At 41.9% G+C, this 141,127-nt stretch overlaps 11 protein-coding genes across 14 annotated transcripts; 6 read left to right on the top strand and 5 right to left on the bottom strand.

Moving 5' to 3' along the window:
- Positions 1-10,652: 10,652 nt before the first annotated feature.
- LOC147335750 (uncharacterized) lies at positions 10,653-15,425 on the bottom strand. The gene is made up of 3 exons (XM_086281678.1): positions 15,251-15,425; positions 15,051-15,118; positions 10,653-13,495 (listed from the first exon to the last, which is right to left on the bottom strand). The coding sequence occupies exons 1-3, from the start codon at positions 15,277-15,279 to the stop codon at positions 10,875-10,877; spliced, it is 2,718 nt and encodes a 905-aa protein (XP_086137804.1). The 5' UTR covers positions 15,280-15,425; the 3' UTR covers positions 10,653-10,874.
- A 239-nt stretch (positions 15,426-15,664) lies between these two features.
- On the bottom strand, positions 15,665-16,907 carry LOC147335751 (RING finger protein 227). 2 transcript variants are annotated; one of them, XM_086287541.1, is made up of 2 exons: positions 16,404-16,907; positions 15,665-15,992 (listed from the first exon to the last, which is right to left on the bottom strand). In XM_086287541.1, the coding sequence occupies exons 1-2, from the start codon at positions 16,852-16,854 to the stop codon at positions 15,934-15,936; spliced, it is 510 nt and encodes a 169-aa protein (XP_086143667.1). In that variant the 5' UTR covers positions 16,855-16,907; the 3' UTR covers positions 15,665-15,933. The 2 variants fall into 2 exon arrangements, with proteins under 2 accessions (XP_086143667.1, XP_086143666.1); XM_086287540.1 differs by having other exon boundaries at positions 15,665-15,995; positions 16,404-16,903.
- A 2,193-nt stretch (positions 16,908-19,100) lies between these two features.
- On the top strand, positions 19,101-22,944 carry LOC147335752 (E3 ubiquitin-protein ligase RNF182). Its single transcript, XM_086287542.1, has 2 exons — positions 19,101-19,170; positions 21,148-22,944. Exon 2 carries the CDS (start codon positions 21,225-21,227, stop codon positions 21,870-21,872), a length of 648 nt encoding a protein of 215 aa, XP_086143668.1. The 5' UTR covers positions 19,101-19,170; positions 21,148-21,224; the 3' UTR covers positions 21,873-22,944.
- Positions 22,945-23,935: 991 nt separating this feature from the next.
- dvl2 (dishevelled segment polarity protein 2) lies at positions 23,936-47,126 on the top strand. Its single transcript, XM_086281691.1, has 15 exons — positions 23,936-24,492; positions 29,855-29,924; positions 33,118-33,272; positions 38,107-38,216; positions 38,441-38,570; positions 38,731-38,821; positions 38,912-38,981; positions 39,094-39,233; positions 39,711-39,787; positions 40,528-40,595; positions 40,681-40,815; positions 41,256-41,387; positions 43,348-43,524; positions 43,899-44,123; positions 45,492-47,126. Exons 1-15 carry the CDS (start codon positions 24,332-24,334, stop codon positions 46,052-46,054), a joined length of 2,304 nt encoding a protein of 767 aa, XP_086137817.1. The 5' UTR covers positions 23,936-24,331; the 3' UTR covers positions 46,055-47,126.
- A 1,650-nt stretch (positions 47,127-48,776) lies between these two features.
- On the top strand, positions 48,777-66,642 carry acadvl (acyl-CoA dehydrogenase very long chain). 2 transcript variants are annotated; one of them, XM_086281707.1, is made up of 21 exons: positions 48,777-48,912; positions 49,157-49,244; positions 49,334-49,403; positions 51,851-51,925; positions 52,285-52,357; positions 52,487-52,551; positions 52,654-52,788; positions 52,871-53,015; positions 53,250-53,379; positions 54,133-54,258; positions 54,378-54,576; positions 57,576-57,680; positions 57,987-58,073; positions 58,340-58,402; positions 62,177-62,278; positions 62,614-62,711; positions 63,975-64,047; positions 64,270-64,342; positions 64,511-64,583; positions 64,807-64,882; positions 65,654-66,642. In XM_086281707.1, the coding sequence occupies exons 2-21, from the start codon at positions 49,171-49,173 to the stop codon at positions 65,789-65,791; spliced, it is 1,980 nt and encodes a 659-aa protein (XP_086137833.1). In that variant the 5' UTR covers positions 48,777-48,912; positions 49,157-49,170; the 3' UTR covers positions 65,792-66,642. The 2 variants fall into 2 exon arrangements, with proteins under 2 accessions (XP_086137833.1, XP_086137842.1); XM_086281716.1 differs by having other exon boundaries at positions 48,912-49,029.
- A 1,949-nt stretch (positions 66,643-68,591) lies between these two features.
- Positions 68,592-72,220, bottom strand: LOC147335755 (olfactory receptor 51E1). The gene is made up of 2 exons (XM_086281727.1): positions 71,200-72,220; positions 68,592-69,141 (listed from the first exon to the last, which is right to left on the bottom strand). The coding sequence occupies exons 1-2, from the start codon at positions 72,126-72,128 to the stop codon at positions 68,997-68,999; spliced, it is 1,074 nt and encodes a 357-aa protein (XP_086137853.1). The 5' UTR covers positions 72,129-72,220; the 3' UTR covers positions 68,592-68,996.
- Positions 72,221-96,301: 24,081 nt separating this feature from the next.
- Positions 96,302-98,752, bottom strand: LOC147335756 (placenta-specific gene 8 protein-like). The gene is made up of 4 exons (XM_086281739.1): positions 98,629-98,752; positions 98,093-98,191; positions 97,110-97,255; positions 96,302-96,635 (listed from the first exon to the last, which is right to left on the bottom strand). Exons 2-4 carry the CDS (start codon positions 98,187-98,189, stop codon positions 96,540-96,542), a joined length of 339 nt encoding a protein of 112 aa, XP_086137865.1. The 5' UTR covers positions 98,190-98,191; positions 98,629-98,752; the 3' UTR covers positions 96,302-96,539.
- A 12,505-nt stretch (positions 98,753-111,257) lies between these two features.
- Positions 111,258-114,899, top strand: LOC147335757 (cornifelin homolog B-like). 2 transcript variants are annotated; one of them, XM_086281754.1, is made up of 4 exons: positions 111,258-111,607; positions 113,668-113,781; positions 113,940-114,085; positions 114,306-114,899. In XM_086281754.1, the coding sequence occupies exons 2-4, from the start codon at positions 113,670-113,672 to the stop codon at positions 114,444-114,446; spliced, it is 399 nt and encodes a 132-aa protein (XP_086137880.1). In that variant the 5' UTR covers positions 111,258-111,607; positions 113,668-113,669; the 3' UTR covers positions 114,447-114,899. The 2 variants fall into 2 exon arrangements, with proteins under 2 accessions (XP_086137880.1, XP_086137888.1); XM_086281762.1 differs by having other exon boundaries at positions 111,258-113,781.
- A 1,402-nt stretch (positions 114,900-116,301) lies between these two features.
- LOC147335758 (placenta-specific gene 8 protein-like) lies at positions 116,302-120,631 on the bottom strand. The gene is made up of 4 exons (XM_086286106.1): positions 120,617-120,631; positions 119,199-119,258; positions 118,934-119,079; positions 116,302-116,442 (listed from the first exon to the last, which is right to left on the bottom strand). The coding sequence occupies exons 2-4, from the start codon at positions 119,254-119,256 to the stop codon at positions 116,302-116,304; spliced, it is 345 nt and encodes a 114-aa protein (XP_086142232.1). The 5' UTR covers positions 119,257-119,258; positions 120,617-120,631.
- Positions 120,632-122,710: 2,079 nt separating this feature from the next.
- Positions 122,711-129,538, top strand: LOC147335759 (cornifelin homolog B-like). The gene is made up of 4 exons (XM_086281775.1): positions 122,711-122,803; positions 126,104-126,211; positions 126,717-126,862; positions 128,409-129,538. The coding sequence occupies exons 2-4, from the start codon at positions 126,106-126,108 to the stop codon at positions 128,544-128,546; spliced, it is 390 nt and encodes a 129-aa protein (XP_086137901.1). The 5' UTR covers positions 122,711-122,803; positions 126,104-126,105; the 3' UTR covers positions 128,547-129,538.
- A 1,182-nt stretch (positions 129,539-130,720) lies between these two features.
- On the top strand, positions 130,721-137,688 carry LOC147335760 (placenta-specific gene 8 protein-like). The gene is made up of 4 exons (XM_086281790.1): positions 130,721-130,874; positions 134,059-134,172; positions 134,365-134,510; positions 137,119-137,688. The coding sequence occupies exons 2-4, from the start codon at positions 134,061-134,063 to the stop codon at positions 137,257-137,259; spliced, it is 399 nt and encodes a 132-aa protein (XP_086137916.1). The 5' UTR covers positions 130,721-130,874; positions 134,059-134,060; the 3' UTR covers positions 137,260-137,688.
- The last annotated feature ends 3,439 nt before the right edge of the window (positions 137,689-141,127 follow it).

A 141,127-nucleotide genomic window follows, 5' to 3' on the forward strand; every position in this document is an offset into this window, starting at 1 on the left:
GACTCATGAACACATGAATCTCACGTGTTTACCCACCCCAGACTCGCAGGCAAACACGCGATAATGAGTAGAAAAGCTTCTAATGGTATTTTTGGAGATGTTCTCATAATGTAACTCAGCAGTTTTCAGCCAAAACGCAAATGCTTGATGGTACTTTGGAGTTTAGAAAGAGCGCACAAACACAGTTGCTTTCAATCCTGTCGTTATTATCCTGCCATTAAGAGCCCCCCATCCCTCAAGCTCTGAGCATCTGATGATTTTATTCTTTTTTTGTTTTATTTTTGCTTCATAATGAACGTTTTTACCTTGTCAAACTGCCCGCAGCCTGGACAACTTCGGCTGCCCGTGGCGACGTACTCGATTGTCACACCCACATATCATGAACTGAACTCCTTCTGGGAGACGCTCAGGCAGTTTTAAGGTCGGCTGTATGATTTCATTCATTGCATTGTTAGCGGATGTAGATGTGTTCATTAAATGTGCAGGAAGGTGCTGCTGCTGCTGTTCTGAATTGTATGTATTCCTCCTGTTCCCCCCGAGGGATGGTACTGAATGGGGAATATTGTGAGATTTGCCATTGATGTAGACAGTTTTACTTCTATTGCTTGAGGAAAAACAAAATCTGACTAGAAAGGATTAAAAAAAAGTCAAACAACAAAAGGACTAAAAGGACTTGTGGTTTCTTTTGTGTCTGAGACTGGCTGCTGGGTTTTTGATTGATGTAATGGGGATGATTTGGTAAAAAGAAAAGAAAGAAAAAATGACAGAAAAACAACGGAGCTACTGAGCTGCGAGCGGAAGACGCTTTAATTTACAGTCTGAAGCAAGTGTGAACATCTGCGAGAAATGCCACAGACGCAGACGGGCTCATGCGCCTCTCACACTTTGTGAGTCACACACGCTCGATGAGGCTGCGACCACAGCGCAGATGTCACGCTGTTTTGTGGAAAGGAAAATGCACTTCCATTGATAAGATCGTCGACTGGATTTTTTGGCCGCTCTCCGGTGGAGTTAATCACTCGTCTGACCGGGAATTTAACCAACACCGTGTTCGCTCAAAGGCCTCCCTCTGCCTCATTCAATGCGACCCTCTCACTCAGCACTTGGGTTTATTATTAAATAAGCTTTCCTCTGCCCGATAAATCCGTGCTCCCGTGTGGGATCTTGTATCGTCTTCGTCCACAGATGGATGAGTAACTAAACCCAGCCCAGGTGTGGTTGCGGGCTGGCAGAAGGAATTAATAGAAATGAGAGCGCGCAGAGACCAGACGTGCACCTGCACACGCTCTCATTTCCCTTTATGAATAAAAATTAAGGCTAGTTTAGACAACCATAAGCCCCCAAAGATTAAAATAAGGCACTAAAACCACACCTGAGGATACTGAAACCTACACTGCTGCTTTTTTCTGACACTTTAGTTCTCTTTGGCGCTAGTTCACTTTTTGTGTAAATGCGTCTTGGAAAATACAGCTGAAAACAGAAGTGTCAGCCAACTGTGACAACTGTGGGCAAGACGAGTGAAACTCGGTGTTTGATTATGAAGAGCTAAAATTGTTTGATTACACGTTTAATATCAGAGACATGTTAATATAAGACAAACAAGTCCCCCCCGACGCCGCCAAAACAGAAACGACCGAAAACAAACCGATCATTGACAACTTTAGTGTAGTATTAATGTGTGTGTGTGTGTTTGTCTGTGTTATTTGCAAGAAAAGCTGTAAAAGTGGGCGAGCGTGGCTCAAGAGTTGGCAGTTCGTCTTGTAATCGTCCTTGGGTAAGACACTTCACCCGTTGCCTACTGCCTCTGGTGGTCAGAGGGCCCGGTGGCGCCAGTGTCCGGCAGCCTCGCCTGTCAGTGCGCCCCAGGGTGGCTGTGGCTACAATGTAGCTTGCCATCATCAGTGTGTGAACGTGTGTGTGAATGGGTGGATGACTAAATGTAGTGTAAAGCGCTTTGGGGTCCTTAGGGACTAAGTAAAGCGCTATACGAATACAGGCCATTTAAAAATGTAAAAATACGGTTAAAAGTCCCAAATTTATGCCCTCCTTCATATTTTTTCATCCAGCATGCCGGCCTGATTCTGGCCCCCAGGCCTAACATTTGACACCCAGGGTCTACACAAGTTTACACAAGCAGGAGCCAGGATAATGAATCCATAAACAAGATGTGTCCAGTGCATACACACATATTTACAAAATGAATGGTAAGAAAGTGCGAACATGGTCAAGTGCATCCCCTAGATCATTATGAAGGGGGCGTTTAGTTATGTGAAGCAGAACTTTGCATCCTCAACTGAATTTTTAATTTATTTTTGTAATTAATTCTTAAAGTTTGTACCTCAAAATTTTACTTAATAAATTTAAGTAATTCTGACTTATGGATGGAAAAAAAGAGGAAAAATCTGTGGCGTGAACTAGCTTCCATACATTTGTGCTGCAAAGTTGGGAATTTTAACAGGTAGCCGTAGGGGCATGACTAATTCTTCACACCATTTATACTCAAAAATCAGAAATCTCAACTTCTGAGTCAGCCTATTCCACCAGAACATCCCATCAAGTCAGATTTCCAAATCAGAAAGTTGAGGCACCCCCGCTAACCCTGACTTAACCATCCAAGATGGTGGAAGTGCAGGACAAAAGTGTTAAAACTGTAAAACTTGTAATCTGTGCTCCAATTGTTTGTGCATTTGTGATTTGCTAAATGTTGAGTACTGATTCGGGCTCGATCCGTGAACATGCCGTAGCCTCATTTTTGGATGCAATAAACAAGACATTGAGCTGAGCTGTATGAGTGTGGGTCAGAAAATTTTAATCTTCAAAAAGAATTGCTGTCAAGAGCATGCCAAAGCAACAGGTGGCGCTATGAACATAACTATTTAGAAATGTTGGCCCATAAAAAGCCAACTAATAACAACACGGTGTACAGTCACATCAGAAAAGCAGATAAAGGTGCACGCCTAGGATGTTTTCCTTGTCCACATTTAAATGCAGATCATCTTGACCCTGGAAGGACACTTTTAGAAGCTTCTTCTGTAGTGTGGCCTGAAAGGCCGAAACACATCAGAAATGCGACATTTACCAAAATAGTCTAGTACATTATAGTTTCAGTCATTTCTCTGGTCCTATTCAGTGCTTAGGCAAGCAATGCTCCTGATTTACTGAGTGACCTTAAACACTGTCACAAAGAATGTCCCTGTTTCTATAGAAATCCACAATCAGTGAACTAAAAATGAAGAAGCAAACCATCTTTGTGATGCACTCTGAGGCCCTCACAGCAGATAAACTCATTCAAATTAATCTCATTACAGTTAAATAAGACAAGGCGGAAATGCAGAGCATCATAAGGAGAGAATGGACACAGCGGCCATCTGGTAGTAGTGGCGACAGCCAGCGATGATGCCAGGCTCGGCTATGGTGACAGCATCCCTGGCGAAGACAAACGACTGAAAGAGAGCAGAAGACGGATGGTGGATGGGAGCCAAAGCAAGAGGACACAAAGTTCAGTCATAGGGAGGTGCGCTGGCCATGAGCCAGCGGGTGGACCTGATGTGTCTGACTGCCAATAATCTCGTTATTGTATATGTGTTCATCATACTGTATCTGTGTTGCAGTTACACAAACACACCTACATGCACAAATACATACACAGTGGCACAAATACACTCTATAACCCTGCTTGTATAAACATTAGGAATACCTGCAGAGTATCGTGTGAACAAATTCAGTTAAATAACCACAGGAGTCCCTATGTGGAACATCACATGAGCTTTATGTCTGGAGTTCCCAGCGGTGTCAGATTTTTCACAGAGTACATAAATCCTTTAAAGTGCTCGAGAAAAATGCTACGGTGAGCTTCCACAGTGATAGCAGATATGATCGACACCACAGAGGGGAAAAAAAGCTACTTAATGGTGCAATTTTTGAGTGCAAGAGTCTATTTTGAACCTCAATATGCACTATATTTATATTATTTTATATGGGTTTCCATGGCCGAGCAGCTGCATCCAAGCATTACATCACCAAGTGCAACGCAAAGTGTCGGATGCAGTGGCGTAAAGTACGCCACCACTGGACTCTACAGCAGTGGAGACGTGTTGTTTACAGTGACGAATCACACTTCTCTATTTGGTAATCCAGCAGATTGGGGATGGACTCTTCTTGTTCCAGAATGGATGCACATCAATGCACCAAAGAAAGGACCATAATGGCATGGACCAGCAAGTTTGGTGTGGAAGACATTGACTGGCCTGCACAGAGTCCTGACCTCATCCTGACAGAACACCTTTGGTTTGAATTAGAGCAGAAACTGTGAGCCAGACCTTCTCATCCAACATCAGTATCTGACCTCACAAATGTGTTTCTGGGAGAACGATCAAAAATTTCCATAAACATTCCTCCAGGTCAACATAATATTAAACCCTATGGACTAAAAACAGGAAGCGTGAAGGGGTGAGGGACAAGCAAATACTTTTGGCAATATAGTGTATGCTCAGTTTGATTGAAGCTAGGATTTGGAAACTTCAGTTTGTTGCAGGTTAACAATTCCTTCAGTTTAAGTCCTCAAAAATGATGTAACTGCACATTAATGATCCCATGCACTAAGCATGCAAGCAAAGAGTGCTTGCATGATGTACTAGACTACAGTCTGCTTCTGTAAAATCAAGGCTGTTGTAGTTAGTGTTATAACGAATCAAGGAATGGTATGAAATCTGATGTTCAATATATGAAAGAATGCTAAAAGCTCCGTCGAGTGTGTGTGTGAAAATCATTTCCTAAAATAGTTTGATTTCCAGTCTGCTTTAAAGCATCAACACATCTGCTGAGCGCAGTAAAAACAGGTCTTAAAGCTGCAGAAAGAAAACAGATGCATAAATCTCCCGTCAGATGTACGTCTTGGGCCCTTTGATGAGGCTAAGCGATCTATTTTTATAGGTTTACATCACTAGTCTCTGGCCTTGCACATCATGTACACTTTGTACCGCTAAATGCTGGCAACAATACAGGAAGTCTTCCGGTCTTTATGACTTCCTCCATGGTGCGGTCCACAGGAAGCTCGATGAATGTAGGGCATGGATGAAGCTTTTGTTCCAGAAGCACATGTGGGAACGGTGATGTGGGCACTACTCCATGCTTCAAGAGTGATTCCTCAACATTATTCACACTTATTCTATTGCAGTACTGTGCAAAAGTCTTGAGCCATCCCTCGTTTCTTTATATTCTGCTTCCAAGGAGGTAGATTTTCATGTGGTTTTTTAAAGTGCTCTCGAGCAAAACATCTGAAGGCTTTTCTGAAATCCTTTCCAATGTTGTTTTTCTTTGGACATTGGCTGCTTTTTCATTCATTTTCCATCCAATTTGCTCCAATTTCCTTTATTGAATCTGTCCAAACGTATCAGAAGGGGGGGGGGGGGGGGGGGGGGAAAGCGCTTCCTTAAGAAATAGGAAAAAAAGAAAAACAGCATGACCTGATGCGGGACCTGAGATATTCGTCTTGCTCCTCTGTTGATCTGTTCAGGCTCTCATTCTTGCAGAAAGGAAACAGAGAAACGGTGAAGGTATGCCAGATTACACAGGAACTGGACTGACAACAAGTGGCAACAGGAAGTGATGAGTCCAAGTTTGAAATTTTGGGTTCAGCCTAATTTTTCAGCACGACGGTGATCCCAAAATATCCCAGTGCACACGATGCCAATACCTGGGTAGCAAAAACACACAGTGGAAAACTATCAGTCATGGATTGGTCTGGACCTCAAGATTATTGAAGCAGTGTGGGATCAGCACGATAGAGAACAGAACAAAAGGCAGAAACATCCAAAGAAGAGCTTTGAATGTCCTTCAAGAAGCCTTTCTAACTATTCCTGAACACTACTTAAGGATATGTCAAGAAAGCTTGACTAAGAAAGGACTTTTCATGAGAGGTTAGAAACAGCTATGCTCTTTTTTCCTTATTCCCCCTTACAGTTAGCCACATTAAACCATAAATAAGCCAATAAAACCTTTGACTACAGCCAGATGCAAGATGCTTCTCTTAATCCTACAACGTTCCTGTATTTGTCTCCATGTATATATGAGCCTTAGGGCAAAGTTAATCACTGCAGACTCAGTAAAGTAAGTTTACACACAGTCATGGTATCCATGTGTGTGGGTCCATCCACTACATGACATCTGAAGCCATCTGAGCCACAAACACCACAGCCGACGCAACCATTTTCTAATGTATTTCCAGTTCCTTTTCCTCACCGCCCCCTCTTTCACATAGTGTACATAGCCAAACAAAAAGCCTTTCTCTGTCTTTCCCTCCCTCCCCTTCCTACTCCCGACACCACCCAGCTCTCACTCTCCCTCTCAGCCGACTCGTGAGAGACTGTTTGCTGTGATTATGGATTTGTCTGGGTTATAGGATGCGTATGAAATTAGCTCTGTCACTCAGGAGCTGGCTGGCTGGACTAAAAATGGGGAGGTGGAAACTGTAAAAAACAATAAGTGCCACATGGAGGGAGTGAGTGAGGGGAAACGAGGGGAAGAAGAAGAAAGGAGGAGGGAAGTAAGGAGGGGCTGCGAGGCCTCAGTGCTTTATTTTCTTTGAAAGCTCCCTGAAAACCACAGACACATGGTACAGAATTCCCCTCACAGTAGAAGTGGGAGGGAGGGCCAGCCTTTGCAAGAAAACACCACACACACACACACACACACACACACACACACTGATAGAGAATATTTTAGGCGAGCATAGAAACTTGGAATTGTGTGAACTCGACACACAACACTCAGCTAACACAAAAGGCAGCACAGAAAGAGGGTGAGTTTGAAGGAGCCGGCAGGCCCACGCCTTTACATGCCAGCACATGGAAACCTCATAACATCAAACATCATATCACCTTAATACCTCTCAGCTCTATGGGAAAGTGGACAGTCCCACTTTCCACGGGTATTGGTAGAGAGTTGGAGGGGGGTGTTAATCCAATATACAATGTGTTTAACTTTGACTGGCAGGTCCCCTCCAAATAAAAAAAAACCCTCCCACTTTCTCATGGCTTTGGGGCCTCTTCCAGGGTGTAGATGGAGGACAAGTGTAGAACTGGAATTTAAGTGGAGTACTGAGAGAAGGTGAAGGGTCAGGTGTGAATGGACTTGTGAGGAGCTGTGATCTGGGTTTAGTGTCGGCACAGCATCCCCGAAAACTGAACGCTTGATTGTCTGATCGATAAAGGAAAGGAATGGATTTAAAATGATTACTATCTGTTGCAATGATGATAGAAAATTGATCTTTGTGAATTCATTTTACTTAAAAGTCATGTAGTGGGCCAACAGCAGACCCCCAGGATGAGAAGTGCAAAGCCTCTTGACTTTATCACATTAGATAATACAGTGGATGAGCCACGCCATCTAGTGGAACATCTGTGCTCTTGCTGCAAAACCAGATCAGGTCACTCAATGTGTGCTATCCGTAAATTCAGCTAAAACTGACAAGACACAGAAGAGTAGCAACAGAGTGATGACTACATCCTTGTGATTGAAACTAACTAAATGTGTACTACATCTGCATTCCCTTTACGGTTTAATTCGAGACAAATAGGGTAAATAATGGAGCGTTTTAATGAATTACTCTGTGTAAACTTATGAGATCGGTTGATGGAGTTCAAAGAAGCCCCACTTGGGCAAAGGAGGATCAAGTTTTCCATCTCAGAGACCGGCATGCTGAAAGCGTGAATGTAAGCTCAAAAACAGGAGATGGAAAATCTGTGTCAGCACGCTGAACAGCCACTGCCTGCATGGAAATGAGGACACAAGGAATACAATCCATTTATAAAAAGCCTCAACAATGACCTTGCTCTGTTTTCCCTCTTTCTATTTGACATTATAGAACGCAAATCATTTGCCAAACGACTCAAAACCAACGCTCAAAAAGCCACATTTCACGTCTTCTCGGTCAGAGCTGGAGTAATTCAGTGAAAAGGCTGCGTTATCATACATTCCCAGCACGCTGAGTTTTCCACATCATCCAGAATTCCAGTAAAGCACTCTGCTAGTCATCACAAATTACTGGTTTAAACAATACTGAAACAAAGAACAGAAACGCAGGAGAGCTGATGCAGCATTAGGAAAATATGTTAAAGCCATTCAGTTCATTTAAATATCTAGACAGGAAATTATACATCAGTAATACCAGGAACAGACTACAGAGCTTTTCTGAACAGACTATTTTTTTCTTTATTATTTAAACTAGAGCAACATGCTTTTGGCATCATTCATAATGTGGATAATAAATATTGCAACATCAGCATACTGCAATCCAGTGGGATCTGGGTGAGTGCTAAACTCCTGCACCTCATGCACTACACCTATCAGTTTAACTGTAGGCACAAAGATGGCTTTATAAGCTTTAGTAACCAGGCAGAAATGTAATGGGTCACATGCCGTCACAATTCACAGGTTATTGGTAATGTGTGAAGTGCACAAAGAAAGTGATTAGTTTTCTTGTCTTTTCTTGGCTGACTGTATTGGACAAGCTAGTGAAAATTGCAATCCACTGAGAAGTCAGGGAGGTTCACGAACATTCATATTCAGGACAAATGAATCTCATTCAAGTCTAAATGAATGTGTTTGAGTTCCGGAGGATTATGAGTGCATGGTCAGTGGTAATCATGGCCATAAAAAGCATGAAAATATGTAATTTCACTGATCATGTTACTGATGTTAGCATAACAGTAATAGGAAGGCCAAAACCACAGCTTCCTGATGTGGGGGTCAACCAATAGGATCACTCCATCTATGATCATGAACATTTAACAGGGGTGGGCAAAACATTTTCCCAAAGAGCCACCATTAGGGCCTGATTGTAGCAATTACTATGATCAGTAACTGTTTATAATACAGAGATTAAATTCATATTGAGCAGAAGTTTAGCTTATTGGTTGGGTCATCCACAACAGTCCCCCATGTGGCCCCTTGGGAAAATTGTGCCAACCACTGCAGGATCCAAGTGGTAACATGGATAGCAATGCAATATTTCAAACTACCTCATCATTTGGTATTTCTTCGTCATTTTGTGTAAAATGTATCATCATGAAGAGTCTTTTGTTAGACTTTGCTGAATGGTTTGAACTGAATGTTTTTCAGTACATCAGGAGCAAGAACTATGGTGAAGTTGTAAGTAGTGTGCATGGAGGTTATGCAGTGGAAAAAACAAAAGTTCTTGTAAAAGACAAATGTGAGCTTGATACATTACGTGATCATTATTTGCAGCTCATCCATCCTTTGCTGGAGGAGCTAAAATACTATTTAGAACATTTTAAGCCAAAAGGTATTTCTAGCTTTATACTTAAACCTGCTTTGTTAGCATTAAGTATCAAAGCTAACTGGTTTTAGGTTTAGGACTAATTGGTCAAATTGTGCTTTTGTTAGCTAAACCTGACCCATTAGCTTTTGTTCTTTGGCTAAGCGGTTCTTGTTCCTAAAGCTAACAAAGTGGGTGTGTATGGGAACATCTTACACATTAGTCTTTGAGCCTACAAGTCAGGTTTAGCCACAAAACCTACTTTGTTAGCTGGCACTGGGCTTACTTAGCCTAGGAAGAAAAGCTAATTGGTTATATTTAGAAACAAAGAATACTTTGTTAGCTTCAACTATGAAGGCTACTTAATCTTTCACGTTTCCTAGGCCTTGCTTTTTGCAACTTTAGTAAAGTCCCAGGCTTTTAAAGTATTGGAAATGCTAGCCTAATTATAAAAATTACCAGGATGCTCAATACCACCTCCTCACTACATGAAAAGGTGAGGACAGATGTTTGAAATATTCTCATGAGATCTCATAATTTCACCAAACTACAGAGACCTTTTATGTAATTAGACACTGAGGTGTTTTCAGAGGGAAGACAGTTTCTGGTTGCAATGACGGTGCATATTTCACATTTTTGAAGCTAAATTAAGGGTATTTTCTGTTATCGTCCTAATATTACATCTACTATTACAGTTACATTACTATTAAGGGTCTTTATAGTGTTTATCCTTAAAACTCTGCAGATCACTGTCCAGTTAGTCCTCTTTGTTGCTGGGTACTTATAACCTAAAACAATAAATTATAACAAAACAAACAACAAAAGTAAATTATGAGCCTTTTAATTTGTATGGTGCAGCACATACAGAGGAGCATCACAGCAGATATACAGACAAGAAACAGAACTGCTCATCTCAACGATGCTCTTTCTGCCAGCAGACAAAGATTTGCACAGCTGCTCATCACAAATCTAGCATTTAAACATCTGCACATTTTAGTCAATTGGCTCTTTATGCTCCATTTCCAAGGTGAGAAGACCGATCAGCCCGTTGCACGCATAAATCCAGTTTAAATCTTCAGCAGGCGCGAAGAATGTAAACAAAAGGAAACAGACTGTCACTGTTTAAAGCTGGTATCAGGAGCTATAAACTTCACTAACAAAAGTACCCTTGAATGTAAACACGGTTTAATCAGCCATTTATAGCTCAGCCCTTGTAATAGTATATCCATCAGCTCAGTCATGTTGTTTAGAAATGTTTGTTGGCACAAAAACACTGTCATGTGTACTTTTCCAGCTTTTATTGGAACTGTTCCAGCATTTTTATTGTTTTTTTATCTGGGTGAGGCAGGTTCACTGACTTAAAGGAAACATTTTCAGTAGAAGTTCGTAGGTACTCCATCTCTAGCAAATCTTTTGTAAATGCCTGACTTCCTACTACACTTGATAAAACTTCAGAGCCACCGCTTTCCTCATTATCTGGAAAAAAAATCTGTTTTTTTCCATTCATAATTGGCTTTTTCGCTTTTATCCGCCTTGTTTTTCTCTGTGCCGCTGAAATCTCCCATCTCATTATCAGTATTTTCCTCAGAGTTCTTGGTCATGTTTTTCCACTGTACTCATCATCATCATCAGAGTTTAAATTCGAACGGTTCATCGCTTTCTTTTGCTCGGTCGTAGCTGTCACGTTTGGAAAATGATCCATATCAGTTGGCCTGTCAGGAGATTCTGTTGTTTCCATGACACCACTGAACGAAGCACTTCGAAGAACATCGGTGTAAGTGACGGCTTTAACTTCGGCGGGGCGCTTGGGCAGCCTGACTATGGCCACAGTGTGATTGGTGAATGTAGAATCGCCGAGCTTTTTGCTGTTTCTGTGTCTTGCCTTCGCGTGTTTGGCTCTCACGGAGCGGCTGGTGGAGGTGTGGAGCAGGGTTGCCTTCATCTCAGCAGGTTTGCTTTGGTTGGGTGTCCTTAGCTCTGATTTTTGCTTTGATGCAAAAGTGAGGCGCCCCGCTGACCTCAAATGAGCGGAGGAGACTATGTAAGATGCTGATACTGGATCTTGCATCGGGTGTTGCCACCATATTTTGTTGCGAGCCTGTGCTGTCGTGTTTTTTAAGGACTTGAATCTCCGGAAAGTGTAGGGTCTGCTGCTGTTTTTACCAGGTAAGACTAATACAGAATCCTCTGCTGTCTTTAAATATGGTTTAAGGTCAACACTGCTCAACTCCTTTGGAGTCCATGTTGATGTATTGCTGCTGCCTGGCTCAGTTTGATTGGAAATTTTGAAGCTTCTCGGTTCTGAGGTCTGTCGACGTCCGACTTTAATACCATCAAGATCCTGCTGGAGTCTGGCAGATTTGTCCGGTCCTTGAACTGAAGGTTTGGCTCCCTCGAGTGGTCGAGAGTCGGATCTTTTTGGAGCTTTTGTTATTTTGTAGGTTCTGAATTGTCTGTAGTTGAGGTTTCTGTCCACACCAGGGTCACTTTTAGGTGTCATTACTTGCATAAACCCTGATACAAACAGCATGGGTGTTGTGACTGGGATTAAGGTGCTGGGTGAAGGTGAAGAATAAACTACAGGGTTTTTCTCCAACATTACCGGTGGTGTTGTAGTAATAGCAGATCCTCCTCTTTGGCCAAAACTGTACCTTTGGAGCAGAGCAGGGTAAAAATTTGACATTTTAAACTTATAATGTTTCATGTTCTCAAAGCTGTGCTGTTTGGAGTTTGGCTGTTCTTTAAAGGTGAGAGCGCGTGGCTTCTTTACAGCTTGCCACACAGGATTTTTAAACTCTTTGAAGCCAAAGATACTTTGTGTGCCCCCTCCTGGTTTTTGGATTGGCACCAAATCTCTTGTAGTTGCATTGACTTTGCTGACTGAAAGAGGTTCCTCACTTCTGGTGGCATACCCGTGTGTGGAATAAATGTGAGGTGAAGGGGAAAAACTTGCCATATTCTTCGTTTTTACTGGAGCAAGATGGAGATCGGAAGATTGTTCTGTGATGTGAGGAGGAAGAACTAAGCTGGAGATGGGTCTTTTTAAATCTTTGTGCATCTGTTCATCATTCTGAGCCGCACTAGTATGATGATATGGCAGATTGGAAGTAATTTGCTTGGTTGTATCTTTTGTGTTATAATACCTGGATCCAAATCTGCTGGCAGCAGGTACATCAGAGGGCCTTTGATTATCTGATGTAATGAAAGCATTGCTTTGTCCACTTAAAGCCTCTCGTCCATCTCCCACAACTCTATTAACTGAGGTCTCAGGGCCCTTGAAAAGATACGCTTGCATCTTTTTGTGTCTTTGTGTCTGACCGTTGCTCATTGAGTCTCGCCCATGGGGGGAATCTGTGATGGATGATGTCAGTTTTTCTGCGCTTGGGTTTGTGTTAATAATGGGGGTGTTTGCGCCATTGCTGATTGATGTTGCGTGAGGAGCCAGATGACTTGTAGAGCTGAGAAAATTGCTTGATTGACTCCCTCTCCATGTACTCTGTGCCCCAACTGCTGGAGATTCATTTGTCTCTTTATAGTCACTGTAACGCCCCCTTGGTGTTTCCCAATAACCACTCGTCTGGGATGAAGAAAGAGAAAAAGAAAATGGGTTTCCAGGAGATTTATCTTCATCCGTCCTTGAAGAATCAGTCTTTGCAACTTGTCCTCTGCTGTAAGGTTTTGGAATATATTTCAGGTCCCAAATTTTTGAAAAACTCAAGCTTTGGTGACTGCCAGCTTTTTCTGTAGGTGGTTTTCTAATAATCATTGACTGGGAATCATGAAAATTTCCAATTAGGGCTTCTTTCTGAGTGAGCGTGGGGTCATTCCCTTTGGACCTCCATCTCTCTGCGCTTTGCCCTCCGTGCTGGGGAGAGGATCTGCTAGTTAAAAAGCTGCTTGCCGGCCTCGCTCCATCTGTTCTATGGCCTCTCTGCACTTTTATTATTCTCACTCGAGACTGCCTGCTTGCTGGGCTGTTTTGACCGTCACTGTAAATACCTTGTGTAACCTGTAAAGGTTTTGATTGCTGATCAATGATTGACGGAGTCCCTCTATAATTTCCACGCGTCTTAGTTTCGTCATCAGTTCCAGTGTGAAGTCCAGTTTCTGTTGACAGCAGACCAGTAGAGGCGGGACGATGTTGCCTATACGGAGTGTAAAGTTGTCTCCAGGCGTTGTACGTCGCTCCATTGTGCTTCTGAGTTGCTGTGTAACTGGCTGAAAGTGAAAACAGATAGAAAATTATAAACTAAAATATTTTACATATCATATAGCCTGGCAATTGGATGACTGACAACTCTAGCAGGTTTAAAGCCCGTGTTATGTCTTCTTGAAAGAGGTCTGATGACCTACATGATTGCCAAAGTTTCACATAATGACGACATTGTATCTACAAGTAATCCCTTTGGAAGCTCTGGTTTCAGGCTGCTGTCGATTCTCAGTTTCAAGCTTTCCCCCCTCATTACACTGTTAAAATTTCAGGCAAACACCCAGATATTCAAGGAATTACAACTGGTACGAAACAACAAAGTTTTATTGTATGCTGATGATATCCTACCCTCTCTTTTAATGCTAGCAAGGAAAGCCATGGTGAAGTGGATTGGCAAGGATCATCACTACATTTCTATGTGGAAATCTCAGAGGTTGTGAATCTGGAAAAGCAGCATCTCATCTCTTTGACATAGTTTCTTGTTTTGCTTTCGTTTGTTTACTTATATTTAAAAATGTAATAAAAAGAACAGTGTTATGCAAACTTTTCACCCCATGTACCAAAAATGAGAGCTTCACAGGATATTAAACTGAATACATTTTATATAACCTTAGTTTTATATAGAACCAATTTGATTTAACTGACATCTTAACTACGACACTTACAGCAAGTTATTATTTTCTAGAGGAGTCTAAGTCACGGTGACCTGTTAAAATCTTTGCTCTGGAAACAGTCAAACATCCACAGGAAGAACAATCTAAACACAACAGAACTGAAACACTGAACACAACACCGCAGAATTAAAGATGGGAAGCTAAGCAGTCTTGTTACTGCAAATGTTTTTTCATAATTATTAAATGAATCATGTTTGCGCCACTATATTTAATAAATAAACATTAGCTAAATCCACCGATTCAAATTAAATTGTTTGGCGTTTATAGAGTTTGTGCCGGTGAGATCATCTGCTGCTATGCTATCATCTGCTATTCAACCCTTCTGTTTGCAAGAGGAATCAAGTCAGAAGAAAGTTAGTCTTTAGAGGGCGCTCAGCTTCAGAAAGTGGATGAACTTGGCAGTCTGCACCATGGTCCTGTGACTTGTGAGTCATGCAAAATTCTCTGGCATCTTAGATTAAAAACTGATTCCTGACTGTAACACTTGTATTTCATAATCTTCCCTTATATGATGTAAGATTACTGTTACTGAAGATGAAATGTTTATTTTCTTCCCTCACGCCAGATGGCTGCCCCCCCACCCCTGTCTGAAAACCCCAACAATCTTCTCTCTACTATTGCAGGATTTTTACTTTTGCAATTTAAAGTGACTTGAGGGGACAGTTGTTGTTGATACTTTATAAATTTAAAAAATGGAATCAAATTGATCTTATTAAAATAAGATCCTTATCTAAATGACCTGGAAACTGTTTGTGACATCCCTGATAAAAGTGCGTTCTGCCATCATTAACACCATCAGCTTTGTTGAAATAAATACTATGACTCTCCAGCTAACACATGCACAGCAAAACCCCACAACAGCCATTAGGATGAGCATGCTTGGGCTCACCTCTCGCAGAATCTGGGCACACAATAAACAGCACGATGGCTGCACAGATCGGCACAAACACAAGGACTCTGGAGAGATAAAAATTACACCCAAATGTAGATAGATAGAACTGAACTGTCGTCACAAATAATTGCTAGTGCTTTTCAGATGTTTTATCTGCATGTGCAAAAAAACCCCACAAAATACTGTGTACCGTTTACCTCAGGTGAGGAGCAAAGTTGCTGAACATGATCAGCAACTTTTTTCCAGGTTTATACGACTAGTAAAAGCTGCAGCAGCGCCGTTAGTCGGTATCTTTTACTTGAACCATGTAGGGGATCTTGCAGCTCTGCTGGTGCTTGTCAGTCTGATTGGAGGCAATACAGTTCACCTGGCCTCAGGTGACCAACTTCCTGGAGCTATGAGCAAAGGGCTATTTGTTGTTTTTCTGACTTCAGTGAATTTTATGTAAAACATTAACTTTCCTTTTTTGTCTACACTCCTCTTTCCTTTGAAAGGCCGTACATTTCCCCTTCAATTTACTTATCAGCTTTTAATTATGACAATAATAAATTCAAACTTTGTTGTTTTTTATCAAAAGGCAAATCACTAAAAATCCACAGAAAGCTTCAAACTGTGTTTTTAAAAAAATGTGTTTATTTTTTTAAATATTAAATACTTTCATAAAAACAAATAAAAAAAAAAACAATAAATATCAAAACAGTTGCATCTGTACATAAGTGGGGCTGAAAAGGCTGCTTTGGCATCACATTTGGCTACACAGCGGCCAAACAAGGAATCAAAACATTCACAGTGTCCACATGGCTTTATCATCATCGCCATCAAGTCCATTTTAAGATGATTCGTCACTCATACTGCATTACTCTGGGGCCATATGGGCTGCTCAAAACATGTGGCAGGACATCATGGCGAGGGCCCTCAGGTCTTCACTGGTCATACAGTCTTCTGAAAGAAAGAGAGAGCACATTAGAAAACAATGAACAACTTAATTCAATGGAAACCTCCCTAAAGTTAAAGAATGTTGTTATTGAATGGATACACATGCCAGTTCTTACAAAAGGTACCGAAGAAAGTGTGATCAAACCAAACTATAGTGTGACTAAGTTTGCATCTCTTTACAGCACTAATCATTTACTTAAAATAAAAAGTTGGCTATTATTTTCCTTTTAGTTCCTATAGCAGTTGGATTATTCATGTGAAGTTTTTTTCCTTAAGATTTCAGAATAAAATCACTAAATGGACACAAACTTGAGATTTTTAGATGATATTTTGACAGTCTGGTTTCGCTGATACTTAATCGAGGATAAATCTGCCAGTGAAAGTATCATAAACCACAATCAGGGTCTCTCTTACCTTCTCTTCTCTGCTGGCCCTTGCCGTTTATCGCCTGCCAAACTTTCTTCAAAGACCGCCGGAGTCTCCCGCCTCCTGTGCCCGCGGAAGACTCGCTCTCCTCGGCTGGAGTCTCGGGAGCTGTCGCTTCCTCCTCGTCCCCTTGAACCTGATCGTCCACGTCGGGCTCGTTGAGGAGTCCCGCAGCCGTCAGCCGCTCCAGTGCGCTCTCGTCCACCCTCAGCTCGGCTCGGATCTTCCCATGATCGGAGATGGATGTGATGTGTCGGCACAGCGGGCATACGATCAACCTGCCAGCCCCCAGATGCGCATCTCCGGGTCCCAGGGGCCTGGACAGGGCCAAGAGGCAGCTCTCGCAGAAGCTGTGCTTGCACTGGAGCTCCCGGGGACACCGCCGACCCGCGTTGTAGGTCTGGTAACAAACCCCGCACTCGAGTTCCTCTGCGCACATGTCGTTTTCTGATGCTGGCGTTTCGTCCTTAAAGTTTGAATGAACCAGAAGGCGAGTCGCTCTCAGCTTTATTCAAACTGCACCGAGAGAGGCGGGGCGTGGACGTCCTGTCGGAAACCTAACCTTTCAGACCCAACTAAACACGGCCGATGAGTCACAAGCCCCACGTGATGTAACGATACTGCTGACAATGACGCCATGAGAAGTGGTTCCAAAACACACAGACACGCACACCCAGCTACAGTAACACAGTAACAAGTGTGTATCTACACAGAATATCCACATTAAACATACAGAGTTTGTTTTCATTCATCCTTGTCTCTCACACACTCCTCTATCACTGTGCAGTACATGACAGGCAGGAGGGCAAGATACAACAAGTCAAGCTGTGTAGACATTTCTAATAGTCCCAGGAAGTTATCTTCAGAGATCAGAGAAATGTCTTTCACATATCAGACTAGGCTTTTCCTTCTTATCTAGTTGTGTATGTGTGTATATGCGTGGGTGACGTCGGCTCTTCCCTCTCCACAGTAATCCCCCAAATAAAACTCCTATCAGATAATCCAGCCCTAACTCCTTTCATGGTGATTTCCGCTGTGCCACAGTCTCGGCCAAAAATCACAAAGCCAGAACCTCTCCTGTTCTCTCCGTTTGTGTGTTTCCTGTGTGAGTTGTAGAGTCTTTTGTTCTCTCTGTTCTTTTTACGCCTTCCCACTTTTCCCCCCTGCATTGATCTTACTGTACAGGGTATAATTATGTAAAGCACCAGGTCTCTTTCTTAATACTCAAAGGAAAATGGGATCATATCCTGTGAAGTATTTCGTTTTTGTTTTTTTTAGAAAAGGGGTGTTTGGGTTTTTTGTAATGGGTATATACATGAACCACTTTTCACCTGTTTAACTACAGACACACAGAACTTATACTGAAATGTTACGACTAATGTTTCAAGTCAACAAACCTAACCAGGAGTGATGCTCACTGATGCAAATATCCAATTAGTCAGTCACATCGCAGCAACTCGATATATTTAGGCATACGCCTGCCATGTAAACTGGAGCTGCCAGGGATCGAACCACCAGCCTTCTGAATAGTAGGCCTGGTCTACCTCCTGATCTACAACCAGACAGATATAAAGGCAAAATGGGCTCTAACTGGTTTGCTCATGCCTACTTGAGAAGTAGGGCGTGTGTCAATAATTTTAAGGGCTTTCTGAATCTTGCACAACCAACCTTTAAACACAGCATGTGTGATACAAACAAACTACGCCAACGCCAACGAACACAAGGGACAGACCTCAGGTGGGTTACATGTCGGTTTCACTTGCTGTTTACGCTTCAGTACAAGTTTACAGTTTTATTTGTCATATGCAGGAAACAGCAGCACACACTTTATTCCCGGTAAGCAAAGCTAAGTGAACAGGTACCTTCCAAGTAATATAACAATAAACTAAATAGTAGGTCAGATCACTTAGATCAACATGGGTGTGTAAAATGAGTGAAAAAACACTTTAAGATCAACAGTTTAGGAAAATCATATCGAAAAATCTTAAGTCACAAGTTAAACTGTCTACTGTGAAAATTCTCCACCTGAGCTGTTTCAGGTTTCTGAGCTGGTCAGCAGGATCTCAGTAATGCTAAAGAGAAAGGAACCAGCCGTCAATTAAAAACCAGTGATGGTCTTTGCATGGAGCCTGCATCTCACGTGTTTATATCGCTGTATTAATTACAAAGGTGTAAAAACTATACACCTTCCAAACCGATACCAAAGTTTCTCTGTATGTGAGGAAACCTCTATGATGATCAGTTTCTCCATTTGAAGAGCATGAGAGGTGGCCACTGAATGAATCAAGGAATCTGAGCATGTATGCTATGTACAAACTGCAAGGATGTTTAATAATTTCAGCCTAAGCCCTACTTTCTATTTTAAAATCCCAACATGCTGACTGTGTGGAAGCATAATAACATGATACGCAAGCGGAGTAGTGCAAGTCATGATCGAGAGACACCAATCTGTCATTTTCTGTCTTTTGTGTCCTGGTTACCTTTACATCACTGAGGGTTTAATTACTGCTCAGCGAGCCACACAGGTGCCTCACTGGGGACCAGACGGATAAAATCAGGTGAGACTGAGCGAAAACAAAAGGTTGCCAGTCAGCTGAGCTCAGACATTATAAACTCGCCTGATTAATGTGCACCGTAACGAGAACAGATCTGTACCGACATGAGAGAAACTGCGTGTGCCTGTGAAGAAGAAGGCGCCGGTGTTGTAGGTGGGAAACAAAGGTTCCTTGGATGAGTGGGAAGCGGAGCGCAGTGGGTAAGTGACTCTCTGATCTCTTTTACGTTTGTGATGATGGAGCGCTGTGTGTTACTCTGTGTACAGTCCCAGCAGGCCCGCTCGCCTAGAAAAGAGTTCACTTAAGTATGCATAGCTGTCTTCCACAGGTCGCTTTCATTCACTAAAATGCTTAGTTTGGCTCTAAAAGTCGACTTTCTGTTCTCATTGCATGAATGTGCTGATGACTTATTGAAGAAAGGCTTTCAGGTTGCCATGGACCGATTCAAAGGGGACCCGGTGTGCTAAGCAACAGTCCCCCACTGAGTGTGTGTGGCTTACCTCGTCATTGTCCCGTGCGAGACACAAATATAGAAAAGCAAAGCGCCAGTAAAGCTACACAATTCTACTGATTCCTTTCATAAATCACAGATCAAATGACATCAACAAATGTTACAGACTGTCAGTGTGTCTGACCAAAAGGTTTTAGGCCTTAAAGTAAAGTATTGTGTATTTCCTTGTATCGTTTTTATGGTATATACAGTGCCGTGGGAAAGTCTTGACTGTGCCATGATTGCTTTACATTTTGATACCAAGGAGCCAGAGTTCTTGTAATTTTTAAAGTTGACTTGAGCAGTATTTCTCCACAATTTCCAAAGGTCATGTTCAGTCCAGTCCTTATACCTGACCATTTCCAGAGGAGTGGTTTTGTATTAACCTCTTAACACTCACCTGTGAACCACTCAAGTCTAAAACGTATCTAACTCGAGGGATGAGCGGTTTTTGTGTCTACACATAACAGAAAACTTAAAACATAAAATGGCGTGTTTTTGTGAGTGAGTCTCAAAGACCTATCAGCCCAAAGCTTTGCATATTTCAGCATGGTGTGCAGTGTGTCCTCAAAAAATCTGAGGAAACTGGGCAAAAGAAGAAGCAGCAGGTCTAAAAAAAACTATCTACAGCAGATGCTGTTCAAACCTTCTGTGTATTACAAACAACCAATTACAAGAAAGTTGCCTTAAAGAGAGAGGCACTAAAAATGGGTTGTTTTTGTCACAGGATGAACAGCGGGGCTGCACTTAAGTATAAGAAAAAAAGCATTATTTAAAATATAAATTATGCAAAGCTACTGTAGTAGAATCCAAGAATCAGAAACTGTGGAAATGAGCATAACAGTTTCCCTGAATTTGACTTCTGGCAGCAGCTTCTCATTGCAGACAACCTTATCAATCTTCACATCTAATGACAGGAAAGCAAAGCAGGGCATTTCCCAAAAAGTCTTCTTCCCATAAAGATTTTATTTGACTCTAACACAGCCACGGTGTTAAAATGCTGGGCTGCTGTGTCAATTCAACACACCTTTTGAAAAGAGTCTTTGTGTTAGAGATCCACTTAGTTGATTTAAAATTACACTTCCATGAAGTAGAAGAAAGCCGGTAAAAGCCAGCCCAACAAAAACGCTGGGTCTTACATCACCCTGAGTTCAGTATGACATCACTCAGTAAATAAATAATGACTTCTGGCTCGGTACACGCAATCTGTTTGCAACACAAACCGCTTCCCCTAAGTGCCTCCAAATACAGTAATTTTGATACCAACATTTCTTATGTTTTCTTAATTTAAAAAAAAAACCAGCTGCTTTGAATGACTGAAGTGGAACAAGCCTGAGCTGGGAAAAGACGACGTGCTCTGACAAACACACACACCCACAAATGGAGAAATCTTAGAGTGACTGATTACTTCCTTTCCCGACTATTTTGTATATTTTTCTCTGACTGTGTGTGTGTGTCTGTGCTATCTAGCACGCACTCAAGGGCAAAGGTGATTGTGAGTAAGTGAGGGGGGTGGTGGATGGTGGATGTGTGAGCGGTTAAACGGATGAATGCTATGACTCATGGGCCGTGGAATCTGTTCATGAAAGTTAAAGAAACAAAGGATCTTTGGGGGAGCAGATCCTGATGTTTCTGTCTCACGGAAAGTCGACATGAAGTTTATGTTGATCATGTTTTCTCTCTACAGAGTTTAACATCTTTAGCTAAAAACTCATCCCCGACTTGCCTCTCGCCAGTTCTTCTACATCCACCCACTCCCACACCATGTCAGGGCATGTTGCCCCAGTGCCGCAGAAGGGGGATCCCGCTGCTGCTTCCGTGCCCAGCCGTGGCTCCGGTCCAGGGGAACCCATGGATGTGGAATGCCCCATCTGCTACCAGGAGTACAACTGCTACAACAAATGCCCCCGGATGTTGGAGTGTCTCCACGTTTTTTGCACTGAGTGCCTCCAGAGGATCCAGCTCTGCCCCCCTGACGCCCACAGCCCACAAGCCATTCCTTGCCCTCTCTGCCGCCATCTGACCCCACTGGAAACCGGGGATGCCCTCACCTTACCCTGCAACTCCCGCATCCTGTCCAGGCTGCCCCCCGGGGCCTTCCACCTGCCCATGACTGTGACCTCGCGGATGGCTACAGTCACCCAGAGAGTGGTGCTCTCCATGGAGGGCAACAGCAACAGGGACACCCGCTTCATCATCTTACCCACCGTCAGCCTGCGGGTGCAGCAGATGCACCCCGAAACCCCTTATGGCACAGCGCCTGGCCTGGTGGGCGAAGAGGAGATCATACAGCAGAGCAGGAAGACGCTGTTTTGTGTACAGATCCTGGCTGTCATCTTCTGGGTGCTGTTTGTGATCACTTGTGTGTTCGGGGTGGTGTTTGGGCCACATTTCCTGAACAGGAAATTTTAGAGTTACAGAAATTGTTTGCCAGTCTTTTTCTATTAACATGCTTTTTTAAGTGTACTTAGCATTCACCCTGTAATCAAATTAAGTTTTTACTTATTAGAGCTGCTCCTTTATTCAAAAGGGGTTGCTCCAGAAGACAGCTCTGCATATGGGATTTGGTAGAATTTTTTTGTGTTACAGTGGATACCCTTCCTGACACAACTCCAAAGGAGTTTGTGTCTCCTCCTGATCTTGAACTGGTGACCGTTCACATTCAAACTACTACACTAGAGTCCAATCCTTAAATGTGTCCTTACTGAATGCCTTAAGTACAGATTTTTAATCAGTGATAGCTTGATAAAGCGTGCCCCCTAGTGGTTAATAGGGAAACAACCAAACCCTAAGGTTTCTTTAATCGTTCTCATCATGCTTATTATGTTTGATAATATCATTTTGCAGCGGCTGACTCTGCTGCCAAAGAATAAATTAAATGAGGTCCTCAGTCCTTACATCAGTCCTTTACTTTGTGCAGGGTGTGCACATGTTTGGAAATCAGTGAAAGTGGCCTAACTTTAATAATCTACTTGAGAACGCACATGTATTTATTTCATCAGTGTGCACTCATTTCTCTCACCTGTGATGTAAACTACAGCAAACGTAATTGAGCATACAAAAGTTTGAACCGTACCTCACACAGAAACTTCAGTACACAGTTATAACTGTTTTTCATGGATGAACACATCTGCCCCATTATGGAGAATAACTTTCATGGTAAGTGATATGATTTCTCTGTGCTTAATATGTTGGTATTATGTTTTGTGAAGTTGTAATTATTAAAGGAAGGAAAATGAAGTATTGAAGGAGGGCATGTAGAGGGTTGGTGGGACAGAGGAGGAGATAGCTGCAAGAAGATGATTAGCAATGAATAAAAACACGAGTACACATGAGTTTCTTTTTAACCTGTGGCTAGACAAACATTGTGCTGATATTAATTATTAATTTCTAGTTTTAGGTCATTTGAAACATGAAATATGCACTGTGTTAATAAAAAGCTCACCCTAAGCACTGTATTCTTCTGTTTGACATTGCCACCCAATTAAACATGCAGTTTGTCCCATTAGTGCCTTTTGTCACCCAGTGTCCAGGTTTCAGTTCATTTCAAGGGTACCTGTGGCTCAGGTGTGGGTCAGCAACGAATCAGAGGGTCAAAAAACAGAGCAATTACCAATAAGTGATTTTAGATATTTTCCAAAAAGTTATTTTAAATTTTAAACTATTATAAATGACTTATTGGCCTATAATCCCCCCCCCAAAAAAAAAAAAATGTCAAAGATGTCTCTCATGAATGATGTCATGGCATTTTGACTCAGAAAGAACATTCCTGTCACTAAAAGGCTAAAATAAGCTGCAGTCAGTTTTTGGCAGAGTTACTGTTATATAGCTTTTATTTATCCGGATGCAAAGTCTCATTGACATTAAAAATGTCATTTTCAAGATCACAATTCTATAAAGATAGTTCTTGTGGCCAAAAAGGTCTGGATTCATTATAATGTAGACACAATAACGCAGATTCATGAAGACACTTGCAAAATAGGTAATTTCTTTATTTTATATATAAAGGTACTGAAACCTTCGTTACCCTTTTGCATCCATCGCAGTGGTGTTAATGTTAGAGAAAATGGTGCTTATGGACATATAAAAGCACTTTATGAATGTGTGTGACTGGGTGAATAAAGGCTCGCAGTAAGAAAGCCTTTTGAGTGTTTAACCTGAGTAGATAGGCGCTATTTAAGCACCAGTCCATTTATCATTTACAGTCTTGAAGTTTAATGCTCCATACTATTTAACCAACTGATGGAAATAAAAGCTCATTATTAAAATGTTAGACTAAAAAACAAAAAAAGTATTAAAAGAAATATTCAGAAAAATATATGAACGTGAACAGGCTGTGAATATATAGTATAAAATACCATTAGAGACGCTTTATTTATGTATGTAAGAATACTAATACTACAAGGTCGGGGGGGGGGGTGTCTGGTTCGGAAGGGTACGTAAAAAAAAAGAAAAGAAGGGGGTACGTCTTTACGTCACACGCCGCGTTGGCTCGCAACAAGTGGTGAAAAGTTTTCAGACCCCCCTCCCCTGTATGTTTTTGTTGGGGGAAAAGTTGTTGGGAGTTAGGTCGTGTGAATGTAGCTTCCCCGTATTTTTTCCCTCGCCTCTCGGTAACAGTGGGAATGCGAGTTTTTACTCCAGGGAAGTCGAGCTTCGAGCAGGGTTTTTCCTCCCTACGTCCTCCGGCTCGGACCGAAAATCTCGGTGGCCCTCATCGTTTCACCTCTGCCGTCTCGTTAGCCACCTAAGCTAGCTCCGCCGCCAGCTAACTGCCCCACAAAGTTATCGCTACCTCGCCTCACGGTGTGTGTATTTCTTTCGGAAACGGCAGGAAAAGAAGAAGAAAAAAGAAACCGCAAAACGTAGAGATGGCGGAAACCAAAATAATTTATCATATCGACGAGGAGGAGACGCCGTATTTGGTGAAGATTCCCATCGCTGCCGAAAATATCACTTTGCTGGATTTTAAACAGGTCCTGAACAAGCCAAACTACAAGTTCTTCTTCAAGTCTATGGACCAAGACTTCGGGTGAGCTCCAGTGATTTCTTTCCTTCCCCTCTCTCTGTCTCTAGTAGAAGGAGAGCTTTGCATGCAAAATAAGGAGATCCATCATGCAAACGTGAATGTAGGCACAGAAATTTTGGAAAGCAGCCCCCCTTTTGTTGTGCTTGGATTTTCTGATCGGAGGAGTGACTTCCCAGAGCTAACGTGCGTACATAGTTGTGGGAGAAAATGCTGTTTGTATCTCTAAAACCACTCTATCCCATCTTGTGAGCAGTTGTGGTATATTTGTCGCTGGGGGTAACTTATGGTTCGAGGGAGGGTGAACATGCATGAAGCCAGCCTGTCTGGACCCCAGTCCCCCAAGCCCGGCCTTAATCAGAAAGTTGTAATGAGTGGTGATGAATATTCAAATACCAGAGGTAGCTGTGTCGGCTGGGACTTTTCTCAGAAAACATCATCATTACAATGGGAGGCATTCCCTGCCCCTGCTGCTTTTCTTTGCCCTAATCCTCATGCCTCCCTCCCTCCTTCAGTCCATCATCTGCTGAAATCCTCGCCTTTTCTTTCTTTCGGGTTTTGTCTCCCCTCTTTAACACTATGGCCTCCCAGCCATCCGTTCATTCCCCCAATTCCACACACACACAGACACACACAAAACCTAAACTTCCTTAGAAAGAGCCGTCTCCTCGCCTCTATCAATTCAATCTTGCTGTGTGTTTTCGCGCAGAGGAATGCATGTTTGTGGTTTATTCACACAGCGAGAGACCCTTAGGGTTTCTGTTAAATACATTGTAGTCTTGGATGAAGATTTGGTCTGGGCTATTTGCCTCTTTTACTCCGTTTGGATGGCACCAGGGAGCCTGTGCCAAGCCAGCCCTAATATCAACCCGGAGATGAGGTGGATTTTTTGGCTTTTCACTGGGCTTTGACAAAGCTGGTGGGCCACTATTAGCTGTCAACAGAAGTAACATCAATATCAGATCTGTTTAAAAATACTGTACATCTGGTCTAACCAGTGCCTGTAACCCCCCCCCCCCCCCCCCCAAAAAAAAATAAAAAAAATAAAAATAAATAAATAAAGATTGGAAGTTGCAGTTTACCTAATGTAGTCGAGCTGTTTACATCATAGCGTTGAGCCTGGACAGTATATAAAAGATGGATAGTTTTGGGATGGATGGGCATGATTTTCAATTCTGAAAAGTGAAGCTAATGTGGAAGTACCTTGTAATAAACAGTAGGGGGCGACTCTTCTGGTTGTGAAAATAAGTCTGCTTGCATAGAAGTGAACAAAGTGATGTCACTCCAGAATTAGAGTGTTTAGTGGGAACGTTGTAAAAGTGAGGAAAAACAGGATTTGTTTTGCTTTTGATTAAGGTAGAGCCAGTGGTGTAGCACTAGTAATGCAGTATAGTGTTTGTTTTTCTGCACTTAAAAACAACGCTGCAGCACATTCGTGGCTGGAGCCTGGCCTGTGCTCTGCGTATGGCTTATTCAGTGAATCACAAATGCACAGAAGTTGTAGTTTTTATACTCTTTACCATTACCAGTACCATTTTGGATAGTAACCTCGGGGTTTATGGGACTGCTTCGTTTTTCTAAGTAGGAAATTCAAGTTGAGGGGTACGTTCCAGTTAAACATTCCAGCTGAGAACTCGGATATCTGGACTTTCATACAAATCTCTAACACAGCATTATGGTGGGGCTTTCTTGTGTTTGGCAACCTGCTGTTGTATGAGTGAGCTCAGATTTAAAAGTTTGAATTCTGCTTCTGCAGCAAATCTAGTAATGTAGAGCCCAAGCAAGTGCCAAACACTGTAGTCTGCATTTATACCCGTAGGAGCTGCACAGACGACGATGTGTACTTACATTTCTAGGGAGATGTGTGGCAGGTTATGGCATAGGTTTTTAGACTAGTATGAACACAATGATGGCCATGTTTGGCCTACGTATTTGAAACCCATATTTAGGATTTGGGATCCATCACCTAAGCATACCATACTATAGCATCTTTCTTTTTTTTTTATAAAACAGTTTAAAAGAACTAAAACGAACACAAAGTGGTGTACATTGGAACTAAATGATAAAAATACACAAGATTGAACTAAAAATCAATTAAATAGGTCAAATAAATACAAGAAAAAGAGACTTCACCATTAAGGTGATGCTTTCAAATATCTTCCATATATATATACTAATATAATCACTTACTGTTTATTACATGTAACATGAAGAAAACATGTTACTTGATACTCTGCTCACTGACTGTTTATTTTCTATTGAATTTCCTTTCAAAAGCACCACAAACTGACGCTACCAACATGAAGTTTGAAACTTTAACAAAAAGGAAACTTTCCAGACTTTTTGGAGGTCTGTTGTATTAGTTTTAGTCTAATGTCCCAAAGAGTGCGTGTGTGTGTGTGTGTGCAGCTGTCATGTGCACAGTAAGATAATTGGCGAGCTTTTCAATCAGCGTGTCGGTTTATTATGTTACCTTTACTAGACTTTGTAAGTTAACTGTCAGATTAAGAGCTTGTCCCTGTGTAACTGGGTAACACATGATTATGTTTAGACCCCGTGTGCTTGTGTGTGAGTACTAAATGTTAAACGTCTCAAACAAGCCACCCTCTGGAAACTCTCAAAGACTGTATGGCCTGTCTTTAAGTTAAATTGCACTGTCTGGCATCATGCTCTCTCATTTGAATATCTCCAACTGAGTTCAGATGAAAAATTTCAAACATAGCTCTGAGTCAGCTGTCCAATCAAAGCAGGGACTTTTTCTCCCCCTCTCTTCCCCCTGCTCTCTCTTAACCAGGAGAGGAGTGTGTGTTTTCATTTGTCCTGGGTTGAGGCCAGCTGTCGAGGAGATCTGTGTGTGTGGCAGAGCAGGCCAGGGCTGGTGCTAGGAACCTGGACCTGGACAGGGGCCATTTGCTGGGTGTCTGGGGTGTCTATGGGGAGAAGAAAGGGAGAGAAGGAACAGGGTGGTGTTCACTTAGAGTCACTGGATATTCTGCTGTATACATGTGCGCTGAGAAGGGATCAGGGAGCTGTTTGAGTAAGATTAATTGTTAGAACAGCAATGCCGTGTTGAGAGTGAGGAATTTAAGGGTAGCAAGGGACTTGAAGAATGGTAGTCGGCAGGGAAAAGTTTAAGTTAATCCAACAGGACTCTGCATATTTCAGAGTTGTTTATGCATTGTATTCGAGGCATTTCAGTATGTGAGTGAAATGACTTTCGACTGTGGTCTCTTGTTTGTTTGGGGGACAGAGGAATGACGACAATCTTACTCTCTGCAGACAATTTGTGCATCTGTCCATCTGCCGTCTAGGTGCAGATTTGTGCTGAAAAAGCGTAATGGATAGGAAGAAAAAATATTGTTAGCTACATCAGTAGCCACATAGACAGGGCTCTCAAAACCTGCAGCAGATCCTCAATAGTGCCCACTACAATCCGGCTGTATGCTAGCATGCACCCACAAAACCAGCTCTCAACAGCTGCTTACAAAAGCCCAGTGGAACCTGACCAAGTCTCACACACTTAAGAGGAGGTACGCTGGCATGTGAAGCTGGAAAAAGGAGACTTTTGGAGACGCTTGAACAGCCAAGTGTCCTCTATGTAGCACTTACGCCCAGCTCGGTCTCTTGGAACTACTGTAGCTGAAGCCAAATGTTTGCCTCTCTGTAAACATGGAAGTCTTAGATGGAGGAGGGGAAAACTGCCAGACGGATGTGTTGTCTTTAAAGAATTTAGACCATGTTGGCTATTAATGTTAAGTAGCTGCTGTTATCTGTAATGGCTTTGCATGCAGATTTAGTTGACCGGGTTGTGTAATTCACAAGTAGGCTCAATGTGTTTTAGCTCATTGTGGTAAAAGAAGAAATTCCACAGTGTCTGTGAAGCAGTTTTGTGATGTTTGTTGTTAGTGTGCTGATTCATGGCTCCATGACTTGGGTGGTATTTTGGAAATAAGATTAGAAGCAGGATCCCAGTGATAAGCTTGTACTTATACTGGTGTGGAGTTTACTTTTAATGGGGGCTAACTGAAGCTAAATTAGTTAAATGTTGCTTTAATATTCATTTAAACCTCTTACAATACTGCTACATTACATTTAGATCAACTTGATATACATTCAAGGAATCTGAGGGCAGGAAGGAGACTGACTGTTTTGGCTCTCCTTTGTGTACAACTAAGATATTAGCAAAATGACACCACGCCAACACTGTGGAAGTCGCATTCGCACTTTAAGAATAAGTGCAATTTTGTTAATACAATAGTCCGAAAGAACAAGAAAGGTGATGGATTTGTGCCAGAGGAAGTAACAGAGGCTCATCAGCTTTACTGTAAAGATCATCCTCCCCTAATAGCCTATTCAGTAAGGAGCCAGTATAATTCAGTTCAGGTTTAGTTATATAGTCCCAGTTCACAACAGCAGTCGCTCAAAGATACTTGCAGGGTTATTGCAGGATTAAGATGGTACATTGTTACAGAGAGAACCCCAACAATTAGATAAGCCCTGGTGTGTGACTACAAATGCTAAAAAAGCCAGTCCTAGGCAAGGTTTCCTCTACCTCTGCTGACTGAATCCAAAACATTTTTAATACAATTTCTGTGCCCTTGTTTCGTTTCATTTCATTTCAGAGATATTTTTGAGAGACTCGACTGGGTCACACTAGTTTCTTTCTTCTGCTGTCGTCACACTTCAGGGGTGTTTTTTGCCAGCCCCTAGTTTGGTAGTGTTGGTGAGATACTTGGATGTGTTATACAATCAATTCCCTATTATAATCAAAAACATGCAAATTATTTTATCCTTAAACCAAGTTTTTCTTATATTTTTTGTACCTCCCAGAGAGGTTCTGTTCAACCATGAGTTGAACCCCTTCTTATCTCTATTGCCTTTACTCTTCATAGCAAGTAATCTGACTGGCCTATGTAGCCACCCACCAAAAACACAAAACAAAAGCCTTTAAACTCATTATCCTTTTTGTTTCATTAGAAAATGTTCCTCAGGTTTGGCCGAATGCGATCCTCCTCCCAGCCGTCCAGTTTTTCAGTGAAATCAGTTTTAATATGAGTGTGATCGACTGCAGCTGCATTGATGTGGCTGTAAGCTGATGATTTACCCAGATGGGTTTTGAGTTAACCCTGGCACTTTGATTTGGTGCAGCTGTGTTGTTGTCACGGGCTCATATATTTCATGTAATGTGTCGGTAATGTAAACTGTTTAATTCCCCTCCGCACTTTCACTTTTTCCATCTATGACTTAATGTCGTTTTCAGCCCTCTTTTCTCCACTGCAGTGTACCATACAGATCACACTTATCATGATGTCAGAAAACCAGAACCGTTCAAACCTACTGAACCTCCCTGTGTGTCTCTGTTCTTCAGGGTGGTGAAGGAAGAGATTTCAGACGACAGTGCCAAGTTGCCATGTTTCAACGGCAGAGTGGTGTCATGGGTAAGAGATGATAAACTTGCTGTTTATTTTCTTTTTAAAGCAGGAGTGGAAGCTATACACATTTCCCTGCTAACCTTTCTTTTTCCATCATTTCCTCTTGAGGCTTGTCTGAAAATGTCAAGACTTAACTTTAATCTCAAGAATAAGCCTACATCATGTTTAGCCAGAGGGTGTTTGCAAAAACCACCTCTTCTTTTTCCTGTGTCTTCCTTCAGACCTCCCTCAGACCAACAGTCTTGTCTAACCAGCAGCAGTAAAATGAAGTAATTAGATTTCAGATTTTTAGCCATTAACTTTGCACAATTATATGTCATCAGAGAGTTTGCACATCTGGTCCTGGCTTGCTCTTTGGTGAAACGTTTGGAAACTTGGAACAGGAAAAAAACTGAACCAGAGTAACTGTCCACCCAGGTAAAACAGGAGGGAGCAGATTCAGCAGAAGTATGGGAAAATTGTTCTTGGAGCTTTATCAACAGTCTGAGTCACTGGTAGTTTTGCTAGACTGTTACTCTCAGACTTCAATAAATCTTTTGTCACTTGAGAATTTTCTTACACTGAGCGCCTTGAACCGACTGTTTCTTTGCATGACATTTCCCTTTTAAACATTTAAAAGAGATTTGTCAAATGAAAGCGTGCACATTTTAACCTGGAGACAGACATGATGTCCATGTTTGCAGTAAGGCTGATGCACTTTTTCCATTTTTCTGAGAGAGGGTCCCTACAAATATTTTCCATATCATAGTTATGCTTCCATTCAGCTTGAGAGGGGTCCTTTTTGTACCATTTGTTTTACCCCGTTATGTGTTTTAACACCGAGGGCAGTAGAGATAAAGCTCTTATCTGCTTTATATTCATAGGTGTTTTTGTGTTGTTTCCTCTGCTATTTGTGTAAATTGAAAGTTTACAAAATTTCCATCCATCCACCTTCTGCCTCTTATCTGGGTCCAGGTTGTGGGACAGTAGTCTAAGCTGAAATGTCTAGACTTCCCTGTCTCCCTGACGTTTATTCTAGCTCTTTCAAGGGGGACAACGCAGGCAGTTTCAGGCCTGGGTCTAATCCGGGGCCTGCTCCCACTAACACATGCCCAAAACACTTCACCAAGAAGCATCCAGGAGGCATCCTAGTCAGATGCCTGAACAATCTCAACTGGGTCCTTTTTGTGTGGAGCATTAGCAGCTGCAGTTTGAGCGCCTCCTTAACTACCAACTCCACAGTCTATCTTTAAGGCTGGGCCAAGCCACCCTTTGGAGGAAGCTCACTTCCTTCTCCTTGTATCTGCCATCTCGTAGTTTCAGTGGATACCCACAGCTTAGGGCCGTAGGTCAGAGTAGGAACGTAGATCGACTGGTAGAGCAGCGGCTTTGCTTTCAAGCTAACTCTTACTTCACCACAACAGACTGATATAGCATCACTGCTGACACCACACCAGTATACCAGTCTCATGCTCCACTCACACCTCAGTGACCCTTTAAATTACCCCACTTGGGGCATCCCACCCCTTTCCAGCTGAGAACTGTGACCTCAGACTTGGAGGTCCTTATTGTCAAAGCACAAACTAAATGCCTATTATTAAATTTACGCATTTACATCAATGTCAGCAAAAACTCAATACTATAAACAAGATGCTATATTAAACTGGCTCTCATTAAAAAGATAGTTCATTATTTTCTTTGCCAGGTAATTGTCAAATCTGGCCGGGGTGGCTGCAAGTCCTTATAAAGCTTTTATCTTAAATACGTATTTGCTAATAAACAACCTTAAAAGTTTTAAATGGTCTTAAATTCATTTTAAATGTGTCTTAAATTTTTTTTTAGTCAACTCGCAGCTAAAATGTTGACCAGCAACATTAAAATTTTCACTCTGTCTACACATTGATATCCTACAATGTGACTGCATTGTCAAGCTGAGCTATTTTGGAACAACTGGACCCCCGATTTAGAAGGCGATACTAGCAGGAAAGCATGCATCACAGTTGTTTACATGCAGCAATGCATGACTTGGCCATGTGCAAACACATAGAATAGTATTAGGCGAGAAAGTCAAGTTGAAATTCTGTAGCCGCACGGAATTTAACATATGCAAACATTTAAAGGAGCATATCGAGATAGAAAAGGCGTTTTTAAGTTTGCCAAACAAATTCACAAAGGAAGCAAATGTTTCTCTGATTGTGTTAACTGATACTCGAGCCGAGCTGCACGCAGCGTGGCTTGTTAGCAGTTATAGCACAGCGAGTTGCCAGGTACAGCTTTCATACTTTCCATTTCTCTTGTAGAAGACCCAGTTGTTGTACTCCACCCTGCGGGTTGCATTTAAAAGGAGACAAAACACTGAGACTTGGCCCAGATAAGAAGGACAGGGGCTGGAGCATCTGTTAAGTGCATAAGAACTCAAAGAGAGGGAGAACAAAGCTCAGACACCAGAGGGACTGATATGCGATCTGCACAGAGAGATGGATGAAGGGATCCCAGAAGATGAGTGTTTCACAGTTACGTAGCCATTAATGGAGCGCAAAAAGCAGGGAGTGACTGGATAAAGTGGGCGAACGTCTCTGTGCACATGCTTGTGGACATTTGGTTGAGTTATTTTGACAGGAAATACAAAGCATGTTTATATGAAGTCACTGAATGCACCAAACTTCCCAAACTCTGGAGCTCATATGAAGTTTATAATAAGAAACGTTATGTGTGGGCTCTGCAGTGATGTAAGAAGGCCTGGACTCCGCTCTCTGTGTTTCTATGGTCCATGTAATTGGAAGCTATATGCCATTCATCCTAATTGTTGATGTGTGATACCTCTCTCTCCCCTTGTATGTGTGTGTGTGGACACTTTTGTTGTATAATGAAGAGAGACAGGTTAAGTGTAGGATAGCGTTTCAGTTTGCCCTTGAGACCTTCGTCTGAAAAGAGTACAGTGTTTGTATGTGAAAGTAATTGACATAGTACCCGTTTTTCCTCCCTCTGCCCTCCACCTCCTTCCTTCTCGTCCTTTCATTCCTCTTCTTTTTTTTCACCCTCTCGTCTCTCTGCCCTCTCTTACTTTGTGCCAGTTTCTCACCACTCCACATACTTGCCTACTTTTTTCCTAATACTTTCCATCCTGCTTCCCTCGACCTTTACCTCAGATTCTTTCCTCTCTTTATTATTTTTTTGTGTTGTCTCTAAATCTTTTATTTTGCTTCCTTTTATATATCAGTTGGTATCTTCAGACACTCCAGCAGCAGAGCCTCCAGTGGCAGTGGTCCCCCCTGTGGAAACAACTACCCAGCCTTTGCCCCCTCCGCCACCCCTTCCTCCCCCACCTGCAGAGAGGACCGGGGGCATCGGGGACTCCAGACCACCATCTTTCCAGTAAGCAACACACACACACACACACACACACACACACACACACACACACACACACACACACACACACACACGTGAATCATGAATCATTTACTGTGTATTTAAAGTGAGGGAAATGATTATTTGATCCCCTGCTGAAGTTTGCAAGCTTGCTCACTTATCAGGAAATGAACAGTTTCAAATTTTAAGGTAGTTTAAGGTAACATCAGCGAACAATCCTGAAAAAAAAACACTGCATAAAAGTTTTAAACTGATTTGCATGTCACTGTCATGAAATTAGTATTTGATCAACAAGTAAAATTTAGTACTTGGTGGAGAAACTCTTGTTAGCAAGCACAGCTGTAAGATGTTTCTTGTAGTTGGTCACCAGGTTTGCACAAATCTTTAAATCCTTTCTTAGCTGCCCCATGGCAGCTCAAAACTTCAGCTTCCTCCACAGAGTTTGTATAAGTCTGAGGTTTGAAGACTGGCTAGGCCACTTCATGATTTCCTGCTTCATCTGTAGCTGCTCCTTTGTTGCCTTGGTGATTTTTTTGGTCATGCTAGAACATCCATCCATGACCCGTTTTCGGCGTTCTGGCTGAGAGAAGGAGGTTCTCGTCCGTGATTGTATATTACATGTCTTGTTCATTGACATCCTCGATGCAGTGAAGTCATCCTGTCCCCTTAGCAGAAAAACAGCCCCAATAATGGTTCCAACTCCTGAACTGCAGGGATGTGCTCAGCATTTTCCTCCTTTCAAACACAGTTGGTTGAGATGATGTCAAAGAGCTAGATTTGAATTTTACAGTGTTTATTTATCGGATAAAATAAGTTAAATGTCACCGTTATTATTGTCCGGCTGGAAACAGCGGAGGTGTCCAAATTCAGAGGCTGGGTCCACCTGAGGACCCGGCCTTCGTGGTCTAAGTGGGTCGGGTTGACCGGAAATGAGCGACCGTGAAATTGGACGGTCTAGCCTTCAGAACTACGTCACGAGCTCTCTCGGTGGAGTGAAACTCTGCCGTCTGCTCCTTGCTATCTAAAATATAACCGGACGCTGGCGTACATTTTCGACCATCTCACACTTCAGTTTAATCAGTTTTCTGTCTGACGTTTATTCAGCTGTGTGAAAACCGCCGGAGGAACCCTCCCGAGAGATTAATAAAGTTTTGTTTAATCTAATCTAATAATTTTAATCTCAGCCAAACCGATTTACTCACGAACAAATAAAACACTGAAAAAGCCAAACAATAACATGTTTAAGTTATTTAAGTGACTTATATATCATGTTTATCCTGAGTAGTGAAAGACCGCGGGGGTTTATAAACGATGTGCCGGGAGTTTGCTGTTCTCGTCAGCTCAAGTTTACACAGCTACATTCTCGCCTGAAAATATGTTGAAAGTTTATTTTGTGACCCAGAAAGAATAATTAGAGTAGTATTAAAACTAAGTAACTGCAGTAGTAGTAGCCATTGTTGGAAACTGGAATTGCCTGGGCCTATCTGGGGTATGGTTTTTAAATTTTGTTGTCCGGGTGGAAAATCGGGAGATTTTCGGCAGGGGCACTGAAATTCTGAAAGACATGCAGTTTGTGGGGATAGGTTAATTGGATAATCCAAATTGCCACTAGGTGTGAATGTGCGAGTGAATGTGAGTATGAATGGTAGTCTGTCCTTGTGTGTTAGCCCTGCGACAGACTGGCGACCTGTCCAGGGAGTACTCCGCCTCTCGCCCTATGACAGCTGGGATTGGCTCCAGCACCCCCCGCGACCCTGAAAAGGATAAGCGGTAGCGAATGGATGGATGGATGGCACTGAAATTCGGGATTCTCACAGAAAAATCAGGAAGGGTGGCATGTATGGATGTTGTGTGCGCTGCAGGATTTCATTGCATTGTGCTCAAGTGTGTTACCAGTGTTGTTCTTAGCGACTGTGATCCCAACTGTCTTCAGGTCATTAACAAGCTGATCTCATGTAGTTTTGGGATGATCCACCACTTTTCACCCATTGTACTTGAAGACTTGCAACACACACCTGTGCTCCTCCTATAGTTTTAATTAGAAACTGTATATTTACCTGAATATCTCACACTCTCAGAGTATCAGGTTTACGCACGAATATGTGAGCTCATTTGAAACTGATCTTAGCTGGGACCGCCCTTGTTATTGACACAAGGAAAAGCTTTCAATCCCTGAGTAGACAGATCTGATTGAAGTGTTCCCTCACACAGTTTGAGTATGTTTTTGCCATATTCAAGAACTTCCAGTGTGCTTTGAAATGTTGTGAAATGTGGTCTAGTTGGTTTGGATAGTTGGGGTTACTGCAGAAAACTGTAACATCACATTAAGTTGATATGACAAATGTGTCAACAAACAGTTTCCTAGTGATTATTCTTGTTTAACACTGTTTTGGAAAGATCTGCTAATCGCAGTGAACCAACTGGTTTCTCACTTTGTTTGCTGTCAGTTCCTGGGCAGGTATTCAACGCTGGGTTTACCAGAACCTGCATTGAGACAGAGGCTACCAAAAACATTAGTTTTGAGCTGAAAAAGCAAAACGAAGAAGTGAATGAAGCTTAAAAACTGTCAAGCTAATACAAGTCTTTAGAGCAAGAATGAGATCTCATCTTACATATAGTCATTTCATTTTTTAAAACAAACAAACAAAAACATCCATGCGCGCACACACGTGTGTGATTAGGACAGCTTTTAAAAAAGCAAAAAACCAGTATAAATTTCAAAATAACTATTTATTATTTATTATTTATTTGTATTATATTATGTCATATTGTACAGCTTGTACATACATGTACGAAGAAGGTTAAAGTGGGACTTCACAGGTGGGCAAGCTGTAAGATCAGGTGTAGCAAAAATGTGTATCAGTGTGGGCCAAAAAATCAGAAGTGGTTGCACACTGTTTTGTATTGGGATATCCAGTAGATCTTTGCATTATTGTACATAAATCATAGGTCAGCTGTGATGAACTGCTACTCTGATATTCACTGCTCTTTGTGGATCGAGCCAATTGAACTCAACAGGATATAAACAGATGATTCAATAGCTGTAGGGATGATTTCTAACACCTGGGCAGTATAAAGCTAATCAAAAAGGTAGAATTCAGTGAGTGAATCTAATCAGCGTCACCAGCTTAGATTTACATCGATGTTTGCTGCCTTTCATGTAATCTAATATTGATATTGATATGACCAATCCAACATTACTGAAAACTATAGTTATAACCATAGTCCATCCTTTATCTTTATAAAAAACCAAGTATATCTGCACACTGCTTTTTCACGAGTCATTAGTAAGGAAGTAAAGAAGAAAAAGTAAATTAGTTATTTGTTTCCATAATATGTTTGGAGCTAGACCGACACCTTACTGCTCATACGTGACAATCTTCAAATGAAAGGGTCTCTGGTACCAAAGAAAAGGTTCAGTTTAACCAGCTGTTTTTATGACTGGGTGGTCTCCGGGGTACTGGATGCTGATGTATTATCAGTGTAGATATAACACCAAGCTATGAGAAACTGATTTTGGGGGAAAGTTCTTTGTTTTTTTTGTATGTTAAAAAACAATCAACCAGCCATTTAATTGTGGGTCTCATGAATCCAGTGTTAGTTGTGCTTTTAAGTTTTTATAGTGTGGACAGTGGGTCTGAATCTTAAAAGCAAACTAATTATCATTCAGTCTGATTGTGGTTGTGTTGATGTACACACAGCTTACAAAAATGAAGAAATCCATGTGAGTGGTAGAAAAAATGAAAAGCTTACTGTGTGATGTCAATAAAATTACAGTAGCTCTAATGCACAGTGACCATGCCGTGCTTTGTGTCTTCATGTGTCTTAAACTTTTTGATCATTGTAGGAAAATGTGCTAATATTGGACCAGCAAAGAGATTGTGCTGTTCTATAGCCTTCACTGCAATAAGAGACAATGTAATACATAGCAGATGTCATGTCCAAGGCCTGATTAAAGTGACACGTACCTGACCGACAACTTTAATGTAAGCAACATTAAGCACATAATGCTAAAAGTATGTATTAAAATGTTGATTTGGTGTTTAAAAGGGAACAGTTGTACGTGTGTTCAGCTCTATATTTGTATTCTTAGACTCACAGAGTAGTCTGACAGCATCTAAGGAGCCTATACTGGGCCTTGGTCCTTCTCAGGACACTTATTTGGACAATTACCAAGTTGTTTTTAAATAGCGTGATATAAATATGTAAATGTTCTGTAAATGTGACAGAAAATAAGGAAAAGAGTGAGTAGTTCTGTTTAACTGAAGAATAGTCTAGAGTTTGACTAAAGAAATGGACTGATATCAGCTGATTCTAGTTTATTACTGATAAGGATGTCTCTTGGGAGATAACAGCAAAATGTCTGCAAAGATGGCAATGAGATCATTTAGAAAAAAGGCCTCTTTTGAAGTTTGTCCAGCAGAAACACTGACAGGCTGTTCAAATGTCCTCCTGAAAATATTACAGTTCTCTAAATAGCAAATTGGCACTTATTTTCTTTATTTATTTGTATGATAATTAATAAATAATATAAATACTTGTATTATGTGTCAGATTCAGTTAAGCCCATTTTCATTCAGAGGAAGCTGTTAGAAATTAGGACGAAAAAATAAAGCATAGATATTCGTATACAGCAGCAGGCAATACTGCTTTAAAAGAACAGGTAAATTAAGGAAGGGCATGTACTTTCTAGCCTACTATAATTGCAAAAATGCATAACATAAAAAACGTATGTAGTTAGAAATGCCTTTTATGTTGTAAACACTGATTAGTGCAAATCCAGTGTTGAAATCCAGTCGTGCTCTAATTCCATCTGTAATTGTGCTTGTTTTTACAGTCCCAATGCAACAGGCAGCGTGGAGACTTTGGACGACCAGACTGAAACGGAGTCTGTAGTTTCTTTCAGGAGAGAGAGGCCTCGGCACAGAGAGAGCATGGAACAACACGGTGAGACACTCGTGCACACGAAAACAATCCTTTTAATACTGCCTCCTATCAAGATTTGGCACGTCTATATCTCCCAGACACTCAATGCAAGTTGATATAATCAGAGAGTTGCTGAGGAGTGAGGAATGTTTGGGATCTATAGGGAAACCCTGACTTGCACAAACATGAAAAATCATGTTGATTATTTTCCTGTTGTCTTTGGGGACTCTCGTGCGGCATCTCAGGCCCTCGTATGAACGGCCAGAGTCGTCTGGAGCGCCACCTGGCAGGATATGAGAGCTCTAGCACGGTGATGAGCAGCGAGTTAGAAACGACCAGCTTCTGCGACTCTGAGGACGATGACACGATGAGCAGGTGAGAAAGCGATAAATGTCGTATGTATCCAGTAGGTGATGGAACAGGCTAATGCGAGAGAAGCTGTCCCTTAAATTTGTGTTGACCTCCTTAAGAACCAAGCCTGTTAAAGGTTTATGAGCTATTTCTCTCTCTTGACCTTTCACCTTTTGTTGAACAGGTTCAGCAGTGCCACAGAGCAGAGCACAGCTTCGAGGCTTCTTAAGCGACATCGTCGACGGAGGAAACAGCGCCCCCCACGTCTGGAGAGGGTGTGTGCGCACGATTTACTTTGTGCAAACAGATTAAATATTTTGGTCACGTCAGTGTCTGTAGTGTAATGTTGTCATTTCCTGCTCCAGGCCTCCTCCTTCAGCAGTGTTACAGATTCCACGATGTCTCTGAACATCATCACCGTCACTCTAAACATGGGTCTGTACTCTCCTCATGCACCTCATGAACCTTTAAACTTATATCTCAGATTCATTTTTCTTACCTAATGTTCACCTCGTCTTAACATTATTGTGATTTCTCAACCGTACAGAAAAGTACAACTTCCTGGGTATCAGCATAGTGGGTCAGAGCAACGAAAGGGGGGATGGAGGCATCTACATTGGCTCCATCATGAAGGGAGGAGCTGTGGCTGCTGATGGACGCATTGAACCTGGTGACATGCTGCTGCAGGTGAGGAGGAATGATGGCTTTTTTCCTATATAAATGACGATGTCTTGATTTATTTAGTTTTTTAAATTACTGCAGCTGGTTTATCCAGGAAATACCAGTGTGGTTGTTTGGTTTTGAGATCTGCTGGGTCTCATTTCAGGAGCTTTTCTAGTGGGTGATCCAGTCCAGATCAGTGCTTGTTCACTTCAGTTGTAATTCATTCCTTGTCTACATGAACACATCTGTTTCTCTCTAAACCTAAACAAAGGAAGTATTTATGCGTATGAATGCAACTGGTTTTTATTTTATTTTTTTGTTCCGATCAAGAAGCTAGAACTGGGAAATTACTGACATTTTTCTGTTGAAAAGACTTTGATTAATCAGCTACCAAAACAGTTGGTTGTTATTCTTCATCATCAGCATCAATAAATAATTCATCTCCACTTATGAGTCTAAATAAACCTTTTTCTTATGCCTCATTATCCCCTCTCCTCCTAGGTGAATGACATCAATTTTGAAAATATGAGTAACGACGATGCAGTGCGGGTCCTGAGGGAGATTGTACACAAGCCAGGGTATGTTGTTGTTTTTTTTCCATCTGACTTTTTAGATGATATATCAAATGTTTTCAGGTTTTGTCTTGTCAACAGGTAGTAAGCTTTTGTTGTTATCAGGGATGGGTGGTATAGTCTCAAAATTATATCATGATATTTAGAGAAGCTATAATGATATTTCTGAGAATATAGGAAAAGTTTACTGAACAGCATTTTATTGATGGTTGCAGTTTTATTAAGGCAGCAGCATTTAGAAGTGTAAGTAAATAAAGGGGATTTTCCTTCTTGTCCTTCTGTGATGTTATATCTTGGGTTGGGCTTTAATCCAGCTTCTTAAAGTCCTGTTTCAGTAACTTTGATCCATCATTTGCTCTTCTTGTCTTATGATGTGTAGCTAGTGAGCGCTCCAGTGACGCTGTGTGGAGATTTGTTTAAATCACACGTCGCTGCTAGTATCTCCTTCTTCGTAGCCTTGTGTTTTTTCCTCAAGTGGTGAAAGGTGTTCGTTCTCTCCACCTTCAGTTTTCTTGCATATTTTGCAAAGTACTGTGCTTTGGGAGGTTGTAGAAGTATCTGTCTTTTTTTGTTTTGTTTTATTAATAAATGATCATTGGAGGCTGACACACAGCTCTCACTCTCAGACATGCCCTGCCTTGTCTTGTTGCCATGTGACGTTTTTGTATCGGGTAAATCTTCACCCCAGTATTAGCGTGGACGATGTGATCTGACCGTAGTCGTGATGTTTGCGTACTCTTTTCCAGGCCCATCATCCTCACAGTGGCAAAGTGCTGGGACCCGTCTCCTCAGGGCTACTTCACTCTGCCTCGCAGTACGTACAGCTCTGCCTGAGACACAACACACGGATCCATGTTTGTGTCAGTAACTGTTTCCTAATTGTTTTCCTCACCCTGCAGATGAGCCGGTCCGACCCATTGACCCTGCAGCATGGGTCAGTCACTCCGTGGCCATGACCGGGGCTTACCCTCCCTACCCAGGCAGTTCCTCCCTCAGCACCATCACGTCCTCGTCCTCCGTCACCGAGACTGAACGTAAGCGTCTTTGCGTTCACCCTACTCTATATTTGCTCCTTTATAATATCCCCTTTAGTAATATCAGCCTTTTCATGGCTGTGTATTATTTTCATAAAACTGTCCTTCGTGTCTAGTTGTCTAGTTTCATATCCAGACTCGTGATATTCAGTCTGAATTCAGTTCATTATTCTAAAGTATCTCTTTCCCCTTCTTCAGTCTGTGTCCGTCTTTGTCTCCCACCGACACTGGCACAGGAGTCGTCTTTCACATCTGTCTTTCTGCTTTTGTCGCGGCTGTTGTGTGATAAATGACGTCTGCTGCTTTCCTGCTTTTGATCTCTTTGAAGTTCCACTCCTTGCTTTCTTGTTTTTGGCCCCGTTCTGTTTTCATCTGTCATGCTTTCTTGCATGTTTTTCCCTCCTGAGGTTTTTCCTTAACCATTCTTCATCCTTCTCCAGGTTTTGATGACTTTAACTTATCACTGCACTCTGACATGGCATCTGTCGCCAAAGCCATGGCCTCACCAGAGTCGGGTCTGGAAGTCCGGGACCGCATGTGGCTTAAAATCACCATTCCCAACGCTTTCCTAGGTAAGACAAAAAGTGGAAACGAGGCAAGAGAGACTACACTCGTTCCATGAACTTTTTGCGGCTCACAGGACTTTACAGGGCAGGCATTATGTTCACAGAATTAAAACCGTGTGACTTGTGGGAGGAAAAACCCCTCAAGTACAAACGTGAATGCCTGTTTTGAATGAAAACATGTGTTAAATTGGAATCGCATGCAGCTGAATCACAAGGGATAATTACTACGTGTTTGTCTACTTTGTGCTTTTTGAAATGAAAATTTGATGTTATATTCAGTCTCTGATTTTATTACTTTCCCCCCTAACTTCTTAATGCACTCTAACACAGCAGCTTACAGGCACACCTCAGGCGTCAGGCAGGTTTTTTTTCAGTCAGAGGTGTTCATTTCACCTGGCTAGTTTTTGAGCTTGTCGTTTTCCTGCTAAATTCCTCTTAAAGATATTTGATTTATAAATAATCCGCTGGTTAGATTTCCACTCGGCTACTTTAGATGTAAGCCAGAAGTAAGCCCGGCGGTGTTGATGTTTCAGTTTCTCCACATAAATACATGACTCAGTGGTCTGCATCCAGCACTGGGAACCCTTCACTTTAAAACAAACTCTCAAACAGAATGCAAGCAGTGAGGTTACAGACATGGGGAAGTTAAATATAAGGAAGTGTATTAGGAATAAAATGTGTAACCACACCCAGCCAGCTGTGTGGTGTGGTACATTTGATGGCGGTGTTGCTTTTGTTGCTCTTCACTGCAGCTGTTATGGTGCTGCATTTAAAGTTCAATGTTTTTTCTCAAACTCAATCTGCTGTTTCTCAAACTGTCTACAGGCATAACATCAGATATGAAAACATCTGTTGTTTTCATATTGATGTGGCCTCCAGAGGGAGACAAACAACATTAATGAGTTAGTGTCTTTATCTAGTTCAATCAGTGTGGTAACTACGGCTTAACACATAACCTGAATTCTAAAATCCTCCGCACATATTGACAAGTTGAACTGAAAAATTCAAATTTGTATTTACCTATTGATTATTTTACACATCAAGTAATCTATCAAGTCAATCGATTAATGGAGTAATAAGATAAGAAACGTTTTTGTCTTATTATGGATCAACTGCTCCTTCTTGTTTAATTACTGTTTAATAACGGCGCCGCCTCTTTGCTCCTCGCGGTGTGTAAACAGACTCCGGCTCCACATTAAAGTGTGCCAGCATCATCATCCCTGCAGCAGTGACCTAATGTTAAACTTTTTATTCACACTCTGCACCTAAATATGTTTCTATTGCGGGTCTGTTTTTAGTCACAAATGTGGGTGAAATGCTCCCGTTTACATGACTCGATAAATCGTCGCACTGAACCATTAATCTCAGGTCCCCCTTTTTTTGTAACAATGTTGGGTTTTACTGTTATATTTACCGGCCTGCGGCGCTCTTTTTCAAATTTTTCCTTCTGTGTTTACTGGTGATTTGAACAAAATTCCATCATGGGTGCAAATTTTAGTGACTGTTAAGCCACATGACGAACGTGACGCTTAAAACAAAAGCATTCACAGGGGATGAACATGAAACATGAACTGGGATTTATGATTATTTAAAAAACATATGTTAATAACTGAGGTATGCTCGTGCAAAGTTTTGCATGAGAGGGAAAAAGGTCCATGCAGATATATGTATGGTATGTTCATTATAATAAGATGTTCTTTAATTATCATTTTCATTTAGTACGTTTTCTGGTTGTAGTAGGGGCTCTCACTGGGATTATGTTTAGAAAAAGAGTCATGTGTGAAACAAATCTTTTTATGTGAGCACGCACTGAGCCTAGTGTGTGTTTTTGTTTTGCTAGTTTGTTTTTAAAAGATCAGTCAAAACTCTTTATTTCATGATTGAATTTTATTACGAAAACCTGGCATCTATGGGACAAAATGTTTCTTAATGATGATTAGAATGATTTCTCTGCACCCCTCATCAGGTTCAGACGTAGTTGAGTGGTTGTTTCACCACATCGAGGGATTTCAGGACCGCCGTGAAGCCAGGAAGTACGCCAGCAACCTGCTGAAGGCCGGCTTCATTCGTCACACGGTCAATAAGATCACGTTCTCCGAACAGTGCTACTATGTATTCGGAGACTTGAGCGACTGTGAGAACTGTGAGTGGCTGCAAAACCCTGACATCAAACACTGAGCAACACATCCGACTGCTGAGTTTTATCCTTAATCACATTTTGCACATGGGCACTGGTGGACGCACCGGTTGTAGAAGGGGTTAGACATTTGACGTCATAGTTATCAAAGGATTCTTTAATGTCCTGCCATCGCTAAAATGAAATCTCAGGAAAGAAGACCAATCATTGTCCACCAGCTGCACCATATCAACGGTTCAGATGTAGTCATCTTTTTTTCGGGTTTGGTGCAAGAAAAGATCTTCATCATGCAAACCTAAAAATTATTCTCTGTTAGCTGTAAATCTTGAAGGAACATTTTTGCACCATTATTCACCCTCTCCCTCGTGTCTCCCACACAGATATGGCCAATCTGTCTCTGAATGACAACGACGGTTCCAGCGGCGCCTCGGACCAGGACACCCTGGCCCCCTTGCCGCTCCCTGGGGCTTCCCCGTGGCCCATGATGCACACCTTCCCCTATCAGCCATACCCAACACATCCCTTCTCCAGCCAGCCGCCTCCGTACCACGAGCTTACCAGTTACAGCTACGCCCCGGGCAGCACTGGCAGCCAACACAGCGAAGGTAAGCGGAGAGAAATGTTCTTTTATCCAGTATTTATTTTTAGAGTGAGATGCTGTAGGTGAGGCCGCTGTGAGCAAACTCTTCCTGTTTGAAGGGCCACTCCAAAATATTACTCAAGAAGTTTAGCTTTTCATGACAGAGCTACATAGTGTGCTCTGACATTGTGTATAATATATCCTGTGGCTCTTGATGACTGTACACAGGGCTATTAATCATGGATATAATATTAGAAAATACAATAAAACAGGACATATGAGCCTATTGCTCAATTTCTACCATTTCAGGATTTTCCTTGGCTCAGATGGGTCATTTGAAGATGACAGCACATCCCTGATCCATGTCCACTAACTGCAATAAGTCTGCATTATATTATTTTCTGCCCATTTAATGAATAAAAATGTCTGAAGCTGAGTAAATGACGGGCTTTTAATAAAACATTTTACTGCTTTTGGCCTAAACCTCCTTTGTGTGAGCCAAAAGTGCCTTCATGCATGAGAACACTGCATTTCCACAAATTAAAGTACACTACCTCTTAGACTGGGATTCTGCCTCCTCCTGGTCTCAGACGACACATTTTATCTTTCACGTGTAAGATGAATGTGTTCACCACTACACCAGAGACTCAGGAGAGCGTCTGTAGCATCTGTGATTCAAAATTCGGCTATTAAAAAGTGAAAAATCAAAATGAGCAGCAATTCCTGTTGTGCAAAGGAGAGAGGATAGTTGCATATGTAGAGTTAAAGGTTGAAGACATCTGCACACAGGAGTTTGCAACCAGCCATTGCCAAAGACTAGAATGCTTCAGCCCACTCAATCGTTAATCTTCACTTTAATCAAATACAAAAGAAAATGATGCATTTTCTTGAAATCTTTGTTTAAAAGCATAAACAGCACAGTCTGGTGGCTGTACCCAGTCATATGCAAAGTGTTAGGGCCAATGGTTCCATCGCCTGCTGCTAGGACACAACTTCAATGCAAGAGTAGTAAATTTAGATCACAGTAATAAGTAATATCATAAATGAACCACCTCCTATGAACACTTTTAATTCAGTTTTTCTATAAATAAAACTGTAGACAAAGGCAGCTTAAGTTTGCTAATGTGTCTTCGTCCCATGTGTGTCCTGAGGTGCATCTTTACTGTTCTGTCTGAGCCATCACACAATCCATGCAACTAAGTTGGTCTAACCCACCTCCACCGGGGGGCAGCAGTCAGCTGTGTGGAAAATGCTAAGAAATTACACAAGAAAGACTTCACAGAAAAGTGTAAATAATTTTAGTAAAACTGGTAAATCAGCTAAGCAGTGTCATCAGAGCTCAGATTTGTTTGACTTGTTATCAAACAGTATTTTCTCTCCCGTGTTGCTGCAGGGAGCCGGAGCAGCGGCTCGACGAGAAGCGAGGGTGAGCGGCGTCGCAGCAGTAAAGGCCCTGGTAGCACTGTGGGCGGAGGGGAGAAATCCCCGTCCGGCGGTGGTGGAGAAGGTGGCGGGGCCGACTCGCGCTCCGGCAGCGGCAGCGAGTCTGAGTACTCGACGCGCAGCAGTCTGAGGCGCGGCCACGGTTCAGCCGCCCCCAGCGAGCACAGCCACGCCTCCTCCCAACGCTCGCATCATCACCGCATACCCCAACCGCCCCACATGTCCCCCTACCCGCCGGGAATCCTGCCGTACAACCCCATGATGGTGATGATGGTACCCCAGCATCCACACCCGGCCATGGCAACCGCCCACGGCCTTCAGCACACGCAGCCGATGGCGGCAGCTCCCATGCACCCCGCGTTACCTCCACCTCCTTCCTCCACTCCTGGAGGACCGCCTGGTGCTCCGCCCACTCGTGACCTGGGTTCCGTACCCCCAGAGCTCACTGCGTCACGGCAGTCGTTCCACCTGGCCATGGGAAACCCCAGCGAGTTCTTCGTGGACGTCATGTAGTTTTTTTTCTCTTCCTTGTGTTTGGTGTCCGTTCATGTGAAGTTAGTGTTCCCACTTGTGTGGACGAGGATCTGATGGTAGCTTATTGAACTCGTGTGTGCCTGTTGGAGTCGGGGCGCTTGACACTAAATTTGGTCGAACAGGGTTTTAAAGTAAGAACGACGATAGGACAAATCTCAATTGATCTATGTAGAAATTTTAGCTTCTCTTCTTCAAATCCACTACAGAGCGCAGCCTGTTTTTATTTTTCAGGCCTTAACCCAGGAGGTTATTTTTTCCCTCCTACAGAAAACTGTACAATATTTAGCATTTGATCATTACACTCCTTCAAACACTCACTTAATATTTTATCATGGGAAGACCCTTCCAGTTCAGCCACTTGCCCTTGAGCTGCCCATCCAGAAACAACTGAGACCACAGTTTGGCACTAGAGGGCGCCAGGCACTCAGGCCAGATTCATTGGCTGCACAGGAGCAAATCAAGTGCCTTTCCATTATTATTTACGTTTTCACACTCCAGGTACAGCAAGCATCTTTTGTTTCAGCATTGTTTGACAGTGAGCCCCTCTGTATATATCTATTACTCCTGTGTATATGCAACTCTACAGACCAGCAAACTGTAATGTGAAAAGAAAGAAAGGTCCAAAAATGTCAGAAGAACTTGTTTTTAGTAATCACTGTCTAGGCCTAGTCATGAGATAACTCTTGTTGTGAGGAATGCGGGGTGGGGGTGTTTTTTTTTTTTTTTTTGTGTCAGGCTGTAGAGGCTCGATGGTACTCGTGGCACTAGACGTCCACAGCGGTACTTTTACCTACATGCAGTGTATATCCTCAGTAACTGTGATCCAAATGCCCCAGCTCTCCATGCTTATTTTTATGTTACTGACTCGCATTATTCACCCGTTCCTTTTTCTATGTGTGACTATATAAATCATGTGTAACCCAACTAACTATTAAGGTGCTAAATGAAGAGTCAACATTTCAGAAAGCTGACATTTATAGTGTCACATTGCTTGATTTCATATTGCCACCTTTGCTTGTGTATTTGAGAATAAATTTGATACATACTTATGGTTCAGAGTTGTTTATTTTAACTAGACACGTGAAGATTTGAATGAAGCTTGTGACCGTGAACTTTATCACATTGACAGACTGCAGTACAGATGCTGCAAAAACTCTAAGGTATGTGGGATTTGAATTTAGCTTAGCATCATGTTTTTAATAGATGTGATAATAGAAACAGAAATTATCATACGAGAGATGTTGATACGGGAAAGCTTTATGGTAGAAGTCTTTAGAATTTATTTTAATAATACAGTTAGATCCAAATCAACTAACAGAAAGCAATCAAGTAGCACATTTTAGCAACAAATCAAATACAATTGTGCATTAACACATGTTAGCTGGTTACTACACGTTGACCACACACTTTTCTAGAATAATGTTCAGACCGATTTGTACTTGTGTGTGTGTGTGTGGGCTGGAATTACACACAAACTGCTATAACCATTTGTAAATCTTACTTTACGCTGATGGATCACATCGTACACTTTGTCTATGCATACCGGACAGCAGGGGGCGTTCATGCGATGTTCCAACACTGTCGAAAAGTAGTAGAAGAAGAACGTCTGTTGATTGTAATAAAAAATACAGCCGCAGGGGGGGCGTTTTAAAAACGCACTACACTACGCATGTCAGTAATGGTATGCCCCCCGTCCCCAAGAGCACCTCCGTTTCCCTCCCGGACGCTCCGCCCACGTCAAATTTTCTCCTAGTTTGAGGCAGGCTCTGCCTCTTACGTCCACAGGAGACCGCTGTTGTGCACGGTCAGTGTTGCCAACATTTTTTTTTTCTGAAAAGCGACCAGTGACAAATCTGGCGACTTTTCCTGGTGTTATTGGAGACTTATGACGACTTTTTGACGTGAAAGCACGTATCGCTCTTACAGCAGCGGGTGCTGCCGTGGGCACCTCGCCGTCTAAAATAAATCAATGCACTAAAACACATCATTGCAAACTTAGAAATCGGATGTCCTTGGAGAGCCTTAACTCCATCTTGTACATCTCATATATAGACTGAAGCTGTCTGGTGGGGCTTCCTATGAACACCAGCTGCTTGATAAGGTTTTGCAGCTGCACATCAGCTGCATGCTAACTTCCATTAAGTCAAATGCTACAGATGCTGATCCTGCCATAAAAGCTCTCAACCAAAACGAGGATGACCCACTCCTTCTGTGAGCCAGCACGGCCTGTGCGTGTGGAGGGGTGTCTGAAAAAAACAAAAACAAAAAACAATTAGCCTGCATTAGAACCAGACTAGTTCCCATCATTTTTCACATTGCCACTGTTTCTTCTAGTGTGTCTCTTTTTTTGTCCATTTCGATTGTTAATGTAGTTAGTTACAAACGTTATGGTTACATATGTTTTTCTGTTACTTTTTGTGGACCACAAGGTTTGCAACTACTTAAAAACACACACACACACACACACACACACACACACATAAAGAGTGCCTATTTCGGGTCAGTTTTGCCGGTCCCAAGCCCTGATAAAGGAGGAAGATTGGAATTGTGACATTAAAAAAGCAATAATCGCTAAAATAAATTTAATTTGTAGTTTTAAAAATATTCTAAATGCATTAGGGGTGTTTTTTTACTCACTTTGTCTCTCCCAGCGCTGGTTACAATTACATAAACACGACCAATTATGTAAATTAGGCGATGACGTCATCCGCTGACTTTTATGACAGCCAATAGCGATTTCCCTTACTGAGGAGTTGGCAACACTGTGGACGGTTCATTTTTACCGGACTGTTGGCAGCATCTTTGACGGAAGGGACGCGTTGTTCTTACATAGACAGGTGTGTTGCGTACGCTGATCTTTTTGGCCTTTCGTAGAAGGATATGAAGCATTTCCTCAGGCTTTTTGTGCGCGGGCTTAAGCACCGAGCCCAGCGTACAGAACAGACCGACGTTTGGTACAATTGTGTTAGCTAGACGCCGTCAACAGCTAAGCTGACTTGCATGACATCTGTCCCTGCTTCGTTATTAATACTAGTTGCGGCAAATGATTGTGTATAACGTCTTCTTCTTCTTATTTTAAAGAACAAAATAAAACCATGCTGCTTCGCAAAGTGAGCCAGTCTTCCGCCCTGTGCAGCACCGTTCTCCGGCTTCCTGCCGTGCTAACCGGGTGAGTAATCATCAGTAATTATTGCTATAGAGACTTTAGAATGAGATGTTTATGTTTTACAAACATATCGTGTCATGTCTGATCTGCAGAGGTCAGCGTCAGGCCGCGGTGGTGTTTGTTGGGCAAAACGGCCGTCTCTACGCAAGCCAGGCAGCCGAGGTGCGTTACGTTATTATATCGTATTTCATTATAATGCATTAAGTACACATTACTCTGTTTAACACGGCAGCTTCACGCTGTGGCTCCACAACATTTGATCGAGACTGTGTCCTTGTTTGGGTAATCGCAGCTTGCGGCTGATATAACTCCAGCACCCCCTCCCGCTCAAACTGGGGGAAAGTTCACTGTTCACGTGATCCAGGTATTAAAGGTGACACTGCAGTTGCTCAGGCAAGCGTTCACAATAAAAACAATAGGCCGATGATGTCATACGTGGAGTTTCGCCATGATGCTTGCACACCCGACATTACCACAATGTTTTTAACAAAAATTCATAAATTTATCAGCAGTTGTAAAGTCAGTGATCGTGTGTGTTGTTACTTTTGTTATTATAATTGTTAATAATGATATTATTTCTTTGTGTATAGTAAAACAAGTCGTAATGATAAATATGTCTAAGCAGTTTTAAAGTCTTGCAGGTCTTCCTCAGATTGACTGTGAACTTTTGGCTTAGCAAAATTGCTATGAAGTAACAAGGAAATATTTTCCACTGTTATCTGCAAATCAGAGTTTTTCCTGCTTTGAAAACAAAAGAGCTATCAACAGAAAATCACCACCACTGAGATAAAAAAAATGTTTTTAGCCTAAAATGTATTTCAAAATAAAGGTTTGGTTTATCATATTGTCAGAAGTGTCAGGAAAATGGACAGTAAGATACCCCAGAGTCATTGGCACAAATTTATCCAACCAGTCCAGTTTATCCTCCCAAGAGGTCAACTTTGATCTGGGATAAACTCTGTGTTTTTGTATTTGCTGAGAGGTCTCATATAGTGCTGGATCCATAAGCATTACATTAAAACAAATATTTCTAAAGTAGATTCTGGGGGAAAACAGGGGCTTTTCTATCCTTTGATTGTTTATCTACTACTTAATTCCTCTGGTGTAATAGAAATGGAGATGTGGAGGTCTTCATCAATAGAAAATCAGTTTGCTGAGTCTTCAGGGCTTATGTTTTAATCATTATTGATGGTGTGAACTAAGGTTGGGCAATTGGACGAATATATCGACGATAGGTTGAGGCTACCGTCATTCATTTTTACAAGGGCGATTAATTTATTTATTTGCTTATGAGTAAGTTTGCATGCCTGAATATATCGCCTATTGTCAATTACTGGACTGACGATTGTCAGCTGGAAAATTTTTACATATCGCCCAACCTTAGTGTGAACCCAGGTCCCTCTTACAGTGTTTGGTCCTTTTGACCAGCACATATAAAGTCTGGGGATGTTGTAGCTAATTCCTTATGACAATACCTATAATTATAATAATGATATTGCCTCTAGTGGTGCTGTTACACAGAGATGTTACTAGTGACTTATGGAGATCATCACTATAAAAAAAATAAGTGGCCACAAAGCTACACCAGCAGACCACCATTAAATATCTTGGCCAGACTTGGAAGTACTGGTGTTAGTGGATACGGAGGACAATGTGGAGGTGCCGGTTGTGTCCATCTGGATTTTCTTCTTATTGAAAACACTTAACCTCTGCCAATGATGCTGCTTCAAATAAAACAGTCAGAAGGTGATCTGGTACCAAGCCAGACCTGACTCCACACTGGCCCCGCATCAGTGGAACAGCTGTGTTTATTAACACGGTTATTAACTTGAAATTGGCAGTGAGTCCTGGTCAACACAGTAATTATTAGCTGGGAACAAAGTTCATACCTATTTTGTTGCTTTAATAAAATAAACATATGTAAATCCTGCTCCAAGGTCGTGCTTTTAACTCATTCACTGCCAGCCATTGGCAGTGAATGAGTTAAACCCATTGACTCATGCACTGCAATTGACGGCTATAGACGTCAATGGCAGTGAATGAGTTAATAAACACGAGCTCACAGGGTGTTGTCTGTATAGTTAAAAGCAGAACTTTATGACAGCCCTGTGATAAATACTTTTATTGTGAGGCGTAATAAATGTTGTCTTTATGAAATTAAAATGCAATTCACTGGAAGTTTTACTGGAGTTAATTATGAATCGGGTACAAAAGGCAGATTTAAAAACATGAACCACATACTCAGCACTCAGCTGAGTGGCTGTACCCTTGGCTTCACCTCTCACCTAGTTGAGATCGGAGCTGGTGTCCCGATTGAAACTGGAAAAACTGTAGCCTGTGTGCTCTTAACATTTAATCACCAAACAGCACTTGACAGCAAACTGTCTCCCTCTGTGTACCTTCATCCTGTTGGCTACATGGTGGTAAACCTTCAGATGTGTTATTCCTTTTACATGAGTCAACCAGACACTGCGTATGGTTAAGCAGTGATTTTGTATGTTTTGTAAGCTTTGTTGCACAGAGAGTTTGTAGCTTCCTCACTTGTTTCCCTTTATTCATTTTAAACATAATTTATATAATTTTGTCCTCTGCTCTGTTTGTGGTTTCAGGCAGTGCTGGAGAAGCCTGCAGCAGTCGGCAGTGACGCTGCCACCAAAGTGGAAAAGAAGACAGCTGCTGCTGCTGTATGTTTACTATTTGCTTTATAAGCAAGTCTTACGTTTATAATGGCCAAAATCTGGTTAAAATCAGTCAGTCTACTTAGTTTATTTTCAAAGTAAAAGGTTTGAATCCTAGGAGCAATAGGGCACATGTTTCTTTAAGAATGGGTCCCTCTTTAAAGCTGATTTCTTTGCTGTTTAAACACAACACACAGAGGCTTTCAGTGTTCTCAATTCACCAGCAGGTGGCAGCATAAATCACAGCAATGCATGTTTGTTAGGCCCTAAGGGCTTTAAGCTTGACCTCTCCTGTAGCTCCATAGAGCCGTTTCAGTGGTGTTTGAGTTAACTTAAATGTTACTGTTTGGTTTATCTTTTCACAGGAATCCAAATCATTTGCTTTCAACATTTTCAAGGGGCAGATCACAACTTCCCAGGTTTTTCCCTTTCCCCAAGGTAAATCCATAAGACGTATTTATGTTCTTACCTGATTTAAAAAAAAAAAAAAATTAAAGCCAGTTTTTGCTGGTTGGCTTTGTTAAACTGGAAAGCTGTTGTCAGTGTAATGGTTTGTATGTGCCGCAGTCCTCAATGAGGAGCAGGAGCAGTTCCTTCGAGAGCTCGTGGGGCCATGCAGCAAATTTTTCGAGGTAATTGTAAATCTTATTCTGACCTCACGCTCACTGCTCCTAAACACCCCCAAACCCTCCCCTCACCGATTCCCCCTCCATGTTTCTGCTCCCTGTGGACAGGAGGTAAATGATCCAGCCAAGAACGATGCCTTGGAGAAAGTGGAGGATCACACCATGGAGGGCCTGAAGGAGATGGGTGCCTTTGGTATGCAGGTGCCAGCTGACCTGGGTGGCATTGGCCTCTCAAATACTCAGGTACAGCTTGCTTGACTTAATTATGATATTGACAACATGGCAATGGTTTTAAAAAGTTTAACGGAAATTATCCATCCAACAGTACGCCCGGCTGGTCGAGATCGTTGGCAGTCATGATTTGGGGGTCGGTATTACTTTGGGTGCACATCAGTCTATTGGTTTCAAGGGAATTTTGCTTTTTGGGAATAAAGCTCAGAAGGAAAAATATCTGCCAAAACTCGCCTCAGGTAAGAATACCAGCATCAGCATCTGGATTTCGAGGTAAACTGTAGCTCTGTAGAAGATTGGAGACGTTCTGTCTGTTTATTATTGAAAGCTTAAAAAAGCCAGAGTGTTGGAGGGACACACTGTGCTAGAAAAGTCTAACTTCGTGTGAAAGAAAAGCTTAGTAATTTTTGTTGTAAATTTTTGCTTTGACAATGACTCTGTGTGTGTGTGTGTGTGTGTGTGTGTTACTCCAGGCGAGCACATAGCCGCCTTCTGCCTGACTGAACCAGCCAGCGGTTCTGATGCCGCCTCTATCAAAACCGTTGCCGTCCAGTCGCCCTGCGGAAAGTATTTCACCCTCAATGGAAGCAAGATCTGGATCAGGTGAGGACTCCAAGGAAGTTCTTGGTGAATAGTTTGCTAAAAAATAGTCCGACTTGATGACAAACCTAAAATAGAAAATCGGACAAACCACAGCACAGTCTGCTGAGGAGGGTTCAACGTTCTCTCCATAGTTATTGCCTATGTTTAAGCGCTTTCGATCCCGTTCTTCTGTATATGCTTGAATGGTTTTCAAAATGTTGCTGAGCTGAGACACTTTGCACTACACACAAGTTCTGGTGGTTATAAGACTGTGTACCCTCTGAACAACCACTCGCTTTCTCTCATCAAAGCAATGCACGACCGCAGTGGTTAGTGCAGCTGACACCTGTCTCACTTTCTCTCGCTTGAGTACAGCTTCCTGTTACACGAAGACTGGGGAGTACGTGCTACTGTCTGTCATTAATCGTGAGATGCTGTGTGATTGCTTAGAAGCAACAGCTGACTGGCGTCACGCATGAATAAAATATGAATAAGTAGTTTAACCGTCTTATATCTGTGTGTGAGGGAGCTTTGATTTTATTACTTGTAGCATTTTTAAAAAATTGTATTTTATTAGTGTCTAAATCAGTGTTTAGTCCTTTTAAAACTCCTGTTTTTAGAGTTGATGTATTTGAAAAGTAATCTTAAAGTAAAGCTTGACTGTTTGACAGCTGAAGCTTTTTCGTGCTTTCACCACAAGGGGGCAGAATTACACAGTGCATCCAGCGACACACAGTAATGGCCACTCCATTCTAAATAACCTTCTCTCCTCAGCAACGGAGGTTTGGCTGAGATCTTCACTGTATTCGCCAAGACGCCCATGAAGGACCCCAAAACCGGGGAGATGAAGGACAAGATCACGGCGTTCATTGTGGAGAGGAGCTTTGGAGGAGTGACACAGTGAGCGCCCCTTTTCTTAACTTAGCAGACTGTTTGCCACTAAACCCTTTATTTTTGTTGTGGATGAAACTTTTTATTTCTTCCTTCCCATCATCGTAAACCTTACTTCTGTCTCGCAGTGGCCCTCCGGAGAAGAAAATGGGCATCAAGGCTTCCAACACGGCCGAGGTCTACTTTGATAACGTGCGAGTGCCGGCCGAGTGCGTGCTGGGCGAAATCGGAGGCGGATTCAAGGTGGCAATGAACATCCTGAACAACGGCCGCTTTGGCATGGCGGCCGCCCTCTCCGGCACCATGAAGAATGTCATCGCCAAAGCTGTGAGTGAATCCCCTCCAGGCTCCTTAAGTGTAGAAAGGAAGGGAAGTGGGTGAAGCGCACCGGTGGAGCTCTTCTCTCGAAGCCTATGGCTTTTACTTATGGTTTAGTTTCTATATGTGCTGTCAGGTTTCCCACTTGCTGCATTGTTTCTTATCTGTAACCAATATTGTCTGTGTTGCAACTCATTTCGCTTTGCTTTGTTCTTCATTGTGGGTTAGTGGGAAATTCCCCTTCTCTTTGTGGCCTCTTTCTGCTTCTTGCTGCGCTTAAATGTGCTGAAGGCCTCCGTTCGGCTCTGTCTACTGAGAGGATTCAGCTTTTTTTGATTAGTAAAGTAATTAATTTTTTTTTTAACTTAAATTACTTAAAATCAATGTTATGTTTATTAAAACAGTTTGAATTGCTACCAGTAGATGGTCATAAGATTAGAGGACCATAGACACAGTGACAACACACACTGGTTAATGGAGTCCTCTTTTGAAGCCTCGAGCTGACTGTTTTGGGTGTCTCGGCATTTAAAAACTAAATCTTTGAGCGACTGAGAAATCAAGACAATGCAGACTTATTCAGTAGCAACTTGACAGTCACATGCAGTCGTGTCCTGCTTTATTGTCTGCTTTAATATAAATACAAACATAATTGACTAAATGAACATCCTGCTGTGACTCAAAACGAACAGCTGAGAACGTAATGGCTTACTGAAAGCGTTTAATGAGGCCATAGGTCAAGGAAGATGAGGCGCAGTTTCTCATGAACGATGATAAAAGCAGAGTTGAACTATAAATATTTAATGAGACAAACGGAGAACGTAACATCACATTCGCAGGAGGATGTTGAACACATAAATCAATCAAATTGGAATAAATATTTTTTAAAAACATCGTGTGTGGAGATGCAAAGTTTCATTCAGATTGGCCGGCCTGTTAGGGAGGAGATAAGGTAAATGGGAGACATACATGATCATATTTTTTTGATGGAAAAAAATTTTGTGCAGATGCTGATATAAAAAAACACAAATTTATCTGGCCAGTAGCTGATGTGGTATTATTACTATTATTAGATCTAGGTAGACTAAAGCATACAGCTGCACATAACTCTTTCACTTGTTTACAATAGGGCTGCCACAAACGATTATTTTGATAGTTGACTAGTCACCGATTTTGCGATTAGTCGACTAATCAGATCATCATCCATTGGACATAAAACTACAGCTTATTGCACCAGCAGCATCTGCTCTTATATAACTATCATTAGCTTACAGCTTTAAGCTTTTAAGGTGCTAACTAAAAATAAAGACAAGATGATAGTTTATTAAATTTAAATGAAATTTGCAGATTGTTTCGGTGAAGTTTAATAAACTCCTTGCTATCTAAAATATAACAGGACACCGGAGTATATTCTGGAGCATCTCACACTTCTGATAATCAGTTGTCTGCTTGACGTTTATTCAGCTGTGTAAAAACTATAACTTTAAACTCAGCCAAACCGATTTACTCAGGAACAAATAAAATACTGAAAAAAACCAAACAATAACATTAAGTTATCTAAGTGACTTATATATGTTTAACCTGAGTAGCAAAAGACGGCGGTGGGTTTGAAAACGATTTGCTGGGAGTCCGGTGCTCTCACGGACTCTAGTGAGCCTTGCCCCCGGTTAGCTATCAAGCTAGTGGGTAACAGACGTCTCCGAAAACGTCGGCGCACTTTTGAAAATATGTGGTGTCTTGATAAACTGAGCAGATATTTGAAGTTTACACAGCTACATTCTCGCCTGAAAATATGTTAAACGTTTATTTTGTGACCCAGAAAGAATAATAAGAGTAATATTAAAACTAACTAGCTGCCGCCATTGTTGGAAACTGCGCTGGGCTGCGCTATAAATTCTAGTTTCTTCTTCTTCGGAGTTTAACGGCAGCTGGCATCCTTGTACATGCAGTGCTGCCATCTTCTGTTTCAGTCCGTTATTACACTCTTAAATCCTACTACTTATTCCTGCGTCTTTTGGGATCTTACAAAACTTCAAACGACGCGTCGACTATTAAATTAGTCGTAATCATGACTAGTCAACTAATCGTGGCAGCCCTAGTTTACAACACTTGTCTTTTAACAAGTGCAAAACTGATATGACACAACAGAAAACCACTGTTTACTGACATATCAGCACTGATAATTAGGCGACCGTGGACCTCTTCTTCAGTTGCAAATGTTTCACTACTAGAAAAATCCATTAATATTAAGCCAGTGTGCACATGTACCTCCTGAGAACATGAAGAGAAATTTACTTCAAAGTCAGTGTTACTGCGCTTATAGTAAATGAGATTCACAAATCAGTTTTGCAGCTAAATGGTCTCTACAGTAAGCATATTTTATTGCTGTGACTGAAGGGATTTCTCGCCCGGGGGGGAAAAACGTGGTTGTTTTGTTTGAGCAGTTGCGTCGGCTGGAGAGAAAACTGTGAAAAGTTCATGTGGGGGGAATTCCTGCCCCCTCAGCGTTTTTACTGAGGGAGAATCTCATGCAGAGGAGGCACAGGGAGCCGGTTCTCATGCACTTAGAGAAATGACTTTCTCACATGTTGATAAAGAGAAGTTCATTTTTTCACTGTTTAATGCCATGCAGCCATAAACTGCCTTCAGTGAGCGCTTGCGACCTAATTCAACACTAATCTTAACGTGTGAACTTTTTATTAAAGAAAGCATGGTTCTTTTCAGCTTTGTTGTTTGTTTTCACGTCTCATGGTATTTTGACACATTGCCACCAGTTTTGCACCTCACCACAATACTGATCATGCTTCTTTTTGTGGTGACCGGCAGCTCTGCCAAACTTCCTCTTCTCATACAAAAAAAACCTGCTAGATAGCAACAGCATTTCAGGGCACCAAAAAAAAAAACACTTGCAAAAGCTTGTTTCCTCATATCTTGTGGCTTGAGTCAAATTCTTGACTTAAAATAATGAATTGTGGTCTTATAGCGGCCTGTGCTTTTCCACTTTTCGTCAGGTGGACCATGCAGCCAACAGAACCCAGTTTGGGAACAAGATTCACAACTACGGAGCCATCCAGGAGAAGGTGGCTCGCATGACTATGCTGCAGTACGTCGCAGAGGTCAGACAACACAACACGAATCTGTAACGCTACCTCACCTGATGCCGCGCTGAGCCGTGTGGTGCAGGTTCTGAGAAGAACCTTGCTGATTAATGGTTTGCTGTTATCTTGACATCGTGGTTGATTTCCTGTTTTACTGTCAGTCAGCATAATCTGCTTGTCAGCTCACTGGGCTTTATTTAACACAGAGAATGTGCTGAGATGCCTTTTTTAAAATGTGACGAATTCAAATTAAATTCAGTTTTGATTGTCTTTATGAGAAAGGTGTCAAACTCATGGTACCATTACTTCTGTGTGTTTTCTCAGTCCATGGCCTACATGATCAGTGGGAACATGGACAGCGGAGCAACCGACTTCCAGATCGAAGCTGCCATCAGCAAGATATTTGCCTCTGTAAGAAATTTCCACTTCAGTGTTTGTACTGCAAGCCTTTTATTTCAGCTTTTGCAGTAACCAGAAAGCCTTTAAGGATGTTTGGCTTCAATTTTTCTGGCGCTTATTTCATAATCTTCATGAGGTTCCTTTTTCTGTGGAAGACTGAAGGATGGTAAATAGAGGAAGCATATGACTCCTGACTGATGTGAGATGAAATGTGATAGTGTGTTTGGCAGTGCTAAACGGCTTTTACATGTCTGTGTTTCTTTGTGTAATTGAGACAGGAAGCAGCATGGTTTGTGACAGACGAGAGCATTCAGGTTATGGGCGGCATGGGTTTCATGAAGGTGAGTCCTCAGTCCACATCCTGTTAGTTACAAACCAGGTAACACGGGGACAAATCTATTTGACAAAATTTAAAGTTTGTGTTTTTGAAAGCTAGAGTTTAACATCCTGATGAAAGCAGGTGAAACAGTAGATAGAACAGGAATTTCTCGATACTCAGAATTTATACCTTTTGTATAGTCTCTTTTTATATAGCACCAAATCACAACAGCATTCACTTTATATTGTAAAGTAATGACACTACATTATTGGAATCAAACTTGAACAATCAACCAACCCAATAGGTCTGTGAAGGTTCTCAGTCATGGACCCCCTAACGCCTTAACACCCACTCACATCCAGGGCCATTTGACCTTGGGAAATCACATGATAGGGTGGGGCTAGGTTTCACAATGAGCTCACCTAAAACCTTGGCTGATTGTGACCTACACCCGTTTTCACAACTTGGCTTGTGTGATTAGGTAGAGGATCATTACGGGGTCCATTGTCCCTCTTGGAGTGGACACTCCCACTTAAATTTGAGACTCTCCACCATTTGACCCTAGAACTGAAGAAGGATGAGAGGTCAAACATCGTCAAGCAATTTAAAGAAGTCCAGACGCTTTTCTTTCCGAGCTGCTTAGACAACCAACCCACTATAAGCAAGCAGTTGGTAACAGTGGGAAAGAAAAACTCCCTTTTAACAGGAAGAAGGCTCCAGCAGAAGCCGGCTCAGGGAGGGGCGGCCATCTGTTGCCACTGTTGTTGCTCTGTCTCCTGACCTTCCTGTCAGTTTTTCATTATTTTATCCCAAAAGGGCAAAAATAAATATTTTTTTAAAAAACCCTAATGATGGGGCTTGATGTGGTGTCAGTGTAAGGTTTCACAGAAGACGTGATTGCTCATTAGCCTGCAGAAATGGAAGTATGTCCGTTTAAGAGTAATCGCTGTTCTTATCCCATTCACAGTTAGTGGTTACAAGTAGCTGAACAGTTCATTGTCAGGCCAACGCTGTTGGATGACTTTAGCTATTTGCTGCTGTACTAGTTCACATTGTTCACACGGATGTTCACATTGTTTACACAAACATTAGGCAGTAGGTAATGGATAATAGGCATTGATTTGGAAATAACTTGAGCTTATTATATAATATTGTACTATTCAGTGTATTTCTAATTAGGCAGCTGTAAGCATTTAAAAGAGGGATGTGGTGGCCGCAATAAAGGGAATTGAAAATATCAACATTCGGACGTTTGCCTTGTACTGCGATGCAATGTTTTTCTGCTGCTGAAAAACAACATGTTATGAAGGTGTAGATGTTAATTAATATTAACAATAATTCACTGTCCAAACCTAAAATCAATCAGGTCAAAAAAAGCTTTAATTTTCAGATTTTTAAATATTAACAGATTTTTTTTTGAGACAATATTTTATATTATTTCATTTTTAATCTGAAAAGTGTTACAAAGGGGATGAAATATATATATATGGTCTAGTACACCTCATACCCCCCTTTAGACTCACCCCTGCTTGCTTCAGTTATCGTATTAATGTACAGCTGCCGTCAGCCTTCAGTAAGTTGCATAATTCAAACGTGCTGTTTGACCAAGTGAACAGTTCATCTGCAGATTTTAATGCAGCCTTACTTCTGGGGGCTTACTGCAGATTTTTCTCTTTGTAAAACAAGCGGCGGTGGATGGAGCACCTACAAAGTTTACTTTTCTTCACGTCAGAGTTTGTTGATCAGGTGGTTTGATTAAGGACTCCAGGTTTTAATGGTGATTACAGGAACAGCACTGTTTTCTTTCGTTCAATCTGAGATCACTGTTTCGGTAATGGCTCCGCCTCTTCGCTCTTTGCGGTGTGTAAACAGACACCGGCTCCGCGTTAAAACTCTTTGACGATGAAAGCCAAGTTTTAACATGACCCCTAAAAAGTAGATGTTTCTAAAGACATTGCTTTTTTTGTGTTTGTTTGTTTTGTTTTGTGCAGCCACAAATACAAAGGCTCCTACAACATGCAGGGGAGCTGTAACCATCAGCACTGGGAATGTGTGTAGATTGTTTTTGGATGTATGCTGACTGTGGTCACGTGCGCAGTTTCCAGATAGTTGCGCTCATCTTTTGGCTTCGCTTCTGTTTGGTTTTTGTTTTATCTCAAACACGGCTGTCAGTAAACGTTGGCGAGCCTTTGACAGGTATGACAAGCACTCAAACAAGGATGCGCCTAAAGGATCCGCATTTCCTTGTTTTATGCGCTGGAAGATAAAATCGTTTTCCCGCTCTGTTTACTGTGTGTTTCTGTCCACGAACGCTTCAGTTTTTGTTGTGATGATGATGGTGATGGTGGGCTAATGGCCTCTATCTGTTTAGAGTTTTAAACAGAAGTAATGATGTAATCGGGCAACAGATCTTTGTTCTTATCCATTAAAGATGCACAGGTGTGGCTAAGACTTCTCAGAAGCCTTTGCACTGTATAGTGGCAGGTGCTTGCCTTGCTGTTGCGGTATTGAGTCATGTAGTTGCAACAGGCGAGTTGGCATACACACACAGAAAATACTGAGACCACATTCGAGTGAAAAAAAAGATATCAAGCAAGAAGTTCACTAGAATAGACTGGAAACAACCAGCTGAAGATACGGGGGCGTGGTGGAGCTGTGTAAACAGTTTTGTGCTGCTTAAAATAAACCAGACAGTGCAGAAGAGAGAAAAAAAAAAAGCTTGCTGCTTTGGTTTGATTTTTAGTTCAGTGGAAAGTGTGCTCAGTCATGGAGGACAATGTACTATGACTTTTAAAAAACAAAAAGTTTAGTTCAGCCACTGTAAACAATGATTTACACTCTGAGTACTTGTATTGTTGAGTTACGATTGGATTGGTCTGATGTAAAGCTGCTTAAAATAATTCCACTTCCTTTGTGTTACGTGCCAGTTGATAGTGGAATTAGTTGCGCAGCAGCGGGGGGGACGAATGCAGCAGGCTTTTAGCGGTTCTGCTCGCTCTGTGCGTTTTGACTCAGGGTTTCACTTCAGCAAGGAAACCAAGTCAAATGTGTGCTGGTGTACATTTTCATTTCTGTGCCACTTAAAATATGCACACTTTCCACATACAGAATTCAGAAGCGGTGCAAAAGCCTCTATTCCTCTTTAACGGTGCATTTTCATTACCTTATTTCAGGGCGTTAAATGGACGTGAGATGGGAAAGAATTAAGTGCTAACCTTGGAAAATGTACAATATTTGCATTCCTTCTGTCTTATTAGGGCTTTTAGTTACTTAGTTATTTTTATTATTACTTTTTAATAATTCAAGTATTTAGTAGATTTTGCATTTTAGAACAACAAATGCAAAAATGCATCAACCAAAAACAAGAAGCAAACAAACAAAAAAACAAAACAAAAACAGTGAGGTCTTAACATCTGTTGCATTAAGTCAGGTATACATGTAGGTGCAAAAGTTGTCCCACTGTTCAACTGCAGCTTCCGCCACATGATGTAACTTTCCCAACATCTTTTCGCAAGCAGCGTTCCCAATCATTCTTTCTTTCCACATTTTAAGCGTTGGCATATGGGAGTCCTTCCAGGGTTCCAAAATGATACGGGCACATGTTACCAGTGCAGTATTTAACACTCTAAACTGGTGTTTATTTAATTGTGGCACCTCTCCTTTGTCTCCTAGTAGACATAATTTAGGTGATCTGGGCAAATTACACTTAGTTACTTTTTATTTTTGGTGCTTTATTGAGGTGGAGCTGAAAAGCAATGGAGCCCATCATGTTCTTTATTTGTGTTTGTTTCTGCAGGACGCTGGAATAGAGAGAGTGATGAGGGATTTGAGAATTTTCAGAATCTTTGAGGGTACAAACGACATCCTGAGGCTCTTTGTGGCTCTGAATGGCTTCCAGGTAACACAGAAATTTCCTCTGTGTGTGTGTGTGTGTGTGTGTGTGTGTGTGTGTGTGTGCGCGTGTGCGTGCTTTGTGAAAGTACAGAGGAAGTGGATTCTGCTTGCTGTATAAAATGCTGAAATTCTGTGATAAGAAGCAACTTCCTCTACACATTTCACATTTGAGTTCTGTATCACATCCACGTTTTCTGCACTTCGCTTTTCCTCACTCTCTATCAGGAAGTATTCTTAACATGTTGCATATGACTACAGATTGAGCAATCCAGATAAACCCTGACTCCTCCTGACTACGTTTAGCCCTTTGCTCAGCAGCTTGCATGTGCTTCCCTGCAGAATGCTGGAAACCAGCTGAAGAGCCTGCAGAAGGCCCTGAAGAGCCCCATCAGCAACGCCGGCGTGCTCGCAGGAGAAATCACCAAGAGAGCCAAAAGGTTGGTTTAGCTTCTGCAACACTGTTTTTCCTTTCTGTATGTCTGGAAGGCAGTGGGTGTGCGATCAGGGGTCGCCCCTTGCAAAAAATAGAACGTGACCTGAAGAAGTGATACAGGCTGATGTCGACAGAGACAGCAGTTATGCCATCAGATTAATGGAAATGGAGGCATTTTTTATGCACTCTTTCTCTTTCTGAGAAAAGCAGTGATGTGAAAATGATTTTCTTACACTTGTGTACTCGCAAGTGCAAGAAAATCACGTGCTGCACACATACACACAGGAGGCAGAAGAGTGTGGCTTCCTCCTCTCTTTGTGTTAATTTGATTAAGACTTCCTTTTAACCGTTTACTTACCGCTGTCAGAGGCTGTGTGAGTGCTTTTGTAGCTCAGGCATACAGGCTCATATAACTGCGGTGCAGATCATTTATCCTCTCTACTCCGCCTGCCCAATTCTAGGAGACACTGAAAGCTGCTTGCACGTCAGGGTCTGTAGTCTTGCTTTTATAGCAACAGTAGCACACAAAGGTGTTGTGTGGTGCTGCATTGCGCAGGTTGTGCAATTAATACAATGAACGGCTAAAAACAAACAGTCGACCACTGAACGCATCATAGAGAGACTTTTAGACGCAATGATAGCATTTATAGCATAAACTTGTCATAACCTCTGTATAGAGCCTCAGCTGCAGGTTTCAGTCAGTTTGACCAGCTGTTTGGCTTATTTTTGTTCTGTATTTAATTTAAACATGGTTAACTGTGCAGCTTCCCACACACTGTATATAAAAGATGGTCTTAGCCATCGTGACTTCACCATTTGGGAATTTTGGGACTTTATCGCTGGCTTTTCCAACCAGACATTGACAATGCATGACTGCATTTTACTCGCGAAAACTGGAGTACAAACTTCTTTGATAGGCTGTATGTCAGACAGCATATTATTATTATTATTATTAACTGGACAAATTAATTTTTATAGCAGATTTAAAATGACAGAGTTGACCAAAGTGTCAGCGTGCCAGCACAGGTGCTGTCACACACCTAGCTTTTTATTTTTAGCTTTCAAAAAACATCCATGTGCACTGCATCATGGGAGTCTTTGAGGGCTGGCCTTTAGACTGAGCAAGTTTTGGCTTAAATCTGGAGCCTCGAGGTTGCTTTTTGGGATCAACAGATCCATCGTAGACTCGGACGGACGGCTGAACGATGCTGTCGGTGTTGCTGAGAATGACTTTTTGTTGTGTAACGCGGTCCTCTCTTCTTTACAGGAAGGCAGGTTTGAGCACAGGTCTGACGCTGCAGGGGACGGTGCATCCTGAGCTGGCACACAGCGGAGAACTGGTGTGTTATTTTTCTTATTATTTGTATCGATCAACTGTTATTTATGAGACAAACCCATCTAAGGGGCTGGCCCAGGCTGGATGAATGGGTGCCTGGCACTTTTAAGAGGACGCTTTGTTTACTAATGGAACATTTCCTCCTGCGTTGCCTTCATTTTCTGCTTTCTGCTACAGTCTGCGTGTTTCCTAACGCTCTGCACTTTTTGTTGTTTCTGCTTTCCAGACAGTCAAAGCCATTGAGCAGTTTGGAGGAGTTATCGAGGAGCTGCTGATCAAACATGGCAAGAAGATCATCGGTGAGAGAGTGTGTGTGTGTGACTGCGGGTGTTTCAGCTCACCTGGAAGATTTGAACTTGACTATATTATGAGTTATTTCTGACAGTTTAGAAATGACATCTTTGCATTTTATTAACAATTGTTATTTTTTTCTAACTTATCTAAACTTGTGTGCTTTCATTTTTCAGATGAACAGTTTATTCTCAAGAGAGTCGCAGACTGCGCCATTGACATCTACGCCATGGTGGTCGTCCTGTCAAGGTATGCAAAAGTGCAAACAACAGATTTAAGTCTTCGTTCTTTTTTTTTTTTTTTTTTTTCCACTAACCACACCATCCTTTCTATCTGTCCCCGTTGCGCTCTTTCTGCACGCTCCCACCCACCTTCTAAACTAAGGTCTTCTTTTATTCCACAAACAAACTCCTACGCAGCCCAAACCGACCTTTCTTGTGAACGTCTTTTTTTTCTCGGCCTCTTTCTGCAGGGCGTCGCGAGCTCTGAGTGAAGGCCACACATCAGCTCAGCATGAGAAGTTGCTGTGTGAGACCTGGTGTACCGAGGTAAGATCCTCCGCAGAGCCAGACACAAACACGTGCTGCTATGTAAGGAGGATGTTCGGTGTTTTTAATGACCTGAACCGTGGCTAGCACTCTTAGGTAGTGTCACTGTGGTAAGTAGTGGGATACATGATTAAAGAGAGGAGCTAGTTTGGCCTGGCGTCATTTTACACAGCAGTGAAGACACAAGTTTTAAATATAAACCAGAAGCACTGGGAGAGCGCAAACCAAGGCGCTCACTCTCTGAGCAATATTTCCCTTTAAGGGAGTAATACTGTATTTGTATATAAACATTATAGGTATTCAATGTTAAGTAACTGGACTAAAAATAAAGCTCTATAAAACATTATTATCACTTTGACCTTCAGAGGAATCTGTTGACCTTCAAGGTGAGATCTGACAGGAAATTTTAAATCTTTATACAGGGTTATATTAACAATACACACCACATTGGTCATAATTATAGTTTCTATGTTGTAACGCTTTTTGTCAGTTTGTGACTAATAGGTCATTGAGTTGACTTTGGACACCTTGGTGGATGTAAGCCAAGGTCTAAAGGAGCATTAGCACGACCCTGCGCTACACTCCTACAAAGTTTAATCAGAATTCAGTCAAATGTTTTGACCTGTCTTGTTTACAGACAGAATGGCACTGTGAATAAAAACATAAGCTCTCCTTGGCTGAGGAAATAAGTCCATACTTTACCTCTGTGGTGTTCTGATGCCATCGCGATCAGTTTGATACCATCGCTCTCCTCCTCTCTCCGTCCCCCAGGCTCACGACAGGGTCACGCACGAGATCAAGTCTCTCCACTCCAGCGAGTCCAGAAAGCTCTTCAGCAACATGCGGGCCATCTCTGCAGCAGTCGTGGAGAACGGAGGAGTGGTTGCTGCTCACCCCCTGGGTTTCTAAACGCCCTCGCTCTTTCTGCGTTTCGTCAGTCTTCTCAACATCTCGTCACGTATGCCAAGTCCTCCCGGACTTTTTTGCCATTAATCCTCTGACACACATCGGTGCCCTTTTTTAATTTATGAGATGCATTTACAGCCTCAGAAACTGGTTTTGGTTTTGGTGTCTTTTTTAATCCCACTGCTTTTTCCTGTCATTTATTTATGACATTGTGACTCAAGGCATCTAAATTTTGAGCTGCACTTTTGTTCTGTGAGAAATAAAAATGTCATGCGAGTTGGAAACGTCACAGTTCTACATTTGTCTAAAGTGTGAAGGGGGCTTTGAAATGCACCCTTTCCTTTGTATCCAAGCCTTCATGATGTAAACCCTCAGTGTTTAATCTGTTAATACATTAATTTATGCTCTTTTGGTTCTTGGTAATTAACCATAAATACAACGATATCAATGCAACTTTAAGTCAGGGAGCCAGTTAACAGGAAACTGATGTGTCTTTAAAGGACAGATTTTTACACTTGGTGTTTAAATGCAGAGAACAGCGTGATGTTTGTTCTTAACGCCTTTCTGCATGTTCAGTTTGCTCGTTGATCAACAGACACACAAATATCAAGACTGTAAAACCTTTTTGCCTTAGAAACCGGCTCGAACACACAAAGCTTTCCTAACAATACTTCACTGTGTGCTCTTTACTGTCATCAGCCACCTGGAACTGCAGTGAATGTAACATCGTCTGTGTACCATGTTTAAGTTTTCTGTCATTTATTTCTCTACCGTAGCGAACGTGTAACAAAGTGGGAGTCTGTATAGGCTGTAACTATACTGCTTTTTCCTGCCAATAAAGTTCATTTTCTCCAGACTGTCTCGCCCTCTTTGTGATTTTCAGCACGTACAGCAACACTGACTTTTAGTGGCACTTAAAAAGAAATAAAAAATCCCATCACTGCAATATTTTTACCCATCTTGCCGCCAAACGAGCTTCCTATTTCTGTTGTATTCATAACAAACTTTGCTAATTCAGTTTCACTTCTGCAGTTCGGCTCTTCAAGGGCAGGTGCCTTACAGGAAAGCCAGTATTTGCTTTTATGTCAGGAGTCGTCTGCCGGTGTGTATACAAGTGAAGTGCAAACAGATGAACCCCTTCCTGTCTTTACACAGGCATACGCACACGAGATGACAAGCGTTACTTATGTGGGTGAGAGTCTAAAGAACTTAATGCGAAAGGTGCCGATGCTGTAGAAGGCCTGCGGTTGTTGTTGCTGAGAATTCCCCAGGCATGTGTCTGTCCTCCTGGTTGAAAACCGTTTCTCAAGCTCAGCAGTAGCTGAGAAGCAAACCCAGCATCCCTGTATGATTTCCTTTTTTTTAATGCGGAAACATTCGAACCAAGATCAAAACAAAATTCGATTTGGTGTTTTTAAAAAAACAAACAAGCAAAAAACACCAGTCTCACTTTAAAAATCGAATCTTCTAAAATAATAATGCACTGGTGTCGAGCATTAACCAATGAGTGTAAGGAGAATTACGTCACTCTTAGAGGTGTTACGAGATGTGGTTAGCTCAGGAAATGGGGGCTCAAACCACCAGCTTTTTTTAAAGCTTACTTACTGGTCATATTTCTCCAATAACAGAAGAATCAAGTGTAAAGTGGTTTAGCATCTCATCACTGCAGCTTTTTTGACCGAGGCCTGTAGCTTTCTCAGTTTTTAAATCAATATATGGACATGCGTGAACCCCCCTACCCACCCTGTTGTGTTTGGCTCATCATCCACCATCATCATCACCTCATTCAGAGCAGGGGAACGTGGCTTTAGGTCCTCACTATGTGCAGAGAAACGGATTTTTAGCATCTTTTTTAACAAACGATTTCCTGTCAATCATTTAATGGCATCTTATAATGTTAGGCTGTAAGAAAGCTCTGGTTTGCTGTGCGGAGTAACAAGCAGCGGCGTTATGTCAAACGCTCAAAACAACCCACATTATCTAACCTGGTGACAATGTTTTTAAAACTAAGTGATATTTATACTTGGACAACAGATAAATTATAACCCAGCTCGCACTTGTACCAATACGGTCAGAGGTCAGGTGATCATTGTTTGCAGATTTCACTCATGTGTGACCTTGTGTGTAACAGCCGTGCTGGTCAGTGCACGAGTTTAAACAGGTGTGTAAAAACAAAAACCCGTGTGAGTGAGGGGATGAACTGGCTCCTTAAATGGAAATCGGTCTGAGATCAAATATAGTCTGTGTCTTATGTTAAAAGCACATTTTTAATGCTGAAACCCGAAGTTGTATTTTTGTTATTTAGCTCTGTATTTAATCACGTTTATAGGCAAAGCTGTCCGCCTCCTTGTCAGCCGTAGTTAGTGTACCTGGTATGTGTTCATGTAACCGGCAGACTAATTATTACACGCGCTCAGTTAGATATGACACAGACTCTAATAGTGAATAACTTTGTGTGAATTCTCTGAGGTAAGTCTTTTCCACATGTAGACTAGCTTGCACACTAATAACATGTATATTTTGGTAGCATTGTGTTTGGAGTAGGCAGGATATTGGACGACCAACAAACAGGAAATGGTCAAAGGCAGATTTGAAACCGGGCCCCAGTGAAAGACATTGTGGCCTGTGAGTCACCTACGCAAACCAGTGAACTAAATCCACGGCCACACGTCTGCCCTTCCACAGACAGACAGTGTCTGTGTCATGTTTCTCGTTTATGGGCTATGATTGCTTGCATTATCATTGCGCAGTGTCTATGGCCTCACAGTGCTGGAATTAGCGCATCAACACCATTTAACTCACATTTCTTTTTTTAATGTCAACAATATTAATAATATATAAACAACATTCATCAGACCACATATTTAAGAAACTCGCGTATTCCAGTCATTAAGATCCCAAATGTCTCCATCAGCCTGGAGGTCAGGGAGCTTAAGTCGGGACCAGCCAGGACAGGGAATGGTCCCTCCGACCACTGCGCAGCTCTGCTGTTAATCAGCATGTGGTTCACCAGGAAAAGGCAGAAAAGGTCAAAAATAGACCCAAGTATAAACATGCTGATGTTCCATCTTGCTGCTGCTGCATGACTGTAACATTCCCATATCAGGATGAAGCCTCACGGACTGATGTGATGGCGTAAAGGGCCCTTCCTAGCTGAGAACATGTTCCTGTTACAAATAAAATCCCAATGAAGACCGGCTTTTTCCCTTCAGGCGTCCTCCGCGTTGCCTTGACATGAGCTCTGGTCATGTGAGAAACTCCTGACTGCTACCGGCTGAGTTTCCTCTTGCGGGACTTCAGGGACTTGCGAGACTTCCAGGGAAATGATGGTCTGAGCCGTCATCGTTCTCTCCCTGAAGGGCAAAAAAGAGCAAAGAGAACAAATAAGCTCATTTGCCTCCTTTCTGAGGCGTCGTGGTGGCTGGCATTTCCAAATCACTGAAAAGGAAAGTCATTAATATTCACGAAGCCGCACTTTCATCTTGAAATCACACACCAACTGTCCACAGCGATCCCTCATTGAGTCACGGTGTAGTAATAGCAGTTGTAGTGATGGAGAACCTGAAGCAAATGAGCTTTGTTTTACACGTTTATCTCAAAATTAGTCACCCGTCTACAGAAAGTTCCCTTTTTGACTGTTTCTAATATGTGAACATTAATTTGCATTGGTTTACATACATGGCACACTCAGTTTTACAGAGAACTGCAGTGCATGGACATTACCAGACGATAGGGTGAATCACGCAAACACTCCTGCCGTAAACAAACTCAGTGAAATCCTGTCTCGGTTTACTGGATTTTACAGTCAGCGTCCTATTTATTGACTAAAAGGCAAAAACAATGTAAAGTATATTCTGGGATGAGCTGTGACGGGATTGCCCCCCTCGTCTTCTGGACATCTACTTTCAAATCAAACTATTGTCACATAAAATCTGACAACAACAAGTTTTTGTCTTTATGTTTTTCCCCTTTCTACTTAGTTGCTCCATGTTAAGGATTTCTACATTCATTGATTGGTAAACTGAGCTCAAAGCCGTCCAAACGCCATTTGTTCACACTGAGAAGCTGTGAGCTCAGTGAAGGTGAATTGTGCGACTGCAATAGTAATCTTTACCCATTTGCCAGTGTACCTTTACTGCTGTAAATATTATAACTAGATCACAGTCTGATTAGCGGATTAGATAGCTGTGTGACTAATTAAAGGTAAAGATCAGACTAAACCAGTGGAGGAACTTGTGTGATGATGCCTCACAGCAACAAGGTTCTGGGTTTTTAGCCTCCAGAATGGCTTTGTGTGTGCACTTGGCATGTTGTCCCAGTGGCCTATGTGGTTTCTGAGTGCTCCATCCATAGTCCAAAGACGTGCACGTTAGGTTATCCGTTGGTTCTAATTTAGCCCTACAGGTTAGAACTGTGCCCTACTGTGTCCGTGTCAACCCTGTGATGGGCCAGCGACAGCAGCAATAGGCTCGAGTCACCCACTGTGGTTAAACGGTTAAGAAAGAGGGAGGGTGAAGTAACATGAGTCATGCAACTGCTTGTTGCACAACATCTTTAAGCAATTAATATCTAACATCTGTGGTCCTGCTTTTAGATGAAGCTGACTTTGAAAAATACTGAGCACACCTTTGGTAATTTTGTGGTGACCCTTATCACTGCGTAAAGGAAAACAGAGGGGCAACTTGTTGCCAGGTGAATGTCAGAAGATCACACTGCCTGACGCAATGATCGGGATATTAAAGCAGGACTGTAGAGCATCGACCTTAAAAGATGAAGGCACTTTTGAAAGTTCAGTGGTGCACTGTGACCCAGGGAATGGTGCAGTGATCACAAGAGTTAGACATTAGACTAAAAGTCTAATTACTTTGTTGGACTATTGTGGAGGTTTTGCAGGCGGTTCTGCGTTCAGGAGGTTCCGTGTGGAGTTTGCATGTTATCTCGGTGGCTGCGTGGGCTCTCTCTGGGTATTCCTACCATGTTAGCTTAACGTGCTGTAGTGTGACTGTGGGCGTGCACGGTTAGTATGTCTCTCTGTGAACCCTGCATCTAGACCTGCGGCAGCTGGGATAACGACCCTGAACTGAATGAGTGGATCCATGCACCTGTCCACTTTGTGGAGAGGGTCACTTGAAAACAACACACATTATTGAACATTATTCTATGTCTGTCCTAAAGGACATTTCTTTCTATCGCTTTTATCAAAACACTTAAATTAAATGAGGGGTTATTATTATTATTTTTTAGAACTTTTTTAGAAGCCGTTTTTATGATGGTCTTTTCCCCTTTAATTAGTCACTTGTCTGTATATCATCTATAGACGCAGACAGAAAAGTAGAAACTGATGGAATATTGCAATTTTGACCATTAAGGGGTTGTAAATACATTTAATGAATGGATGAGCCCGGACATACCTCGTTCTGTAGGGCACATGAGACCAGTTAGCACGCACAGTCCAGCCCAGGACACTCTTCAGATATCGGGAACAGCAGGGGAACCTGCGACTCAACTGCTCCAGAAGTTCCTCTTTACGCAAACCGTAAACAACTGGCGCAACGCACTGGGCCAGACTGAAGAAAGCAAAAATGACAACGGCGGACAGCTCCTTGGTCTCCCGCTGAATAAACGCCCGCTTGTAGAGAATTGAAAGCACGAAGTTCACAAAGTTGGGGAGCAGGTAGACAGCGAGCTGGGAACCGTGAAGGGCGATCGTTCTGCATCCTGCCCGATTTCTGCGATTGAGGACCCCGAGCCGCCGTCCCTCCATGAGTATCCTCACGTAGCTGTAGAGAATGATCAGCGTGCACAGCCCTATAAAGAGCACCTTCTGTAGTTCGCCTTTCTTCAGTTGCTCCCGGCCGCACTCGCCCCGATCAGGCGCACCACTGTCTTTAAAAAGCAAACTGAGGGGGATCACCAGCGCCACCATCCAGGTAAACACTCCAAGGAGCCAGGGCCAGTGGCCCTTATTGCACACAGAGCTGTAGCGCATCGGGTGGCACACGGCGCAGAAGCGGTCCAGAGCCATCGCGGTGAGCGTCAGGAGGATGTTGGACGCGCTGCTGATCAAAATGGTAATCATTGCCATGCACGCAGAGCGGGACAGCCGCGTGTCCAGGTGGATCTGGTAGTAGAACACACTGCTCATGCCCAGGTGAACCAGCGCGGACACCAGCAGGTGGAAAATGAGCACGAAGCGGGCGTGACGCCGGAGCCGCTCCTCGCGCAAGATAGTCCAGTTGATGATGAGGTTGAAGAAAAGCAGCACGGAGAAAGAAACCGTGGACACGTAAAAGCGTACGCAGGTGTAGTCGCTGACCTCCGTGGTGTTGTTCCGTGACATTATTCTTCATCGGGGTTTGGGTGGATTTACAAGATAATGACGGAGGCAGCGGTGGAGCTGATGGGGAAGACAGTTTGTCCGCCGCATGTTCCTCTCTGTCTGCTGCTCTGTCACTGCAGACCCAGACATCCGCTCTCTCTCTCTCCCTCTCTCTCTCTCTCTCTCTCTCTGTCATAGGCAGGCCTACTTGTGTCACGTGTCTGTATGAGGTCTTTTGGTAAACAATAAATTCTCTATAGGTGTTGCGACTTTCATCTGTAAATAAAGCCGCGGCCGGCTGAGTTGGTTGTGTCCCTGTGACGCGCCTCCAATAATCCATAATGGGTCGTACTTGTACTTTGCACATTTATTTTAAGAACAAAACAAAAACAAACATTTGCGCTTTCAATCAATTTACAAATAGCGCATGGATTAACTGGTGTGCCAAAAAATGACGGTCAACAGAAAAGTTTGCCCAAAAACCACTCACCCAACACCTGCTGCGAACACCGACATCAGGTAAATAGACTGTGACCACACCCACATACCATCACCTGAGACGCAGGTAAAGCTATACACCTGTGCCACCAAAACAAAAAGGAAAAACATAAACATTGACTTTGGCTCTTACAACAGGCTTTATCAACCATCCTCACACCGGCCTCCTTTCTAACTCCAATCCCAGCCAAACCTCGACATCCACTCTTAACACCCCCACAGTTTGCACGTGGCCTTTGGGAGAAGTTCAAATCTAACACAATTGCTGCACATTTACACCACACGCAGTATTAATTACCAGTGATTAAGTTAAATTCTATTAGTCCTCTTTGTCTTTTGAAACGACAGAAGAATTCAGGTTTAAAACGGATCTGCAAAATTAATTTAAAAAGAGCTTTTGAAACATTTTGATATTATTATTAAATATAATATTAATATTAATTATTATTATTATTATTAAAATTAACACGCGAGTTACACAGTTGCTTTCACGTAGGGGAGACCGGGGATAGTTCTAACGTGGGTCAGTTGTAACACTTCCAATTTCTCCAATCAGGGCTAAGTTTCAAATGATGTGACTCATCCTGTGCATGCCCAATTCAGTTCTGCTATCACATGTGAAAAATCAGCACATTTTGTCAAACACAGATAATTTAACATGAAAAAAAGTAATTTGTATGCCAAAAAGTAAGTTTTTCTACTTTATTTCAATTTGTAATAGCATTATCTGCTTTGCAGTTAAACTCATCAAACTTAAATTATGTTATTTGTATGTCTATGGGGATATATTCTGTGTAGGTCTTTAGTGCTAATGTTTTAGCCGTTGCCTGTAATGTTAGCTAGTTCATGGCTATAGGAGTCTGGGTTAGTTGTAACAATAATGCAGATGTTACAACTTACCACACTATTACTTTAACTTATATTAAACAAGTTGGGGCAACGACATCAGCAGAGAGAGGTTCACTGGTCGCTTTTGTATATGCGGTTAATGCCATTGGCAACACAATTCCTCCACTGTTTGTGTTCCCACACATACCTTATGCAGACCACTGTGTCAGAGATGGACCAGTAGGAAGTACTGGTAGTGGAAATAAATCAGGATGGGTGCAAGAAACAGATTTCCTCATCTTTCTGAAGCACTTTGCAAACCACACCAAGGTAAGCCATGATAAAAAGTAATGGAATTGCGATGCTGGTGAACAACTACATTTTTTCAGCTTCATTGTTATGTTCAGAATTGGTGCAAGAGTTGTAGGTTATAATGCCCACTGAGCCAATGAGGCCAAACTCAAGGAAGACCAACCAAAATTAATGAAATATTCAGTTGCAGAAAATTCCATAATTTGTCTTTTTTGGGGGGTTGGAATATGTTCAAAAGCTAGATTTCTGCATTCTGTCACACACACACACACACACACACACACACACACACACACACACACACACACACACACACACACACACACACACACACACACACAGCTACATACATGGCTCTAAGTGCATTCATGTGTTGAATAAACAAAGATTACATGTTAATTTTTTGTTAGTACCCTTATTTCATTGTGTTACATTTTACCCCAGGATATGTTACAACTAACCCAGACTATGGGGTTAATTGTAACATTTCACTCTTCGTGTTTGAGACCATACCATGCAATGGGTAATTGTGCTGCAGAGAAAATAGCTGCACTATTTAATAGCAGAGACATGTAAATACTTTGCATTACATTTTGAATCCACTACCTTAAAAGAGCTCCAATTTACAGACAGAAATGTCAAAAATGTTACAACTATCCCCGGTCTCCCCTACAAAGTTTCCTCGTGTCTGAAATTGTGCAGTTTGTCATGTAAGCACTGCAACGAGGTGTCTGACAGCAGGCTGCCACCTACTGCTGGGCTCCAAGCACACTGGCTTCATCTCATCATGTCGACTGTCTTACACGGGTGCTTTATACGAATTTTCCTCTTGTGAGTATAAAAGGCCCCAAAGTTCATAGGATAATTCTATCTGAGTTCTTACAGAGATATCCCTTAAAATATGGACAATAACAAACCTGCTAAATTCCTTCCAGAATCTCTGTGTAAAAGAACAGTACCAAAAAAGATGTGTCACAGTTTCTGGATGATCCCCACAGAAAGTACAATTAGTATTTATGTCCCTTTTAAATTTTACCATGTAGAGACTGGCTGGATAACATTTATGTAGAATTTTAAATGAGACTTCTTTCACCTTATTTACAATCAAATATTTATGGGGGACCATCCAGACTGTCTTCCACTTGCTATCTGGAACATATCGGTTCCAATAAAATATTATATATGGGAGAGAGACGATATCTTCTTGGAATAAACTACGTATTCTCTTATTGCTGTTACCAAGTTCCTGTGAAAAGCAGATTTTTCCTATTGGTGACTCAGCTGGATCAGGGAGAGTGACTGAGGTAGAGATCGAGCTGTCAGTGTTTTTATATAACATTAAAGTCCCTGAGGGTATGGCACCAAGCACCATTATGATACAGACTTATAATTTGCAGCTTCCCCCCGAAATTCTATACGCGAAAAGTTAGCGCCAGAGGCCTCGGGGCGCCTGCTTGCTGCTGAAGTTAAAGTAAACTTTATTGTCATCTCCGTTCAGTGATTCTTGAGATAAGGGACAAAACATGTCCGGCAGATAAAACCCAATTTTGTGGTTAAAAATATGCATACAAGTGTTAACCCAACTGCCTAAAAGACAAACCAAGGCAATGTTTATACAACAAAACTATGATTTTGCATTTTTTATAAATATATATTTATTTTAAATGGTACAATACATTACCAGTACCTTAAAAATCCATTGTCCAGAAGCAGGTGTGATAATATTAAAATACAGAAAAAAAATTAAAAGTAATGTAAAATTAAACATCATGGCTCTCGTCACTAAGTATTTAAGTCAATACCTTATATAATATCAAAATATGCAATTGAAATTTTATTTTTAAATATTTTTTAAGTGATTAAAATCGTGTCCAGAGTTTTTGTCAACACCGTCAGATTTTTTTAAAAGTACAAAAAAATCAGGAATTATTGTGGGTAGCTTACACTCTGAGGACCCCTTTACCACTTCCTGTTTGATACACATGCCATGAGGTCACTGCTGTGATAATTCTTTTGTTTTTATTTCATGTATTGCACACCTTTCTGATAAAACTCTGTGTCACAACCATAATGCGTTAACACCAAAGTCGATGTAATCCAAGATTTAATTATTTTTTCTTGTAAAAACAGCCTCATTTAGGTAGATTGTAGAGGCCATAAGCAAATGATGAAAAACAAGATGGCTTCTGTCAGATAAACACGTGTTATGAGAGAAAGTAGGGTATTTTGTCAACACCATCAGGATTTTTGTCTGACGGTGTTGACCCTTTTTCTAATGGTGTTGACAAATGTCACAAAAGTGTGCTATTCACCATTTATATTAAGTTATTTTTTACTAATATTTCAGATATATTACCTCCTGTGTATTTTACTGATATTTCTGCTTCACAGATGTGTCAAATATTATCAAATTTGCCTTATCTTGAATCTCATTGTTTATGTATACATCATTAATCCTGTAGGAAAATGCTTAGTCCTCTGCATTTAACCCATTCACTCAGTCATGCAGTGGGCAGCTACCAATCCAGGATAGCCTCTGTTCGTTGGATTTGAGCGCCCAACCTTTCGATCATGTAATATCCACTGAGCTAGCTGTGCCCCGAGAGCTGTTCTTTAAGTGATGATGTATGAATCTTGCTTCCGGGCCCAAACTACTCTGTGTTTATTAAGCCTGTTGTGCTGTTAAAATGTTTTAATGCTTTTTATCTTGTTCTATTACATCTGAACAAGCCCCTAAAACAACATTCATCCTCCAGCTTCACTGTGTTTATGTTATGCTAACACAGCTGTGTCGCTAGCAATCACGTAGCACATCACTATATACCAGCTAGCCCAACTTCAGTAACCTGACAATAGTCACTGCTGTTTAGTTTACTGTCTCCATTTATGTTGGAAGTGGTAGCAGAGCTGGTATATCATGTTCAGGTAGAAACAAGCAATCTAACTTCTAACTCTGTTAAATTTCATATATTCTGTTTTCATGGATGCCTGGATGTTACACCTGGTAGAGCAGCCACACTGATCATTTTATTAAAGATGAAAGAATTTAGACAGTTTGTAACTCTCGGTGATGCCGCAGAGTTCCTTTGACTTTGGGATCTGCAGCGGAGTTTGGACCTGGAAATGGCTAATCAGAATCAGAATCAGAATCAGAAAGGGGTTTATTGCCAAATGTTGAGCAGGTTTACAACATTAGGAAATTGCTGCGGTGCTTCAGTGCAAACATAGTGTCATAAATAGCACTTAAATAGTGTCATAAATAGCACTTAAATAGACATGAAAAAATAAAAGTAGGGATAAGAATTAAAAGTGCTACGTGGAAAGATATGTGCATGAGCTATACATGAGATATATACATGAGAATAAGAATTAAGAGTGCTACGTAGAAAGATATATACATGAGTGCAGGTGGTGATCAGTGCCAAACATGGAATGATGCAGTGACACAGCGTAGGGTCATGTGTTAGTGGTGGGAACAGTCATACGGTTATTGTTCATGTGTTCAACAGCAGAGGGGAAGAAACTGTTCTTATGGCGAGAGGTTCTGGTGCGAATGGACCGGAGCCTCCTGCCTAATAACATCAAACTTAATGGCTGGATAACATTTCTATTGCTTAATGCATAATTTTGTTGTGAATATTCATCCTTAATCTGTAAAAAAGCATAAGGTTCAGAAGAATTATAGTGATTACAAAATGGTACATTTCAGGCTATAGCAAAGGGGAACCTGTTAGTAGAGGAACGAAAGAGAAGGAACAGGGATAATCGAAAAAGAAGGAGAGAAAAAATTAACAGCCAGCCTGAGTTGAAGAAAGAGTTTCTCATAAAGGAAAGGGAAAAATGGAGAAATAGAGTGAAAGAGGGAAAATAAAGAACACCAGTGATCTGAAAGGAAGAGAAAAAAGTCAGAAGAGAAGGTTTTGGAAACAAGCACAGAGACAAAAGGAGAGAAAGTCCAGCAGGGTCTAAACACACAACCACAGAGAACTTTAGGAATCAAGGAGTAGTAGGCAGCTACTTGCTGGTGAACTATTAAGATGTAGAACTTGACATGTGCAAAAACAGAATTGTTATGATGTGTCTTGTGATATTACAAAGGTTGTTAAGGTTTAATTGTCATTTTGAAAGAAATACTATCTTGTTTTCTACTAGTGTGTCACCACCGTCAGCACCTTAGTTGACAAGGTGTTTATTTTTCTAGTTGGAGAACCATATAGTTTCCTCCCTCATGATCTTCCAATAAAAATACGTAATTTTCTCAATAAATGTGTAATTTGCATGCTGCTTGATATGACTGTTTCTTATACAGATTAAATACAAGCTTCTGAAAATATGTATGACTGTAACTCTAATAATAAAAAGCCAAAACAATCTTACTTTTAAATGTGGTATAATTACTTTGAAAACATATGTGCATAAACAATAGAATAGAGAAACTGCTAATAGTCAAAATAGCTGAAACAACTTAATTTAAAATATATATTGTTGCATTTCTTTGTGTCTGACGGTGTTGACAAAAACCTTGCACTACTCCAGCAAAAACATAAATTATTAAAAAATGTTACACCTGGGAGATTGTACCAAAACATGGAGAGACAGCCAAAACTTTGTGTAAACATTATATGTAAATATGTTTTTGAAAAATCAAAAAATATATTTTAGAAAATTAAAACCTGTTTTGTGCCTAATCTCAGGAATCACTGCGCTACATACAGTCCAGTATAGAGACGAGACGACGAGGCTCCAGTTACAGCAGTGCAAGTAAACGAACAATAAATATAAGAAGAGTAAGAAAATAAATATACACTTTATACACTTTGTGTGTGTGAATGGGTGGATGACTGGATGTGTAAAGCGCTTTGGGGTCCTTGGGGACTAGTAAAAGCGCTATACAAATACAGGCCATTCACTTTAGGGCTCGGGGTAAAGGGATCAATAACAATTTAAATGGTATAATTTCAAGTTTGATGATTTAAGTCTCACACACAACCGACACGGGAGGGGGGCTGCTGCTTCCAAATAGAGCACATTTCATTCATAATGTTGTAAATCCAAGCCCATTATGTGTTCATGATTTGAAATAAATCATAGACAAAGCATATCTGTGAACTAAGGTGTAGGTATATTAGGTTATGTTGTGGTGATCCTCTGGTTGGGGGATTTGTGTTCATACTGGAGTGCAAAATTAAAACCAATGGAAGATGGACAAGAAAAGATCAAAGCCATCAGGTGCTCAGTTTAGAAAACTGCAGATGTGTCATTGGAAAATGGCAGATCATTCTGAAACAATCAGAATCATAATCAGAATTCTTTATTAATCCCTAAGGATAGTATGTGGGTTGCAGTTGGCCCAAGAAGAAATGGTAAAAATAGTAACAGTAACAGACTAAACTGTAAACAATACATTATGTTAGAGTTTACACATTTAGGAAATAGCACTAATATATACAGGTCACTCAATTATAAATATCAAGGAATAACAGAGGTGATAATAAATATCAAGAAAATTGACAAGAATATTACAGAGTAGAAAAGAACATGTGTAAAAAGGGTGTAACATAAGGGAGTGTTCGCCTAGTGCACCAAAGAGGGATGGACAGCCCCTGGGTGGGCAGTAGTGAGGGATGAGCGGTGGATTGGTTTTGTGGGGTAGTACTGATTCCTGTGGGATAGGCTTTCACTTGTAAAGAGGCAGTGAATCAGAAAGGGTGTGAGAGACAAGACTCAGGACAAAGGATCAGCAATGACCTGGCCCCTGTGTGATGGCTGAACGGAAAGATGCGGAGAGTTGGACATCAATGCATAATTCATGTTTTGGGTTTAAAAGAAAAGTTATTCACAATAGTAAGTAGACACTGAAGGAGAAGCGGTGAACGGCCTTATTAGTTTCTGTACTTTTTTCTCTTGTTTATTCAGTTAGGGAGTTAGGGGCAGCACTTGTCTATTTTTGGTTTTTGTCTCAACCAGGGGTTAGGTAGCACTTCCCTTTTTGAAAGAAACTTGTGTTATTTGTCATTTTGGTCTTTGTTAATACTGGGGTTAACGCTTTCAATTTGGTAGCAATAAAATCACCTTAACTTGTAAACTGGCTTCTGGGTATGACTTTGGGGACCAGGGCGGGGTCACGTTCCTTTTAAACCCAGTGCAGTTCAGACCTGCGTATAATTCCTCCCGACTGGCGTATGACTCTCCCGACCGGCATATAATTTCTCCCGACCGGCATATACTTCCTCCCGCTCGGCGTATCACTCTCCCGACCGGCGTATGAGTCTCTGACCGGCATATGACTCTCCCGACCGGCGTATAATTTCTCCCGACCGGCATATACTTCCTCCCGCTCGGCGTATGACTCTCCCGACCGGCGTATGACTCTACCGACAGGCGAATACTTCCTCCCGACCGGCGTATAATTCCTCCCGACATGTGTATAGTTCCTCCCGTCCGGCGTATGACTCTCTCGACTGGCTTATAGTTCCTTCCGACCGGCGTATGACTCTCCCGACCGGCGTATAATTCCTCCCGACATGTGTATAGTTCCTCCCGACCGGCGCATGACTCTCCCGACCTGCGTATAGTTCCTCCCGACCGGCGCATGACTCTCCCGACCTGCGTATAGTTCCTCCTGACCGGCGTTTGACTATCCCGACCGGCCTATAGTTCCTCCCGACCGGCGTATGACTGTCCTGACCGGCGTATAATTCCTCCCGACTGGCATATAGTTCCTCCCAACCTGCGTATAGTTCCTTCCGACCGGCGCATGACTCTCTCGACTGGCGTATAGTTCCTCCCGACCGCCGCATAGTTGCTCCCGACCGGCGTATAGTTCCTCCCGACCGGCGTATGACTCTCCCGACCGGCGTATAATTCCTCCTAACCTGCGTATAGCTCCTCCCAACCGGCGCATAGTTCCTCCTGACCGGCGTATGACTCTCCCGATCGGCATATACTTCCTCTCGACCGGTGTATGACTCTCCCAACCGGCGTATAGTTCCTCCCGAACGGCGTATGACTCTCCCGACCGGTGTATTACTCTTCCGACCGCCGTATGACTCTCCCGACCGCCGTATGACTCTCCCGACCGGCGTATAGTTCCTCCCGACCGGCGTATAGTTCCTCCCGACCGGCGTATGACTCTCCCGACCGGCGTATAATTCCTCCCGACATGTGTATAGTTCCTCCCGACCGGCGTATGACTCTCCCGACCGGCGTATAATTCCTCCCGACATGTGTATAGTTCCTCCCGACCGGCGCATGACTCTCCCGACCTGCGTATAGTTCCTCCCGACCGGCGCATGACTCTCCCGACCTGCGTATAGTTCCTCCTGACCGGCGTTTGACTATCCCGACCGGCCTATAGTTCCTCCCGACCGGCGTATGACTGTCCTGACCGGCGTATAATTCCTCCCGACTGGCATATAGTTCCTCCCAACCTGCGTATAGTTCCTTCCGACCGGCGCATAGTTGCTCCCGACCGGCGTATAGTTCCTCCCGACCGGCGTATGACTCTCCCGACCGGCGTATAATTCCTCCTAACCTGCGTATAGCTCCTCCCAACCGGCGCATAGTTCCTCCTGACCGGCGTATGACTCTCCCGATCGGCATATACTTCCTCTCGACCGGTGTATGACTCTCCCAACCGGCGTATAGTTCCTCCCGAACGGCGTATGACTCTCCCGACCGGTGTATTACTCTTCCGACCGCCGTATGACTCTCCCGACCGACGTATGACTCTCCCGACCGGCGTATAGTTCCTCCTGACCGGCGTATAGTTCCTCCCGACCGGTGTATAGTTCCTCCCGACCGGCGTATGACTCTCCCAACCGGCGTATAGTTCCTCCCGACCGGCGTATGACTCTCCCGACCAGCGTATAGTTCCTCCCGACCGGCGTATGACTCACCCGACCAGCGTATGACTCTCCCGACCGGCGTATGACTCTCTCGACCGGCTTATACTTCCTCCCGACCGGCGTATGACTCTCCCGACCGGCGTATAGTTCCTCCCGACCGGCGTATGACTCTCCCGACCGGCGTATAGCTCCTCCCAACCGGCGTATAGTTCCTCCCGACCGGCGTATGACTCTCCCGACCGGTGTATTACTCTTCCGACCGGCGTATGACTCTCCCGACCGGTGTATTACTCTTCCGACCGGCGTATGACTCTCCCGACCGGTGTATTACTCTCCCGACCGACGTATGACTCTCCCGACCGGCGTATAGTTCCTCCCGACCGGCGTATGACTCTCCCGACCGGTGTATTACTCTCCCGACCGACGTATGACTCTCCCGACCGGCGTATAGTTCCTCCCGACCGTTGTATAGTTCCTCCCGACCGGCGTATGACTCTCCCGACCGGCGTATGACTCTCCCGACCGGCGTATAGTTCCTCCCGACCGGCGTATGACTCTCCCGACCGGCGTATAGTTCCTCCCGACCGTTGTATAGTTCCTCCCGACCGGCGTATGACTCTGCCGACCGGCGTATGACTCTCCCGACCGGCGTATAGTTCCTCCCGACCGTTGTATAGTTCCTCCCGACCGGCGTATGACTCTCCCGACCGGCGTATAGTTCCTCCCGACCGGCGTATGACTCTCCCGACCGGCGTATAGTTCCTCCCGACCGGCGTATAGATCCTTCCAACCGGCGTATGACTCTCCCGACCGGCATATAGTTCCTCCCAACCAGCGTATGACTCTCCCGACCGGCGTATAATTCCTCCCGACCAGCGTATGACTCTCCTGACCGGTGTATAGTTCCTCCCGACCGGCGTATGACTCTCCCGACCGGCGTATAGTTCCTCCTGACCGGCGTATGACTCTCCCGACCGACGTATAGTTCCTCCCTACCAGCGTATGACTCTCCCGACCTGCGTATAGTTCCTCCCAACCGGCGTATGACTCTCCCGACCGGTGTATGACTCTTCCGACCGGCGTATGACTCTCCCGACTGGCGTATAATTTCTCCCGACCGGCATATACTTCCTCCCGCTCGGCGTATGACTCTCCCGACCGGCGTATAGTTCCTCCCAACCGGCCTGTAGTTCCTCCTGACCTGCGTATAGTTCCTCCCGAACGGCGTATGACTCTCCCGACCAGCGTATAGTTCCTCCCGACCGGCGTATGACTCTCCCGACCAGCGTATGACTCTCCCGACCGGCGTATGACTCTCTCGACCGGCTTATACTTCCTCCCGACCGGCGTATGACTCTCCCGACCGGCGTATAGCTCCTCCCAACCGGCGTATAGTTCCTCCCTAACGGCGTATGACTCTCCCGACCGGTGTATTACTCTTCCGACCGGCGTATGACTCTCCCGACCGGTGTATTACTCTTCCGACCGGCGTATGACTCTCCCGACCGGTGTATTACTCTCCCGACCGACGTATGACTCTCCCGACCGGCGTATAGTTCCTCCCGACCGGCGTATGACTCTCCCGACCGGCGTATAGTTCCTCCTGACCGGCGTATGACTCTCCCGACCGACGTATAGTTCCTCCCTACCAGCGTATGACTCTCCCGACCTGCGTATAGTTCCTCCCAACCGGCGTATGACTCTCCCGACCGGCGTATGACTCTCCCGACCGGCGTATGACTCTCCCGACTGGCGTATAATTTCTCCCGACCGGCATATACTTCCTCCCGCTCGGCGTATGACTCTCCCGACCGGCGTATAGTTCCTCCCAACCGGCCTGTAGTTCCTCCTGACCTGCGTATAGTTCCTCCCTACCGGCGTATGACTCTCCCGACCAGCGTATAGTTCCTCCCGACCGGCGTATGACTCTCCCGACCAGCGTATGACTCTCCCGACCGGCGTATGACTCTCTCGACCGGCTTATACTTCCTCCCGACCGGCGTATGACTCTCCCGACCGGCGTATAGCTCCTCCCAACCGGCGTATAGTTCCTCCCTAACGGCGTATGACTCTCCCGACCGGTGTATTACTCTTCCGACCGGCGTATGACTCTCCCGACCGGTGTATTACTCTTCCGACCGGCGTATGACTCTCCCGACCGGTGTATTACTCTCCCGACCGACGTATGACTCTCCCGACCGGCGTATAGTTCCTCCCGACCGGCGTATGACTCTCCCGACCGGCGTATAGTTCCTCCTGACCGGCGTATGACTCTCCCGACCGACGTATAGTTCCTCCCTACCAGCGTATGACTCTCCCGACCTGCGTATAGTTCCTCCCAACCGGCGTATGACTCTCCCGACCGGCGTATGACTCTCCCGACCGGCGTATGACTCTCCCGACTGGCGTATAATTTCTCCCGACCGGCATATACTTCCTCCCGCTCGGCGTATGACTCTCCCGACCGGCGTATAGTTCCTCCCAACCGGCCTGTAGTTCCTCCTGACCTGCGTATAGTTCCTCCCTAACGGCGTATGACTCTCCCGACCGGTGTATTACTCTTCCGACCGGCGTATGACTCTCCCGACCGGTGTATTACTCTTCCGACCGGCGTATGACTCTCCCGACCGGTGTATTACTCTCCCGACCGACGTATGACTCTCCCGACCGGCGTATAGTTCCTCCCGACCGGCGTATGACTCTCCCGACCGGCGTATAGTTCCTCCTGACCGGCGTATGACTCTCCCGACCGACGTATAGTTCCTCCCTACCAGCGTATGACTCTCCCGACCTGCGTATAGTTCCTCCCAACCGGCGTATGACTCTCCCGACCGGCGTATGACTCTCCCGACTGGCGTATAATTTCTCCCGACCGGCATATACTTCCTCCCGCTCGGCGTATGACTCTCCCGACCGGCGTATAGTTCCTCCCAACCGGCGTTTGACTCTCCCGACCGGTGTATGACTCTTCCGACCGGCATATGACTCTCCCGACTGGCGTATAATTTCTCCCGACCGGCATATACTTCCTCCCGCTCGGCGTATGACTCTCCCAACCGGCGTATAATTCCTCCCAACCGGCGTATAGTTCCTTCCGACATGTGTATAGTTCCTCCCATCCGGCGTATGACTCTCTCGACTGGCTTATAGTTCCTTCTGACCGGCGTATGACTCTCCCGACCTGCGTATGACTCTCTCGACTGGCTTATAGTTCCTCCCGACCGGCGTATGACTCTCCCGACCTGCGTATAGTTCCTCCCGACCTGCGTATAGTTCCTCCCGACCGGAGTATGACTCTTCCGACCGGCGTATAGTTCCTCCCGACTGGTGTATAGTTCCTCCCGACCGGCTTATGACTCTCCCGACCGGCATATAGTTCCTCCCAACCTGCGTATAGTTCCTCCCGACCGGGGTATGACTCTCCCGACCGGCGTATAGTTCCTCCAGACCGGCGTATGACTCTCCCGACTGGTGTATAGTTCTTCCCGACCGGCGTATAGTTCCTCCCGACCTGCGTATAGTTCCTCCCGACCGGAGTATGACTCTTCCGACCGGCGTATAGTTCCTCCCGACTGGTGTATAGTTCCTCCCGACCGGCGTATGACTCTCCCGACCGGCATATAGTTCCTCCCAACCTGCGTATAGTTCCTCCCGACCGGGGTATGACTCTCCCGACCGGCGTATAGTTCCTCCAGACCGGCGTATGACTCTCCCGACTGGTGTATAGTTCTTCCCGACCGGCGTATGACTCTCTCGACCGGCTTATAGTTCCTCCCGACCGTCGTATGACTCTCCCGACCGGTGTATGACTCTTCCGACTGGCTTATGACTCTCCCGACCGGCGTATAGTTCCTCCCGACCGGCGTATGACTCTTCCGACCGGCGTATAGTTCCTCCCGACCGGCGTATAACTTTCCCGACCGGCGTATAATTCCTCCCGACCAGCGTATAGTTCCTCCTGACCGGCGTATAATTCCTCCCGACCAGCGTATAGTTCCTCCTGACCGGCGTATAATTCCTCCCGACCAGCGTATAGTTCCTCCTGACCGGCGTATAGTTCCTCCCGACCGGCGTATGACTCTCCCGACCGGCGTATAGTTCCTCCCGACCGGCATATTAACATCCTCCGTGCTACGCAAGGTGGCAGACCTGTGCAGCCGAAGTCTCTAACCCATCTGGAAAAGGTCTACTCACCTTTTACAAGCATTACACCCTCAGAGAGACTCCTGGCAGAAGAGACTCATTGGCTTCAACCAACAATGCCTTACCCGAACCTGTGGCTGAATCGAGTCGGTGACTGGGGGAGAACAGCTCTCTTACACATGATGAGATCCATCTTGAGGCTGAGCAGCTTAGTCTTCTGCATCTGTGGGCAAATTCTCCATTCAGTCATACATAGGCTTCCACCTCTGACTCTGACCATTCAGCTTCCCTGGTTCACCGTGGCGTTACTGAGAGAAGGACAAGTTTGGACTCTGACCATTCAGCTGCCCTGGTTCACCGTGGCGTTACTGAGAGAAGGACAAGTTTGGACTCTGACCATTCAGCTTCCCTGGTTCACCGTGGCGTTACTGAGAGAAGGACAAGTTTGGACTCTGACCATTCAGCTGCCTTGGTTCGCCGTCGTGTTACAGAGAGATGGCCAGGTTCAGAGAATCGTCAATGACCTGCCTCCTGTTTGATGGCTGAACGGAAAGATGCGCAGAGTTGGACATCAATGCATCACTCATGTTTTGTGTTTAAAAGAAAAGTTATTCACAATAGTAAATAGTCCGGAGAAGCGGTGAATGGCCTTATTATTTTCTGTACTTTTCCTGTACTTTTTTCTCTTGTTTATTCAGTTAGGGAGTTAGGGGCAGAACTTGTCTTTTTTGGGTTTTTGTCTCACCCAGGGGTTAGGTAGTACTTCCCTTTTTGAAAGAAACTTGTTTTGTCTGTTATTTTGGCCTTTGTTCACCCTGGAGTTCACGCTTTCAGTTTGGTAGCAATAAAATCTCCTTAACTTGTAAACTGGCTTCTGGGTATGACTTTGGGGACCAGGGCGGGGTCACGTTCCTTTTAAACCCAGTGCAGTTTAAAAGGAAGTTGGTATATTTGCAAAAGTGTTTTGGGTTTTACCAGGACATTATTACAATGAATGCCTAACGCACACTGCATCAATAAAGATTTCGTTTGATATACAAAGCGTTGTAGTTGATTGTGTTTCTTTTTAATTTTAGTTTTGACCAGATGTGATCAGGAAGCCGGTCAACAAAGCACAATATTCAGCAGCTACAGAGTCATTTATTTCTAAAAGGAATCATCAGGTTAAATAACAGAAGAAGAAGAAGAAGCAACACAAAAGCTTGGCATCGGCTCATGTTCCCAAACAAGACTTAAACTAAACGCTATCCTTTGTATGAATGTTTAAATGTTGGCAGAAATGTTGAACTTATGAGGATAAAAGATGATATGAGTGTTTCCAGTGTCCGGTCAGTCCCAAAGCAGACGTGAAAAAAGACAGGTGGAAAATATATTGTAAAAGCAGACGGTAGAGAAATATGAATGATTTTTAGACGTATGTGTTCAGGAATAATGTATTAAAAATGTTTGTGTGTGTGTGTGTGTGTGTGTGTGTGTGTGTGTATACACACTAGATGGTACACCCATTTGTTTATTTTTGATTATTTGTTTATTTTGGTTTATTTGTGTTTTTATAGGTTGTTTATTTAATTAATATATATATATATATATATATATATATATATATATATATATATATATATATATATATATATATGTATTAGAGATGGACCGATCCGATATTACGTATCGGTATCGGTCCGATACTGACCTAAATTACTGGATCGGATATCGGAGAAAAATAAAAAATGTACTCCGATCCATTAAATATCACGAAAGCACCTCACAAAACTTGCAACACGCCGTAACTCACCTCAGAACGTATGCATCACGTGATAGAGCAGCTGTGGCATGCAGGACCTGTAGGTGGTCTGGATAGCATGTGGAGCTTCGCTAGCAACCTGGCATTTCATCTCCGACAAAGTTATCCCCGAGAGAAGTAAAGCAAGTGTGTAAGTCCATCTCTGAATGTTTGTAAAGCATTCCCACGTTAAGCTTAACAAGCGACTGCCTCTCGCTCTCCGGCTGCTACTTCAATCGTGAAACTGCTTAAATCAGCTGATCGGCTTTTCTGTCGCGAGTCTGTCTCTCGTTTGTTTTTGGTCCACTTTGCGCCAGAAAGAGCAAACCAGCGGCTGAACAACAGCAGCACGTTTAAGCTTGATAAGCTGTTGTTAGAATTTATTTAATATTAATTTCTACACCAGGATCTTTTTCTACGTAGCTGACGGCTGGTAACTGTGCAGGGGCGGATCTAGCAAAGTTTAGCCAGGGGGGCCGATAGGGCATTAACTGGGAAAAGGGGGCACAAAGACATACTTTTCTTTCTTATTCTCATTTAAAATGTCTAGCTTTTAATAAATAATTATCTGACACCCAAAGTTTTAATTTGATGTAAAATGAATAGAAGTCAATTACTGTACATAGTGACTATTAAGTCTAATATATATACCCTAGTAAGCTATAGTACTTTTTCCTTTGGGAAGGTACCATCTGTGCAGTCTGCAATTTTGTTGAAGAAAGATGTTGAATCTATTTAATATTTCTTGAAAAATAATTGATTTCTGTGCATTTTTTTTCACACTGCATCAAATTAAGGTTGATTACGTCGATTAAGCATCATGAGGTGGCGCGTGAGGGGTGGTTCCCTATTTTTTATTTATTTATTTTTGTTGTTGCTGGGAGTTGGAACCCTATTAGTTAGGTTGCTTAATATTTACGCTAAGTACTCTTTAAAATACCAGAATAGGGAGGATGGTGTAGGTCTAAGTTTATTAGATTGATCAGTATTGCTGAACTATGAAATATTTTTTTTGTATACAGGTATAACAGAATAGCTTTAGTGTAGTTGTTGTTTTAAACTTGAGTATGAACTTGCAGACTTGCAAAATGCAGCAAGATATTTTAAAAAACAGTTTTGTTGATTAAAAAACACTATATCGGATTCATATCGGTATCGGCAGATATCCAAATTTATGATATCGGTATCGGTATCGGACATAAAAAAGTGGTATCGTGCCATCTCTAATATGTATATATATGTATATGTATATATATGTATATGTATATATATGTATATGTATATGTATATATATATAAAAAAAAAACACCCAGCACGCCCCTGCGGGCGGTTTATCCTTCAAGCTCGGGTCCTCTACCAGAGGCCTGGGAGCTTGAGGGTCCTGCGCAGTATCTTAGCTGTTCCCAGGACTGCGCTCTTCTGGACAGAGATCTCCGATGTTATTCCCGGGATCTGCTGGAGCCACTCGCCTAGCTTGGGAGTCACCGCACCTAGTGCTCCGATTACCACGGGGACCACCGTTACCTTCACCCTCCACATCCTCTCGAGCTCTTCTCTGAGCCCTTGGTATTTCTCCAGCTTCTCGTGTTCCTTCTTCCTGATATTGCTGTCATTCGGAACCGCTACATCGATCACTACGGCCGTCTTCTTCTGTTTGTCTACCACCACTATGTCCGGTTGGTTAGCCACCACCATTTTGTCCGTCTGTATCTGGAAGTCCCACAGGATCTTAGCTCGGTCATTCTCCACCACCCTTGGGGGCATCTCCCATTTTGACCTCGGGACTTCTAGGTTATACTCGGCACAGATGTTCCTGTACACTATGCCGGCCACTTGGTTATGGCGTTCCATGTATGCCTTGCCTGCTAGCATCTTGCACCCTGCTGTTATGTGCTGGATTGTCTCTGGGGCATCTTTACACAGCCTGCACCTGGGGTCTTGCCTGGTGTGATAGACCCCAGCCTCTATGGATCTTGTACTCAGAGCTTGTTCTTGTGCTGCCATGATTAGTGCCTCTGTGCTGTCTTTCAGTCCAGCTTTGTCCAGCCACTGGTAGGATTTCTGGATATCAGCCACCTCCTCTATCTGCCGGTGGTACATACCGTGCAGGGGCCTGTCCTTCCATGATGGTTCCTCGTCTCCCTCCTCTTTCTTGGGTTTCTGCTGCCTGAGGTATTCACTGAGCACTCGGTCAGTTGGGGCCATCTTCCCAATGTATTCTTGGATGTTCCTTGTCTCATCCTGGACTGTGGTGCTGACACTCACCAGTCCCCGGCCCCCTTCCTTCCGCTTAGCGTACAGCCTCAGGGTGCTGGACTTGGGGTGAAACCCTCCATGCATGGTCAGGAGCTTTCTTGTCTTTATGTCAGTGGCTTCTATCTCCTCCTTTGGCCAGCCTATTACCCCAGCAGGGTACCTGATCACGGGCAGGGCGTATGTGTTGATGGCCCGGATCTTGTTCTTACCATTCAGCTGACTCCTCAGGACTTGCCTGACCCTCTGCAGGTACTTGGTGGTTGCAGCCTTTCTAGCGGCCTCTTCATGGTTCCCATTTGCCTGCGGGATCCCCAGGTACTTGTAACTGTCCTCTATGTCTGCAATGTTGCCTTCTGGTAGTTCAATCCCCTCAGTTCTGACTACCTTCCCTCTCTTTGTTACCATCCGACTACACTTCTCCAGTCCGAACGACATTCCAATGTCATTGCTGTATAGCCTGGTAGTGTGGATCAGTGAATCGATGTCTCGTTCACTCTTGGCATACAGCTTGATGTCATCCATGTACAGGAGGTGGCTGACAACTGCTCCGTTCCGTAGTCGGTATCCGTAGCCAGTCTTGTTAATGATCTCACTGAGGGGGTTCAGGCCTATGCAGAACAGCAGTGGGGACAGAGCATCTCCTTGGTAGATCCCGCACTTGATGGTAACTTGTGCTATGGGCTTGGAGTTGGCCTCTAGTGTTGTACGCCACATCCCCATTGAGTTCCTGATGAAGGCTCTTAGGGTCCCATTGATCTTGTACAATTCTAGGCATTCCAGTATCCAGCTGTGGGGCATTGAGTCATAGGCCTTCTTGTAATCAATCCAGGCAGTGCACAGGTTGGTCAGTCTGGTCTTGCAGTCTCGGCTGATTGTTCTGTCTACCAGTAGCTGGTGTTTTGCACCTCTGGTATTCTTGCCAATTCCTTTCTGTGTCCCGCTCATGTATTGACCCATGTGCCTGTTCATCTTAGCCGATATGATGCCTGACAGGAGCTTCCATGTAGTACTGAGGCAGGTTATTGGTCGGTAGTTGGAGGGGACCGGTCCCTTCTTGGGGTCCTTGGGGATCAGGACCGTCCGGCCTTCAGTTAGCCATTCCGGGTGTCTCTCGTTAACTAGCAGCTGGTTCATTTGTGCTGCCAGACGCTCGTGGAGTGCAGTCAGCTTCTTCAGCCAGTAGGCGTGAACCATGTCGGGCCCTGGTGCTGTCCAACTCTTCATACTGGAGACCCTTTCTTGGATATCTGCCACTGTGATGGTTACTGGACCCTGTTCAGGGAGGTCGCTGTGGTCTGCCCTCAGATCCACTAGCCACTGAGCATTGCCGTTATGGGTTGCATCCTTCTCCCATATGCTCTTCCAGTATTGCTCCGTCTCCAGCCTTGGTGGTGCTGTTCTCTTATTGTTCCCTTGCCACTGAGAGTACACCTTTGCTGGTTCTGTGGAGAACAGCTGGTTTATTCTCCTGCCTTCTATCTCTCTGGTGTACCTCCTCAAGCGGCTGGCCAAGGCTGTGAGTCTTTGCTTGGCAGTTTCTAAGGCCTCAGGTATGGACAGCTTGCTGTATTTCTTAGGCACCTTATTTGTCGCGCCTTTCTGCAACTCCGTTAGTTGGCTAACCTCCCTCCGTGCTACTTTGATCTTGCCCTCTAGCCTCCTTCTCCATGGAGGGTACTGCCCCTTGTGGCTGTTCAACTTGTAACCAAGCATCTCACTGATCACTGCTGCCGTATTGTAGATCAGCTTGTTAGTGTCGGTAATTGTGGTTGTAGGTATTGCCCGTAGTGCTGCATTAACATCATCTAGCAGACCTTCTGAGGGTACTTCACGTAATCTTGGTAACCGGCTACGGGGGATCCAGGTTTCAAGCTTGGCCATGATCCTATTTTTCAGGTCAGTTCCTCTCGCACTCAACGATCCTTCTCCTATCGCACTTGGGGCTATGTACCCAATCTCGGGTGGGGGTGATGATATCTCCCCCCTGACCTGGCGTCCTGACTCCTCCTTGCCGTAGCATTTGTGTTGTACCTCGTCAATCTCTAGCTGTGAGAGCAGTCCCTTCTTTTGAATGTTGGAACACTGAGCTACTAGTTGTTTCGCCGTCATTGTGGATGTTGGGTATCGAAGAATCCATAGGTCCCTCATCCTATTCATGTAGCCCCTTCCGCCGGGGTTACTTGCGTAGTAGCATTCCAACAACGCCCTGTTTTCGTCCCTTGCCCACCGATGCCTTCTTGTTCCAGTAGCCCACTTTTCGTCAGGGTGCCCTGGTTCCTCAACACCTGACGCGGACCTTGTTGATCCGGGCGACGTCCGAGCCGGCATGCCTTCATATTTATCTGTCTCGCTCATGTCTGCGGTAGGCTTGCTTAGCATAGGGGGTCTAGCCTTAGGACCCTTACTGGATACAGACGCCCCAGGCAGGAATCGAACTTGCGATCCTCTGTTCCAAAGGCGTGTAGTTTAACCACTACGCTATCCAGCTGCTCTATATATATATATATATATATATATATATATATATATATGTGTTTCAATTCCTTGGAATTGTTTGCCATTTTTGCAAACGATTCCCTTATCGATTCCCGTCGCCACGAATTACGTCACCACGTTGCGGAGCGTCATGTACCTGGCAGGAAACATGGCGGCTCAAACGCTCAAAAGTTTGGTTATACTTTACGAGAACGGATGACAGCAGGGTAACTTGCAATACTTGAAAAGTAGATATTTCATTTCAGGGAGGAAACACTACGAATATGCAAAAGCATTTGCTCACAAAACACACGATGACCTTAAATGAATGTCGTGTTTTTAATTCCGCTCCGGACTCGTTAATCTCAACCCAGCAGCAGCGGTAACGTTTGTACGTCCTCTCCCGTTAATGCAGCAGGTAAATAATCAACTAACAGTGCATATTATGTTAACGCGATCTGCCTTCTTACAAAACCTGCCATTACTGTGCATTTAGGTGACCATGATGAGACAGACAGACAGAGTCTGGCTCAGATGCTGGCAGTTCTCGCTGCAGTCTACTGGTAGCGTCTCCTTTCAGGCCAGGATAGATGAATGTCACCGAGCAGTGACTAAGTTTGTGGTCAAAGGTTTGCACCCATTTGCCACAGCAGATGTGTTTAATTGTAGGCAGGGACATTACTGGATATTCTTCTGCAATTGTAATTATTGCTACAGAAGAATATTTATGTTATTATTTTACATTTACAATTTTTTTTCCTGGGGACCCTGTGACACCCCATTGAAGAGCCGTAGGCTGTGTATCTCTTAAGATCTCACTGTTGGGTTTGTAAGGCCATGTTACTCCTAAGTTTCTATCTTGTTTAAAGAGAAGATATAAAACAAAGTTCTAAGATAATCGACCTTAGTGTTCTCCTTTTTGAAAAAGAAATCGATAAGAGAATCGATAAAGAATTGAATCGTTAAACAGAATCGAAAATGGAATCGGAATCGTGAAAATCTTATCAATACCCATCCCTACTTGCACATATTTATTACAGGTGCATTGAAGCTAAAGGGGATATTTACTGTCAATCTCTGGCTGCGATTAATCACTTTACTGGAAACTTTATTAACTAGTAACTTCATTAGTCCATAACAGAAGCTAATATTTCTGTCCTATCATCGTTTAAACAGTAACAGCTTTACTACAATATAAGCTAACGTTTAAACCGTAACTTTAAGCTAGCACCATAAAGACGGTAAAACACGTAATAATATCTACAAATGCATCTTAAAGCTGTTATATTATCACTCGTTGTATTACTAACATAACCACATTAACATTATTGACACTCGCTGACTTTTAATAGTTATTCTATAAATGCTGTCCGTTCAAATGGTAACACTGCTGTAATCAACTGATTCCAGCCAGAGTGGCTTCTGGAGTCTTCCCACGCTCCTAATGAACCTCCATCTGGATGGATGATAACCACCTTCTGAACAAACTAGCAGGTGGAGATGGGCCATGCTGGCCCATTTCTATGGTACTGACGTCTGCTAATAAAGGCCAATGTATCGACTGATAACGTCCAAAGCGGGTGAATAAAGTCACCCGGTTGCTAGCTGTGCCATTACCCAGCTGCATACATCACTGCCTCCATCAATGCAATAAACGATGCAAAAGTAATAGCCTGTATTTAATTTTTAGTGAGCTCTATAATATTTAATAAGTGTACCCATCCGGTGCGTAAATCAAAATTTCAGGTTAGTATCTTGAAATTTCAGCACACTATGAAACTTTCTCATAATTTCTAGATGGCCAGTTAATAAGTAAGAAATTTGAGCCTCTGTGGTGTTTATCACCTCGGAGTGTTAACAGCAAAATTGTATCACAATTGACACAAGCTTCGGTTTTCCTGTAGAGGGCAGTGCTAGGCTGAATAAAGGAGCTCTTCAATAATTTATGTTTAATGGACAGGATGATAAATCTGCCCTCTTTTTACCGTTTTTATATTCTTTGTGCTATTATGTTTAATCCAGATATACTTACTACAGCATTATATTTTATTTCTATATGCACTATCATAGTACAGTCAAAAATCCATAGTGCACACTAAAAATAATTTGTACTGGAACTACTTGAACTACTTCATAATACACCCCCAGATAGAATCAAAACACACAGCACCTTGTTCCCATTTCAGATTTTTAAAACACAAAGCTTTAAGTTGCAGGGTAAAATTGTAGGTAACTTTGCTTCAAGAGAAAGTCAGTTAGCAAACAAACACTTGGATCCCTGTACAACATCCATAATCAGCAGGAAGTGCACCAAAATAAAAGGCTCATTATGCCAAAAAGTAACTAACAAACAAAGGTTTTTGAAAAGTTATTTGCAGTGCTATAGAGTTTTCTAAAAGTCATCCTCGTGATCCAAGGGCGTAAAAGAAGCAAACAATTAACACCACGCCGGTGTTGTTCACAGGACAGTAAACGTAAGTAAACGATCGGGAGACTCTAGTCGTTCCCCGCGTACGTTTATTACTCCGATTTCAGCGTTTTTGCTTCACAACTAAAGTGTGCAGTTTACTTTGTGCACTAACATGGACTCGAATCAACCAGCGCCACCTCTGGCCAAGTGCCACAGCCTACAGCCGGATCGACTTGTGACACACATCTGCACCACGTTTGAATTCGTTTCATGCACAACACATTTGTACCTTTCAATTGTGTGTTTGTCCTTTCCTCTAAAACACCTCAGAGTTACATGATACTTATTACTTAATTGTTAACCCCTTATTCTATTATACCTGGCAGTAAACATTTAAGATAATTTTAATTAAACCCCAATTTCCATTAGGGTTACCATTCTATTGCTTCCAGGTTAAAAATTTGTTGCCAGTATATAACAGCACCGTTATTAATTGGTTTTGCCTCACAGGCACGTGTTTTTTAACCACATTATTCCCACTACTAGGATTTCATTATTTATAAATATAAAGTTACTAATATTTTCTTATTATAGTTTAAGCTACCCAGCAGTATATAATTAAGATCAGTTAATGATTTGAAGTGATCTACAGAAGATCTACACACAGCAGAACTTCAGATAGTCTTCATACACCAGGACTCGTGTGCTGAGCTGTGGATTCTGGCACTTTGTTGTCATGTGATGAGAGCTGAGTGCTCGCTGACACGTTCATTGCAGCATTGAAGCAGAAGATTCTCCATGAAAGGAACACTGGACCCGTATTCGTGGGATACGGGACACAGATTACAGGAAATGTGAGATACTCACTTGTTGAGGCATGCCAACCTCACTTCTGTAGAAACGTATTGTCTTTCTTCACATGCCCTGCTGACATTTAGATTTCGTTTTTCAGAATCTAAAACTTATGGAGGTATGTTTTCTTTTCTTTTTCTTTCTTTTTCTCCTCTTGCCACTGAAAATCGAAAGCGGGTGTTAAATAGGTGTAATACACAAATTTCAACTTGCATTTTTTTCTGGCTCTGCTTCACATGAAATTACATCTGAACAAAATAATAAGACCTGCGATTATCCAAAGTTTCCCATCAAGTGGAGGAGGTGCTGTCATTTGGTTTTCTCTCAAAACACTTGAAGATTATTAAGGATCTTTTTGCTCAAATAGATGTACTGTAATCCAATTATAGTTTAAACTGTGTCCAATCCTCACATACAGTATCTCTCTCACCCACATCTGTAGGATGAAGATATGCTGAACACTCCTCATTGATAAAGAGGCGTGTTAACAGCTCCTCAATCCCCTCAAACCTGAGTCTGTCTGTCGTTTGTTTCTTCTGTGTTAAGCAAAATAATGTTTGTGGGTTACGCCATCACACACAATCCTTTCACTTTAATTTGTAGGTGTGTTTGAAAAGTTACAGAAATGTGCAGTGTGCCTGCTACGTGTCCCTGAGGCACCCCACCCTTCACACGATGGTGCTGGGTGATTTGTTGTGATGTTGTTTTGTGCCAGTAAATAACTAAATTGTATCAGTTCTGAATACATCTTATTTATTTAAGACAATGAATCCTAATGAGTGAATAAGAATAGTTTTCTTTTTACTCAAAAGATTACAACAACAGGAATCCTGTTACATGAAATAGAAAGATTTTTTTGGTCAGATTAAAACCTCTATAACGCTATTTTAAAATGAGCTTACATGTTCTTATAGCTTTTATTATTACTACATTACTACATATAGGTTTTATCTGAAAATCATGACATGGGCCCTGAACCATGAGCTTAATCCACAGGTAACGTGCACCGTGATCAGCATCAAGTTTGAGGGCTAGTGGCGTTCCCTGATCACCACCTCACGATACATCTGGCACCAGGCACACGAATAACAGCAAAGTACATTGATGACATCATCAGTGGCAGAGCCCTACAGGATGGAGAAGAGGAAAAAGAGAGAGCTGTTCAGACAGATTTTTAATTAGTTTGGAGTATCTGCTCTGTGAATAATAATAATGGATTGGATTTATATAGTGCTTTTCAAGGCACCCAAAGCGCTTTACAATGCCACAATGCCACTATTCATTCACTCTCACATTCACTGTGAACTAGATATTTCTTCTTTGAGCTCTGCTAAGAGCTCCATGATGCTGGGCATTACATTTTACAACCAAAAGGTGAATAAGGCAGTCTTCAGTAGTAAGTAATATAAATTTGGGGATTTTTTGGGGTGTGTGTGGATGCAACTGACTAATGTGATTTTTAACTCCACCCTCTTGGTCACCCTTCAAATATGGTTATTTCTGGCTATAATGCTCAAAAGAAAAGCTTTAAAATGCAGAGTGGCCAAATACATCTCTTTTATGCAGTGCATAGTCCCGCTCCATCTCAAACCCAGCCTTACTTCGATGTTGTGGCGCTCTCTGATGGACTGTCGGAGTAAGCAGGACACCACACCACAAACATCCAGCAGTGGCATTGCGCAGCACCATCCATGCTTACTGGCTGTCTGACACTGCATACAGGGGAAACACCAAAGGCCGTAGCAACCTTGAGGGAGGAAAATGTGCAGAAATACAGCATTAGAGTATCAGTGTTTACTGTAGTTTATAATCACTATATATCAAATGTCAGCGTGAGCAAGGATTGTTTTCTAAAGAGGTCATTTGTTTTAGAACTTTCTTTGGCTTCTTTATTTTTGTTTTTCCAGGAATTTTAGTTTTCTGATGCCACCAATGAAAATAAAAAAGTTGTAGTTTGGACCTCGTTGAGTTTGATGCAGTGTTAATGCAAAGTGTTTCATGCACATTATTACATTTCTTGCTCTCATATGAAAATCTGACTGGTGCTCTGAGCGGTGTACCAAGACGAGGTACACATTCCTGTGAAAACCTTCAATAGGGTGAGAAGCAGCCAGGTGTTGTTAGTCAGATGTGCTCGATTAACTTATCATCAGTAAGACTTTGCCAAATTGCACTCTGATAGTCGTGTTTTTGTGGCCTAAATGCTGCAGTGTAGCTGCTGTGTTGCAATTCTAAAAGGCCAATTTAATGTAATGCAATGCCTGGAAATCATTCTGTTGGTCCTCAGGCAGCCAGACTCCTTTTCAGAAACCCATGCAGTCACGAAACGAGGCCATCAGAGGCCAAAAACTACTCGCTATGAGACAACAGTGGTAACCGCTCCACAGCTGTGCTGCCTATGCTTTTAAATTCCCATAGCAACAGGGAAACTTAATCTTCTGTATGTATAAGTGGACAGTTTTATAATTTAGATAAATTTAGATATTTTGTCAACATTCTTGAATTGTCTGAAACAAAGCCTGAGGACATGGTAGATTCATAAATTACTGCTGTTTGTTTGCTTTGGTTTGCTGGGAAGACTTACAGGTTTTCATATCAGAGGTGCAATCTAAGAGCTCGGTGCTCCATGCTCCAGAGCGGGGGGATAACATCCCCTGGGTGGGCTGCTGGCGGACAGCCATAACTGGAGGAAACAAGCCAGGAATGGAGACACAGAGTGAAACTTTATAGCAGTTACAAACTGGCGCTAGAATACAATAGAGATAACAGACTGGTTTAAAGCATTATTGTCTACAGTGGGCCATTATGAGAGCCATTATTACACGTGTAACAAGATGTTTTCTATTTCATGCAAATCATTACAAATACCTGGAGTGACATGTACAAATAATTTGTGTGCAGTACAAAACAGTTCAATATGCAACGAATTACATGATTTATATTTTTTTCTTCCTAATTTTGTCTTTTTTTGTGCATGTGGGTCTGGAAGGCTTTAACATTTCCTTTAGTTCCAGCATCTCATGCATAAACTGTTTCATTACTACAGGTTATACTGAAATAGTAAAATCGATTCACATAGATTGCTGTATTTAGCTCATCAGTATAAAAAGTTTCTCTTACCTCTTCTCTGGTTCTCTGAGCTTTGAAGAGAAAATGGGAAAAAAAAGGGCTGAAACCCAGAATTTAACTCCAACTAAGGGAGGGGAGGGGACACATACACAAACACACCTCTAGCTCAGCAGTGTCACAGCCCTTTTAGTTTAACAGTTAAATTTGATGTTAAATGGATAGGCAAGGCAAGTTTATTTGTATAGCACAATTCAACAACAAGGTGATTCAAAGTGCTTTACAGAGACATTAGAAACAAAAACAAATAAAAAGCATGATTTAAAATAGATTAAAACAAGCAAACAAACAAACTAATTAACAAACAAACAAAACAGTATATAAAATCAAAACAGATAAAATCAGAACAATAGATAAAATCAGTAGTTAAATGTAAGTTTTGAAATTTAAGCTTAAAAGTGTGGATTTGGTGCTTTATTCAAATGCAGCTGAGAATAGGTGAGTCTTCAACCTGGATTTAAATAAACTGAGTGTTTCAGCTGATCTGAGGCTTTCTGGGAGTTTGTTCCAGATATAAGGAGCATAAAAGCTGAATGCAGCTTCTCCGTGTCTGGTTCTGACTCTGGGAACTGATAAAAGACCGGATCCAGATGACCTGAGGGATCTGGATGGTTCATACTGGGTCAGGAGGTCACTGATGTATTTTGGTCCTAAACCATTCAGAGCTTTATAGACCAGCATCAGAACTTTAAAGTCTATCCTCTGACGGACAGGCAGCCAGTGTAAAGACCTCAGAGCTGGACTGATGTGGTCCATTTTTTGGTCTTGGTGAGGACTCGAGCAGCAGAGTTCTGAATGAGCTGTAGTTGTCTGAGTGATTTTTTAGGTAGACCTGTAAAGATGCTGTTACAGTAATCAAGCCTACTAAAGATGAATGCATGGACTAGTTTTTCCAGGTCCTGTTGAGACATCAGATCTTTTATGCAGACCTAAACTTAGAAAAACACATTAAGACAATAACAAAGTCAGCTTACTATCACCTCAAGAATATATCAAGGATAAAATGATAGCTTCACGGAGTGTGTCGTCATAGTGACTCACTGAGGCTTCATCTGAACTCGCTTTGTGAAACCGAAAACCCAGAGTTTTCGTTAACTCAGGGTATACTTACTCAGTTTTTCCACTAAACCGGCTTCCTGAAATAGGGCCCTGGTGCTCCGGTTTTGTTTCCCCTTGGTCTCCCTGCGTCTTCCCGTATGTATTTCTCCGGACCTCCCTGCATCCTCGTTCTGGTTTGTCTTCTTAGTTTACCCAGTTTAGGTCTCCAGTTTCATGTTTTGTCGCCACCGCTGTTTGTACTTACCCACCACTGTAAATAAACACTCACCTGCACCAGAGCTGCTGCCTTTTTGGTCCTTTCCTACAATCCCACACGGCTTGCCCCGGCAATCCGTGACACTTTGCTTCAAGAGAAAGTCAGTTAGCAAACAAACACTTGGATCCCTGTACAACATCCATAATCAGCAGGAAGTGCACCAAAATAAAAGGCTCATTATGCCAAAAAGTAACTAACAAACAAAGATTTTTGAAAAGTTATTTGCAGTGCTATAGAGTTTTCTAAAAGTCATCCTCGTGATCCAAGGGCGTATTTGGCATGGACGGAAGGGACATGTCCCCACCAATATCCAGCGATTATTGAATTGTCCCCACCAATAATTTAATCTCTTCCAGTTAAGAAAAACAAAACCGATAGCAAGAAAAAAAAACGGATCTGTCAACGTCTCATTCACCTAGCGGTGCACAGAGCGTTAAATTACGTTCTCTACTGGAGTCCTACGTCATGTGACAAATATGGCCAATATGATTGGCTGTGCCTTTCAGAGAGCTCGGTTTAGTTTTAGCAGCGGCAAGCCCGCGCTGCGAGGACCGGTGTTCCAGATTAACTGGCGCTTAGATTAACTGGATTTGGTGGAACAGATGTGTGGCAGACTTGCGTTTCAGGAGCTGCTACCGACAAAATGTGTCATCTGTGACACTTGTGAGGTTATCTCAAACACACTCCGTCAGTCTTGATGCTGTTGAACAACAAAATATTTAAAAATGTCGCGAGTTTACCTGGTGATATTGTCATGCGCAACGCGATCACAAAAAAAAAAGCAAACAATTAACACCACGCCGGTGTTGTTCACAGGACAGCAAGAGTAAACGATCGGGAGACTCTCCCCTCGTACGTTTTATTACTCCAATTTCAGTATCTTTGCTTCACAACTAAAGTGAGCAGTTTACTTTGTGTGCACTAACATGGACTCGAATCAACCAGCGCCACCTCTGGCCAAGTGCCACAGCCTACAGCCGGATCAACTTGTGACACACATCTGCAGCACGTTTGAATTCGTTTCATGCACAACACATTTGTATGGAACGCCAGGACTGCCATAATGAATTAATTAAATACACCATTAAATAATTAATTAAATGTGGCAATAATTAATTAAAATTGGAATTAATTAAATAAATAGTTATGACACATGTAATTAATTAATTATTGACACATTTAATTAATTATTTATGTATTTCACATTTTAATTAATTATTGACACATTTAATTAATTATTTAATGATATATTTATTTATTTCATTTTGGCAGTCCTGACGCCTGGCTCTCGTCATGAAATAATTTTATCTGTCAGCCTCACCCATCAAACTCAGGGGGCGGGGTTAACGCTGCCCATGCAGCTTCTCTAACATTTGATTGGTTGCCGTGCAAAGTAAGTCAAAACAGGTCGATCCTAGAAAATCGATTGCTTGTGTAGACTTGGGGCAGCCAGTTATCCCAGAATGCAGATCAAATCACAAGCAGCAATGGTGGTGGTGTAGTTTTAAAATACCCCGTTTTTCTGTCACCAGCTACACTTTTAACAGTGTTTTAGCCGTGAATGTCGCGACGTATGTCTGGTCAGGTTGTCAACATAGAACATGTTTGCAAAAGTGCTCAGATGTTTTCAGAGATTTCACTAGCTCTGCTAACAGTTAGCATGCAGAGTGCACCGAGGGGGTACGTTAACCGGTTTGTTTACATATTCCACTCTCCGTGTTCCACATGTTGCATTCGCAGATTCTCATTTTCACCGAACGATCGTCTCTTTCCGCCTGGTCTTGTGTCTCTGTGCTTCTGTAACATAAAGAACGAGCTGACATTTTTCTCACGAAACCAGCGATCAGCTCAACAGACCCTCAGTTTACCTGCATGCATCCTCCTCCTCATCTGTCAGCTGTTTAACACCTGCTGCTAATTCAAGAAACACGCCTACGTTACCTGGTGATAGTCACAGTTTAACTGGGCAGCCGGTGCTCGATATAACGCAATGTCAGCGCATTTTTCTGCACAAGATAAGTAAATATAGTGTTTTCCCCGAGCGCAGAGCTGCTGGAGCTCGTTTCCTTACAGAGCACTTTATAGGCGAACAGCTTTATCAGCGGCTGATGTCCAATCACCGGCACACAGCTTTCAAACCTCAGCTGAGTTTTAGCTCTCAGTGGTTAAACGCTGGACTTCATTCACTCAGGTTCTGTCTGTCGGGTCACGTTTACTTCGCTGTTTTATTTACAACTGAGCAAATCGGTTTGGCTGAGGTTAAAGTTACGTTTCATAACTGCATAGTTTCACAGACGTTTAATGGTTCACTGGCACATGTGTTAGACTGAACTATCATCTAAATATCATCTGTTTTTTAATAGTTATTCAACTGTATTCTAAGCACCAGCTGTCTGTTAGAATGTGATTTTTTTTCTCTCTCTGTTGGCAGACGTATAAAAATGCGCAGGAAAATCTGACATGCATGGCGAACTTCACCGACGATATTTAGGGAGGAATAAACACACATCAAACATAAATGAACCATTTGTCTGTCTCCATAATTGAGAGAATTTTCTCTTCTTATGTCAACACTCTCTCTCTTTTTTTTTGCTTTTTTTTTGCTTTTTCGGTCATGTTATGTTTACCTGTCAAAGGCTTGTTACAAACTATGAAACACATCGTGCAGACTTCTGGATGTTAGAAGAAAACTAATACTGCTCATGAATGAGACTAAAGGCAGGAAGGTGTCCTTTAAAACTAAACATGTTAATAGGACCTCCCTGTTTATATCATAGTTTATGATATAGCACGTGTATTTCAGTAATAGCCTGCTGAGGCCACTATACGTGCTGGCCTCATATCAAATGTGAAGGCAGACTGAGTCTATGTTTGACGTTTTTTATATCTAATCTTCCTTTTCAAACATTTAAACAGCAGCGAGTCTGCAGCTGAGGGAATACAAATTCAAATTGTCGGAACAGGTTTGCTCGTTTCTTGGATTCATTTGGTGATTTATTAAATGTATAACTGTTATTCTAATCTGCTGCTGAGTCTCTTACACTTTTCTTTATGCTGTATATTTTCACGTCTCTGGAATAGTTGGCAGTTAGATAGTCAGCTGGGAAACTCTGTGTTAACTCATGGAGCTGAGGATATCGTGGATATGCTGACCTCGCTGCATGGTGTACAGAGCGAGGTCAGCATGATTAATATTCACAATAAAAATATTAGCCGAACATCATGAAGTCTGTATGTGTTTCATAGTGTCGAACAACCTTTGTACAGTTAAAGCCAGCAGTTACTACATGACGGAAACACCAACGTTATCTCTTTTATGTGTTTATACACAGGTCACGCTGATTACTGAACAAAAACCCAAAGATCAGATGTTAAACAGATTTATTTGCTCTCTCTCCTCCTTAAACATGTTTTTAATGTTAGTTATAATTCAGAATTGGCGACTGAAACACGTAGGACACATAAGAACATCAGGAAATAAAACACCGATAAATATAACCTCAGTAAAAGAAGTCAGCGGGGGTTACTACAGCTGTGTACCGGGGCCTGCGCTTTGTCGGTGGGATTGCTTGCGAGGCGAGCGGGTCTATCCCACGCTTTGCCGTGAGACTGGGCAGACATCTCCGAAATCATCGAAACACTTTTGCAAAGAGGCTGTATCTTGACAAACCGACCAGACACATGAAGATTAAACTACTACATTCTCGGCTAAAAAAATATTAAAACGGTATTTGGTAACACACAAACAGGGTTTTTCAAAGCTCAGTTCTGTTAGCTTCCACATGCCGGTTGTTGTGTGCTAGAAACAATGGCCACCAGGCCAAAGCAATGGTTTTGACTCGATCAGCGTTAACCCCGCCCCCTGAGTTTGATGGGTGAGGCTGACAGATAAAATTATTTCATGATGAGAGCCAGGCGTCAGGACTGCCAAAATGAAATAAATAAATATATCATTAAATAATTAATTAAATGTGTCAATAATTAATGAAATGTGTCAATAATTAATTAAAATGTGAAATACATAAATAATTAATTAAATGTGTCAATAATTAATTAATTACATGTGTCATAACTATTTATTTAATTAATTAATTCCAATTTTAATTAATTATTGCCACATTTAATTAATTATTTAATGGTGTATTTAATTAATTCATTATGGCAGTCCTGGCGTTCCATACATTTGTACCTTTCAATTGTGTGTTTGTCCTTTCCTCTAAAACACCTCAGAGTTACATGATACTTATTACTTAATTGTTAACCCCTTATTCTATTATACCTGGCAGTAAACAGATAATTTTAATTAAACCCCAATTTCCATTAGGGTTACCATTCTATTGCTTCCAGGTTAAAAATTTGTTGCCAGTGAAGTGGTGCACACATTGACGATCCAGTACATAATGCATTGGGTTCTGTATAACAAGTACTTTTACTTTAGTTGCTAGCAATTGAGGGAGACCAGTAACAAGTCACAATAATGTGAAAAGATAAAAGCATGTGCGATCATGTTCGCTTCACAAAGAGAAACAGTAAGTTTAAGATGAGCAATGTTCCACAAAACAAGTTTGTGCAATACAGCATGGCACCAAATTTATGTCAAGATCAAAACATGAGCTGTAAATATTTAATGTGTCGCAAGTGATGGCGGGGAATCAAGCGCAGAGCAGAATTCAGTTCCAAAAACAGAGTTTTATTTACACAATCACCAGGTGCAGAACATATTTCCCACGTGTGGGACTAATAAAGGTTATCTTATCTTATCTTATCTTATATACAGTGGGGTAATTTGGAGGTTCCTGGGGTCCAGGGGGGGGAAATCTGAAAAGGAGAAGCTCTCTCACACACGCTCTCTTCTCTGTACGCGTCCACACAGCGGGTAGGTTACGGGTCCGGGAAAACTATTCACAAGAAAGATCGGTTCAGCTCAATCACAGATTTACACACGAAAACTTTACTGAGGCTAGAAGCTCACTAACGTGTCTCGCACAATCATACAGCGATGAGACTGTCTGCGCCCCGGCCTTAAATGGCAAACACATAATGGGCAACAGGTGTGTGGGCCAAGGGCGGGAGCCCGCAGTGAGCTCCGCCCAGGTAAAGAGGCGAGAGAAAGAGTAAACAAAAACACATGTAGCCTTGCGGGGCCGGCCGGGCAGACACGGGGACCATGACATAATGACCATTCAGAAAGATTCAAGTCAGAAATCTGTGTATCTTATTATTTTTTGTGTATTCTGTATTCTCTGTGCATTTACATTTTCTAACTGTTTCCTGCTGAAGATCTACACACAGCAGAACTTCAGATAGTCTTCATACACCAGGACTCGTATGCTGAGCTGTGGATTCTGGCACTTTGTTGTCATGTGATGAGAGCTGAGTGCTTGCTGACACGTTCATTGCAGCATTGAAGCAGAAGATTCTCCATGAAAGGAACACTGGACCCTCAGGGATTTCTGTATTCGTGGGATACGGGGCACAGATTACAGGAAATGTGAGATACTCACTTGTTGAGGCATGCCAACCTCACTTCTGTAGAAACGTATTGTTTTTCTTCACATGCCCCACTGACATTTAGATTTTGTTTTTCAGAATGTAAAACTTATGGAGGTATGTTTTCTTTTCTTTCTCTTTCTTTTTCTCCTCTTGCCACTGAAAATCGAAAGTGGGTGTTAAATAGGTGTAATACACAAATTTCAACTTGCATTTTTTTCTGGCTCTGCTTCACATGAAATTACATCTGAACAAAATAATAAGACCTGCGATTATCCAAAGTTTCCCATCAAGTGGAGGAGGTGCTGTCATTTGGTTTTCTCTCAAAACACTTGAAGATTATTAAGGATCTTTTTGCTCAAATAGATGTACTGTAATCCAATTATAGTTTAAACTGTGTCCAATCCTCACATATCTCTCTCACCCCCATCTGTAGGATGAAGATATGCTGAACACTCCTCATTGATAAAGAGGCGTGTTAACAGCTCCTCAATCCCCTCAAACCTGAGTCTGTCTGTCGTTTGTTTCTTCTGTGTTAAGCAAAATAATGTTTGTGGGTTACACCATCACACACAATCCTTTCACTTGCCTGCTACGTGTCCCTGAGGCACCCCACCCTTCACACCATGGTGCTGGGTGATTTGTTGTGATGTTGTTTTGTGCCAGTAAATAACTAAATTGTATCAGTTCTGAATACATCTTATCACGTTCGTACAATATATTGTACGAACGTGATAATTATGTATATTGTAATAACGTGATATTATGTTGTTTAAACGTGAAAAGTATATTGTACAAACAGGAAAAGTATCTTGTTAGAACAATAAACCTTTCACGTTATACCGTGATACACTTGTATTTTTCTTTTGCCTGGGTGGCAGCTCTACGCTTCCGTAGGTGTGGGTAGTGAGAGGCTCACAAAGTAATTTCTGCAGAACTGGAGAAATGAGGTGGGCATGTTTTAACGAGTGGAAAGTCTCCTTTCAGTAAATCCTGCCCTTCATCACACCAAACAAAACAGTTAGGCATTAAGAGATTGCAACTCTTTTTATGCAGAAACTCTACTTGGCCAACATGACAGAGAGAACCTATCAGAATGAATTAACTAATCAATGCTCTCCTCCCATCCCGTTTCAATAAAGTGATGCACTCAGCAGAAGAGCTCTTAAAGTTCTGACACGTGGAAACATGACACAGAAAATGCACAAACTCATCTTATCCAAAGACTTATTGAATTAAAATGCTGAACATATTGCCATTAAAACTTTATGTTAGTCTTGTTACTGCCAAAAGAGATACTGAGTGAATGATAATGTTTGTTGGGTGTTTAAATAAAGCCATCTTTCACAAATATGTTTATAATATCAGCCTAAAAGATGATGTGTTGAGGGAGTTTACATATGCTTTCCATTCGCTTCATATTAAACTCACTAACACATCTTACATCTTGTCATTTCCAGTGTTTTTTCATAGTAACTCTCTGTTGTCTTTGGGTCACACAGGTTTTGAAGAAAAAAAAGGTTTTCAAGCCAAAGAAGGTGTGGATTCATACAGATACCTCTGTGTTTGACAGAGTGTGATGTGAACTGAAAAAGTAAGAGCAAGTAGCAGCTGAAACAATGACAGTTGAATTCCCAGGAGAATTAGTCAGCAGCCTTGCAGCGTCGATCAGAACAACCCACAGATGTTTTAAGGAAATCAAAAAAGAAAGTCAAAAATCTAGTAATCCAGATGTGATATAATAAAGGTGTGAATAACACCATTCTCTAGTTTAGAGCGTGATGCAAAGGTACTCGGAAATATTCTAAGCTTCCTGTTACACGATACTACAGATAATAATGGATTGCATTTATATAGCGCTTTTCTAGGCACCCAAAGTGCTTTACAGTTCTGCTATTCATTCACTCTCACATTCACACAGTGGTGCAGGCAAACCACAGTTGTAGCCACAGCTGCCCTGGGGCAGAGTGAGAGAAGCGAGGCTGCCAATATCGCGCTTCTGGCCAACACCAGTAGGCGGTAGGGTAAAGTGTCTTGCCCAAGGACACAACGACCAGGACAGAGAGAGCTAGGGATCAAACTGACAACCTTCTGTCGCGGTTCGGATTTTGAGGAAGAGACATACGACTGGTAGTAGTGGGTCAACACAGATTATTTTTATTATAACACACAGTACAGTGTGGGAAGAGCCGGACTTCTTCGAGCAGACCGCTCCCCATCCTTATATAACCCTGATGACATCACAGTTAGATCTTACTGGAAATGATCACAGTTCCCTACACTCAAAAAGTTCTCCTTATATAGACATCAGCTGCTACTTTAGAGACAAACAAGTGTGTGATATGTTGTGCAATTGTGGGTTCAGGCCAACAAAAGTCCACTGTCCTTATCTGACTCGCTGTGGAGCGCCTGGACCTCCAGCTCCTCTGGTGCTATTTGCATGACAGAGTATAGTATTATATCTAGAATGTGTTTTATTCTGGAATAGCAGATCTACTAAGTGATCAATGATAATACTGATGATAAACTGATGATCAGTGATGCAGACTAATGAAATAATGATAAAATAATGACAGTGCATGTAAATGATAACAAAGTGACAGTAAAATAACAGGTTTTTCTCGACACTTCCGGTTACAGATAAGCCTCCCAACCTCCTGAACCATGGTCGCCCCGATAATAAGTCACTTTTCACCACTGCTTCTATCCGGAAAACAAACATGCTAAGACTTGGGGAAAATGCGTACCAAAGTTGGCTAAGCAACAATGGTACTTGTTGACCTTTTTTTTTTTTTTTTTTTTTTTTTTGAGAGTCTGGGTGCAGTTCCCCCCTCCAGGGGCAAGGGTACCTAGACCCGGTTAGTAGAGTACGCTTGGGGAGTGTGATCGTGTATACAGCGTCCCTTTATGTCTGTCTCCACGTCGGTTGAGTGTGAAGTACATATGAGAGCATGAGGGTGGGAATGGATGTTTGTGTCTGTGTGTGCCTGTATGTCTGTGTCTATATGTCAGGTTGGGTATCAGACGCCACCTCTCTGGGGACATCTCGGGCCCTCCAAGGTTTGGAGGCCTATCTCCACCCACCACCACTTCCCCTGCCGGTGGCGGACTCCCTCAGGTATCGGTGCGTTGGTGGTTCTTTGTATCTGGGGGTGGGTGTCCGGGTACACACCGGCTCACTCCTTGGCGGCCGCTTATTGGAGCTCGCTCGGGCCACTTTGGAGGTGGGGTGCCCCCGGCCTCTCGGCCTGGGGCTCGGTCACTCAGGCACAGCTGGCTGCCGGCGGAGCTCACGGGCGCGTCACTGCAACTCCCCCTGGCTTCTGCTCCGCGGCTGCTGAATGAGCTCTCATCTGGGACTCTCCTTAGCTCTTACTGGGACAGTGGCGCGGCTGCCCCTCTGTGGGTCTTCCTTGGTCTCTTGTGTTCTGGGTGCCTCTGGATGTCTGGAGTTTTGATCTCCTCCATACCTGCTTGATACCATAGAGGACAGGGCTGTGGCTCCCCACACTCTCTAGCAGATCATTACATGGAGAAACCTTTGGAATGCAAGCATGCTGATCCACACAGGTATGCACACAGGTGTACACATGGGTATTCACAGACGCGGACTAAAGCTTTCTTGGCTGCTGCCTCAAAGCACACTGTGCGCTGTCTATCTTGCGTGCTGCACAATATCGTTTATTATTTAGTAACTATTGATATCTATGACCAGCTAGTTTATTGTGATGGTGCTTTTTTTTTTTTTATTATTATGTTGCTCTTTGTTGTTTGCTGTCTCCCCTGTTTTTTTTGTTTTTCTTTCTCTTCATACAGGTGACCCAGGAGTTTTTTTTTTTTTTTTTTTTTTTTCTCTCTTCCCCCCCTTCTCACCGTCTCTTCTCCCCTTTGGTTTTCTTTCTTCCTCTCCCCCTCTTTCTTTCATTCTTTCCCCCTGTCCTATTAAAAAAAAAAAAAAGAAAAAAAGGATGACAAAGGATGAACTGAAGCTCCGCCATCACGTGATGTCACATGCTGCTGTTTCTGATGTCACTTCCAAAAAAAAAAAAAAAAAAATGAGAGTCACAAATACAGGTTTAATCACAACAACGGGGGATAATAAGGTCACAAGATGACATTTCAAACTGATGCATGACACAAGTCATCCTAACGACTGTATAACGAGCTCGATGTTGTTTAAAAGCCTGATAAATAAACGGTTTATTTATTTGTATGTCGACTGTGGCAAAGAGGTTGCTCTCATCTGAGGCAGAACTAAGCAGCCAGCCAACAGCTGTTTGTTATAGGTCAGATATTCACAAATAACTAGGCATGCGTATGGAAAATCTGTGTGCAAGTGAACAACATAGCATTGAGGCAAACCAATTACAGCACGTTTTCAGCTGAAGTTTGGATGGAAAAAGTGAAGGTGAAAACTGCATATGTCTCTGTGTCAACTAAAGAGGCTAATAAATACAAGCATGTAAAAAAAAAGAGAAGAAGCTTGGACTGAAAGTGTGAGAATATTTCCACTCCATCAAAGTCTGTACTGCAGATAGTTACCCCTTGAAAATAGCTGTCCAAACATGTATAATGTAATTAAAAGTATTTATAAAAACAACTTTGCGGTTATTTGTTGTCATTTAATCATCACAGAGTTATGTTGGCTCATACGCCACAGAACCAGACAACCCTGCCCTTTTTTTTTTTTTTTTTTTTTTTTTTAATAACATTAAACTTTTCGTGGTAGTCCTCACAAAAACATGCTGAGACTTGAGGAAAGAAAAACATACTAAGTCTTGGGGAAAACAAACATGCTAAGACTTGGGGAAAATGCGTACCAAAGTTGGCTAAGCAACAATGGTACTTGTTGACCTTAAAAAAAGAATTGATGCCATTTCGGGGCGACTGTGGCTCAGGAGGTTGGGAAGCGTATCTGTAACCGGAAGGTTGCCGGTTCAATCCCTGGGCTCTCTGTCCTGGTCATTGTGTCCTTGGGCAAGACACTTTACCCTACCTCCTGCTGGTGTTGGCCAGAAGGACCGATGGCAGCCTCGCTTCTGTCAGTCTGTCCCAGGGCAGCTGTGGCTACAACCGTAGCTTGCCTACACCAGTGCGTGTGAATAAATAGTGGCATTGTAAAGCGCTTTGGGTGCCTTGAAAAGCGCTGTATAAATCCAATCCATTATTATTATTATTATTATTATTTCCTAAACACAACTCAGAACTGTTCACACTTGATGAAACTGATGTAAGCCAGTTCAGAGTGCACAGCAAGCGAGGGCGAGTAGACAACAGTCACCTCTGACAATTTTCTCATACGCCAGGTTCGCTTGTTGCCTGCTGTGTTTGGGTGGGCAGCTAAAAATATTAAGTGGGTCTTGGGTGAGATAGTGATCTCTGACAAAATTAAGCATAATGAAAAAAAATGGTCTAGACTAAAATGAAGACCAGTCATTTGTTACAGCTTCATGATGACTTCTGGAAGGATGAAGACAGAAAACACTGCAGGATTTAAAATCTGCAGCTGTTTTTGTACTTTTGCTTTTTTCGACAGGTCAGTTAATCGAGTGCATCTGATTAATAACACCTGGCTGCTGCTCACCCTCATGGTTCCTGTTGAAGCAGCAAGGGTGCACTTAGGTTTTCACAGGAATGTAAACCTCGTCTTAGCACACCGCTCAGAGCACCAGTCAGATTTTCATAAGAGAAAGAGTAATGTAATAATGTGCATGTAATAATAATAATAATGTGCATGTAATAATAATAATAATGTGCATGTAATAATAATAATAATGTGCATGTAATGTGCATGAAACTTGATGAGGTCCATTTTAAGCCTTGCTCTTCAGGAAGTTGACTTCTTTCCTGTTACGGCGAGTGGGATGAGCTGTGTGGAGAAAAATCACGGAAGATCCAATTGCAGGCACTCATGGAGGTGCGAAGGAGGTTTATTGTAAAAATAAAATACAAGTAGAAAACAGCAAACGGGACTGAAGATAATCTAAACTGAGAACAATTAAACATGAACAAGAACACGAATATGAGGGCGGGTGAGCAGAGGCAGATGACAGACAGCAGGAAGAACACACGGATGAAGCACGGTGGATACACAGACGGACCAGCGACTACAACATAAGAAGACACAACTTAAATACACACAGAAGAACACGGGGAGATTACAAACAGGTGGGGAACACAGCTGGAAGTAATAGGGCTAACGAGACAGGGGGAGAAGTAAAACTGAACACGCTGACATCACACATGAACATGAACCTTCAAAGTAAAACAGGAAACAAGACACACTTTACTAAGACACAGACTAGAAAGGGAGAGACAGACTAGACACTGAACTAAACCTGCAATAATAACAAAATACAACCAGAACATCAATCATAATACATATACCAGAATAACTGAAACATAGATTTATCATAATAATCAATAAAGCACCAGAGAAACAGAAAACAATCCATCATTCAAAAATAAACCAAAACATAAGAAACTCAAAATGCTGGGTCAAAATGACCCAGAACCGTGACATTTCTCCTTGTTTATTCTGTGACTTTGTATCTTCTCTGTCGTTAAATTAAAAAGTGTGTGACCCTTTGCAGGACTGAAAGAGTGCAGAGCCTTGTTCCCTCACAACACCCCTCCCCTCACAAGTTTTAGTTTTAAGTAGCACTTCCTCTGATTTTTATCAAAGCTCAAAGAACCAGAGAACAGGTAAGAAAAACATCTTGAAGCAGTCAGCATTCTTTCTGAATTTGTGATGCTGTTTGGTGTCATTTTTCTCAGCTGGTGACATGATGAACTTCTGTTAATGAAACTCAAAACATAAAGATGCTGTGAGCTTACATGTGCAACAACAGCATTTTATTCCCTCAGCGAAACAGGAACAAAGTAGACATTAAAAGAAAAAATCTTTACTGTGACCACAGGAAGGTTATAAGCATTTAGGATATAACTAATGTATTTTAATGACTTCAATTTTATGCAAATCCCTAAATTTTGTATTAGGATATTTAAAAGCAGAAGTATGTAATGAAAGACATGCAAACAAAAAAGCTTTAAAATTCAAACAGCTTCTTGACCAAAGAGCAATAACACTGAAATTACCTTTACATGCCAGCATCTTAGTTATTCCACGAGCTAGTGAAAGTTTGTGTTTTTTGTGGTTAATTAAGTAATTTAAATTAGGAAGTCAGAAAATAATAACATGTCAAATTTAAGGCTCGATACAAATACAAAGCTACTCCTGTTCTTGCTGATGTTTGGGCCGATGCTAATATTAACTCAAAGTTAGCTAAACTCTCAAACTGTGAACAATGTGCTGTATAACAAAGGAACTGGACCGAAGGCCACCTTCACCTTTCAAACACGATCACACGGAGCTTTGTCTGCTTTGCAAGCACACCTGCAGGTGTGCTATTGGCTGTATACCGTCAATTTAAAATCAACAGTGAACCTCAAATCTGTGTCTTTGGACTCTGAGAGGAAAGCTGAGCAGGCACAGTGAGCCCATTAAGACTAAAAAGGCCAAGTTCTGCATCACATAGTGTTTTGGAGTTACTACATAGACAAAGGATGTTTTATTATGGAGGAAATATGAGTAAAGTCCTCTTTGTCTGCTTTTCCACTCATCTTTAGTCTATCTCTTGTACCTGACCATTTTCAAAGGAATGCTTTTTGTTTGTAAGCCACTTCACACTGACCTATGAATCATTTAAGCATAAAAAATACACCTAACCCAAAGGATGAACCAGTGTTATGTCTACACAGCCTAATAAAACATGTCAGATCCAAACCCAAGTATGCAGAGATACCTCTGGCCCTTCAGTTGAGCCATCTACGGTTCACTGAAGCCTCATCAGAAATGGTCTGAGTGGAAGTGAGGCTGTTAAGAAGCTGTTCTTAAGGAAACAAAACAGACAGAAAAGACTGAGATCTTTCAAGTTACACAAGAATTGCACTGAAAATCAGTGGAAACAGGTGTGATGGAGAAATTACTCCAAAATAGTGGATCTTATGTTGAGGTCTGGACTCTGAACAGTATTTGGTGATATCCATAGGTTCTAGACTTTAGATAGTCAATGGCCGTCTAAAGCGTGCAAAGATCCTTGTAGAGGGTTGCTTGCACCAGGAAACACCGTGCTGTGCACGTTACAGAAACAGCGCTGTAGACAGTAATGTTTTACACCAGTCTATTGACTTTTTCAGATTCTAGCTTTGGCATTTCTATCTTCCAGCCATGGCTGCTGTCTACCAGCAACCCATCCAGGTAGTGACGGTCGCCACCACTAATAAAAACTCCGGACGATGGAGCACCAACCTCTGTAATTGCTGCTCTGATATGCACACCTGTAAGTGAAGCCAGCAAATTTTACAAACAGCAGTGATTTCTGCATCAACTCTGTGCTATTTTGAAAACACAAGATGCAGGTCATGAAAGGAGACGTTAATGAAAACTGTTACAAACTCAAGGATATCTTACATCTCTGTGAGTTTTTCTTCCCTCAAGGTTGCTATGGTCTTTGGTGTTTCCCCTGCATGCAGTGTGAGACAGTCAGTAGACATGGATGGTGCTGCGTCTTGCCTCTCCTGGACGGTTGCTGTGTGGTGTCCTACTTATTCCGCAAGTCCATCAGGGAGCGCTACAACATCCCTGTAAGGCTGGATGACCAGTAAAATTGAAAGTGAAACCTATTTTTATTGGAAATAAGAATTAAAGTTAAACTTAACAAGCCCAAAGTGAGATAATATCGCAGCCCTGTTTTTAATGTTGTATACAACAACATTTTAAACTGTTGCAACCACGACAGCTTCAGAGAGACTACATTAACTCCTGCTGCGTGATCCTCTCTCCTTCTTCTCTCCTCATTGGCAGGGTTCATCCTGTGCCGACTGCTGTCAAATATTTTGGTGTTACGAGTGTGCTTGGTGCCAGATGCATCGTGAGCTGAAAATCAGGGCCAGGCAGGCACCTGCCATCTTGACGGTGGTCACCACGCAGGTCATCCATGGATAGAATATCATCCTCGTGTGTCAAGTGCATGTCACTTTTTCTTAATTAAACTTATTTGTCATAATATTGCAATTAAAAAACATTTAGTTGTTTGTACAGCTTGAAATGAAAGCAAAGAAATGTAGCCCCTTTGTATCTGCTTTTTCATAGCATTGCAGAGGTCATTGCGAGTGCTAGCATGGTGTAGGTGATACGTGACAGCCACATTAGTTGCTTTACTTTTAGAACATTTTTATTACGAAGATGTTTGAACTTTTCATAAATGCTTTGTTAGTGCATTAAAATTGAGGATATATCATGACATAGCGTATAATATCATCACTTTCTTCCAATCGTTCCCCAACTGGGTTTAAGCTATGCTAAAATAAAGCATTCATAGACACCTGTCTAATGCATTCTTTCACCTTTTTTACACAAATGTATGAAAACATGTCTTCAAACCTTTCACCCTTTTCTCAAACCCTAAATACAAAAGCCAAAATGACCTGCATCAAAACTGTTTGTCTGTGGCCAAAACCACACAGTAGTTTTAGATCATGGTCGCCTTAGCAACGTTTAGCTCATTTATAATTAAACAGACTCTGTCTGTGCTGCAATAATTTTTACAGTCACCCACGTATTGCCTTCCTTCTCTTTCTTATGGTTCTTGGTGTGTTCTTGTTCAGCATATTGTCTGCTGTTACTGTAGTTTCTTGATGTATGTGTGGATGTTTGTATCCAGCATCTGTTTCTGGATCGCCTGTTTAAATATGCTGCATCAGATATGTTTGTCTCAACCCTTTTCATTTAGAAGTATAACAACATAAAAACATATATACTAGTGGCATTAAAAGATAAACAAATAACTGAAGACCTTCTTTGGGCAGCCCAACAGTGCCCTCTACAGTAACGTTGATGTTAGCACAGCCTCACCTTCTTTCTTTCGCCATTATTTTGTTTCTAACATTCAGTAGCTTGGGGTAAAATGAATGGTTAATATATCTCCCCATGAGGTGATAGATAGATAAATATTTCCTGCAGTATTTTATGGGTTAAAGTGTTTATAGTCATATCAACAGGCTGACAATCTTTGTACGAGCTGTTTCATTAAACCAGTTTTTATTTGTGTTTCTCCATCAAATCAAAGGCTTTGTAGAACTAGCCAGCTGCAATTCTTCATTTTTAATAGATTTATGTTGAGCATTTCACAACAGCTTTCTGAGTATGGAGGCCTACAAGTGTCAAAATGAATAAACCACATCAATCAAATTAATTAATTAAAATGGGAACTAAATAAATTAATAACGTATCAGATGTTTTCAATGAAATGAACTGATATTTAATTAATTACTTAATAGTGTGTTTATTTTATTCATTTTAGTATTCGTGCCTTGGTTAACACATTCATTCTTAAGTTTTTCAGTTTCATGTAGTCCAAGCTGAAGTTTCAGCAGAAACCGATCCTTCATTTAATTGAAGAGATTTTATATGAACACAGGTTAAACTCAAGAAAAATTACACCAAGAGCAATCAAGTTTTATTAAGCACAGAGATTTTATTAGTCAGATTAAAACCTTCCCTGAGATAACAACCACCACCTGATATGTCAATGAAACCTTTAAAAAAAATCTAATTTTAAAGCTCAAGTGTTTAAAACTGTATGAAAGAAAACTAACATGGAACATGGAACCACACTTGATGGTCGGAGCTAATGACTACACTGTAGTAATGAGCTGTGCAGGGCTCTGAAAATGAAAGCAGATAGGACGCTATGCTACTTGATTCTCTTTGGCAAACTGAACTAATCCCTTCTTACGTGCAAAAAACTAAACAAACCCCAAAACCACAACAGGTCCTGAACATCAAAAGTGGTTGTATCTTATCCACGGACCACCTGAGTGGTGACCACTGATGAGTTAGCAGGCTGCTGGTTTTCCCTGATGTTCAGCTCACGATACATCTGGCACCAGGCGCATGGGTGACAGAAAATCACATTGCTGGCATCATCAACGAACGAGCCCTGCAGGATGGAGAAAAAGGAAGAAGAGAGTGAGGGAGAGGATGAAGCAATGAAGCAGAAGGAGTTACTGTAATTTAATTTAATGAAGCTGTCATGCAGGCATGTGCGGTGTGGAGTCCTGCCTGGGCCCCTCAACAATAATATTTAACTATTAATCACAATTTTGCTAAATAAAAGGATCTGGCTTGCATCAGTCACATCACTACCATTTAACCAATGATTGCCCTTGAAGGTAGAACGCGCTGGTTATGAGCCGGGAATCAACTCACAAAGAAAACGTGGATTGCTTTTGCCTCCTGAGCGTTGTGGAGTTGTAGGAGAAACACAACTTAATTGGGAGATGCAGACGCAGATTGATGCAAAGGAAACTAGGTGTACAGCTCACACTATAGTCTATAGCATATTAGCTTATTATGTCGTGGTCAGTTGTTCTTCTGTGGCAACTGATGAATTGAAATAAATGAGCATTTCTACAGGGCTTATATTTCAATAAAAACTAACTAATATACATATCCACATAATTATGGATTATTATAATTACAATATTATGAAACCCCCCCACTGTATTTTCAAAAATACATTAAGAAACAGATGATATTAGATTTATATTTCAAATATGACAAAATGCTGAATTTACAGCAGCAAAATTATTGTATCTCTACAGTTTAAACATTTAATAAGCTTTCTGCCTGCACAGAGTGGACAGTTAAACAATCACTGAATCATCATAAATACATTATTTTATTTTTATTACTTTAATATCAGAGCACTAGGAATAAATAATAGGAGAAGGATTCTGGAAGAAAACTTGTGGCCATATTGGACTGGAGAAGGTATAAAATGTCACTGTATGTGTGTGTGTCTACGTGTGCATGTTTTATGTGTATAGATTTTTTTAAAATTATTATTCATGTTATAACATTGTCCAGACATGCCCTGTAAGGATATGAGGAGAAAACAGTGTCAAAAGGAGCTGTGTGAGGCTGCTAAAGGCAGTGGATCCTTCACCAGCTGGATTAAAAAGAGTAGGTAACAATAACACACGTACCAGTTGTTGCATTGCTGGTACAAACACAGCTGCAATGATTTGGTTCAATAACATTTTTCTATTATTACTTTATTACGGATTAGGTGCAAAAGTTATTCAGTTTGGATAATTAAATAATAGTTTAAAGCAATAGCAAATTGTGCCTTGTTCTCAGATGGACAGCGAGTGGAGCTCGATAGCTCAGATGAGGAGATGGAAGGAGGGAGAGAGGCAAAGAGTGATTCACAGACAAAGCCTAATTTATTTTCATCTGTTGTCTTATGATTCCATTGCTGTCACCAATCTTTGCATTTTATTTTTATCTGATAACACTTGTTATCAGCAGCAGAAGCAGCAGCCACCCCTCAACAGCAACAGTGTACACCATCAAGTAAAAGGTAGGCCATGTTTGCTTTGGATTGTCCCCACCTGGATAACCAAATATCTGAGAGTTTTTTAAAACAAGCAGCCACAGGTGCAGATTTCTTCCGTATGCAGACAAATAAGAGAGTTCAAATTTGGATAACTTTCCATTTCCTCTTTTTCTAATTTGGATGCAAGCTAGTCCCTAAAAAATGTCATCCCACTCAGTTTACTGATGCCACTGAATGATAAGGTGACTTATCTTCAGCTCGGCCTTCTGTTTTTCTGTCAGTAGTTTTGCAACCCATCCACCACAGCAGGCCTAACCATCATCTTGTAAATCTTCATTTTCACTCTTGCAGAAATCCTTCTGTCAACACTCATCTCCACCCACCCCACCCTGGCTGCACTCTTGTTTTCACCTGTGTCTGTTGCTTTGGATGGTTGAGTACTTAAAGAGGACATGAAAGAATACAAATATAAAGTATAATACCCTACTACCCTACATTCATCATCCTTCATCGTCTCTTGATTCAGTAACTTGAATATGCAAATGTGCACATTTTACTAATTAAACCCTACAGAAATCCCTATAAATTAAGGCAGCGGTCTCCAACCTTTGTTGCGCAATGGACCAGTTTATGTCCGACAATATTTTTACGGCCTTTAAGGTGTCACAGATAAATACAACAAAATAAAACCAGCACCGGTACCAAAAAAGAACATTTATTTATAACACACGGGAAAAGACTCAGGGAAACAGAGTTAACGATAAAAATGATAAAAACCATGAAAACCATAAATTTCACGCCTGAGCATCAACTCTCGCGGCTCGGTACCAAACGACTCACGGACCGGTACTGGTCCATGGTCCGAGGGTTGGGGACGGCTGCATTAAGGGATGCAGTTTTGCTAATGTGAAGTTTTAACATCGAACTGTTTCTCCACCCCAAAAACAGGCATTTCTGGATCCACAAAGCAAAACAAACAATAGTGAAAACTTTAAAATGGTTCACAAACTAAGGCTAGACGTCCCAGTGGGGTCATCAATCTGTTACACACTATTTAACATACGCCCCTCCATCCCTAACCCAGACTTACAACAATGTTGTAGCGCTTTCTGATGGACTGACGGAGTAAGCAGGACACCACACAGCAAATGTCCAGGAGTGGCATTGCGCAACACCATCCATTTTTACTGGCTGTCTGACACTGCATGCAGGGGAAACACCAATATCCGTAGCAACCTAGAAAAATACACAGAGACATTTGTGTTTCATTACTAGTTATTACATTGCACTCTGCTACCTTATTGCAAAAACAGTCAGAGAAACTGCTGTTTGTAGGATTTGAATGATTAACTTACAGGAGCTCATATCAGAGCAACAGTCACAGATGCCGGTGCTCCAATTCATTGCACTCATCCCTGGAAGAAACAAGGCAGAAACAGACACAGAGTGAAGGGTTAATGCCGTCATAAAGATTATCACTGCTAGAATATGAGAAAGATACAGACTGGTTAAAACTATTGCTCTCAACATGCTGCTTGTGTTACAGCTGGAACTGGTCCACGTAAATCACTACAAAAACCTGGAAGCAGATGTAGAAATGATCTGCGTGCAATACAGACAAAAAAGTTTGCCAACAAGTGGCAAGGAATTTACACACAGATGTACGTACACACATGTACATGGCAAACATTATTGTTCATATATATCTTTTAATGTAATTGTCTGGTAATAGTCTGTGTGCTTTAATGGATGTTGTGTGGCTGTGTCTTCAAACCCTTTTTGAATAACTTAAAAAAACAAGCAAATGAAATGATTAAAAACAAAGTTTTGCAATAACCTGAAAAATGTGTTGTTGTACTATAACTGCAGGTGCAGTATCTGCTGTTCAGCTGCACTCTTATATCTAACAGGCAGGTTAATGCACGTTGCTAGACCGAACCATGTGCTGCAGCCCTGCTTTCAGTGACATCGTGGAGATACATGTTCAGTAATAAGAAAATATTCCACAGCCTGCTCACACCTTTTCTTGTCATTCCTGTGACGTGTCCATGGTGCAGCTGTATAGTTGAAGTTTTCAGTACTAGTTTCAGTACTTCAGCGTCTGGCTAGACAGCCACACAATAGGACGCAGCATGAACCTTCTTAAACTGGAAACTCACTCTACTTTAATATCACCCGACTCTCAAAAGGTCTCTGTGTAGTGTGTCACAAAATGTGTCTGTGAGCTAAGTGAACAGCTGCTGTATAAATAAAACCCACTAATGTGGCACACAGAAAAATAAAGGTGTAACAAAGAGAGGACAGGAGAAGAAGATAAATCATTATTTTCAAAGAGAAACTTTATAGACTGAAGAGGTCAGTTTTACATCTTCATTTTAGGGTTTCTTTATCAGATATTGGATTGGAGTGACTTCAGAAGCTATTTGAACTTGTTTGCATATCTTTCAGTACAACCTGTCATCAGTCTCATTCTTTTAAATATCTTGCGATAAAATTGAAGGATGGTTATAACAACATTTGTTACTTAATGTTCATCCTCTCTTTTACTGACCCATGAGTAATTATGATAAGTAGACTCCAGAATTTTCTTTCTAATTCTGTGAAGATATGAAAACCTTTAAAAATCCCCCTTGTTTTACTCAGCATCACTTGAGTACACTGGTTCATCAGCTCACTTGAAAATGACTGAGAAAAACGATACAACAGTGCAGTAAGCTTCAGAAACATTGTTGAATGTTTCAAGCTGTTCATTTTTATAGAAAGTCTTTCTTACCTGGTTTCTGGTTTGGTGAACTTTGAAGAAAAATGAGATGAAGGGTAGAAAACCCAACATTTAACTAATACACACACACATAGACACACCCCACCTGTTCACACAGGGAAACACAGAATTCACGATACACAGTCATTCAGCTAGTGTAAATGTAAAATAACTAGTTTGCATGTGGTAACACAGAAACATTGTAGCAAAAGTATTTGAAATATGGATGAAAAAGATAAATTTGTCCCCGGGTAAATGTCCCCAGGCAAAAAACACCACAGTGACTAGATATTTGGTCAGACCGTCTCTTACAGAGGAAGGAAAAACCCAGTGACTGTTGTTGTTGTTTTAAAAAAACAAACAAAATATTTGACTGACACTATTTTGGTCATTAAATGGTCGTGAACAGCCACTGAACCATCTATCAGCACATTAGCATTTTCACATTCATTAACATGTTCGCTCTCACTTGTTCAATTAGGTCATGTGATGTTACCGATTAAACCTTTTGCTCAGGTGTGTTAATGTCACTTTAGTTCAAATACTCACTTAAAGCTATTAGGTGAGTCATCAAATGACAAGCTAACAAAATCTGGTAAAAAAAAATAATAAACCATCCTTAAGATGAACAGGTGGAGATGTTAAGAAACATAAATGCTTAATTTTATTAATTTTATTAAAAGGGATAGACTGTCAGGGTTCAGTGGCCCGTGACACCCAGGTCATGACATAGAGTGTGCAACAAAGACTGTAAAAATTTTCATTTACAAGGAGGAGGATTATTAGTTTTTATTATTTCTTTTGCAAAAACATATGGAAATTTGGGAAAAATAGAGCACCTTCATTTTCACATTGGTAGAACTAGTGACTCGATCTATGTAATGAATTATTCTTATCAAATCTTATTGAAGAAAATTGACCTTTAATACGACCAGAGAGTTGGATGATATGAGATAGCAAAAACTCGTCAGTAGCATCATCAGATGGCGCTTAACTTTTAGTCTGGTTGAGCTCAAGTGGGAGCGGCTTGCTGCTTGGTTGCTCTGTGGGATGGTTTATATGATAAAATATGTCAGGTTTGTTTTGTTGGATTGACATTTATGCTTAGAAATATATATTTATATATTCTTAGAAGTATATAGTTGATTGCATATTGGAAGAATGTCTCATCCTAGGAGGTCTGTAACAACTCTGTGTAGCATGAAGAGGGGAGTGCGTTCACTCCTCTTCAGAGTGTTCTGGCATGGATCACACACCTCCTAGGAGAGGTCGTATCTTCTCTTGCTGATATATGGTATAGCAAACACACGTATATCTACCCCTTTGTTTAGATGGACCACTAGACTCCTGGCAACAGCTTTGGGGAGTCTTCACAGGGTCACATCTTGACCCCACACATACACATACGCATAAACATACATACACACATACCTGGATATGGATAGTATGGATAGTGTGTTGCACTTGCTAAGCTGGTGACTCCATAATGTGTAAACCCCACTAGTCAGCAAACTAAAGCTTTAAAAGAAATAGCATGGTGCAGTAGTACAGTAATTGCATCCAGAATACAGCGCAGTAAAAGTAGAAAGCAACATAACATGGACAAACTTAAATAGTACATTACAACAAAGTAAAGTGCTTGAGGAAATGTACTCAGATCCATGCTGCTCCTGTCTATGCGCTCATCTAATGGCGTTAGGGACCGTGAGACTAATAGTACTCATGCACAGTGCTGTGTGGTTAGTACCATTAACTCAAAGCAAGAAGGTCCTGGTTTCAATTACTCTGGCCCTTTGGGGCCTTTCTGAGTGCAGTTTACATCTTTCCTCATGACTGTGGAGGGGGTTCTCTGTGTACTGTATCACAGTCTATCACAGGGCTCTCTGTGTTAGCCTGTCCATGGGCTGTACCCTGCCTCTGGTACTATAGCAGCTGAGATACACTCCAGTCATGGCTGCAAAATAGATAAGTGGAAGAAAATGAATGGACAGTCCAATGGCTTCAGTCAGGGGACAATAGGAGGATAATCATATTTCATGGCAGGAGCTAGTACCCTCACCCCCCCATCTCCACGTCCTGCTTCTGGCCCCACCCCTAGAAGCTAGTGTGTCCACACCCCCCTCTCTCATTTCCAGTTTAGTGCTGGGATTTCTCAACTTCATCTAATTTTTTTTCAACGCTCAGAGAATCAGAGAAACGGTAAGACTAACTTTTCATATTGATGAACAGCTTAGTATTTCTGTGTAGTGATTAACATGTAAAGCTTGTGGGGGGACAAGACATTCAATGTTTTTTTTCCCAGCCTGGTTTAACCATAGTTTGCCATATAGTCTATCTATTCTGTCAAATCTAGTAATTTGTCTTGCTTGACACTAATTATTGATGTTTGGTTTTTGGGGATTCCTGTCCAAGCTGGGTCAGAAGCTAGTGTACACATAATGCTAGTTCCAAGTCTGGGTTGAGGGAAGGGTCATCTGATGTAAACTCTGTTCTTGTAGGAAATAAGGGAGCGACCAGAAATGCCTTTCTTATCTTAATCAAGGACACCAAACAGAATTCTGCCCCCGCCTTTATTTGTTAATGCGTATCTCTCATGCATGTTTTGATTGTTTGAATAAATCATCAATGTACGAAACAGTCCTTAGTGGTCATAAGCTTGGCCACTAATGAACTGTTCACATTTAATATGCAAATAAATGTGAAATGCACATAAATCTGGACAGTCTGAAACAGAGGAGGAGCCAGACATTTGAAACACCCGGGGCTTAGCCCTAAAGGGTAGTATGCATGTGGGATTTTTTTTTTTTTTGAGGGGGGGGGGGGGGGGGGGTGTAGAAATGACTGAAAGATTAATAGGCTCTGTTTTGAGTTTTGTTCAAAAAAGAATGACTTCATATAGGGAAATATATATATCACACATGCAGGACACCTTAAACTAGTTTTTTAATTGAGCAGCAAGACAGAACAAAGTCGGGGCTGTATCAAGACACAGGGACTAAACCCCAATTCAACCAGACCCAGAACTGATCCAGAATTAAAACAGGACTACAACAGTTCAAAAGCAGGATTACTGAGGACTTAACCAAGACAGAACAAGAATCAGAACTAGATGATAGTAGCACTAAAAATCATCATAGACCTGCACTACACTTATTTATTTAATTCTACCAAAGTACAATATTTAGATTGAGAAAAGTTTATATAATTATTTAGCCTTGTTGTGCAAACAAGCCTGCAGAACTTAATAAATATAGAATTTGAAAAATAGCAAACCTAAAAAGAAACACTAGGTACGAGATACATGAGTACCTATGATACAGTGATACTTTTAGTAAGCAACCATTTGACTAACATGTGTGTCTCACCTGCTCTTGTTCATCTCTGTTCTGTCCTCATTCTCCATCTCAATCTCTGTTCCTCTCTCTCCCTCTTTGTGCTGACAATCATCAAATATACAGTTGAAACCAGATATTTACAAACTCTTCAGATCAAAACACAAACACTTTTTTAATTGTAACATCAAATCAGACTAAATGTTTATTTTTTTAGATTGATAAATATAAAAAACATATTTGTTAACTTTAAGAGTAAAGAGAGAAACTGTCTGTGTTTTTTAATTGCAAATGGCACCAAATTGTATTCAAATTGAGCCACACTTATGGAGCTCCACGATTCTTTTCCTGGTGTTTTGGTTGACATCTCTGGATTTTCCCATGTCAAAGAAACAGGCTCTGTGTTTTGCCTTATATGCATCCACAGGTGTGCCACCAATTTACTCACATGGACTCTACTAACCTATCAGAAGCTTCTTCAGCTCAGAATGGAATCGTCTGGAGTTTTCTTATTAATTAACAAACTTAGTGTACATGTACTCCTAAATTTAATGAAAGTGATAAAAAATAGACAGCTCTGTCTCTCTTTATTCTGACATTTAACTAATTCAAAATATATTTCAATATTTATCTAAAACAAAAGTTTACTCTAAATTGATGTTGTACAGTAAAAATGTTTTATGTTTTCTCCCTAAAGTGTATGTAAATATCTGGTTACAAATGTGAATATCCTGCTGTGTACTGAAGTCCCTCTTGTTTTGCATAGAAATATACTGAACAACATAGTAAGCATAATATATAAAATAACATTTACCTGAGTTTTTTCTTTGAAAGAACCCTCTAATGTCCATTCTTATATTTCAGTACATAACTGAAACCGAATTAGTCGGGGAGGGTAAGAACTGAAAATATGAAATAAACACACGTAAGCTAAGACTCTCTAAAAAATAGCATTTGTTTGGCTTTTCATTTCGCCATTTGTTGATTCACTTGAAGAGCAAGTAACGTAATATTGGTCAAGTGATCAGTTTCATATCAATCTTTCGTGATGCACCGTCATATTTACATTATTTGTACGGTATGAATGATTTGCTTTGGTACCTGCTCAAACTTAAGCTCTCCTTAGTATGGCTGGCTCCGTTTCTCCAACAGCGCACTCACGGGCAGCAGCTCCCCCCGCCCCCTCGCTCAGTCGCTTAGTGCCTGAGCTTGGATCATACCAATATCAGGGGGGGATTCACGCACAGTCGTAAATTCCCACAGTGTGCACTATGTGCTTCGAATATTGTGTGTACTTTTTGTTTTATACAGTTGTCAGCCAGGCATCTAACTATGAAAAAATTACACTCCAAAATACCCCGGGCTTCTGACAAAACAACCCGGGCTTAAGCCCCGTAAGCCACCCCCACGCTCCGCCCCTGGTCTGAAATCTCCTCTCATTTCAACCCTCATTTCTGGTCACACTGTGATTTTTAGTTCACATATTCTTGCCATTTACCTCACAGACAGGCCTCCACAAGAGTGGAGGACATACTGTAGGACTGATAGTAGCCTGTTAGCCTACCTCCTGCCCCATACTGCTTTTAACCTGTCAGGTGTTGAAGCTCAATTTGTCATTGTAATATAGAGATGAGCAGGTATGACATCACTGCCTACCGACCAATGAATTCTCCAGAAAATGGTGTCACCTTTCCTGAAAAATCCCATGGACCTCTGTTGGGAGCCTGGGATGGTGTAAAGTTTCTCACTTGCGTCAGTTGGATAGCAAGTTGATAACCAGCTTTGTGCGACAAAGCTCACCTGATCCTAATCGCCTGTTTCAGGGTAAAGGAATGCAGATAACAGAAAGATACTCTGGATATGCCGAACTGTACTTCATAGTACAGGGCTCCGCTGGTTTCAGATGATGTCCACCATGATGGTACACAAAGTGCACAGGCATGATTTGAGGATGGTTGGTGGCATGGGGTCCAGAGGACAGAAGAGTGCACTGCACGCAAATTCTTTGCACATCTCACTCCAGCTATTTGTAGTGATTTAAATGAATCAGGAAACATCCTGTTATATATGTAACAAACCAGCCTGTTACCTTTCTCAAATTCTACCCTTGGATTTCTCCATGCGTAGCAGCAATAACTTCTGTCACACTTCACGCTGTCTCCTCCAGGCATGGCTGGCCACCAGCAGACCAACCAGGTGGTGACAATCACCACCAATCAGAACCCTGGGCAGTGGAGCACCGACCTCTGTGAATGCTGTGTTGATATGAACAGCTGTAAGTGAACACTCAGCAGTCATTTCTGCATCAACCATCTCCTCAGATTGTCCAATCAGTTGCATTATGGAGCTTTTGATTATATTATGCTCTTCTCCAGAAATCTGAGATTCTCTAATTGGCACAGGAACTTAAATGCAGCACTCTGTTGGAGTGCTTAGCACTGTTGAATGTTCTCCTGCCTGGTTTCCTGTTGTTACTCTGGCTTCCTCCCAGAAATCCACTGGCAAGTTATTATTTGAACCAACGGCAGCTGAATATTCCAGGGTAACGAATGACCCTTGCAATGAAATGACCAAACCAAACATCACCAGATCATAAGAAGAAGAACAGAGGCACACGCTCAGGAAACAAGAAGACAGAAGTGACAATGAGCAGAAGGGGAAGTGTTTAAAAACCCAGAAAACTACCTGAAACCTAGTGAAATGAGGATTACATACTGGCAAGATTATTCCCTATTCCCTTCTTTTTTTCCCCATTTTCTCTTTTTCTGTTTTGTTTCAAGGTTGCTGCGGCTTCTGGTGTTTCCCCTGCATGCAGTGTCAGACAGCCAGTAAACATGGATGGTGCTGTGCAATGCCACTCCTGGATGTTTGCGGGGTGGTTTCCTGCTTACTCCGTCAGTCCATCAGAGAGCGCCACAACATCCCTGTAAGGCTGGGTTAGAGATGAAGGGCAGCAGGCGTGTTGCTAGGATTTTGAAACATTTGAGGGCATATGTTTTATAGTGAAATTAATATAAAATGTCAAACATTGTGCAGTACCTAATGGCTGAATTCTCATAACTTTTTCTTTTATTGTGCCATATCACCTCTTCCTCACCTTTCATCGTCTTTTGGTGTCTCATCTGTCGGCTGCCCTCCATCCAGCTCTCTCATTTTTGATGTGATTATTAGATCTTTAATACGTGTTATTTCTCAACTTACTCAACCGACTATTCAACAAACATCACACTGGATAAAAAGCAAATGATTAACTATAGACTGGCTTCACAGTCACATGACTTCCTGTTGATTTATGTTTTCTGTTTCTGGAACCAGGGTTAATGACTCACCCTGTGGCTGTGGCCACTGTGACATCACTATGATGTCACTCATTGGTTTGAGGAAAGCTTTAACTTTAGGTTCCTCACCATGTTGGCTATTTGGAGTCCGAAATGACAGTATGTTGATGATAGGGTAGAGTAGAGATAAAAGCTAACATTAACAAACTATAGTTGTGGGCAGTGTTGGTCAAGTTACTTGAAAAAAAAAAAATCCCATTACTTTACTGATTACTTATTTTCAAAAGTAATTAATTACTTAGTTACTTAGTTACTTTTTAAAAACACGATTTACAACCTGAATAGGTGATAAAGCGATAGATCTTTCAGCCCAATTCTACTTTTTCTGCATAATCCATCATACAAAATGTAATCAAATGGAAAAGTCTCTTTTTTTAAACTTGTTTTATCAGTTTTAATCTTTACAAGTAACGCGTAACGCGTTACTGCCCATCTCTGGTTGTGGGTAACACATTCAGCTAACAAGCACTAGCTCAATCCTGGAAGGAGACAAAAGTCCCATTAGAGTTGCATCAGGAAGGGCATCTGGCATAAACTAATTTTTATTCATAAACACAGAGAGAGAGAGAGAAGCATAGAGAAGTGCCTGCTGACCAAATTAGAGGAAGAGGAAATGGAAAGCTATTCTAATCTCTAACTCTCATAGATGTTTTGCCACTCAGTATTTTTTACTGTTCATGTTACTCTCACTGCTTTTATTAGCCCTGTTTGCCAATATTTAACAGTTGACAGTAAGTGAATATAGAGGATCTTTGAGCAGGTAGAAAAAGACCAATGCAGAGCTCATTGAAATTACTGCAAATCAGACTCCATCTGTTATTTTCCTCTGTCTCACTGAAGGAAAGGAAACCTCTCTAAATCCTGCTTGTGTGTGGTCCTTCACTGACATCCTGACAGTTAACAGCAAGGAAACTGGCTACAGACAGATAAAGTTTTGAGGAAATAGAGAGGTTGTTTTGAGTTGCATAAAGATTTGAAAAAAATCGCTCCTCCCTGTTTCTCTTTCTAGTCGTGTTAGTTTCAGTTCAGTTCAGTACAAAGCAACGTGAACAGGGACATTTAAACAGGTACAATCACGACAGCTACAAATTCAATCCCGATAACTCTTGCTGCTTCCTCTCCTCCATCCTGTAGGGCTCGTTCATCGATGACTGCTGCAAGGTATGTTGGTGTTACTCGTGCGTCTGGTGCCAGATGCATCGCGAGCTGAAGATCAGAGAAAGCCAGCAGCCCGCCACCTCGACTGTGATCACCACACAAGCCATGCTGTAAACAGTTTTGCTCTGGATCAAAGGCATGTGTCCCATTCAAAGCCACATGTTTCAATCCACTTCTGTTTTATCTGCATGTAACAGTCATCTCAAAGCATTTTGACCTCAGTTGAATTTTGAGAGCTGTAAACTAACCTTTAATGTAAATTAACCTGTAGTGTGTTATTAGCCTAGCTCACTGTCATTCATTGTTTGCAGAGCTAATTTCATGTAACAAGTAATAAGAATGGTTATGCAGGGATCCAAATAACAGTGCTAGCTCACTGTATTTTTGTGAGAAGCTTATTTTGAAGTGACGAGTTTGACCTAATCTCACCAGACATCACCACATTTATCACTTTACATCTCATCCTGGGAATCTCCGAAACACACCCAGGGACCTGTATAACCTCACCTCGATGACCTGAAAACCACTACTGTGACCAAAACAAGGGGAACCTTTTCCTGTGTTTAATAGTTTAATAGATGTGAGTTATATCCTTCATTTATAATGGTTCACATGTAAAAAACATACAGCCCAACACTGCCCTCTGCATCAGTACAGATGTTAGCACAGCCTCCACATTTATGCAACTCTTGTTATGTTCACTGTCCAGGCTGCATTAAACCTGTTATTTTACTTTTAATTATGGAGACAGTGGAAACAATCTATAAATCCTTGTAGTATGTAAACCTTTATGCGCATATGTTGAACTGAGAGTTAGTGTTTAAACTGACCCTTTTTCTTATACTAAGACAGGATTTGGTGTATAAGAAAAAGAAACATCTTATTTAAACACCCAGCACCCAAATATTAGTATTCATTTAATGGCTCTCTTGTACTCTTTAAAATAAATAAAAAGTCTTTTGGCAAACGTGAGTCTGTCCCTTTACACTTTTACAAGAACAGATTTTTCACCCTCTGTAAACATGATGACACAAATGCAACTGAAAAATGCCAAATTAAAGGTTTATTCATTCACATGCTTAAACTTATGGAAACTGTGCTTAGTTATAGCTGAATGTATAGCAATCAAATACATTTCATTTGACCAGATACCATTAAATTCAACTTTTTACACCAGCCAATAATTTTGAAGGAACTTCATTGGCAGTGAAATGAGGGAAGAGTTTATAAGCAACGTGAGACACCCACTTACACAAACTCCTTACTCCTCTCACCTCTGTGTTGGAAACCGCTCATCAATTAACAATGCTAGTACACACCGTGACCACCTTTCATAGCTAATCGTATTATGCTTTTCGATCTACTGAGCCGACAGGCCGTCGTACAGACATTACACAGACCCTTCATTAATATTTTAAGCATAACAATAACTCCTAAACGCTCCTAAAAGGGCTCAAATGTCTTTTATATTCTGGTTCTGATGAATCCATTGTCTTCAGGATCAAGACCAAAGAAGAAATATTTGGCACCCACTTAGATGATCTAAATCAAACTATATCCAGCTGTTGTATTCAGACCTGGTTTCATTGAGACATCCCTAAATTCTGCTCTACTGCAGTCATTCATTTACATTTAACGTGTTAGTAAAATAAATTTGAATGAGGGGATTTTACTTCAGCACTTGACACCACCAGCTTACTCAGCTTGGTTTGCAGTGTTTACCGACCAAACAAGCCATGGGCCCGAAGAGACCAATGACGACTGAGGGATTTGAGTAAATCAAAATGTTGCTGAACTTTCTGGCTGAGCTGTTTTAAAACATTTTAATTCTTTAATCTACAGCAAAGCTTCATGTTGAAAGGACATTTTGCTTGTGGTTTGTTTACATGGAACTTTGCAACTTTTATCTCTTGTGTTTCTCTGAGCATTGCACAGTCTGTCCTTGGGGTGAATTGTTTTGTTAACAGACATCTGAATGCTCCGCTACTGCTTTTATAGAGGTGCATGACCATAAACCCTCTGTTACAGTCCATAGCACTTTTGCCTGATCTTTTCTTTGTAGTGTGATGTTATGAAGTCAGAAATACAGACAGGCACCACTAGAGCACAAGTCAAAAAGTTCACAGCAAGGTGATTTTCATAAAGTAATAATAAATGATGCACTATAAACTGCATAAAACTCGACACGGTCAGTAACTCTCACGCTTAACTCTCGTTTTATTGGAACTGAACTTTTTTGGCCTTGAGTGTTTCATCTATTCTTATCTATCCTGGAATGAAAGCGTGTGTAACTGTTCGTCTTTCTCTGTCAGAGAGGTGGTTTCTTTGAAAATTGAAAGTGAGCAGAGCCTTCAACCCACACTTGACCACTCCCGTCACAATTTACAGTCATAGGTTGGACTTGCTCTCATTTTACTCATAACGCAGAGAAGCAGAGAAAAGGTAAGGACAACTTTCTATACTGGCAAACATCTTAAAGCAGTTAGCAGTCTTTGCGACCTAATAGTACAGTTTGCTATCATTTTCCCAGTGTGGTGTTGTGAGCCAGTCAGAGGAATACTTGCAGCACACGGGTTTACACGCACTTCATACTGCCTCAAGAAAAATAGCACAAAAAACTGGACATCTAATTATTATAAGCATAGTTTTGCAGTTTATACTCATAAATTAATGAATCTTATAGGACTGTTAGACTAGTTGGTAATAGACTATAAGTAGATTAATGTTAGCTAGGAATTTTTTTGTATATTAATTAAGATATTATTTCTAAGATATCTGAAGTAAGTTTATAATATGCCCCATGACCAAGGGTGTAATCGGCCTGGTATCAGGTACATGGAATTTCCATGTATTGGCTTGTGTTCACACAAGTTCAACATTTCTTTATTCTATTTTTGGTGTGTTATGTTTCAGTATAGGGGTGAAGGTGGAGCTCAGGGAGGTGGTTGACTGATATCCTGATTGGGACAAGTGTGTTGGGTTTGACCTCAACCAGTTAATTTAAAAGAGTCACTTCACTGTGTGTGTATTACAGCAAATTGTAGTTTATGGATCTCTGTACAGTGTAGTGTGCATCTTACATTGCAGAACTGGTGTAGATAAATTTGTTATCCCCCAGGCACCTCCATTAATCTCTAAAGTCCCTGTTTTAAGTTATTATGATACAACTACAACTTTTGGTAAAACACGTGGAAATGGAAATTATTACCTCCACGGTAACTTATCTTATCTTGCGAAGGCTGTGTGCCATGAAGCAAGGGCAACTGAAATATCTTTCATGTACAGCTTCACTGTACATAGTCAGGCTATGTGAGCACACAAAGCTGGTTATCAACTTGATAAATTCATATGCAGTTTATCAGTCTTGTAGCAAAGGGTGCTAACGTGAACAAGATGGTATTGGAAACATGTGACAGTTGAGCTGTCCCAAACATGGACAGCTCAACAGGATCTATCAGTGGATTTTACAAACACAAGGAAACTATGACATTTGAAAAGCACAAAAAGGTTCAATATAAAATACAGGCAGAAAACTACACACCTGTCATATATAAAGCAACTGCCTGAGCATCTATTGCAACAAAGCTCTGCATAATAGCCCTAGAGAGTTGAATCTGCTCATCTAGACGTAGTATTTTCTGGACAGTACCATTAAAATCACTGTGTGTGCAGTTGAAGACCTTTGATCAGTAAGATTGGAAAAGGCTTGTAAACATAATGCAGGTTAGGGAAAAATAATCTCATGAAAAGGAATCTTACTGGAGAGCAGAGAAAGAAGAAAACACAGCACGAGGGAGAACATAACAAAGAGCAAGGGAAGACTGAGATAATATATACAAACACAGGCTAACAAGGGAATGGGAAACAGAGTGACGACTGCTGTCCTTTCTCCTGCACTTCTCCACAGCTGGTGCTAGCAGTCTCAGCATCTGGACTGTGAGGACTTACAGTTTTTTACAGTCGCTAACAAGCGTTTGTCCAAACAGTTGTCACATTTGCAAAACTCTAAACACAATTAGCACAGCATCGGTCTGTTGTGGCCATACCAGTCACACATTTCATGTCGTGTTCACCCAATATGCAGTCAGTGAACACATTTCCACAATGCTTACATTTTCTTAACAGACAAGCTATACCTCCCAGCAAAATCATGAACTGTTTTTGTAGTATCTACGAATGTTAACACACAACATCCCACAATAGCAAAAACAATATCCCAAACCTTAGATACAGTATAAAAACCTCTGCTTCTGCAATGATATGTCGGTGGATCCGACATACCAGGCGGTTTTATCCCAGGTGCATCGACTTGGATAACATCAGATGTGATGTTGATGAAAACATGTGGCCTAACCCTGAAGATCGCAGAGATTAGATGCAAATCTTTTGCCTTTTTATAGCCCCCCTCCCCCTCCCCCCCTTTTTATCTTGGCTTTTTGCTGTTGTTTTTTTGTTCAGAATGCTCTTGTGTGTTTCATGGATATTTTGTTCACTGTAAGCAATACTGTAAAACTTTCTCTGTCCTATCATACCGTGTTTCTACTGTACCTCCTGTGGTAAACAGTAAAGAAACAAAAACTTGTTTGCTTTTTACTGGAATGCTTTTGAATGTGAACATTACTGTACATGTGGACATACAGTTACCAACCAAGACATTTCTGGTGTCAATATGGTGGATTGCATGTTTCGCATGCAAATACCTGTGAAACTGAAACATAAATGTCTATGCAGTTTTTGTAATGTCAATGATAGCCAGTATTTTGAAACCTGGTGTACTTTGATTGACTGCATGTACCTTGTGAAGTGAAAACAAGTGTTATTCTTTGACAGACTAATTTCATTTTGAGTCAGATTTATAGTGTTTTTGTACAGTTAGTGTGTGCAGAGAAAGATGTGTTCTAATTTTGAAATGAGGAGTTAGTATATATTTAACAAAGTGTATTTTTGGGAAGGATATTATCCATTTGGCCAATTGTGTTTTGTAGGTGTGGGTCTGTGTTAAGAGTTTAGAAAAGGTATCTGAAGTATGGGTAGGCGCTTGTCAGCGACTGTAAAAAACTGTAATACTAGTTGTTGTTGCTGCAGTGCAGCTGCAGCAGCAGTCCCGACAGCTAAAATGTCGATTAATTTCTTTTTGCTCTTTTTGGTCCATCTATATCAACCACACTAAACTCTGTTCTGCAAGGTGCCCGAGTGCACAGGGAAGGTATGGGAGGGGTCGGATACATTACGAGATTTGACTCCAGTGTTGGTAGTGAAACACGGGCTGCTTTCAGTGCTTTTAGTGTGTGGCTGTGTGGCAGCCCTACAAGCCAGCCATAGCCTGTATAATTATATTGATCCATTGGCAGACAAGTGCCAAAGATCCTGTTAGGGGTTTACATGCACTAGAAAACACCCTGCTGTGCATGTTACATGTTTATAACCACTATAGCCCGTTAACGTCGGTTTCATCTCTACATCTCATTTAAAAGCAACAGCTGACCAAAACTCTTAAGTTAGTGAATGAACAAGAGAAAACCATAGAAGAATAAATACAATGAAATAAGGCATAAGAAAAAGCAACAACAATGACAACAAAAACTCTCTTCAATCTGTGTCTAATTTTCTACTTCGTTTGCTCCAGGAATGGCCTTCCAGCATTCAACCACCCAGGTGGTAGTCACCACCACTGCAATGAGTCAGCAGTCTGGGCAATGGAGCACTGGCATCTGTGACTGCTGCTCTGATATGAACTCCTGTAAGTGAATCCAGCAAACCCTACAAACAGCAGTGATTTCTGCATCAACCACCTCCTCAGACTTTGTTTGCAGTCGTTTTGCAGAGTATCTGAAGTCAGGATAATGCAGAGGTTACGCAAGAGTTTGTAGAATTTATTAAAAACTGGGGTAAATTCATACAGATATGGCATCTCTGCACATTTTTCTTCAAGGTTGCTTCGGATATTGGTGTTTCCCCTGCATGCAGTGTGACACAGCCAGTAAACATGGATGGTGCTGCGCAATGCCACTCCTGGACTTTTGCTGTGTGGTGTCCTGCTTACTTCGCAATTCTGTCAGAGAGCGCTACAACATCCCTGTAAGTGTGAGAGTGGAGGATAAGGTTATTGTATTTAGCTTAAATTATGCTACCGTTGTATTGTATTAAGCTTAGTAGTAATTAGCAGTTAGCTTAGTAGTTAGCTTACATTAAGCTAACTAAACTGCCCCCTGAACAATGAACAATGCCCCCATCCCTAAACTTTAAGAGAGAAAAAAATGCAAACTTCAAGCAATACTATGTATGTACAAAGCTTAAAAAAATACAGAAGAAATGTCTTCAGTATTAGTCAACACTTGCTGATGAGGTTTGATGAATATTTTATTGCTACTCAGGATGACTGTAGTTGCATTAATCTCAAAATCAATAAAAATAAAGTTAACATAAGTGGATGAAACATCAAACCACAAGTAACCACATAAATGAAAATAGGGAGTGCTGAGTGCAGCTTTTAATTGGCGCAAAGCACACATGGTTATATTTGTAAATTAGTGCAACTGAAGTAACACATGAACAAAATACTACACCTTCACTCACCCTAACTACTGCACAGACTTCTTGGGTGGGCTGTTAGAAAGTATAACAAGCCTCATCGTTTGTCATATTATTGTACTGTTTATTGAATTCTCCAGAAAGTACAAATGGTGCAAAATGGCAGAACGAGCCCGGCACACCCCTGACATTAACAAGTCATAAAATGAGACAGCAAACAAAAAACCCACTCCTATTGCAAAAGGGGAGATGAGCCAAAGGCACTAAACCTGCTGTAAAGTGGTTGGGTTTTTTTTTAACACGAAGGTCTGCAGTGACTGATTCACTTTTAGAGTCATTCTCGAGTGGTGATTTGAGGAATAGCATTTTTTTTTTTTTTGCCAAAGACATACTGACATCCACCACTTTTTGGTGGATGTCTGCCAGGTTTGAACTACATTGTCTTAAAGATGGAGTGCAATGCAATATTGCTTCAGTGCAGCTCAACAATGAGAACAACCAATGAAAAAAATCACCTCATTAAAAAGCTGCCATTAAAACAACAACATCAAACAAGCTCTCCTCTGGATAATTCCTGCACTCCACCTAAGTCTCAGTCCTCAGGACCTCAAACAGTCCCTGCAATTTCTATCAGAGGAGCTATCCTTGATATCAAAAAACCCTTTGCTTACATTGTATTATTTTGATTATGACAGTATTCACTCCTCCATCAGATCTTTAATTTAATTCACTTATAAGATGAATTAAATCCTATTTTATAAGATTTTCCTACTAAGTCTAATACGTTTCCTCCTCATAGTTTAGGATTTCTATTCGATGTAAAATGTCCTCATTCCTTCTTCCTTCACTTATTCTCTGATCTTACTCTTAGTATTTAAGTATGAACACAAAGCCGACAACACAAATCAAAAATGAAAATCAGCACAAAGAGACTTTAAAGCGATCACCATGGTGATTCCACATTAGAAACACGAACAGGATTGTATTGTTGTAGGGTCTTTACATTACAAGTGCCTTGAGGCAACTGTTGTTGTGATATAGCAAAAAAACAACAAAGAACCCCCCCCCAGATAGAATTCAATTTCAATTCAATTTATTTATCTAGCACTCTTCACAGGATAAAAACCACAAAGTGCTTCACAGTAATATAAAGACAGAAATACATAAAATACATCAAAAATCAAACATACATCATGAATCTAATTAAAAGCCAATCTAAATAGAAACTTGGGGTGCAGCCCGACCGCTCATCTGTTTGTTACCTGATGAAGTTCAGCAGCAGCTTGCTTCACCACAGCTCACAAAAGACAACTCACTTGACCACGGTGCTGGACTGGGCTCAGCATTCATTCAGCTTCAGCATCACTCTGGGTTCTTGGCTAGCTTAGCGTTAGCATGCTGTCTGTGCAGGTGCTTGCAAAGAGCTGAAGTTGTATTAGCAGCATAATACAGTTATTTCTGTCCTGGATGCCACTTTACCATCATGCTCTCGTCTTTTTATGCAATAAAAATAAAAGTAATGTCCAAATTCATGCTGTAAACCTGCCTGTTATTTTCGAGCTGTGGGTAGTGAGCAAAAGAATTTTCTTTGGAGGGTGACTGGCCTCTCCTTTTGAGATAGGTTGAGGAGTTCGGTCATCTGGGAAGAGCTCAAAGTAGAATTGCTGCTCCTCCACACTGAAAGGAGCATTTGAGGTGGTTCAGGCATCGCACAAGGGTGCCCCCTGGGCGTCTCCTGGGTGAGGTGTTCCGGGTACATCCCACAGGGAGGAGGACCGAGGGCAGACTCAGGACATGCTGGGGAGATAATATCTTTCGGCTGGCTTGGGAACGCCTTGGCGTTCCCCCAGACAAGCTTGAAGAAGTGGCTGGGGGGAGGGAGGTCTGGGCTTCTCTTGTTAGGCTGCTCCCCCACAACTTAGCCCTGGATAAGAAAATGGAGAGATGGAAAATAAACATCATTTAATTTCATCTGTATACTGAACTATATGCTGTATGTTACTCTGATTTGTATGCTGAAATGACTGAACACCATTTCTCAATTCTCATTCCTAAGCATGACATTCAGACGTCAGCTGACTAAACAGGATATTGTTAGAAATTCAAAATATATCACAAAGTTCTCGTCTTCCTCTTCAATTTTCCTGTCCTGCAGGGCTCGTGCTGTGATGACTGCTGCAAAATATTTTGGTGTTATCACTGTGTCTGGTGCCAGATGCATCGTGAGCTGAAGATCAGGGAAAACCAATACCCTGCTGCCTCGACGGTGGTCACAACCCAGGTCATCCGTGGATAAGATGCAACCATTTTTGATGTGGGTTGAGTGAAACTGACAAAGATAATTTAAAAAAATGTATATGTTTTACAGCGATGAAACACATATGAAAATATTACTTCTGTTTCTGCAGCATGAAGTGAAATCTGAAAATGTAGCCTGGCATGTGATCTGCATTCTTTTTTTATAGCATTTCATAGCTCAGTGCTGATGCTCGTTTGGTTCACTGCTCTGCAATAGATAGTTGTTTCATATAATCTAAGCAAGTTTTTATAGCTTTAGATTATATGTTTAAATCAGATGTTTTGAGTTTTGTCAGCATACTGCATATATCATCAGGAAAGATTTTACCCAGGTCGATAAAATCTGTATCATTTAACATACTCACACTTATAATAACTTTGTCCAAGTTGAGTTTCACCTGTGCTAAAATAAAAAGTATTCACATTCACCTACTACACAAGGCACTGTTGTACTTTTTTCAACTGTGGAGACGTGATAAGTTTGTAGCATAAACCTATTCGCTGGAACGTTCAAGACAATTTACTACACAGCAGAAAGCAAGACACAAGTAGCGAAGTTCTTTGTGTTACTCCTGCATGAGGGAGACCTGCCTGGAGCCAAGTGTCGTTCCACCCACTTGACCTCCGTCAGACTCTCAGCCAGGTTCCCCATAGCACTCCTTTTATTGTGGCTATATGAATATGCATAGGTTCATTAACATATGATGTTTCATATAGGTATAGAGATTGAAAATGTGACGTCACTCAGGGGTAAAACCGCAAAGGATTCTGGGAACTCGTGGCAAGAGGTACTAGCGCACGCAGGCTTTCAATTGAAATCAGTCACACAGCAATAAAAAGAAACACAAAAAATGGCAAGAAGCTGTTGTATTATTAACTGCAATAGCCAGTCGCATGACAGCCACGGGAAGCCGACGGGTAAAGAGATCGGTTGTTATCGGATTACGTTGTTGAAAAGAAATTGTTCAAGCCATGTTTCCGAAGTAACAAAGAGGCAACGGATGGCCTGGATCGCAGCCATTCAAAGACCAAATATAACGTCCCAGAACACTCCAGCTCACAGGTTAGTCTGCTCCAAGCATTTACACAAAGGCAAGTCTTCTGTTGTAGTTAATGCGTCATTTTCATAACATAATTGGTGATATAGGTTACAAGCAAGTCTGGCGCTGAACAGAAATTGTCGCGCTATGCTCCTTTGTTTATTGTGCATAAATAGTGAATTGTCCTGACAGAATATTGTGTTTCGCTTCTGTTATTATGGTACATTGACAAAAACATATACTTTTATTCACAGGATAAAACAGGTTTTTTGTATCACTAATTGCCCAGTACGATTACAGCGTACAATATTATTGTCACTGCTACATTTCTGTGATGCTACCAGAAATTATTTCCACTACTAATTAATTACCGTTGAGCTCAAAGGTCCTATTAATAAACGGTTAACGAATGTGTATTTATGAAGACGATTTGTGAGACTGGTAAACTTACCTTTGTTCACGGTGCATTTCAAGGTCCTGTACCCATCCGTCGGTAAACTGTACCTGGGCTTGTTGCAGTGACCTGAAGTTACTAAACTTCATGAGTGTATGCACTCACTCCAAGAACCGTATAATTATAAATATGAGCGTGGTGAAAGTTGGGCAATACGCTAACGTCTTTTGTCCACTCTGTGTGCTCGTAAGGGTCTGACCCTTTCACTCCTTTGATTTTTTCCTCGTATCCTTTCTTTGACTTTTCATCAAGTCTGTCTTTGTACGGACCGGCATTGTTCTCCTTCGTTTTGTACATACCTTTTTGGGGGGGCAAAGAAAAAGCAAGAAGGTATTGGAACCGGAGAATGAATGCTTGCATTTGATGCAGGTACTTGGATTGTTTTGCCACGAGTTCCCGGCATGCAATGCGCAAAAGTCACGTGGTCTGTCAATCTCTATACATGTGGACAAAGAATACCTTGTCTGTGTGTGTGTGTGGGGTCAGAGTGTGACCCCATAAATGACTTCCCTAAACCTGCTGGTCTGGAAGTCCAGCAGTTCATCTAAACAAAAGGCACTTAGACTAAAACTGACATAGCTACGTTTATCCTACCATAAAACAATAAAATAAGGTACGACCTCTCCCATGCTCCCAGGGTGTGGGTGTGAATGCCAGAGCACTCTGGAATGCACACACAGTCTTTGCAGACTACTAAAGATCACACATCCTATCACTACACACTCGATTATACACCTCTAAGCATACATGGTTAAATATTTCCCAATACAAATGACAATAATAAAATCTAAACCCATCAACATGTCTCTTAAACCTTCGCCCTTTTCTCAAAAGTCTAAACACAAAAACCTACTGGGCTACAGTCACAGATCCTTAAACCATGCAGTCGTCTCAGATCACGCGCACAAGCAGCACCGGTGACTTTGATAATGTTTGACCCAAACAGGCCCCACTCCCTACAAAGGACACATGAGTGACGTGCTACGAGTGAATAATTAACAGGCTCGTCATCTTTCTTCCCTCTTTTATGATTTTTATGCAGTCAGTAAATACTGTTTTACTTTCCGGAAAAAGCTACATGACAAATGATGCTTACCACGTCATCAGCTTTATTTTAACAACACAATTACCTGCAATAAAATGGATTCTTTGCTTTCTGCTGAAACCTGGCTTAATGAGAGCAGTAACACAGCAGTAACATGTTTCACTGAAACACGGTGTATCTGATGTCCAGCAGCAGTATAACTGTGCTGTTCTAGGGTCAAAATTGCAACTGATCAATCATGTTGTTGTGCTGTCATGGCTTTGGAATGTGGAGAAATAAGAAAGAAAAAAAAAAACCTTTGTTATTATAAAACTCAGCTCTGGGACAAATAGTAATCATTTCAAGTGCTTTCTTTGTTAATTTAATCAATATAATAGATATATTATTCAAGTTACTTTTGCACATGGACAAATTGAGTTAGTCATGTTGGTTTATTCTTTTTAACATGTCTTTTCACGAGCCTTTGTCTCCTGTTCACCGGACAATTATCTCGCGCATCATAATTTCCTCCACAGCGGAGAATTTCTCGGATGCTTTTAATTTAACTCTATCCCCGCAAAACGGCGTTGATTTTTTAACAGATCTATTTAATAACCATTGTTTTTTGGCTAAATGACAATATCCGCTCCATAAAACGTGATTGTCGTAAAGCTGAGCGCTTGTGGAGGAAAACTCATTTAAATGTGTACATCTCCTTTACTTAAAGGATCTTTTAGCCTCTTTTAGCAATGCAATTAGAGATGCGAGGGCTGCTTATTTTTCTCATCTGGTTTCAAAGAGCAGAGGTAATCCTAAGGTGTTATTTGACACTATTACTGATATTATTACTCCTGCTCCACCTGCTGCCATTATTTCTTCTAATGAAGACTGTGAAACATTTCTTTCTTTCTTTCTAGAAAAAATTAGTAATGTAAGTCCCTGGTCCCTGTGTGCTCACCATAGTTAACACCTTACTGGGGTCTGGTAAAGTCCCTGCTTATTTTAAAACTGCTGCTATACACCCCCTGTTAAAAAACCCCACGCTGGACCAATCTCTCACTAGCAATTAGAGACCAATCTCAAAAATACCGTTAATTGCTAAGATATTAGAGAAGGTTGTGGCCAAGCAGCTTACAGCAGTTTTAGACAAACATAATATATTTGACAAATTTCAGTCTGGCTTTCGTAGAGCTCATTCTACTGAGACAGCCCTTCTTAGAGTTTCCAGTGACATTCTGATGCAAAACTATGCAGGAAAATGTTCTGTACTCCTAATGTTGGACCTCACGTCAGCCTTTGACACCATTGACCATTACATTTTTCTTGAAAGGCTGAAATACTGGGTTGG

The sequence above is a fragment of the Aulonocara sp. 'chitande type north' Nkhata Bay genome, linkage group LG3, assembly GCF_057382095.1.
Source record: "Aulonocara sp. 'chitande type north' Nkhata Bay isolate Kocher_YH1m ecotype deep benthic linkage group LG3, A_spYH_male_GT1.1, whole genome shotgun sequence".
NCBI lineage: Eukaryota > Metazoa > Chordata > Actinopteri > Cichliformes > Cichlidae > Aulonocara > Aulonocara sp. 'chitande type north' Nkhata Bay.

Excerpts from the sequence above, each read along its gene's own strand:
- LOC147335755 (XM_086281727.1), bottom strand. The coding sequence starts at position 72,128 with ATGTCACGGAACAACACCACGGAGGTCAGCGACTACACCTGCGTACGC. Across the intron at positions 69,142-71,199 it reads CATGTGCCCTACAGAACGAG|GGAGAGAACGATGACGGCTC; the intron begins GTATGTCCGGGC and ends TTTGCCCTTCAG.
- LOC147335759 (XM_086281775.1), top strand. The coding sequence starts at position 126,106 with ATGGCTGGCCACCAGCAGACCAACCAGGTGGTGACAATCACCACCAAT. Across the intron at positions 126,212-126,716 it reads CTGTGTTGATATGAACAGCT|GTTGCTGCGGCTTCTGGTGT; the intron begins GTAAGTGAACAC and ends TTTTGTTTCAAG. Across the intron at positions 126,863-128,408 it reads GAGAGCGCCACAACATCCCT|GGCTCGTTCATCGATGACTG; the intron begins GTAAGGCTGGGT and ends TCCATCCTGTAG.
- LOC147335750 (XM_086281678.1), bottom strand. The coding sequence starts at position 15,279 with ATGTTCAGCAACTTTGCTCCTCACCTGAG. Across the intron at positions 15,119-15,250 it reads AACTTTGCTCCTCACCTGAG|AGTCCTTGTGTTTGTGCCGA; the intron begins GTAAACGGTACA and ends TTATCTCTCCAG. Across the intron at positions 13,496-15,050 it reads GTGCCCAGATTCTGCGAGAG|CCAGTTACACAGCAACTCAG; the intron begins GTGAGCCCAAGC and ends TTTCACTTTCAG.
- LOC147335752 (XM_086287542.1), top strand. The coding sequence starts at position 21,225 with ATGTCAGGGCATGTTGCCCCAGTGCCGCAGAAGGGGGATCCCGCTGCT.
- LOC147335756 (XM_086281739.1), bottom strand. The coding sequence starts at position 98,189 with ATGGCTGTCCGCCAGCAGCCCACCCAGGGGATGTTATCCCCCCGCTCT. Across the intron at positions 97,256-98,092 it reads CACCTCTGATATGAAAACCT|GTTGCTACGGCCTTTGGTGT; the intron begins GTAAGTCTTCCC and ends TCCTCCCTCAAG. Across the intron at positions 96,636-97,109 it reads GAGAGCGCCACAACATCGAA|GGCTCTGCCACTGATGATGT; the intron begins GTAAGGCTGGGT and ends TCCATCCTGTAG.
- LOC147335757 (XM_086281762.1), top strand. The coding sequence starts at position 113,670 with ATGGCTGCTGTCTACCAGCAACCCATCCAGGTAGTGACGGTCGCCACC. Across the intron at positions 113,782-113,939 it reads CTGCTCTGATATGCACACCT|GTTGCTATGGTCTTTGGTGT; the intron begins GTAAGTGAAGCC and ends TCTTCCCTCAAG. Across the intron at positions 114,086-114,305 it reads GGGAGCGCTACAACATCCCT|GGTTCATCCTGTGCCGACTG; the intron begins GTAAGGCTGGAT and ends CCTCATTGGCAG.
- LOC147335760 (XM_086281790.1), top strand. The coding sequence starts at position 134,061 with ATGGCCTTCCAGCATTCAACCACCCAGGTGGTAGTCACCACCACTGCA. Across the intron at positions 134,173-134,364 it reads CTGCTCTGATATGAACTCCT|GTTGCTTCGGATATTGGTGT; the intron begins GTAAGTGAATCC and ends TTTTTCTTCAAG. Across the intron at positions 134,511-137,118 it reads GAGAGCGCTACAACATCCCT|GGCTCGTGCTGTGATGACTG; the intron begins GTAAGTGTGAGA and ends CCTGTCCTGCAG.
- LOC147335751 (XM_086287540.1), bottom strand. The coding sequence starts at position 16,854 with ATGTGCGCAGAGGAACTCGAGTGCGGGGTTTGTTACCAGACCTACAAC. Across the intron at positions 15,996-16,403 it reads GGGCCAGCAGAGAAGAGAAG|AAGACTGTATGACCAGTGAA; the intron begins GTAAGAGAGACC and ends TCTTTCTTTCAG.
- acadvl (XM_086281707.1), top strand. The coding sequence starts at position 49,171 with ATGCTGCTTCGCAAAGTGAGCCAGTCTTCCGCCCTGTGCAGCACCGTT. Across the intron at positions 52,789-52,870 it reads TTGGCCTCTCAAATACTCAG|TACGCCCGGCTGGTCGAGAT; the intron begins GTACAGCTTGCT and ends TCCATCCAACAG. Across the intron at positions 58,403-62,176 it reads GCGGCATGGGTTTCATGAAG|GACGCTGGAATAGAGAGAGT; the intron begins GTGAGTCCTCAG and ends TTGTTTCTGCAG.
- LOC147335758 (XM_086286106.1), bottom strand. The coding sequence starts at position 119,256 with ATGAGTGCAATGAATTGGAGCACCGGCATCTGTGACTGTTGCTCTGAT. Across the intron at positions 119,080-119,198 it reads TTGCTCTGATATGAGCTCCT|GTTGCTACGGATATTGGTGT; the intron begins GTAAGTTAATCA and ends GTATTTTTCTAG. Across the intron at positions 116,443-118,933 it reads GAAAGCGCTACAACATTGTT|GGCTCGTTCGTTGATGATGC; the intron begins GTAAGTCTGGGT and ends TCCATCCTGCAG.
- dvl2 (XM_086281691.1), top strand. The coding sequence starts at position 24,332 with ATGGCGGAAACCAAAATAATTTATCATATCGACGAGGAGGAGACGCCG. Across the intron at positions 38,571-38,730 it reads GACGATGACACGATGAGCAG|GTTCAGCAGTGCCACAGAGC; the intron begins GTGAGAAAGCGA and ends TTTGTTGAACAG. Across the intron at positions 40,816-41,255 it reads CTCCGTCACCGAGACTGAAC|GTTTTGATGACTTTAACTTA; the intron begins GTAAGCGTCTTT and ends ATCCTTCTCCAG.